The sequence below is a fragment of the Taurulus bubalis genome (genome assembly GCF_910589615.1).
Source record: "Taurulus bubalis genome assembly, chromosome: 11".
Lineage (NCBI taxonomy): Eukaryota > Metazoa > Chordata > Actinopteri > Perciformes > Cottidae > Taurulus > Taurulus bubalis.
In genome coordinates this window covers 23,728,864-23,847,263 of record NC_136599.1, presented here as the reverse complement: position 1 = coordinate 23,847,263, position 118,400 = coordinate 23,728,864, and the positions used below count along the sequence as shown (strand labels likewise).

General features: G+C 45.9%; 5 protein-coding genes across 8 annotated transcripts in view; 4 read left to right on the top strand and 1 right to left on the bottom strand.

Moving 5' to 3' along the window:
* Positions 1-9,887: 9,887 nt before the first annotated feature.
* pard6b (par-6 partitioning defective 6 homolog beta (C. elegans)) lies at positions 9,888-24,197 on the top strand (the record flags this gene model as incomplete). The annotated part of the gene is made up of 3 exons (XM_079226840.1): positions 9,888-9,950; positions 11,491-11,713; positions 23,266-24,197. 3 exons carry the CDS (start codon positions 9,888-9,890, stop codon positions 24,195-24,197), a joined length of 1,218 nt encoding a protein of 405 aa, XP_079082966.1.
* A 3,743-nt stretch (positions 24,198-27,940) lies between these two features.
* Positions 27,941-51,280, top strand: arfgef2 (ADP-ribosylation factor guanine nucleotide-exchange factor 2 (brefeldin A-inhibited); the record flags this gene model as incomplete). 4 transcript variants are annotated; one of them, XM_079226622.1, is made up of 39 exons in its annotated part: positions 27,941-28,106; positions 29,783-29,813; positions 30,248-30,371; positions 31,205-31,351; positions 32,330-32,509; positions 32,694-33,006; positions 33,134-33,286; positions 33,397-33,518; positions 34,856-34,989; positions 35,596-35,830; positions 35,985-36,084; positions 36,557-36,696; positions 36,875-36,983; positions 37,058-37,247; positions 37,402-37,513; positions 37,626-37,831; positions 37,932-38,016; positions 39,322-39,493; positions 39,665-39,816; positions 39,945-40,073; positions 40,202-40,360; positions 41,261-41,408; positions 41,740-41,836; positions 41,948-41,988; positions 42,075-42,244; positions 43,217-43,368; positions 43,521-43,693; positions 44,015-44,175; positions 44,286-44,416; positions 45,113-45,242; positions 45,416-45,551; positions 45,836-45,974; positions 46,209-46,266; positions 46,450-46,558; positions 46,679-46,815; positions 46,981-47,158; positions 47,702-47,840; positions 48,433-48,550; positions 49,394-51,280. In XM_079226622.1, the coding sequence occupies 39 exons, from the start codon at positions 27,941-27,943 to the stop codon at positions 49,550-49,552; spliced, it is 5,535 nt and encodes a 1,844-aa protein (XP_079082748.1). In that variant the 3' UTR covers positions 49,553-51,280. The 4 variants fall into 4 exon arrangements, with proteins under 4 accessions (XP_079082748.1, XP_079082747.1, XP_079082746.1 ...); XM_079226621.1 differs by having other exon boundaries at positions 46,676-46,815; XM_079226620.1 differs by having other exon boundaries at positions 33,128-33,286; positions 46,676-46,815.
* A 4,872-nt stretch (positions 51,281-56,152) lies between these two features.
* On the top strand, positions 56,153-75,268 carry bcl2l1 (BCL2 like 1; the record flags this gene model as incomplete). Its single annotated transcript, XM_079226647.1, has 2 exons — positions 56,153-56,707; positions 73,196-75,268. 2 exons carry the CDS (start codon positions 56,153-56,155, stop codon positions 73,337-73,339), a joined length of 699 nt encoding a protein of 232 aa, XP_079082773.1. The 3' UTR covers positions 73,340-75,268.
* A 2,564-nt stretch (positions 75,269-77,832) lies between these two features.
* Positions 77,833-83,907, bottom strand: cox4i2 (cytochrome c oxidase subunit 4I2). Its single transcript, XM_079225584.1, has 5 exons — positions 83,779-83,907; positions 82,315-82,429; positions 81,139-81,303; positions 78,954-79,085; positions 77,833-78,551 (listed from the first exon to the last, which is right to left on the bottom strand). Exons 2-5 carry the CDS (start codon positions 82,427-82,429, stop codon positions 78,418-78,420), a joined length of 546 nt encoding a protein of 181 aa, XP_079081710.1. The 5' UTR covers positions 83,779-83,907; the 3' UTR covers positions 77,833-78,417.
* Positions 83,908-117,072: 33,165 nt separating this feature from the next.
* The window catches only part of LOC306743273 (protein FAM110A), a 3,698-nt gene continuing 2,370 nt past the window's right edge, over positions 117,073-118,400 (top strand). The window contains exons 1-2 of the mRNA XM_079225778.1: positions 117,073-117,367; positions 117,774-118,400. The exon at positions 117,774-118,400 is cut by the window's right edge and continues 2,370 nt beyond it. Of these exons, the coding sequence (XP_079081904.1) occupies positions 117,784-118,400 (617 nt within the window). The 5' untranslated portion in view covers positions 117,073-117,367; positions 117,774-117,783. The remainder of the gene's footprint in view (positions 117,368-117,773) is intronic.

The following is a 118,400-nucleotide window of genomic DNA, read 5'->3' as shown; positions in this document are numbered from 1 at the left end:
TTATTTCCTTTAGATAATGAGGATTGTAAATCCGCTTTTGTCTAAACGTCCTGTTGCAAAGTGTTCGTACTAGTTGACTAGTGCACCAGTAAGTGAAGGGCCTTTTATTTTGGTTGAAAGGGGGCTGTCGTGGGCTCGCCAGCGCAGGCTAAAGGTCGCAGGGCTGATGGTTCAAGATGCACTTCTTTAAGGCCGTAGGCCTCTGAACGTCGTGCCCACGCCCACACGGACCACAACCCGTGGTGAGGGATCACAAGGAGATATTGCTTAATTTTTAGGGATCAATGCCAAGAAGGTTTTGGAGGGTTTTCACATCCTCAACTCCAACCAAATGTTGCTCAATGCTGAAACATCAATGTGGTTTTTGTTTGTTTTTTTGCATTGAATTGACCGTAATGTACGAATTAAAAAGTGTAATCCAATGGGACATCAGGGATACAGGGAGAGTTTGGCTCAATACTGTTGGAAGGCAACCATGCCTTTTTAGTTCACAATGATCAGCTTCAGCAATGCAGGTTGTTTTTAACATTACAATCTTAAAGTATGTGTATACCAACTTTCAGTACGCTTTTAAAAAGCCATATTGTTGTATTGCATTTTTGCCTTCAAGCTTGACAATTAGCTCAAGGACAATAGATCTGAAATGGTTACATTGCCACGAGAGCTTTGGAATTTAAGGTTACGGACGTTTGTTGACAGTCTAAAAATAGTTCCAATAATATCCAGCATTGCTTGGTAACCAGAATTATGTTGCACACCAATTTAGCCTCAAAAGATCACAGCGGTGTTCAGGTGCAACGGGAAAAATGAGAGTTCACCGGCATTAGCTTTGCAGAGGGACGATTTCATAGATTAAGCCTCGTCTTTTCTTATTCTCACCGCATAAATCACAGGTGAAGGAGTAGGTAATTGGAAAAGATTCTACTCTCTTGGTGAGGTTTTGAACCTCACGGCCACTGTTTATACCACCAGTGTCCACAACCAGTTGGTTGCCTGCAAAGAGCTCCACATTTGAAGTAAACCTCGTTTGAATGTCCCTTATTTCTAGGCGTGCAGTGAGGTGTTTCAAGAAAACATGAAACAGAATAAATGATGTGTTTGTCAGAGGGCTACAATATGTGTTCTGGTTACACAGCTGTAGCAAAATGGAGCCTCTGTACATTGCCAAAGATGCAACGTAGAAAAGCCTTGGTTGGAGATGGAACGCAACATTATTAACCCTTTGCCGAGGTTCACCGCTGGATGATCGGCCCCTTCCCAGAGTAGGCATCAATCAGGCCGGACCGAGTTGCATCTCGTGAGTCACGGCCCAAGTGAATTGAGCGAGGTCAGATGCCTACTTTCTCTCTATATACATTAACCTCTGAGTGTTTAATTAAATTGCCATCCTGTGCCGCCCTGGGATGACAAATCTAAAATGGAGGGAAATTACCCCAGTGCAAGAGGGAGAGAGGCAAGACTCTCCTTGGCTGGCGAGTCAGTGTTGCTATGCTGTTTCAAGGAGCGAGCGAGAGGGAGGGAGTAGTGGGGGAGGCTGAAGGAGCGAGAGAGAGAGAGAGAGAGAGAGTGTAGTGGGGGAGGCTGAAGGAGAGAGAGAGGGGGAGGGAGTAGTGGGGGAGGCTGAGGGAGAGACAGAGAGGGAGGGAGGGAGTAGTGGGGGAGGCTCAAGGAGAGAGAGAGGGGGAGGGAGTAGTGGGGGAGGCTGAAGGAGAGACAGAGAGGGAGGGAGTAGTGGGGGAGGCTGAGGGAGAGACAGAGAGGGAGGGAGGGAGTAGTGGGGGAGGCTCAAGGAGAGAGAGAGGGGGAGGGAGTAGTGGGGGAGGCTGAAGGAGAGACAGAGAGGGAGGGAGTAGTGGGGGAGGCTGAGGGAGAGACAGAGAGGGAGGGAGTAGTGGGGAGGCTGAAGGAGGGTGAGGGAGGGAGTTGTGGGGAGGCTGAGGGAGAGAGAGAGAGAGGGAGGGAGTAGTGGGGGAGGCTGAAGGAGAGAGAGAGGGAGGGAGTAGTGGGGGAGGCTGGAGGAGGGCGAGGGAGGGAGTTGTGGGGAGGCTGAGGGAGAGAGAGAGAGGGAGGGAGTAGTGGGGGAGGCTGAGGGAGAGAGAGAGAGGGAGGGAGTAGTGGGGGAGGCTGAAGGAGAGAGAGAGGGAGGGAGTAGTGGGGGAGGCTGAAGGAGAGACAGAGAGGGAGGGAGTAGTGGGGGAGGCTGGAGGGAGGGAGTAGTGGGGAGGCTGAAGGAGGGCGAGGGAGGGAGTAGTGGGGGAGGCTGAAGGAGAGAGAGAGGGAGGGAGTAGTGGGGGAGGCTGAAGGAGGGCGAGGGAGGGAGTAGTGGGGGAGGCTGAAGGAGAGAGAGACAGAGGGAGGGAGTTGTGGGGGAGGCTGAAGGAGAGAGAGACAGAGGGAGGGAGTTGTGGGGGAGGCAGAGAGAGAGAGTAGTGGGGGAGGCTGAAGGAGAGAGAGACAGAGGGAGGGAGTTGTGGGGGAGGCAGAGAGAGAGAGAGTTGTGGGGGAGGCTGAAGGAGAGAGAGGCCTGGCAGACTGTGGGGGAGGTGGAGGCCTCATCTGCAGTGCTGTGTGCAGAAGGAGCGCTTAACAGCCTTTCAATGGGGGGAGGGAGGGAGGTGAAAAGGGAGGGGTGGGAAGGGAAGGTGAGGGAAAGGGGAGTCGGAGAGCGAGGGTAAGCAAAGGAGAAGAAAAGGGGGAGGAGGTGGCAGGGGCAGACAGGAGAGGTGTTGGGGGGGAGGAGGAGGAGAGGTGGTGGTAGAGACTGGCGCCCCCTGTAGCCGGAAGAGAGACACAGAGGTGTGCGTTGTGTCAGACACAAAGACAGAACAGCCCTACTTGCACTTAACAGTGGGGAGGCTGATTGGCTGAACTGAGCTCAGGTCAGTTCAGCATTCGCCCCAACCTGACCTGCAGCCCGCGTCCACCTGAGAGGGAAGGACAGGTGGGGGAGAGTGAGTGAGTGAGTGAGAAGGGAGAGGTGAGGAAGGAGGAGAGGGTCGTGTGCACAGGTTGCAACAGAAGAACAGCTGCAGTGGAGCCGCTGGTGGCGCCCCCTGTCGGAAGCTGTCAGGAACCGCCATCAGATTCCCTTCAGCTAAAGGGGGGAGGGGGAGCCCAGGGGTAAATAATAAATAATGATGAAAACTAATTTGTCCAAGTGCGTGCGAGTGCCCTCGTGATGTCGTGGCTACAAAATGTCCTCATGTCCTCCTCACCCTCTGAATATTGCATGTCGCTGGAGGTCATCTAGATTAGGGTGCCACACAAACTGGGACAATGACACCAGCACAGAGACGGAGGAGGAGAGCGGAGGTGGAGGGGGCCAAAGAAAGGCCTTGCAGACTGCGGGGGAGACAAGAGGCCTCTTCTGCAGTGCTGGGTGTGTGTGTGGGGGGCTGGTGGCTGGTGGACACACGCCTTTCCTGCTGCTAGCGCCTCCTGCAGATCAAATGGCCTCGCTACACGGCGTAAAAATGATTAATGGGAGAAAAAAAATATGATGAGATTGAATGATTCAGTAGGCAGAGAAGGTAATGAAAGGACAAGAGGAAGGGGGGGAAGAGGGGCGAGACCTGTGTCCATCTGTAAAAGAGGGAAGTCATCTGCGACGGCGGTGAGACAAGGATATGTGAGAGGGGGAGATTTAAAGGAGGAGAGGAGATCACAAGCAGGGTGGGTAGGTGAGAAGAAATCAGGCTTCTGACTGCCATCTTGGCGGACATATATAGTGGCGTTATCCAATCCTGGATACATGTACCAGTACATGGACAAGGTCAGGGTCAGTACATGCACAAGGTCAGGGTCAGTACATGCACAAGGTCAGGGTCAGTACATGCACAAGGTCAGGGTCATTACATGGACAAGGTCAGGGTCAGTACATGCACAAGGTCAGGGTCATACATGCACAAGGTCAGGGCCGAGGGTCAGCACAGAGGAGAACTGTCGGTGTCGAGCGACTACGTGCGGAGCGTATGAAAGATTTTTGATATTTACCGTTCTGCCGCCCTTCCGCTCTACTTCTGGCCTTTTAGATGGTTTGCTAGGCGGAGAAGCCGTCATTGAAAGCTTTTTTGAAAAGGGCAAAAAAGGCCTTCAGTTCTTTTCTTGGGCGGTAGCTCCCAACAGGACGCCGATCGGTCCGTGCACTGCTTCGTGTGATCTCGTGATAATCCGGCTGCTGTGCGAGGTTACACTTGTGACGCCTCAACATGAGTTATGGGCAAAGTGTGGTCAAGGACTTAGATTAGATTGGACTTTATTAGAGGCCCATAGGTATCAGTCAAGGTCAAACAATTGAGTATGTCACTTATTAAGAAACTTACGCCGGGTGATTTTGGTGTTTTTTTCACACTGGGGACGGAGAGTGCCTGATTTTAGTTTCACATGTTGCGAATAGACTCCAATTTGCCTGTGTGAAAGGTGAATCAAACTTTCCAGGATGTTACAAGAATAGAGCTGCAGCTGGTGACATCATCATCATCAATATCATCATCATCATCATCTCACTGGAGAGAGAGAGAGCGAGAGAGAGAGAGAGCAGACTGAGGGCCTCCTCTGCAATAGTGTGTGCACTAAAGGTAGGAGGGAGGGGACAGAATGAGTGTGTGTGTGCGAGTTGATTGGGAGGCTAATACTTCCATGGAAAGGACTTTACTGCCACCCCTCGTAGGCGCAAAGAGGACGTCTGCTGCATCACATTAGTGAGGAGGAGTGCGGTAAACAACCAGTACTGCTGAGTGTCTGGGGAGTGAGGATGTTCTGCTGATTGTCGAGACACATTCGTTTTTTGGCTTGATGACAAAGATCTGTTTGATCTGTTGGTGTTTTAAAAAGAAGTCAGAATTACCAGAGGTCAGAGGTCAAGTTTTGAGACAAGACAGCAGCTTTAGCGAGTCTCGTTCAAGAATATTGTTAGTGCAAAAAGTAATTAGTTTCTCCGCCCTTGGAGTTGTTTTCAGATTACAATTAGATTCACATACATTTATGGAAAGGCTGTTTGGATTAAAAAATGTAAACGGCATGGATGCCTTTCGAAAGCGGTCTTGGTGTAGTGTGTCATGCAGCGAGTAAATGGTTCTTTTTGGGCTTTAAAGCCAGACTTCCGAGAAAAAAAGGAACAACACAATCGTCTGCTTACAACACTCCCCCTTGATTAGTTCATCACACTGATGGTCGATGCTGCTGGACACCAGCATGGGAGTGTTATACTGGTCATAACCAGTCAAGTTCTGGTGTCTGATGTTAGCCAACATCAGATAAAGATGCTGTGTAACTGACGTTTAAACTACTGTAATCACTAGCAAACATCATTTCTGGATCACATGACCACTTCTACCCCACGAGAGCATTACGCTCACTGAATGCAGGATTACTTGTGGTTCCCAGAGTGTTAAAAAGTAGGTTGGGGGCTAGAGCTTTCCGTTATCGGGCTCCTCTTCTGTGGGACCAGCTTCCACTTTCAGTTCGTTTCAGTTCACCTCATTTAAGAGTAGACTTAAGACTTTCCTCTTTGATGGCGCTTATAGTTAGGGCTGTTTCAGGCTTATAGTTAGGGCTGTTTCAGGCTTATAGTTAGGGCTGGCTCAGGTTTGCCCTGGTCCAGCCCCTAGATATGCTGCTATAGGCCTAGACTGCTGGGGGACATCTTAGGATACACTGAGCTCCTCCTTTCCTTCTCTTCCTCTTTTGCTCCTCCTCTCCTCCTCTCCTCTTCACCTCTTCTTTTTCTCCTTCTGGATAAATGATTGTCTCTTCGATGCATATTACTAACTGTACTTTCTTTTTCCATGGATTCGTGGCTGCCTGGAACCAGGGGGAGGACCCCAGTCCTCCCCCTGGCCCTGCTGATGCAACCATGGCCCTGCTGATGCAACCATGGCCCTGCTGATGCAACTGGCCTGGAGCCGGTCCTGCCAGCTGCCATGGTCCTGCTTTCTCCTCCCACTGCCCCTGATGCCCCTCCTCTCTACCTCCTTCTGCTTAATGGATCGTGGCTATCTGGATCATGGACCATGCATACTACTCATTATATGAATAATTTCTGTCACATTCATTGAATGTGCTGTAACTCCGTTACGTTATTCATTCTGGTCACATGACATCTATTGCTTCTGTCTATCCGGGGAGAGGGATCCTCCTCTGTTGCTCTCCCTCAGGTTTCTTTCCCTTTTTTCCCTGTGAAAGGGTTTTACTATCTTTATTGGTGGAGTTTTTCCTGATCCGATGTGAGGTCCCGGGACAGTGATGTCATGTGTACAGATTGTAAAGCCCTCCGAGGCAAACTTGTATTTGTGATGTTGGGCTATATAAAATAAACTGAATTGAATTGAATTGTATGTAAAAGGCGTCTCTCGTAGTGATGAACCCACAGGTAAAGCGATGTACGGTAGTTTCTACAGGTGCATGACACACACACACACACACACACACACACACACACACACACACACACACACTTACACACTTGCATCAAGAGAATTCCATGTGCCATTATCTTATATCTTGTTAACACGTGCTGTTCTCACTTTATTGTGAATATCATTTTTCATTGTTCCTATGTGCTAGTGTTGCAGCGTTGTCTTCTGATAGCATTAGCATGCGTTATAAGCATATGCTACTGCAGCCCGGGTGGGATTAAGATTTTCAGATTTTACAATATGACCCTAAAAAGCACGCTCTTTGTACTTTTTCCAAGGGGAACTCGTAATCCTCTCTAATACTCTTGCTGAGTCCCAAATGCATAGTGTTAAATATGTATGATTTGGCTTTCTAATACTATGACATAGATGGCCTTCCATTGTTCCAAACCCCCCGCAAAAAGCCACAATAATAGCCATGCAGCTCTCTTCATGGTGCCGGTTTAGAGTACACTCGAGTTTTCTTCAAAAAAATTCAGATTTCCTCATCCATTCTATTCTATGTTTCTCTTCCCTTATTTTAATGCTCTTTGTGCTGCCTTTCTTGTGCGAAAAAGGTTCTATACAAACAAAGTTTATGATTATCATTGATCATGGTGACCATGTTTTCATGTGAAATTTCATTGTGATGTGCCTCCGTATATAAATATCTCATTGGGCTGGTTCCTCCTTACCTGTGTTCATATGTGTGCAAATCCAAACCAATATGCCCTGCATCCTCACAGTGTTATTCGGATGCTGCTACCCCCTTCCTTCCCTCAGTCTGTTTAGTTGTTGTTGTAGCAGTGTTTTTATGCCGCCCTCTCGACCAGGTGCCTCTGGGGAAAAAAAGACATTTTAATCACAACCAAACCTGCACCTTGTTGAATGACTGAAACAACATGTCTGGTGGGCCGGTGGGGTGGAAATAGACCTTTCATCGCTCTAAGTTGTTGTTTAAGATACGTCATACAGGCTTGCCAACAACAAGATTAAACTCACCAGGCTGTCTGCCCGTGTTGCAGCCGCTGACTGGCGGAGAGGTACTCAGCAGTGTGTGTACTGGTGGCTCCGTAGTAGTCTGTTAATTCAACAACATGAGCAAAAATAATGAAAATGAGAAAAACAGTTTTCCCCCCAGGTGTCTCTGGGCACAGAGCAGAAGATGGAGACATGGCCCCTACTGGCCAGGGGCCAGTTAAGATTAGTAAGTGAGTCAGCAGACTCAGGCACTCAGTCAATGGCAGTATAAAACAGGCAAGACAATTTGTTATGAGTTTTTTCATAATGGGATTAGCCTTGGACAGACACGGAGGTGCACACTCTCACAGCCGGTCATATGCACGCACACGCAAGATCCTCCTGGCAGAGATAATACAATAATAAAGGTATAAGTAAGGAGATGAACTGGCTCAAGAGGTGTCTGACCAACCCTAATTCGATCTGGAACTTGATGCCACTGCACGTTTTCAACAACATTGGTAGTTTAACCTTTTTGCCAGGTCACATTGTTTTCCCCCCTACTGTGGAATAATGTCACAGTTCCTAATAAGTAAAAGGTCACTGTGGCTTAGGAGGAAGAGAGGGTCGTCCTCTTATCACCAGCTCCTCATGTCTGCATGCTTGAGTGTCCTTGAGCAACACATGGAACCCCGAGTCGATCCAGAAGGTCAGGCCGGCGCCGAGCATGCTGGCTCTGCCAACATGTGAGTGTGAATGGGTGAATTAGAGGCAAATAGTGAGCTGTAAGTGTTCACCTAACACAGTGATTTTCAACCACCGTGCCGTGGCACACCAGTGCGCCATGAGAGATCGTCTGGTGTGCCGTGGGAAATTTATTGTTGAGCGTCTGAGCCTGCAATATAGTGGCTGGCCTAGTAATTAAATACTCTTCCATGCCAGTAGGTAGCGCAATAATTACCTTCCATATGTGCTGTATTATGCTACAATGTGACATTTTGTAACTTTTTTGGTTGTTGGTGTGCCGCAGGATTTCTTTATTGTAGAAAACGTGCCGCGGCTCAAAAAAGGTTGAAAAACACTGACCTAACCCATATAGCAATCAATTTCTTTTCTCCAAACTCACAATTGCTTTGCCTAATGAAACAAGAATTACCTTTTTTTATCATGTTTCTGTGCCTGACTAGGCCAAACAACAGAACGTTACAAAGTGAGGCTGTGTTAAAGGCTCGGTATATAACTCAGTATATAAATTCTCGTCGCAAAGATGGCAAAAACGCAAAACCAGACGCACTGGAAAGTTATGGCCGAAACACAATAGATAATCTGGCTGAGGGGGAATGAGTGAAAGTGACTGCAGGGCTGACGAGGGATCAGCTGGATGTGGAATGACAGGAGAGTTTGTGTGTGGCAGGGGAAAACAAGAGCATGAATGGGTGTGGAGGTGGCAGGTGTGTCGTCCCATTAGTGTAATGTTATTGCCCCTACATGACGTTTGGGAACAGCCGCCAATACTAATAGATTATGATAATCTTCCCAGCACAACAATCTATTTATTCACTTACATTTGAGAGGCTGCCATAAATCTGATTCATTTTATAGTGTGATAAAAAATTATAATTGGTATTTTGTAGAGAGAAAACTGAACAGGTTTTTATGAATACTGACAGCAGGGCATAGCTCAAACATCTGTTGGTGTATCACTGTACTGATGGCTTTATTGCTTTCTAGCGGTATTGTATACATATAGTATACGTGTGTGCATGTACACTGCTCAGCAGTGAGCCAGCAGCAGTAGGCCTATATGGCCGATGGCCAGAAGATGTCACTATGCAATAAGAAACAAGTTCCATCCTATAATATTTACTACCACATACATGTTGGATCTTTATTTGACATAATAACGATTACATCACAACACGTCACAACTACACCATGTGTAAACAATATACAAACGACACCACACGTGCTATAATAGGTTATCATGCCACCAAATAAATGTCCTTACAATTTTTTTTAAACACGTAACAGTAATATTTTGTTGTGAGCCCAAACCACTTTTTAGGTGTGATCATACAATACGTTGTGTAGTGTTTTAGTTAGTTTAGAGCAAGGTTGGGAGTCCCTACCTGCAGCTGGAAAAATAAAGGACTCTTATTGTGAAGTCATGGGTGAGCGAAACACCGAGTCTTTTATTTTGAAATCTCGTGGTGTCGCCAGCTCTCCAGGCACTCACAGAAAGAGAGAGAGACACACACACAGTACATAGTACACAGTAGTGGTGTAACTACATTGGCAGCGGCAAGTATGAGATAAGTTTCCGGGGTGAACTCGGCTGGTTGGCAGCCGGTGTCGCATTCTTGGAGAAACAACGCAACCCGGTGGACGTGGAGAAGTCGCCCGCTGGGAGACAGCCCGTGTTACTGGAATAACTGGTGGATACAACACGGGTGTTTTTTGTTTTTGGGACACGGAGCAGAGCAGAGCGGCAGCGCGGCAGCGCTCTGGCGGCGGTCCCGCTGCTAGCGAAACATGAACAAAACCCACCGAGTGCCGAGCAACCGTTCCCTGAGTGCCGTGGAGGTGAAGAGCAAGGTAACGTCCACGCGACGCCATGGTTACTAGTCAGTCCGCTTGCGTGTAGTCTTAACCCCCTTCTCCCGTGATGATAACTCTATCACTCTATCGCTAATTTAGCCTGCTAAGTGGCTTGATAGCAAATGATGATGTCGCGCAGATGACACGGACACGAGCTAAAGCGCCACTGGCCGACGCGAGTGTCCTGACAACGACGAGCTTCTAGCTTCAAACTTTGACGCTCACCGTGGCGTGACGGTTAGTTGACGCGGGTCACGTCAAATTCCGAAGCGGGTTTTTTTTTCTTCTTCTTCCTCCGCGGTGAAGCCCATGCCACCTGTCCCGTGTCACCTGTCGCAGCTTCCTCCGCCGCGCCTCTCTGTTCACGTAACATGTATTGACTCAAAGTTACAAGTCAAGTTTCGTGGCCAGTAAAACCCCCGCGGGGCAGTAAAACCACGCGGGGCAGTAAACACGAGCATTGCAAGGTGATTTGCGTGAAACTAGTCCGGCGTAACTCGCCAGTAGTCCCCTTGCTGTGCGGTTCTCCTGTGCGTGTAGGTGTGGTACGGCCTGTCCCAGGCTCGTGGCTCCTTCCGCGGCCGTCTGTCCCTGAGGCATGATGAGACACACGCGATGAGGAATGGGGCCTCAATGTTAATTAATATGAAACAAACCGTGACCTATCGTTTTGGTCACTACCTTTTTTAATAGTTCTCAATTACAACGTGCGTTTTGTTTCTTTTCTTGACACAAAGTATTAAAAATACTCGTTTAGACTTTGCTCAGCCTTGTTCAGGGTCATTTGAAATGTTTTGTCTACTCATGTCCTTAGCAGAAAACAGGCCTGGGGCCTGCTTTGCTTCCCAACCTATAGTTCATGTAATTCTGCTTGCTGCCAAGGCATGCGATGCCTCATAGTGACTGTTTGTCCAGTTTGGCAGTGAATTGTAGATCATTTTTTTCGTGAGGGCTGGGCAACAGTAACCACAACACTTGGTGCCTCCCGTCAAAAACATTTGCTTACAGACTATGCATCTGCGGCCATTGATCCGGCCAGACCACAGTGATCTCTCCACGTTACTCACAAGCCGGCATTGTGGGAATGTGTGGCTGCTGTATAAACACATGGTCCTCCTTCCAACTGAATACCAGACATTGTGTCAGACAGCTTGATTAGACAGTGCCGGTCAGCCAGGAGCACATTGCATCCACAAACCCAGAAACCCAGAGACACACACACACATCACAAAGTCTGCATTAATAATTCACCACATGTGGCGTGTTTGCTTGTCCACATGGAAGGCAGACTCTTGCATACAGCTCACAGTGGTTTTGAGATGAGCTAGGCTACCAGAGAACAGTGTGTACTCATCAAACACCGCCTGAAATCTCAGAGCCCTTCAGTGTTTCTTAATTAAGCATGCATGTATTTGGAAGCAAAGGCTTTTCACTACATCTCAGCTATCTTGCGGTTTCTTTGGCCCTGTGTTAATCAGTTTCTCAAGCACCTTTTTATATGTTATATCCACGTGTCTGCCTGTCTACTTCGTCTCAGTTTGGTGCAGAGTTTCGTCGGTTCTCGCTGGATCGGTCGAAGCCGGGCCGCTTCGATGAGTTCTACGGCCTCCTGCAGCACGTGCATCGCATCCCCAACGTGGAGTTGCTGGTGGGCTACGCTGACGTCCACGGCGACCTGCTGCCCATCAACAATGATGACAACTACCACAAAGCCATCTCCACTGCCAGCCCTCTGCTCAGGCTGTTCCTTCAGAGGAAAGGTAAGCACGGAGGAGGTGTTTGAACGAAGAGATAGTTTGCGCCTGTTCGTTCGGGCAGATCGGCTTTCTGATGGACACACAAACAAAAGTTTTCTGCTGTCTCTGAATTGTGTAGCTTAGAAATACAAGATGGGCCGTTAAACAGGAAAAATCTGCTGTAAGGCTTGGTGTATTTTGTCTCGATAATCAAAAAGATGCAATTATGAAAGACCACGGGATCACTTTACCTTTTCAGTTTTTCCAGCTGATAGCTGCTTGTGTGTTTTGTCCTCTTTGAGCTGTCATCACCATTGTGCTCTAGCTGTGTCTTCTGGTGTCCTTACCTGACCCACATAGCTAAAGGTCGGCGGCCTTGTTGAAAAGCAGTTTGTTTCCAAAGGCAATTTCTCTGCAAGGGCAAAACAAAAATCAAGTCTACTTAAGTAGATGAATATTTTCATCCCCCACCACCACCACCAATAGTCAAACTGCCCAAGGGGTACTTGTCCGATTAGCACATCCTGTGTCTTTAGCGCGTTACCTGGAATTTGTGGTTGCTGTAATATTTGCTCATGACTGTTAGTTTGCTCGTCATTGTTTACCCGTGTTTAGGGATTAGCGTAAACCTGTTTCTATCGGAGGATATATAAAATATAAAACTATTTTAATTGATTTTTGAAGTGTGCCTAATGAGTTGCAAAGTGTGACCTGTTGAATGCATGGGGTACCCCCGCGGTGTGCGGGTTGGGCCGTGCGCTCCGTTGTGTTTAAGCTGTCTCGCTGTGCCATATGACCCTATAGAAGCTAAGCTACTTTGTCAGGATGAGATTAGTGGGGTCACCGTGCAGCGCTGCGTGGGACCGTGTTTCAATTACACGCCCCAGACGCTCGCCCCACGCTGGGCTCGCTGCTGCTCGCACACACACAGAAACACAAGGAAACACACGTTCATGCAGGCATCACGGCATCACACATCAGTCAGGCAGTCGCACGCGGCAAGAGCAACAAGGACAAACGCACACTAATGCAGCCACAGCCGCCCTGTAGACCTCTTTGCACTCAGACTCCGGGTTCCCTCCTGATTTGCTCCCCCCTCCCCCCTTAACTTCACCCTAACTTCACCCTAACGCTAAGCACTAGTTGGTCCCAGTTTTAAGGGCTCTGCAGTGTGTGGATGCAGCAATGTCTCAGCTTATAGATAATTTATTCCAATTCTGCAATTATTATCTCTAGCGATGTGTCTCGCATCTTTGCAATCGGCTCTCTTGGCAACGTGATGTTGAATTGACTGTGGATGACTTGGTTATATTGTTTTAACGTTACTAAGTGCTCCACGATGTAATTTGTTGTCTTCAGCTCAAATGACCCGACACCGAAAGGGGCAACCCTGCCACAGTTTTCTGCTCTCTTTAGTGCACCACACCGCTTCAGTCTTCCGGTCACAAACTGGCTCATTACCCTGTTAGACTACTACTATGTCCTTTTTGAGAACTGAGTGATTATGTAAATGTCTTCGTTGGTCAGATGCGACGTGATCGCTCATTATTGCGTAAGAGCAGGACTTCAGACAAGGCAGTGGTGGGGGCCCGAATCTCTCCCAACTTGGCCTCCATGGAATAGGGCAGTGCATTCTTATTACACGGATGTCTGGGAAATGTGTTTTGGAGCTAATAAAAACGACACTGAATCTCCAGACTGTGCGATTGGTTTCCGACCAGACAATTTCCGTTGACATAATTTGTGTGTGGGTGTCGATTCCCGGCACAGTTCAGTCCATGCGTGTCAATGTGAGGTTATTTTGGGAAGTGCATTTTATCTGTCTGGAAGTCTAAATCCTACGTGTATCCCAGGCTTGGTGCTCTGTGAGTTGGATAGAGGGATGGACGGTCTGTTGTTGTATTGTTCTGATGGGGTTCTTGAATAATGCCCACATTGTTGTTGTTTATGCATCAACGGCGCATTACTGACCAGCCATTAACGGCGTGTTGTTTACTGCTGACCAATGGAGTAAGTGTTTGTGTCTGCGTGTGGAGTACCAGACTCCGTCTGTGCTGGTCAGTTTTAACTTTGCTTCAACACACGCCAATATATCCCGACAGCACCGGGGATCCCTTACACCCCGCCGCCCCCATCTGTGAACACTGCGTTGATGATTATTGAGCTGGCAGTGAGGCGTCCACTGTTTACTGGTTGTCAAGGCAGCAGTGAAGAGGCCGGCTCATAGTCGGATTAACAATGTATGAGGCTGATGGGAGCTGCAAAGCATGCTGGGAGCAGTATTGCTAGCATTTGAAAACTCAGACACAGTCTTAAAGGGACAGTTCACCCTAAAATATTAAATACATACTTTTTTCCTCTTACCTGTATTGCTATTTATCCATCTAGATTGTTTTGGTGTGGGTTGGGAGACATCAGCCTTCTTCATCAGACTAAATGGCACTTGGCTTGTGGTGCTCAAATCCCCCAAAACATACAAACGCAACTCAAGAAAACCAACAGGCCTTGTTGTGAGCCGTTTCATGGAGGAGCTACTACATGCGCCAACCGTGTCCCTGTGCAGAAAGAAGCGTGCATCTACTCGTGGACTATCTTACCTAGCATACCTAGCACCACTGAGCTAGCTGACATTATAGCTCAGCCGAGGAGGACACTGTTAATGTTTACATCTCCCTCTGTCACGAGCACAAGCCTCTCATCCACGAGTAGATGCACGCTGCCTTCTGAGCGGTGATGTGGTTGGCGGGACACACCCAGGTCCAGCTTCACTGGTGGGTGTAGTTTGGTGGAGAGAAAGTAGTTCCTTCATGAAACTGCTCACAAAAAGGTCTGATTATCTTGAGTAACCGGGTCATAATTTCTGGATAGAGACATTACTGTTGAGTTTTTCTTCTGTGTTTGCTTCCCCATTATCTTGGAGAGAAGGCAGACATCTCTGCAACTCACACCAAAACCATCTAGATTGATAAATAGCGCTACAAGTAATCTAAAAAAAAAATATATATTTCAAATTTTCAGGTGACGCGTCCCTTCTTTTTTTTTTTTTAATGGTCTGCCTAAACTGTCTTTTTGTAACCAATCTGTCATTTGGATGTGTGTGATATTCTCATGTAGTTGTAGCTACTTCAAATAGTGTCTGTCGACACAAACCATCTGAGTCGGAATCAATAAAATGTAAATTACACCTAGTACAGGCAGGCCATTAGATGAGAGTTTTTAGGAGCTACTTCCTGGTCCTCACTGTTTTTGCTAAGCTCTGTGTAAATGGAGACTGTTGTGGTCATTAGTCAGCTGTTGAAGACAAAGTGGCCAACTGAGTAATGTCAATGTTAGTTTATTTTTAGAGCTACTACAGGGTACTTTCATTTTGTGTGTGTGTGTGTTTTTTTTTCTCCCCCTGGCCCATGCGGACAAAAGCGTTAGGGTCACACTGCTGGAGGCCCCGCAGGAGTTTGAGCTGACTGAGTTTCTGTTGAACCGGCTTGATTCCGTGAAGATTAGTTGACGGTCTCATTTACTTAAGTAGGTATATAGCATACAAGTATCAGTATTGAACTGAGACTGTTATATAACCAGTTAAAAGACAATTTAAAGTAATACAGTTTTTTATTTTGTTCTTGCTGTCACATCAGCAGTGTGGAAACTGAGCCCAGGTTTGTGTTTGATTGGCTGTAAACATGGTTGTACACAAAACATTCACAAAGTTTCTAGGTCCCCCATGTAGCGGTAGCAACTTTCCAAGCAATCTCTCTCCGGGGCGTGGGTTTGTTTTGTGACGTTGCTCATCGCTCACACGGTTTCAGTCCTGAATGGCCTGCAACTCGTCCCCCTGTATTTGTATGGAGAGGGACAGGAATGCTTGTATTTGCGTATCCCAGCAGGGACTGCCTTTGTAATTAGTAATCAGCCCATGACTCATCCAGCCAGAGAAAAGGGAATGTACGGTGTGAAAGTACAACACAGACAAAGTCTACCCACCCTGCAAAGCAAGCATTAAAGCAGGATAACAGCAGCAACTTCTTGAGTGCGATAAGCAATGTGCCGAGTCTGGTAAGCACTGAAAGGGAGGTAGGTGTGCAGTGAAAGACATGGGCTGAGAATGTGAGACAGAGTGGTGGAGGAAACATATTTGGATGAAAGAGACGCAGCACAAAACAATCAGAATAAGTGAGGATGTAAGGAGGGAGATGTTCACTACTGCGATGAAAGGATTAAAGCGAGAGAGATGGAGTGCTGGCAGGTGTAATGGAGGAAGCACAGGAGAGACGTCTATGAGCATGATGTGTGAAAAATAATAGAAATCAACCAGCGGCGCTTTGGATCTCAGGTTTTCCTCAGAGAACCTCGGATGCTGCGAGGGAACGATGGATTCATTGCGATGGAGGAGGAATGTGTGGAGGAGGAACATATCTTAGGCCTAATAAGAGGTGGAAGGATGAAAGGGGAGATAGAGTAAACCGTATTAAAGAGGGAGCAATGTATAATGCATTGTCTAGGAAAGGCATGTAATTAGAGATGTGGGGAAAGCAGAGGGAGTAGTGTAAGTGTGATAGGAATGCGGAGGGAGGGAGAGAGAGGAGGATAGTGGGAATAGCATTAGCAAGGGAGGAATGCAGAGTGAGGCCCAAGCTGGGGATGGTGGGAGAGAGAGAGAGACAGAGAGAGAGAGGGAGAGAAAGAAATAAAGGGAGGGAGGGAGGGGGCATATTGGATGGAATGTGGCCAGCCTCTGATCACGTCTGCTGGCTAGATTAGACAGGACAGGAGGCCGGACTGGACCCTCGGCTCCAGAGCCTGGCTCCGTCAACTGTGTGTGTGTGTGTGTGTGTGTGTGTGTGTGTGCGTGTGTGTGTGTTTGTGTGATAGATGGACAGAGAAAGAGATGGTGATTAGTCAAGAGAGCAAAAGAGAACGCGTGAAAGTAAGCAAAGAGCATTTCAAAACAAATGAGAGCAAACAGCCTGAGAAGCTAAAAAGCCGTACGCTCTACACTTTGAAACCTGGATGGAGGGAGGGTGGCTTGGATGGAAGAGGGGGGGGGGAGGGGGGGGGGCAGTCTCTATAACTGAGTTGTTGAGGGAATATGAATGGATAGAGAGGGAGGTAAGAAAACAGAGTGAGCTCTGGGGGGAGAAAAAAACCTGACTGGAGGAGAAAAGAGGGATAAACGGCACTTTGGACCGATGCAGAAGGAGAAAGGGTGAGGCAGTGGGCAAACTGGTGGGCTCTCGACCGCTGCAAATCATTAGGGAGAAACTGGAAAAACCAGAAAGATGGCAGGTTGGGTGGCGTGAGGGAAAGGAAGAAGGAAGTGAGCTGTATAGCCCCCCTTTTTTATCATCAGAAATTTGCTAGCTGTTAGTGAGCTTGAAAGCGTAAATGATTGTAGGTAATAAACACAGATTAGTATGTTTTCAACATTGATGGAAAGCTTTTCCATGTTCCGTTTGTGTTTTTAACATGGCTGAGAGTCGCCAGTGACTTATATGCTTCTAGTTTCCTGCTGTTGTCACACGCTGGGATATATATATATAGCTCTCCACATGCTATGTATTCTACTCGCACACTACTATCTCACTGATCTGGAAAGTCGATTTGTTTAGGCTGCATTCGCCATCTTTGGTGGTTGACGCCCTTATATGGCTTGATGAGCTATTGCACTCCGCCTAGTTCCGTCGCTAAGCTACGTGCGCACACTTCCATACGTCACTGCTGTTTACAAACTGTAAAAGGGTCTATAAATGCAGCTTAGGAAAAGGAGTGTGTACTGATTGTCAGGTGAAGGTGTGACATGCTTTAACAGAATGTTAAACTTTGTACACTCTGGACTCAATGACGTATCATAAATGCCAGCCCATATATTGCTTCCAAACAGTTCAGCTTTTGATTTTTGGCCATTTTAGTTCAGGCCACTGGTTTTGATTTTGAATGCTCTGGAAGACCAAGGATGGTAGATTTTTCTGAACTATATATATATATATGTATGTATGTATGTATGTATGTATGTGTGTGTGTGTGTGTGTGTGTGTGTGTGTGTATTTAAAATTGTAGATGTAGACTGAAAGGAGTTCGAACAAATGAAAAAGAAGACTGGAGTTGGTTTCCGCTCAAATGACTCATTAGAATACATAAATAATCAGTGGTATCTTTTTTAAATTTTGGCTTATTTTCTCTCAGCACCCCAGCCCAGTATCTTGACCCTGGTGTGCGCCGCAGTCAGCAGGCTTGGACATGCAGCCCTTCAAACACTGCTGCCTATAACTACTGTCACCGTTTGTAGTTCATCTGCTCCTCAGCCTCTCTAAAGTCTCATATAGCTCTGACGAAGCTATATAAACTAGATAGAATCAGGTCAGTATGGAGAGGGACCATTAAAGAACTGCTGCCCAAATGTATTGTTAATTTTTCCCCAAATTATATCGTTCTCTTATGATTTATAGTCTATGGAGGTTTTATATTTGTAAACTTTACTTGAGCTGAAAAAAACGATTTTAAACTTTGTCGCAATGTAAAGTCCATGAGCCGAGCAGGAGAAACGTTGGTGCAAACCGATGGACATATGGGCAAAGTTAGTATGGTTTTAAAGATGTAATAATGCCATTAAGTCTTTAATATCTTTAGCTACAATGCAGTCGACCAATTTTCCCCAGTGGTCTGATCTAACTGCAGGTTGGCTGTGTTGTCTTCCAGAGCCAGATGCCGACGGCAGGACAGAGCCAGCAGCACAGAGTCCCCCTGCTCGTCCCTCCCCTGTAAGGTCCCTGTTCAGACGCATGAGCAACAGACTTGTGAGACTAGACTTGGGGTCCCGGTCCCGGTCATCCAGCCACCGGCCTAGACTAACCCGCGTTTCTTTTTGTTCCAACGCTGGCCTCTAGTTGTAGCAGAATCTGCAAGACCAAGAGGGACAGACAGAGGGGTGGAGAGACAATAATAAAACACTTGATATATATGTATTTAAGAAAAAGGCTCTTGCTTTCAGGTGGGTGGGCCAAAGACACTGAGGGACCGATTGAGTGAAGGACACTAGGGGAGAAAAATGGGAGGGTGAGGAGGCATTGCAGGAAGGAGAGACAAGCTTGTGTCAGCACAAAATACATTGATGGAATGGCTTACACACACATACACACACACACATACATACACATACATACAGACACACACAGACACATACAGACACAGACATAGACAGATAGAAGTGCTGTACTTGAGTGTAGACTGGCAAATAAAGTATTTTCATTCTGCTTCCACCCCGGTCGTAGGCTGTGTTACTTTGTGCACTGCTACATTAACGCTGGTTTCTCCATACAGAGTCGATATGTTTCTGGTTATTTTTCATTTTATTTTTTGATAAATGGCTCCTTCCAGGAGAGAATAATAAAGCAGGACTGATGAGTGTAATAGAGAATTCATGAAAAAGATTATATGACGCGGGCGAATGTTTCCGCGACTGAGGTCTTTTTGAATTATGGATTTAATAAGCAATTCCTCAAATTGTCAGCTCGATCACACGCACACGCACACACACAAGCACACGCACACGCACACGCACGGCTTTGGGCTCGCCTCGCGCCTCTGCAGAACTCTCCGGCATCTCCAAAACACCTCATCAGCACACTGCTTCTGTTTTTCTCGCTGTCCTTATTGCGTTCTTTCCTCTCCTCTCAGCTCCTTCCCTTTGAGCTCCCTCCCTCCTTCCTTACCCCCTCCCCCTGTGGTCTTATCAGCAAGCATTAAGGCACTTTTTATCTGGGCTGTGCCAGGAAGGTATGCTCACCACACCAGGAATAGTAACCCCCTGGGAATTTCCTCCTTTTGAAAGTTATCTTTTAAACACCCCTTCCTTCTCTCCCCCCCCCCCCCTCTCCCTCTTTTGTATTTGCTGTTTATCTGTCTCTCCTGCGGTTTTCAAGTCTTTTTTTGTTTTGTTTCACACCACCTCTGGTTTTTCTCATTGACACACACACACACACACACACACACCTCCCACCTTCTTGTATCGCTCTGTGTCAGGAGCGGCGTTGCACCGGCTGTGTGGTGAACGTCCAGGCCTTTCATCAACAATCCTGACTGTTTCCAGAACACCGCAAACCTCCAGCGGCTCGCCGCTTTCTTTGGTGTTTTTTCACACTCGGATCCTTGAGACGTGTTGTCATGTTTGGATACTGAAGACGGGGTGACACGGACAGCAGTTGTTCATTCTAAACAAATACAGAATTCAGTAAAGCTTTTAGTGAGAGCTCTACTTAAGCATGCCTCTAGACAATGTATTTTACACGTTATTTCAGAGATAAATACACCTGTGGCCTTGTTTGTAATGCTCCACAGGTCACTGGTTGTACAGAAGTGGTGCGTTATTCCCAGAATCCCAGAGGTCTGATTGTAGGGTCACTGGTGCTGGTAGCAGTTGTAGAAGTGATAGTGTTTATGTCATGTAGCTCCTTCACCTGGACACGCGTGTTAGGTTTCCGTGACTCTGCTACTAGGCAGGACACGTACCAGGAAGTAATGGTTCTTTGTATTACAAGGAAAGCCCGGGCCTTTGCTTCCTGCATCATCATAACTGTAATGCTATGAAACCAGGAGGACTGTAGAAGTGGCTGTAACGGGAGCGAGTGAGAGTTTGGCTTTAAAAAAAAAATAGTTTCTGTAGTATTCTTTGGTCCAGTTAAGTAGGTAGCATCGCATGCCATTAGCTGAATGCCTGCTGTACCACTTATTCAGAGCCATTAACGTTGGCTCCTTTTCATTTTTTGTAATGCCAAAGTCCAGAGTGATGCATCCAAGAGTGTGTGAAGAATGGAGCACCGAGGAGGAGGATGTGTTCAACCGATGCACGCCAGTGCTTTCCTCTCCTTAGGCAGAGTCGTTGTGTGTGTGTGTGTGTGTGTGTGTGTGTGTGTGTGTGTGTGTGTGTGTGTGTGTGTGTGTGTGTGTGTGTGTGGCACACTACAGAGAGGAATGACTAGGCATCGGCGCGTGTGTCGATGTGCGCCGGGGGTCGTCATTTTCTCCTCCATTGCCTCGCTTCCTTTGCTCCTCGCTGACTCCATTCACAGTGTGGGAAGTCAATGCGGTGCTCTGCATAGTTGGAATGCCGAAGCGGAGCCACGGCCAGCAGCAGAGGGGGTTATGTGTTTTTAGCCAAGGGTTTGTGACTTGAGTGAGATCCTGATACACTGCAGGTGTATCATATCATAGATATCGTCCCTACAACAACATGGTGTGAAACAATAACTTGGGCTACAAACAGAGAGAAGACCAGTTTACTGTATGTGCACATATACTATATATATTTAGTGTCTGTACAATTAATACTATGTTAATTAATGATGTAGAAAACCACCGTCTTATTTCTACCCAATTACACGACTCGTAGGCGGGCTGTTTGGAGGCCTTTTTCATTTTCTAATGTTCAAATTAAAAGTTTGGAATATTTGAAGGTAGCTTTTCCCTCCTCAAAGTGCTCAGGACCTTCTTATGGAATGTTCTAGTCAACAATGAATGCAAATGCTAGGAAATGAACCTCCATCGTCCATAAAAAGGGAACATTTTTGTTGCTTTGTACAGGCCATTTACAGCAAATTCACAAAAATATAACGTTTATGTCATCCAGTGTTTCATTTTTAGTGTCGCTGGGACAAGTGGGCTCGTGTCTTCCTCCAGCCCTTTGTGTCAATACAATGTGCAAAGAAAATAAGGTAATTTGTACTGTACCAAATGAGGAACAGTGTGTGTGTTTATTGCCTATAGGAGAGAGAGCGAGAGAGAGAGAGACACACTTCTGTGCTCTAATGAGCTATAATGTAGCTGTGGCCTATTCTGAGTGTCGGGTCTCACTGTGCTGCTGTTCATTAGCGTTCAGGCATCATCGCTACCCAGAAATCGTGCGTGTCTGTTTGAACACATGCTTCTGTGGCTCGCATATGTTGTTTCCGTGAGTGCTCGGGGTTTCCACATGCTGTGGTCAGTCAGATGCATGCTTGTGCCATTTGCTGCCAGGACGGCATCTCTCTGGTGTGTGCGTGTGCGTGTGCGTGTGTGTGCGCGCGCCTGTGAATGACCAAAACTCGAGGGGTCCGTCCTCCTCTCTTTGCTCAACTATAACTCTATTTACAGCCTTTTTAGATGACAAGGAGTCTAGAAAGGGTGACATGAGATTTGCAGCGTCCCCCCATCCCATGAGTTCACTGCAGGAACGATGTGTGTGTAACATCCACCTGTACGGCCTTTTTTTACGCTCCTCTTTATGGCAGTGTTTTCATGTAGAAAATAAAAGTTTGAACAGGAACAGCATGGCAGGAGCAAATTTGTGTTTGAGCATTTTTGACCTCTCTGGTTCTTCCACAGCTATTGTTGTCACTCATGGGGAGTTGGCTCCATCAGGTCAGGCCCGGTATAGAGGGAGCGAGTGTGTATACTCTAGACCCGTGCCTCATGGGAACCGAAACGCGAGACCGCCGCTCGTCCTCGGGACAGTTGATCCTTTGTTTTGGTTTTGAGGATGGAGAAGGGAATGGTGGGGGGCGAGAGGGCGGCGTACCTTTCAGAGAGCCGGGAATCTTTAGCAGCCACCCGAATGGATGCTGTGCCGGATCTCACGCACTCGCACTCGCAAGGGAGAGACAAACAGCGAGCGGAGAAGTGTTCAGTGTAAGATTGCCAGAGCTTTATTTATAGAGTGCTTTCATCTAAAAATAGTAAAAAGTCAAGTCCCCAAAAAAAGTGAGGACTTATTCAAAAGAAGAAGATGAAGAAGTTAATAACACCAGAAATAGACAAACATCTGAGTTTAGCAGGCTGGAAAAGAAAGATGTTAATGTTTAGCTGCTTGTATGCTGGTTAACTATTAGGGAACCAAGGTCTAGGTTCTCTCTCCATTACCTGGTCTAGGGGTAATATCCTCGCTGGGTTAAAGTCTAAAGCACCGTGACAGTGTACATACACACTTCCTCTGCAAAACACACTTTTCAAAAAAAGAGCAGAAAAAATATTGAGGCATGTGGTGACTCACGCAGCTAAAATGTGACCGTTATATTCTTGGTTCAACCTTTTTGTTATCCGGCTCCCACCTGTGACGGAGGTGCCAAAGTATATTGAAAGGACAAATTCAACATTTGGGGAGACATGCTGAGAAGATCCAACACCAGTCTCACATCCAGACCTCCAACTAACACGTGATGATGAGGGGGATTTGTCAAAGAGCGCCGATGAAGGGCCTGGAGTTGGCGTGTGTGTGTGTGTGTGTGTGTGTGTGTGTGTGTGTGTGTGTGTGTGTGTGTGTGTGTGTGTGTGTGTGTGTGTGTGTGTGTGTGTGTGTGTGTGTGTGTGTGTGTGTGCCACACAGAACCCCTGCGGTGATGCCTCAGGCTGAGAGCTACTCCGCGGCAAAACGTTATTCATTCTCCCGAAACGACATGATGCAACAGAGTGTCAGCCTTGATGTGTAATTTGCCTGGTGTGATGTGAACGGATAATTAACCATCTTTTGTTCCCCTTTTTCCTCTGTGTCTTCATGCCACATCTTTGTCCTCTCGTTCCTCCTTCTTCTACTTCCTCTATCGTGTGTTCCGCAGAGGAAGCCGACTACACGTTTGGCACCAACTCGCTGACCAGGAAGAAGAACACGGTGCTGTCGGCGGTTCTCCTGCGGCCCGACGTCGGCAGGAAGAAACCGCCAGTGATCATCAGCCTCCCGAGGGACTTCCGCCCGGTATCCTCCATCATCGACGTGGACATCCTCCCTGAGACGCACCGGCGCGTTCGCCTGTACAAGCACGGCCAAGAGAAGCCGCTGGGCTTCTACATCCGCGACGGCTCCAGCGTGCGGGTCACTCCCCAGGGCCTGGAGAAGGTCCCGGGGATCTTCATCTCCCGCATGGTGCCCGGCGGGCTGGCGGAGAGCACCGGCCTGCTGGCGGTCAACGACGAGGTGCTGGAGGTGAACGGCATCGAGGTGGCCGGGAAGTCTCTGGACCAGGTGACGGACATGATGATCGCCAACAGTCACAACCTCATCATCACCGTCAAGCCCGCCAACCAGCGGAACAATGTCGTTCGCACTGGAGGAGGCGGCGGCGGGACGGCGTCCGGCAGCTCGGGCCGCTCGTCGGACAGCGGCGCCAGCTACTACGGCTACTCGCCGCACGCCGGGGTCGGCGCGGCGGCGGCGTCCGCGCCATCGCACATCATCCAGAATTACCCCGTCGGGGAGCTGGAGAGCGACGAGGAAGACGAGGACCTGGTGATCGAGGTGGGCGGCGAGGCCGAGCCCATCCGGCGCGCGGCGTCCAACTACAGCATCCCCTCGCTGCCTCGCTACGAGCCGCACCTCAACCTCCGCGCCGCCTCCACCTCCGCCCTCTCCATCAACGCCAACGGAGCGCTGCCGGCCAGCGGCAGCAGCGGATCGCTCAGCAACGCCATCGCCCCTTCGACCACGCCGTCCCCAGAAAGGGCAACTCGCAGGCGCAGTCTGGAGGAGGACGGCACGGTCATAACTCTGTAGGAAGGGACTAAAACACTGGAAAACCCAGAGAGGGACAAACTTTCTCCTCACACGTGTGGGAGTCGTGGTCACGGCTAATCCAACACGGGAACATCCTGCGCCCTCGTACAGAGACCGTACCTGAGAAGCACAACGTGTACCCATTCCATCTCACGCCACTGACACCCGATGTGTTTGTACGTCATAACATTTCCGCGTCAAACGCTCGAACACTTTTCTCCTCTACATGCCAACAACACGCATGTGTGCCATAGTGGTGACCGCCCCCCAGTTCTGCAGGCACAAAAAATGTCAGAAAGAAAGTGTAGAAGAAGTGTAATGTTATGGCCCCTCACCCTCCACTTCACTTCTAAACCACTACAAGCACTTGTTTTGCACCTGTAAACTGTTGTTACGCTGAGCTTCCACTAGAGGGTGACGATGAGACGCCACATCCTCATCAGGCCCATGAATAGTTAATCTCCCCCTCTAATAACACGCACACTGAAGTAGGATGTTGGCTCAAAGCGTTTGTTGACAATCTGTGGCTGTTTTTTTTTCTTTTTGCCTCGTCACCCCACAATGACCTCCTCCCTCCCAGGTGACCACAGCATGCGACCGGTAAACAGTTGCGCTCATTTTTTATCGCGCAATCGGCCGACCGCTGAGATCTGCAATATTACTGTAGTTTTTATACAAGGAAGCAAACAAACACAACAAGTCTGGGCTGTTTGTCGGCTCAGATGCTTTTAAACTGTTATTAGCTGTTTTATTTCCCCTCTTTGGCTCTGCTCGTGCTCTGTTAACGACTGACTGGCTTTTAATCATTCTTGGGGGCAACTTGTCTTTTGAAAATCCTTTTACCATCACGCCTGTGTTTTATATCCTTTTCTCTTTTCTTTTACACAATACTTGTACCTCACAAGTGACCGCATGACCAGTTTCCATCCGACCAATTGGGAGGCGCGAGTCACTTAACTGAGAATGAAGCTCGTAAATGAACCTCACTCTCGTGTTTCCTTCATTTTGCACTCCCTCTACTTTTCCACGACAAGGGCTATTTCTCCCTGCTGCATGTATACAAATGACAAAATGTGAATGTGATTTTAATATTTTAGTTCCCTCCATTCTCTCTGGACCTCATCTCATCGCTGGACAATATATTCATCTCTCACATTCGCTTATGAAAAGTGTTCTCTGCACCACTTCCTCCTCGTGTCTTCATTCTCACTGAATCCAATCGATGACACACTCGGAGAGAATGTAACTACTGCATTCATGATGCTCCTAAATATTGACTTTGGGCCTAAACGGCGGATCAATAGCCGGACTGTCACGCTGTTGGCAAACACAACCACAGAAATGGGTTGGCGAGGCATTCAGCGACGAGAGCGAGAAACCGCCTGTATCTCAAAATAAGCCCTGGTTAGATTGAGTCACATTTTAAACAAAAAGAAGCATGCAGGTGCACCTGGTCCAAATTGATTCAAGGACTGTTTGATGAAGGCGGGGCGGGGCTCTCTTATGTGCTCTCTTGGCTCTGATCTGCATTCCATGAATCTGCTTTCCTTGAACGGTTTGTGACGAACGTCCTCTCTGGAAAGATTGTGACCGACAAGATCCGGGGTAAATTTGAAACCAGAATCAGAAATTCATTGTTGTGTTTTTAAGAGAGAAAAAAAAAATACCCCAACAAATGTTCATAGTGAAGCTTTTAATTGTGGGATGTTTGCACTTAACTCCAATTAATTTGCTGATGAAGAGCCTCAGAAATGTGTGCTCCTGATCCCATGAAGCATTCTCCACCGGAATGTCCCCGTTGACCTGACCGACCTTGATCCACCTTGCTAACTGCCTCTCTGAGGTGAGAGCAGACTTCTTATCATTTCAGCATTTGCGCTCTTGTTAAAAGTGATACCCTTGACTATAGCATGGCTTTTATCTCACTGGAAAGGACACGCACATGTGCTTCAGCTGAACCCATGTGCACTTGTAATGAGACACGGTACATTCAGACCACCATCACACTAATGTCCATCCTTTCCTAGTTCTGTTTATTGCCTGAATATCCAATGATCTCATCAGACGGTGAATATCGATGACTGGAAACCAACCCAATGTGCACCCTCTGTTGTATTTCAAGCTATATGTGTATAAGGTACTTTCTTTTATGGTACAGAGGAGTGCTGATGGGACCCTCTTCTTCGCCCATTCCCGACATGAAACGTTTATGAATGGTACTCTGGAGTGGAAGACTTTTAGAAATCAATGTTAATTTATTTTCTTAATTTCTAACTTTACCACATGGACACTGGGATTGTAACCACGGCGGCATTGTTATTTATTCTCTAATCATGCGTCTGCATATTTTCTTCCTTTGAACACATTTTATGACTTTATTTTTATAACTGATGTTTTTTTCTGTGATCGTTGTTTTGGTCGTAAAGCGCTCCGTAGACGTTATTGCCCAATAGGAGATGATCTCAGTAGGTGATTCTACTGTTCCAGCTAAAGCAACAAGAGGGTCTGCGCAAGACGTGGCACTACTATTTTAATTTTTTATTTTTTTTTCCCATACTGTGAATTCTCGATATTATTTTGTGGGAGAGAAATTAGCACAACCTCAAAAAAAGCTACTTGTTTTGCTTTGAGTATGATCTTTTTTTTTTTTTAAAGACCAAGCAATGATTTTTGCTTGCCAGATAAATCCAATGGTATAGATTTGTAAAGATTGTCAGTATTTTCATATCGATATATATGATGTACATTTTTATCACGTTTTAATGAACATGTTTTAAACTTCAACTGGAGATGTATGAATAAATAGATGTGCAACTGTAATTGCTGATTGGAGGAGCTGGATAAAAATAAACTAATGTGTAGCAATATTAATTGTTTGTCTGTCAGCTGTGGATTTTAAAGGTTATTGTAGTGGCTGTTTGTCCGAAAAATGTCAACCAAACATGAATCAAAGAGCCACTGACACACCATGGGCTTGTGGGTTACGCAGGGGGTCATTGTCCATACAGGATTCTGGGTTTCTTTTAGCAAAACAAGCAAGAAACAAAAGAACAATGAAAATCCTGTCTGCGTCTCCTGCTCAGGTTAAAAAAACAGAAACAGGCCCATCCCGGCATCTCTCACACGCACAGTTTATAAACCAACCAAAATACTATACCAAACAAAAATAAATAACTATCAAAAGAAAAATCTAATTTAAGCGTATGAATAAAATAACAAAATACTAATTAGTTAAATAGCAGTTGGTTATGTTACTGAACCTGTTCCTGTAGCACTGTACATGCAGCTGGTGCCATACATACATGCACCTGGTGCCACCTGCAGGACACTTCGGGAACTGCGTTTATTTTCACTGGGAGCGCTTGATTTGCGACCGCGGTGCAAACACTGCGAACTGTGGCTCAACTCGCGTACCGTTCAAAGCTCCTCTACGAATAATTCAACCCGCTGTATTGCACAGTCAGCTGTGTGTCTTGTTTCGAGTTCCGCGCGTGAGCTTTGAGTACTATTTGACCCCATTCGGGAGGTTACTCTCAGGGAGCCGTTGTCAAAACCCAGACAGCTGGGTGTCACGTCACGTGACGTGACGTGTAACCAGCATGGCGGCGCTGAGCTGAGGTAGCGACTCGACTGGAGTGACACCGCTAGCCTGGCTTTCGTTAGCTTTCCTTGTCACCTGCTCACCCGCCGAGGGCCAGGCCGAGGATGACGGCCTGAGAGAGACGCGGTAGCCACACCGAGAGATGCAGCAGCAGCAGCAGCACAGACCACCACAGCAGCACTCCAAGGCAGAAAACAGTAAAACCAAGAGCATGTTTCTGTCTCGGGCTCTGGAGAAAATCCTCTCGGATAAGGAGGTGAAGAGGAGCCAGAACAGCCAGCTGCGTAAAGCCTGCCAGGTGGCACTCGGTAAGTGTGTTTTTGTTTCGTGTGTTTCGTGCGTTTCGCAGAACCCCGTGGTTTTAATGCCGGGCTCCGCTGAAACGTCTCGGTCATGTTTGACACGGACAGCGCTAACGTCCCCGGTTAGCTAGCTCCATCTAGCTAGCGCCCGAGTGGCCTTCGTCGTCTGTCTAGGTGCCCGTCGGCGCTCACGAGACAGCGTTGTGCGCGTGGGGCGTCGCTCGCGCATCTTACTGTTATTTCTACGATGCTCACATAATGTCCTCGCGCCACCGCCATCGCTGTCAACGTCGGCGGGTGAGCGAGCTAACGGCTAGCTGACGTTTCGTTAGCTAGCTAGTCACGGCTAGGTCTGCGAGCTAAACAGACCAATCCCCGTGTTGTACGTAGCGCTGTCACTCAGCCAGACACCCGGGATGCTACCCGACTCCAGGATACTGTGACGCCCGTGCTTTTCCATTCAACACAACCGCGGATAGTGTTACACACACACCAGGCTCCTCATTTCATCGTCGTTATATCGCTGTTTATATATTTCAGCTCGAGACGCCCGGCACATCTGTGTGCACCCACCTTCCTGTCATATGTGGCAATTGAGCAACATCTTGTTGGTAAAAATGATCTAAAAGCTTGTGACACCAAGTACACAATCAAGTACTTCGTGTAGTACAGTGGTATTCATTTTGCTAATATTAGTTTTTTTTTGCACAGTGCCCCTCTAAGTGTCTCAATGCAGGTCATTGAGAAATTTGGCCCAAACAGGAAGTTGTGCTTCATTATTATGGGATAGTTAAGTGAGGACCACATGAGAGGTCAGTGTGTTGGAATCTGCTCTGTCTGCCAGTGACTCTCTCTCTCTCTCTCTCTCTCTCTCTCTCATTATTCATGATACCGGTGGAGCACAGCACTCCTATGACTCCTCACACTTCCAATGTTTAGTGTGTGTGTGTTGCGTGTTCATACTGACTTTACCCCCTGGTGTTTTGCTACACACACATGAACGTCTCCTCTTTTCCCAATGCTCCTCTGTTCGAATATCAAAGTTGTTGCGCTGTGGATTGCCGGCCTTTGCATCTGTTGCCACCGTGATTAAATATGCATGCCGTGGCAGGAGAGATTAGTTCTTAATGGCTTTTCTTTTTCATTGAAACACTCGAGCTTATCCAGGCATTACGCATGCCTTTCTACATTTCAGGTCCAGCGTTGATTCACTGAGAAAGGAACTGAGCTGACACATTTTTATGACATATAATGAAATGACTAGTCATGCATTCACCACTGTAGTTGTGGCACGTGTGGTGAACATTGCTCAAGCGAATTTCTGCTGGTTGGTCGCCGTCTGGCTGAACGCGCACCGTTGCTCGCCGTTTGAGGCCGCGACTCAAAAAGGATGAAGAAAATTGGTTGAGTGAGAAAAGCCTCGGATGGCAGAGCAGATGGTGATGCAGGGAATAAGATAAAGACCAAATGTCTGAGGGAAACATAGGGGTGTAGTCTCTGATTAAATCCTGTTCAATATACAATCAACAAAGAGCAAAAAAATACAGGCCCATGTGCGCTCACATTTGTGATTGTCCCAGTGACTCCCAGATCTACAGTGAAATGATGTCACACTAATATGAGCTGAAAGGGTCAAAGTTCAGACTTCAGTAACATTTAATCTCCTGTGTCTCCCTCCACAGATGAAATCAAGGGAGAGCTCGAAAAACAAAAGTAAGTATTGTTATACACACACAGTTTTCTATGAATGAATGAATGAATGCACAGCAGTTACGTTGTGATTTTTTTTCCCCTCCTTTTGACGCGGGGCAAGAAGTCGAGGTAAGGTTTGCCCTGAAGCAGGCTGCAGTAGACCCCACCTGCTCACTGTGATTTGTGAATAAGGTGATTGCTGCTTTTGTAACTGCTACTTTGGAGTATATCAGCAGCACTTCAAACAGCCTTCAGGTATTATATTCACATCTGCTGCAGGCAAACGGTTATTCAACATTATGCTTTTCTACGGTTTAAAGCTTTATTTTGCACTACGTAAATAGAGATGTACAGTAAAATGTCTGTTCACATCATCGACTGGAGTTGCCATTTCAAGTCTCAATGGGAGCGTGTTTGTAGTTGACACAGCTGTTTGCGCTCCTCGTTCCCTGCAGGGATGGAACTGTGGTCCCACCCAGAGCCAACTACATCGAGGCAGACAAATATGTGCTGCCCTTTGAGTTGGCCTGTCAGTCAAAGTCCCCCCGGATAGTTAGCACCTCTTTGGACTGTCTGCAGGTTAGTACACACACACACACACACACACACACTCACTCACTCACTATCTTCTGCTTCACTTTCTCACCACCAGGTATTTATTGGTATCTTATGCTGTTTAGGAGGGGGGTGAAATCTTGTTACACCTGTTTCACACTCCTGCCGTTCACCTGGAACAATGGCTCGACATTCCACACGCACACAAGCCATTCTTTAATCTCCTCGTAGCTTTTCGTAGTAGCTACACTTGTGTGGTCACATTGGTTTTAATCCACTAAGTAATCTACATTCAGTGTGCGAGTGCTAGAATGTAAATTCATTATTGATGGAACACACACACACACACACACACACACACATTTGGACTCACATTTTTATTACATTTTATGTACCTACTTTGTGTTTTGCTTCATTTTTGTTCCTGTAATTGCCTGGTTTTAATTTGTCTTAATCTAGATTCACCAATGTAAAGCACCTTGTAGGTTTGTTCAGAAAGCTATAGTATAGCTATAGTTTTATTATTGTTAATATTATTCTGTTGCATTGTGGGAAATTTAGGATCCAGTGTTTTGGGACCCGAACTTGACTGTAAAAGTCAGAATATCTCTGGCTCTGATCCTTCAGCGGTGTTCTTTTATACACATGCTCATCTTTGTAGCCTTAATAACACTTGTAGACACATGAAAATTAATGATTTTCTCTGTTCCTCACATACTCGCAATTAAGCAAAGCCAACACAAACACTGAAATAAACCCTAAACTCACTGGGCTTGAATAATACAAGACCCCAACCTACTCTGAGAGTTGCACAGTCACTGTGCTGCTCTAACCTGTGCACGGTTTCTCCACGGTAGAAGCTGATCGCGTACGGCCACATCACAGGCAATGCTCCGGACAGCAGAACCCCAGGCAAGAGGCTGATCGACCGGCTGATGGAGACCGTCTGCAACTGCTTCCAGGGCCCGCAGACCGACGAGGGAGTGCAGCTACAGATCATCAAGGTATACCCAGCGCCTCGGCGAACATCTGGCTGCCTTCAGATCCTCCAGCTGTCAATGCTGACGTCACACAGTCCGGAGGAATGAGACATTTTTAGTCCTCCATAGATACGATCGTCCTGTCACCGCTCACAGTGGTGAAGAAACTCTGCTCCTGCATGTTGAATCTTTTGTTCAGCAAGGATTTAAGAAAAGCTCGATAATACTGAATATTAAAATTGTCGGTCACTTATTCCCATCATTTAATGCTTGATTCTTTTAATCGCAAAAGAAAATATACCCACTGAAAACTTTCATTTGTAAATCTAACGCGCAGAAAAGCTGCAAATTTTTTTTTAAGAACAGGTTTCACACTATAGCATTGTTCTCCTATATCCAGGATTGTCATTTTTTGGGATGTGTGAGAAAGGATCAAAGTGCCATTGACTATAATAATGTCTCCCAACATTTTTCTCTTTTTTTTTATCACATTTCCTGGTATTGTTTTGACAACTTGCCTTGTATTTGCGCAATTTGAGTGATTCATAACTGCCACTTTGAAGTTTCCTCTTTCTGAATGAAATACACATTGTGGTTGTTTGTCTAAGGGCAAAGTCTTTTCCGCTGTAAGAACCACTCTGTTTTATCACTGTTGACAAAAGATTTACAGCTGGTTATCCACATGTTTGTCTTACAGTCACCGCCGAATGAGACCTGAAGGTCAGTGCAGTTTGTTTGGACTGACGAATACAAAGTTGAACACACAATTATATATTTTAATGTTTTTTTTCTAATCTTCCTTTGAGTAACATCAAAACAAAAATTTAAATTAAAATTCTGCACCAGACATGCAGTTTCCCAGTACGAGAACTACACTTCTTTGGCTTTTCTACACGCCTCATATAGGGAAGTGGAGTGGTGACTCAGCAGGTACAGCGGCAGCATCTTCTAAACAAGACATCCTGTCTGATGACTCTTTGACTTCCTTCTCTCTCCGTCCAGGCCCTGCTGACGGCGGTGACCTCCCCGCACATAGAGATCCACGAGGGCACGGTGCTCCTCACCGTCAGGACCTGCTACAACATCTACCTGGCCAGCCGCAACCTCATCAACCAGACCACGGCGAAGGCCACTCTCACGCAGATGCTCAACGTTATCTTCACACGCATGGAGAACCAGGCCGTTAGTGCATTTAATGTTGTTGCCCTATGTCCACACAACCGATTGTAGAGACTGTAACTTCACGCTTTGATCGACATAATGTGGAATCACATGCTCACCACTGGTCAGGCTTTAGGGAATGTGTGCCTAACATCCATATTCCTTTTTTCTAAAATAATTTGTCTACATGGCTCCTCGCCCACAGGCTCTGGAGGCTCAGGAGCAGGAGAAGGACCGGCTTTGTCTGCCCCAGCAGAACCCGTCCCCACTGCCAGGTAATCGGAGGTCTGGCTCTCCCCGGTCTGACCGGACGTCTACCCCGGAGCCCCAGGCCTCGCCATCCCCGGCAGCCAGTTCTCCGGACCTCACTGCCGTCGACGCCACCAGCTCCACGCCCCCGCCGCCAGCTCCTGACCTGGACCAGGACCAAGCAGCAGACAAGCCGTCAATAAATGGAGAACCTGAGGGCGGCAGCGCTCCGCTGAATGGAGGAGCAGAACAGATCACGCCTTCAAAAGGTGTGTGTCAACTTTCAGTTTAGAGTTAAATTATGAAAATAATTATATTCTTTGAAAATTTGAAGCTAATAGCCTTCTTTAATCTTCATGACTCTTCGTCCTCTTTATTTCATTACAACAGATTCAGTTTTTGAAGATGGAGGTGTGGAGACACCTCCTACAGAAGCTGAGCCAGCCGAGGAAGTGGACAAACCCGAAAGCAATCCAAATCCACCCGAGTCAGCGACGACTGAAGCAGTGGAGGGAGAGCAACAGCCAACGCAGATGCACAGTGAGACAGGTCTGAACTTAGTAGTTATTCTCTCATTTATGTCTTCTGTCTGTTTGTTCTGATAAATGTCAATACATATGGTCATGACCTGAAGATATCCATTGTGGCCTCTCCTCCAGGAGGTGAGCACCCAGCCCACCCCGCCGATGAGACAGAAGTGGCCCCCAGAGTCAGAACAGAGGGTCAGCAGATGAACGGCATCATTGAGGACCGCTCTTCTGTTTCCTCCACAGATATGCTGGTGAGCAGTGTCAACCTGTTAGTTATAAGAACAGCAGTACAGGTTACAAAATGAGAACAAATGTTTCTATAGAAGTCTGCTTTTGAGCGACAAAGGCCAAAATGTGTCCTGCAACAGACTCAGTAAGGCTTGTTTTTTACCCTAGCCCATGGCTGAAATGGCTTTTGCTCCTGAAACGGTTGTTGATCACATGCGGCTGCTGCTGGTTAAGACTAGTGAGGAGTCGGCAGTCAATAGCGATTAAAAAGTGTATGAAATGTATGTTTTCAAAATTGTTGAATCTCCACAACAACAAGAGCAAACGGTCATAAATGAGCACAAAAGATATCAGTCTGATGGGTCCAGCAGTATGGAAGATTAGCCGTGGATAGACGAGACAGACACACACACAACCAAACGCATGATCGCCCTCAAAGAATTACGCCTGACTGAGAAGCAATTTAACTGGCAATTGGTCATGTTATAGAGAAATACATGAAATATTGAAGTGCTTGTGGATACATTGTATCTTTTATTGTGGTTTAAGTATGAAATAATAATCGTAAATGTGAATTTACACATAGTATTGCACTTCTACCGACACGTCCAAATCATACTGATCATATTTCTCATCCTCAACTGCTGTAATGATCCACCTACATTTCAAGTAAAGGGAATTTAATTCACGTTTGCAAGTATGTTGTTGTCTTTTAACATTCGTAATCGTGAGCGTGCCAAATATGTTTTGCGCATGTGAGACATGGCCAGAAAGCTTACTTACTTTTTGTTTGATATTAATTCTATAAAAATTTAGTTTAGTTCCACTCATCAGTCACACTTGTGCACGGCCAAGGCAAAGGGAAGAGTTCAGTGAATATGGGAGGAATGTAGGCAGGAGGGAATGCTGCTACCAGAACACGCACGTTTACCCTTCTGGTCAGATTCTCAACTAAAACCTTGGGTCCTCTGGGAACATCTGGAAAACCTCAAATCAATTTGGAACCCTTAGAAATAGAGTAAGAGTATAAGGGACATTCCCATTCAAATCAGCATAGCAGGATGGCCAGAGCGGCGTACATTTTTATGTGTACCGTTGCCATTGCGACCATTGTAGCGGGCTGACTTCCTTAGCAAGGGAGCCGGCTTATGGCAAAACGCGGACTCACTGAGGTGAGGTTTTAATGACTAAAGCGAGCAGTGGTATATTAATATTATAAAGCATACTGAGTTATTGAGGACAATGTAACAACTGAATGCTTCATCCACAATCGTCACAGCGTAGGGAAACACATTGATATCACCAGATGTTGTGTTTGCTTGCATAAAAAAGTAAGCCGGACTTTCTTCATCTGTCTCAGGATGGGGAGTCCCTGCAGGGATCCCACGGTGCCGCCCGGTTCTCTCACATCCTGCAGAAAGACGCCTTTTTGGTGTTCCGCTCTCTGTGCAAACTCTCCATGAAGCCTCTGGCCGAAGGACCTCCGGACCCAAAGTGAGTGCTTTGTTTCATAAGACCTCGAGATCTACAATTACTTATGCCATGAACTAATCTGCTGAACTTTATTTCAGTTGGCCACATTTCTTTTTTTTTTACCTCACACCATGAAGATATATATATTTTGTTTAAGTTAATTAAACTCCCTGACGTAGAATCGTTTCATACGATAATGGTAACGCGCATCCTAAATGGCTTATTTTGTGGTCTTTTTATACGGTAACTGTTCGCCAAAACAAATATAGATGCCTTTGGCTTACGCACAGGGCTTCATCTCAGTTTCCACAGGTGAACTTGCCCTTTTCCTTCGTGGTGTGGCCCTGTCCTCTCTAGTTACTGTAACATTAGACCCTGAGCCCGTCAGTGTGAATAGACCAGAGTCAAATGAGCCCGGAAGAAGCTCACAAAGAAGTCTGTCTGACCTACATTAAATAAATACCACGATTATACCAAAGTATCCTTTGTGACTAAACTGGAACACAATTTATTGACGTTAAGGCACATTTATATATACGGAGTGTGTTGCCGCCTCCGTGTTTTTTTTTTATTTCTTTGTATAGTTACACTTCAGGCATACAGTGTAACAATCCCTCTCCTCTGCAGGTCCCATGAGTTGCGGTCCAAGATTGTGTCCCTGCAGCTGCTGCTCTCCGTGTTGCAGGGCGCCGGGCCGGTGTTTCGCACTCACGAGATGTTCGTCAACGCCATCAAACAGTATCTGTGTGTGGCGCTGTCCAAAAACGGCGTCTCCTCAGTGCCGGAGGTCTTCGAGCTTTCGCTGGCTATCTTCCTCACATTGCTCTCTCACTTCAAGGTCCACCTGAAGATGCAGATTGAGGTACGGACGCAGAATAACCGCAACAGGCCGTGTATTCTCTGCTGAGTCCGTTTGTCTGGCAGGCCTTAGAGCGAAGAGAGAAAAATGTACCTGCTGCAGCTCGTTTGATCAAAGTCACACTGTCACTTAATCTCTCTCCTCCACCTTACCGCAGGTGTTTTTCCGGGAGATTTTTCTCACCATCTTGGAGACTTCGACCAGCTCCTTTGAGCACAAGTGGATGGTCATCCAGACACTAACGCGCATCTGTGCAGGTACAAATCCACTGACGCATGAGACGGTCAGACATAAAATACATAAATATGTTCAAGCGATGGTTTTCTGTCATTCAGACATTGGGGACTTCTGTCAATGTTACTGACGGCTTTATTTAGACATGACTGGGCATTCACGGAAATGAACCATGTATGTGACAGAAAATGGTTGTGTATGTATGTATGTGTGTATGTATGTATGTATATGCACACCAGGGGCACAGCCGTGCGTCTGTGCATCATCCTACCGTGTCCTTTTTTCTCTGGAGTGACTCTAATCTTATTTTTAGAAGGCAGGGGTGCACCTAAGGTCCTGAAGTAAGTTTTATTTTATTGCCATTTGAGCAGCCATCCTGATTCTCTCCATGGAAAACCCTGGCCGTGAATTTGATTATTGTATTTACTGATCACTTCAGCCAACGGTGCGTTATCACCCTGCTGTATCTTAACAAATGCCCCCTCCCTCCTCCAGATGCCCAGTGCGTGGTTGACATCTACGTGAACTACGACTGTGACTTGAATGCAGCCAACATCTTCGAGCGCCTTGTCAGCGACCTGTCTAAGATCGCTCAGGGCAGGAGCGGTCAGGAGCTTGGGATGACTCCTCTGCAGGTACACGCCAGGCTCAGTGGCCCTTTGTTGCATATTCTAGTGATCAACACTGTAGGAGCACATGTTTTGATTAAAGAGGTATCTTTCTGGACAGACGTTAACTTCTCAGTAGTTCACATTCATATTTTACAATAATATTCATTTCATTGTGTAAATGATCATTCTTTGACATCCACAGGAGCTGAGCCTACGTAAAAAGGGTTTGGAGTGTTTGGTGTCCATCCTCAAATGTATGGTGGAGTGGAGCAAAGACATGTATGTCAATCCAAACCTTCAAGCCAACCTCGGTAAGTGTACTGTAAATCTGTTGAACAATGCACATGAGGGAGGGAGGGAGTCTAAACGCGTGATGTGTTCGCAGGCCAGGAGCATCCGTCCGACAGCGACGGAGCAGAGCTGAAGCTCCCAGAGCCGCTGGCAGGCCGTCGAGACAGCATCAGTTCTCTCGACTCCACCGTCTCCTCCAGCATGGCGCTGTCCCAGGCGGACCACCCCGAGCAGTACGAGGTTATCAAACAGCAAAAGGACATCATCGAGCACGGCATCGAACTGTGAGCTCTTGTTTTTCTCAACCTGTTTACTCAGGATCAGCGGTTACCAATGGACCGGAGTGGAATATTTTCACCTTTTTGATACTTAATACCCTTTGTTCTTGTTTCGAGAAGATGAGCATTGATTGCTTTCCTCCGTTCTCTCTCTCCTCAGTTTCAACAAGAAGCCAAAGCGAGGTATCCAGTACCTGCAGGACCAGGGCATGCTGGGTTCCGCAGCCGAGGACATCGCCCAGTTCCTGCACCAGGAGGAGAGACTGGACACGGTGAGGGATCACACTGATTTAAATGATACAACGCTGTATTCTCAGGCAACAAAGCAGTTTTTCAAGACCCCTTTCCCCCCCGCTCCCAACCACTTTCCCTCTGCATGCACAGACCCAGGTGGGAGAGTTCCTGGGCGAGAACATCAAGTTCAACATAGAAGCGATGTACTGCTACGTGGACCAGTTGGACTTCTGCGGCCGGGACTTTGTCTCGGCACTCAGAGCGTTCCTGGAAGGCTTCAGGCTGCCTGGTGAGGCCCAGAAGATCGACAGGCTGATGGAGAAGTTTGCTGCCCGATACTTGGAGTGCAACCAGGGGTAAGAAAGATAAGGCTTATTGGTGCTTGTCAAACTGTCTTTTCATTCTTGGTCACAAAAAAAATACTAACCGTTTGCCCTGATGTGCCCACTTTTGTAGACAGATCCTGTTTGCCAGTGCAGACACTGCCTACGTGCTGGCGTACTCCATCATCATGCTCACCACAGACCTGCACAGTCCTCAGGTGAGGAAGCTGGAGTGTCACTATCGTCACCATATGTGGGCCAGTGTATCATCAGTATGCAAGTGTGTCTCGTCTCTCTGTGGAAGATCTTTATTTACTATTCACATAGCGTTTGTTGCCTTTTTTTACGTGTATGGATAAATTAACTATAAGCATTCATTCCATCCAAAAGAAAGACGTGACAGTGATGTTGCATAACTTGCTTGCTCACAACACATGTGTTTAAAGTGCATGGAGAAATTAAGGAAAGAAGACAACGTAAATGCTTTTGTTTATTTCATTATTTAGTAGCACATGAGGCAGTGGTGCACTTCTGCCTCTTGTGGCCATAATTAGTGTTACAACAACAAAAGATTCACCTGCCAACAAAAAGAAATTCAAAAGACTATCTGGGCAAAAGCTCTTTTTTCCTCAAACGCAGAAGACAAAACAATTTACATCAGAATAAAAAAAATGGATCACCAGAATGTATTTTTCTGGGCAGTTGGAGGAGTGAAATACGATGCACCTTGAAGTCTTGTTTTGTGTGCTTGAAGGCTTAACAGAAACCAAAACACTGTACAGTAGTTTATAACACTCTACCGGACTTTACAACTCCAGAAAGTTTATTTTCTACTCGCCAGGTAAACCGCACTAACGCCACACAAATTGATCTACCGGCGCTTGCTTGTGTTTGGTTGGGCACCAGCAATAGTCCGACATTGTTGCTGGACGACCGTGCGTTTCTTCACCAGTCCTCTGCGTTGGCAGCAGGCCATCACCCGTCTCTACAAATAGCTGCTCCCTCTGATTTATCACTGCTGACAGACCGCCGTGACAGAGGAAATTGCATCTGAAATTTAAAGTCTGGGAAAAGCAGGTGTGAAATATGGCACACCGTTAACACATTAGCTGGGGGGGGAGACGATATCAGTGACATAACTTTATTTACAGCTGTGAAGACAATTGCAGTAAATCATGAGATTAATTCTACTCCATGCAGCACCACATTGTAAGACTAAGGAGCAGCAGCCTGGTTTTGTTTCTCCACACAATTTTAGCTTCCTGTTTCCTTCAGTGGCTTTCTGCTTGAATTTTTTTTTTCTTGACATTTAGTTCATAACTGATCCAGACCAGTGTAACATGACAGTCTGTAATAGTTATTACGGCGCCATGTTATATTTGTATTTTTTTTTTATGTTGATGGAGTAAAACAAAAAAAAGATCCACCACATCACTCTTTCTTGTGTACAGCGTGCATCGAAACAGCCAAATCGGCACAACTGAGCTCCCAACTGCCTCTTTAAATCTCCTTCATTTATATAGGTGAAGAACAAGATGACGAAGGAGCAGTACATCAAGATGAACCGCGGCATCAACGACAGCAAGGACCTGCCCGAGGAGTATCTATCTGCCATATACAATGAGATCGCAGGCAAGAAGATCGCCATGAAGGAGAGCAAAGAGTTCTCCATCACCCCGAAGTCCACCAAGCAGAGTGAGTCCTTGTCTCCCTTCTTTCCGTCCGGATTACTCACCGATATGAAACGCTTTCTCTGAAAGTGGGCTTTCCGGACAGTCTGTCTCACGCCGGCTGGTTTCCTCTCTGTGACACTGCTGGCTGTTTTGATGACGAGCATCCGAAACAGTTGCGTCCTCCTCTGTCCAGGTGTAGCCAGTGAGAAGCAGCGGCGTCTGCTGTACAACGTGGAGATGGAGCAGATGGCGAAGACCGCTAAAGCTCTGATGGAGGCTGTCAGCCACGCCCAGGCGCCGTTCTTCAGCGCTACACACCTGGAGCACGTCAGGCCCATGTTCAAGGTACGACCGATTTTAGGTCGAAGCAGTTCTTTGAACGGTGGAAATGCGAATTGCGGCCAGAGAGGGGACGTCACAATCTGTGGACGTGTTGGAAATGTACACCTTCTGATCGTTTCTGTCCTTCGTAGCTGGCGTGGACCCCCCTGCTCGCAGCATTCAGCGTGGGGCTGCAGGACTGCGACGACCCAGAGGTGGCCTCCCTGTGTCTGGAGGGCATTCGATGTGCCATCAGGATCGCCAGCATCTTCAACATGCAGGTCTGGTTGATCTTTCGATTATGTGTCTCCGCCAGTAATGTGTTTTTAATTTTGCGTTGGCTCAGCATTCTTGGTGTTTCAAACATAGGTTCTGTTGACTGTGTAGTAACTGGCCTTCCTGTTTGTAGTTGGAACGAGACGCGTATGTCCAAGCCTTGGCCAGATTCACCCTGCTGACGGCCAGTTCCAGCATCACGGAGATGAAGCAGAAGAACATTGACACCATCAAGACCCTGATCACTGTGGCCCACACCGACGGAAACTACCTGGGCAACTCCTGGCATGAGGTGAGTCTTTGCTAACCGGATTCATGAGCAGTAGTAGCGCAGAGGAAAAGTATGATTTAGATCTCGCAAATAACTTCCGTAAAGAGTGTTAGAAGATAACGTGCACTCAGCTACTTGCCTAGAAACACAAAGCATACGTGTACAAAGAATTGCATTTTGAAACATCCCACAGAATTTGGCAAAAGTCACTGTCAGAACTACGTGATCATAGTTTTTTTTTCTAGCTGAGAGTATCTTAACACAGTGAAACAGTCCCAGCAGTAGTCCTTCTCGGTGGCAGAACTTTCCGTGCTTTAATCTTTCGTTAACTTTAAGCCCAAACCAAGGGCACACACTGAGATGCTCCTGGTGAATTATGTTCTAGAGTTTAATAATAAAAGTGTTTATTTATGATCAAGGATGACATTTTCATATAAACATGATCAAAACTGTTCTCGATGAAAGCCCATTCCAGCCAGTACAACAAGGAATACAATGAGAACTTAACCTTGAAAAGGAGGTCCTGTTAAGTCATTACCATGACAAACCTTCTAAAAAAAATACTTGCTTATCATTATTTCGAGATACTGAGTCTCACAAAACAATGACTTATCTAAAAATAATATATTTATATCAACATAATGATTTCATTGCAACATCGACTTATTTCAAAATAATGATTTGATATAAAAAAAAATCATTAATTAGTATCTCAACATAGTGATTTAGCATTGCAATATAATGAGCAACTTTTGAAATATTGACATAATATCTCAAAATAAGAAGCTTTACTTACCATCTCAAAATAATATATGATCATTATTTGAGATGAGATACTAACTCACTCTTTTGAGATCCCAAGTCTTTATTTTGAGAGCAAAGCTATTCTAAGATTAATAGAAGTTTGTCTTTGTGTGGTAGATCTTGAGGTGCATCAGTCAGCTGGAGCTCGCCCAGTTGATCGGCACAGGGGTGAAGACGCGCTACATCTCGGGGGTGGTCCGGGACAAGGAGGCCGGCATACGGGGCCTACCCTCCGGCACAGAGGAGTTCATGCCCCTGGGCCTTGGTAAGATGCACACATGGCATAGCTTCTATTCACAATTCAACCCCTAACTCTTATAATTGTATATCAACTTTGGCTCTGGCTTTGAGGACTCATCAAAACTTCAAGTTACTGTTGTGCTTCTACAGTAACAGCCAATGCTAACTTTATCGACTCCAAAGCAGTTTGTTTTATGTTACAACAATGGCGTTCTTAATGAAAATAAGAGCAAACATGCATACATTTCTGCATTAATACTTTTTTCACATTGCGCTTCTGAAAGTCACAGACACTGTTGTCTGTGTGATGCCTATCTGTATACGTTAGCGTGTGTTAAGTATGTTTGATGTTGCAGGTAACCTGGTGGGAAGTCAGGACAAGAGACAGATGGCTCACATCCAGGAGTCAGTAGGAGAGACCAGCTCTCAGAGTGTGGTGGTAGCCGTGGATAGGTAAGACAAAATAGACATGAATAACATAATAAATACATCTATACACAGCCCTTTATGATGAATGGTGTTCTTTATTTAGTCCAAATACTAAAGCTGCTTTTATATTTGCAGGATCTTCACTGGTTCCACCAGACTAGATGGAAATGCAATTGGTGAGTGTTGCGCTCGGTATCTCTGGTTGTTGTACGTCACAAAGAAAGAAGTTATTCATGACGTGTTGCTGTTGAATTGTTTGCAGTGGACTTTGTGCGGTGGCTCTGCGCGGTGTCCATGGATGAGCTGGCCTCGGCACACCAGGCGAGGATGTTCAGCTTGCAAAAGATCGTGGAAATCTCATACTATAACATGAACCGCATCAGGCTGCAGTGGTCTCGAATCTGGCAGGTCATAGGAGACCACTTCAACAAGGTCAGTGGACGAGAGGATTTGCAAAGTGCGAGTGAAGCCAATGCATTTATGTGCCTTAAATGTGCATTCTCTCTCATGGCCATCAGGGGGCGACTCCTCTGGTTGTATAGAAGTCTATGAGAAAAGGACTCTACTTCTTTCTCGATTTATTCCCTCAGTTAACATTGTAAACATGAGTTTATGTCTCAATCTCTAGTTTCAAGTCTTCTTCAGTACAGAATGATGTTCATTGGGTAAATTATGCTCCATTTAGAGTCAAATAGGAGTTGTCTGTGTTTTCATCTTGCAACGTCTTTAACCCTTTCAGTGTGTTTTTTTAGTTTAAGAAAGTTAATTGTAACCTTTATGGTTGCCTACAAATTAAAAATCCGGTGTCGGGTGTCGGGTGGTAACAGCCAAATTGCTGAACTTGATGCTTAAAAAGTAGTCCGAAATGCAGACAACAGCAGGACGACACCCTGTTCTTTTGGCGTTGCACCCTGCTGATTTATTACAGGGACGTAAGAAGGCTCTTTAATTATGTCTACACAGGCTGTTAGTTAGTTAGTTAGTTTGCAGGACGTTGTCATTTATTTGAATGTATTTAGGTGTGGCATTTTTTTTGTCCTAAGATTGTACACAAGTTTTTCATTTGCCATGCAGTGTCACTGTAAATACAGTAAAGCCATTTTAGATCTGTCACTGTGTAATTGTTCCGTACAGTCGGAGTGAGTGTTGGCCAGAGACTCAACTCTCAATGAATGCTAATGTTGCTCTGTGTGTGCTGGATGAATAATTAACCAACTTGTTCTAACATTTGCCATTATCAACTACATAACGTGATAAAAGTGTCTCTTGTTTTTACAATGTTAAATTAAATTAGGGTTAGATATAGCACACATATTAACCAAACTGTTTTGGAAAGGCACAGTTCATTGTGATTAGCTGAGCTAATAGCTGAGCACCACTCATGACTGCTGTGTCTTCCTCTAGGTGGGCTGTAACCCCAATGAGGATGTAGCCATCTTTGCTGTGGACTCATTGAGGCAGCTCTCCATGAAGTTCTTGGAGAAAGGAGAGCTGGCCAACTTCCGCTTCCAGAAAGACTTCCTCAGGCCTTTTGAGCACATCATGAAGAAGAACAGGTAATGTATTATAATAATGAGATGTCTCAGTACACAAGTGGCTTGTGTATATGTATAGTAAGAAGCTACAGGGTCATAGGAGTGTGAATGATTCAGTATAGTGGGAAGAAAATGGGTTATATACAATAAATAACGCTGCCCCATCCCCCCAGATCCCCCACCATCAGAGACATGGTGATCAGGTGTGTGGCTCAGATGGTCAACTCCCAGGCGGCCAACATCCGTTCAGGTTGGAAGAACATCTTTTCAGTGTTTCACCAGGCAGCCTCCGACCACGATGAGACCATCGTGGAGCTGGCCTTCCAGACCACTGGGCACATCGTCCGTGAGTATGACTGCAGCGCTCTCCTCATGGCAGCCATTTTGGCTCAGGTGGTAGAATAAAAATGCGTGAATGGAGGCTGTGCTGTTTCAAACCGGTCAGCTGACCGCGAGATAGCTCTTATAAAAATGTGAGACTTACTGAAGGGATGAGATTCAATGGTGCTATATGTAAGTTTCAGAAAATCCTTGTTGTTATTGCATTGCAATCTATTGACAAGTGATTATACATGCAACTCATTACATAGAGAACCTTTTTAAGAGCTCATAAGCCAATCAAAGCATTCTTGTTTTCTTATCTTTTTTCCCCCTCTTCTTCCCTCAGTGAACACCTTCCAGGATCACTTTGCAGCTGCTATCGATTCGTTCCAAGATGCAGTGAAGTGCCTGTCAGAGTTTGTCTGCAACGCAGCTTTTCCTGACACCAGCATGGAGGCCATCAGACTCATACGACACTGCGCTAAATACGTCTCAGAAAGGCCACAGGTGGGAACAACCATGTCTGTACCAATGCGATAACGGCATTAATCTATAATTTGCAAATCAGCACTGCATGATTTTCTTTTCAATTTACACTTCCATGTGTCCCTGTCCAGGCCCTGAGGGAGTACACCAGTGATGACATGAATGTTGCCCCTGGTGATCGCGTGTGGGTTCGTGGCTGGTTTCCCATTCTGTTTGAGCTCTCTTGTATCATCAACCGCTGCAAGCTGGACGTCCGGACCAGGTAGATGAACAGCTCAGCATAGAGTGTTGCTCAATCTGTCGTTTCACTGTGGTGACTAGTTTGAAAAGCACTTTCAGCGATACCTATTCAGCTACAGTAACGTGACAGTAAGCCTACAACCCCCTAATGCTGGTACTTTACCTGGCCTGTTTTCTTCCAAGGACAAAACGTATAAAAACAAAAAAACAAAACAAACAAAATAGGATTTAACACAAAAACATGACTGGATAAAAAAAAAAACTTTGAGTTAACAGAACTTATTTATTTAGTGTACCTTGCTATCATGACGACAACAAAGATAGCGTCTGTGACTTAAGTGAAAGTTAACATGTAGATTTAATTATTGTTGGTTTAATTACCCTATTGTCAATGTGTAAACATGCATGTGGGAATAATAGAATAGACCTCCACCCTACCTGCACTCTATTTTCCCATGTTTTTGTGACTAATGGGGACAACTTATTTTTTAAATTGGTCCAGTATTGAGGGAGAACGCTGCAGCCAATAAACAGGCTGCAATGTAGTGCTTTCGGGTAACTCCTCACGGTCAGTTGACGTGCACTAAAAGTGCTTCTTGTTTTTTTGGCCAGTTGCCAGACGACATCATGAGCCCATAACGAGCCTGTGATCCCGCGCTGTGCAGAGCTGTGAAGCAACGAGACTGACGTGTGAACTGTTTGTCTTTGCTCCCGACAGAGGTCTCACGGTCATGTTCGAGATCATGAAGAGCTACGGTCTCACCTTCGAGAAGCACTGGTGGCACGACCTCTTCAGAATCGTCTTCCGCATCTTTGACAACATGAAGCTCCCCGAGCAGCAGACAGAGGTCAGAGGTCATGGTTGTTGATGTCTTGACAAGCCACTTGGATATCTGATGGATATCCTCTTTTTGGGATGTGGAGAGGCAGAAACTGTATGTTAACATACAGAATGAAAAGAGGCGGGACTTTTAAAAAACATTCTCATGTCTGCTCACGTTTGTTTCTTGTTTGCCTCCAGAAAACGGAGTGGATGACGACGACATGTAACCACGCTCTGTATGCCATCTGTGACGTGTTCACCCAGTTCTATGAGCCTCTCAGTGAAATCCTGCTGGCTGACATTTTCACACAGCTTCAGTGGTGTGTCAGGCAAGGTGGGTGTTCAAAGGAATTTAGACGGGCACAACACTGCAATGCTCATCTGAGCCAATAATGCTCATGAGGCAGAGGGGTAACATCCAAACCATCCCTATAAGATGATTTACTCGTATTAAAGAGAGAGAAAGAAATACGCAGCTGTTTCCTTATCTTTTTGTTAGAACATCAATCCAAACATTCTGCCACTGTAGCAGGACTCTGTTGCCCAGATCTTTCAGTCCGTGACAAGCACACTCTGAACCTCAGACGTGCTGAGAAGTCATACGCCTTTCTTCTACAGACAACGAGCAGCTGGCTCGGTCGGGGACAAACTGTCTGGAGAACCTGGTGATCCTGAACGGGGAGAAGTTCAGCCCCGAGGTCTGGAACATCACCTGCTCCTGTATGCTGGAGATCTTCCAAAACACCAGCCCTCACGCGTAAGTCCTGAACCATTGCGTCTGGATGATGGCGGTCATTCAGACAGGTATTCAAGTAATAGTTACTGTTTTGAAGACGAAGCGCACAGTTGTCTAGTCAGAGAAAGCACCTCCAGAGAGAGGATACTTGCTACTAACAAAGATTGAGGCTAATGTAGTTGAAGGTTCTTGTGCTTCTGTGACAGGATGTAAGTTATCGCAACACCTCACGCCTGATCGGCCATTTTGTTTCAGTTTGTTGACTTGGAGACCGGCTGGACAGGACGACGAAACTGCAGACGGCAAGCATTTTGTAAGAAAATAAATGAATACACTCCTATTGCGTAGCAATATTTACAGAAGATGCTTCACACTTGGTTTGAAACATGATGCGCTGCTTTTGACCAGTTAAAGCACCATTTTTGTTTCCTACCAACCTTCCCACCGAGTCAGAAGTGGGACACTAACCTGTGAGTGTCCATGACTTTGTCTCCAGGAGGCCGATTTCGACAGCGTGTCCCAGAGCAGCTATGACAGAGCCCTGTCTGAGAGAGGACACAGCCAGATGTCCAGCGACGACACCTGGAAGGGCAAGTCCAATGCTAGTGAGTGTGTGTGTGTGTGTGTGTGTGTGTGTGTGTGTGTGCGTGTGTGCGCATGTCCCTCTACAGAGTCAGTTCTACCCTCATGTCCCTTCACCACTTGTTTTTTTGTTCTAAAAGGAGTTTCGGACCAGAAGCTGTTTGCAGGGCTGCTGATTAAATGCGTCGTACAGCTTGAACTTATCCAGACCATAGACAACATTGTGTTTTACCCGGCAACTAGCAAGAAGGAGGATGCAGAGAACATGGCCGCTGCACAGGTAAGTTGCAACACTACTGTATGGAGAGATTGTAAAATTGCCCTTTGTTTTGCGCGAAAGTGAAAGCTCATATTTTCCTTTTTAAAAAGGGACAGAATGCCTTGTGCAATCTCAAATTGTCAGACATACGTAGTTAAAAGTCATCTCAAACTGTCCTCCTGTCAGCGAGACGCTCTGGAGGAGTCGGAGGCTGAGGGAGACGAGGCGGGCTCAGAACAAGGCATGTACAGACACATGACCTCTGCACACCTCTTCAAGCTGCTGGACTGCCTGCTGGAGTCGCACACTTTTGCCAAGGACTTCAACTCCAACAACGAGCAGAGGACAGCACTCTGGAGGGCAGGTAAACGCAAAGGAAAAGTCCTCCGTGATGGCTCAGTTCATTAACTTGAATCCCTGTCTTTTGCACTCGTTTATGTTTTTATATATACATATATAAAAAAGCATACAGTGGAATGTTTGAGAAGCATGTCGAAGTTACGAGACAGTATCTTTAAAATATATTGTTTAACCTCACCGCCTTATAAAAGTCTTTATTGCGGTAGAAACCTGCCGAGATCATAATTGTTTAGTATTTTTTTTGCCTTTATTTGATGGAGACAATAGAGATTCATAGAAATAAAATGACATTACATTTGCTTTTAGCCAAAGCGACGTACAACACATTCATACGCCGTAGGCATAGCTACAGGAGCAATTTGGGGCGCCTTGCCCAAGGACGCATCGACATGGGCTAGCGGAGCTGGGGATCGAACCACCGATCCTCTGATTGAAGGACGAACACTGATCCGTAGTCGCTGGGAGAGAGGGGAATGCCAGAATATGAGCACTAAGCCCTGTTGTTTTGTTTGTTTGTTGCCGATGATCAGTCTCTTTCTGCCCTCAGGCTTTAAAGGGAAGTCCAAGCCCAACTTGCTGAAGCAGGAGACCAGCAGTCTGGCCTGCAGCCTGAGGATCTTGTTCAGGATGTACTCTGACCTTCAGCTGCAGGCCTCGTGGCCGGACATCCAGACACGCCTGCTGCTGTGAGTACAACACACGGCTTTGGTCTTTTTCAGTGACTTATTGCCAATAAGAAAGATGCACCAACACATATCACCAGGCTTATCCTCTGGAATCTAAATTACAGAAAAATACATTATAAAACCAAACTGTTGATCTCCCGACTCCAAAGTGTTCCCAGTTTGTTATTGCCTGCTTAAACATTGAACCTTAGATAAATAAGCACCAGCTGTGTCACTTGCAGAAAAGTGCAGCTCTGGTGTTTGTTCTGTGTTGGGTGAGCTGTTTTCCCACATGGATCATACACTCATTATATATTTATGAACTCGTACAAATCACCTTGTGTTTTTCACTGAGCAGCTGCACCGCGGCAGTTGACTCATGTATTGCATCACGAGTACGTCTGTGTGGTGTTCATCATTAAATAACTGGTTCTGGTGCTTTAATTCAAGATGTGTAGCCTCGGCCTGCTGTTCTGTAATACCAGTAATGATAATCATGATTCTACTGCAGTAGCTAGGGTGCAGACCAACCACCTCTTCCTATTCGTAGATACATCAGTGTTGTGTGTTTGTCATAATCCTCTGTGTGTGTTTGGTGATCTCTCTCTCTCAGGGTGTGTAGTGAAGCTCTGGCCTACTTCATCAGTCTGACCTCAGAGAGCCACAGGGAGGCTTGGAACAGCCTGCTGATGCTGCTGCTCACCAGGACGCTACGGCTGCCCGACGACAAGGCAGGAACACACACACACACCCACCCACACACACCTGTGTTCAATCTGAACCATGATCAGAAAAAAAAGACATAATGTTGAGTTGATAAAAATGTCCATTAGTTAAAAAAGGAAGGAGGTAAAAAAAATTATTTGACCCTTTTATATTTCCTTTCGTATTGATTTTGTGTTTTAAAAAAATCATTTTTTGTGAGCGGTCACCTTATGACTCATGCTCTCTCTGTGCGAGTGTATGATTCACCAATGATTCATGGCAGCCCATGACTCAGGGTTTCTATCCAGGGCATTTTAGACTAAAACTGTTTTATTATTATTTAAAATCACCCGGCATGCAGCTTGAAGCAGTAGGAAACGTTGGAGCCATGCTTTAGAAGGAAATGCCAATACAACACTAACCACTGCATCAACAGAAGATTAGAACATTATTATTTTAAAGTGGCACCAGACTTGTTCAAGGCCTGCTGTGAATTTTTGGGCAACCCATTGGCCTCCCAGCGGTGCCAAACCACCGCTCCTGCTTTCTGTCCCGTATATTGTATTTTCAGGTTCATACATGTATTTGGGGCTTATACTAGAACATGTTTACATGCTTTAATGTAAAAAATAAAAATACTGTCTATCTGAATATACCTGTATTCAGCTTATGTCTGGAATGCTCCATTTTAGCACCTATCACTTTAAGACCGCCTCCCAAAAACACAAGCCCTGTCTGCTCTAAATTGGCTTGCGAGAAATATATTATGCACCTCTGGAAAAAGTGATTGTATCTCCTTCAAAGCACATACGGTACACCGCTTGGTTGAAATCGTGGTGCCAATTAGTGTTTTCTCCCTTCGCCTCCAGTTCAAGCCCCATGCTTCCTGCTACTACCCCCACCTGTGTGAGATGATGCAGTTCGACCTGATCCCCGAGCTGCGGGCCGTCCTCAGGCGCTTCTTCCTGCGCATTGGCTCAGTCTTCCATATCGCTGCGATGGTGGCGGCCCGAACTCCCACATCCTAGATTGAGCGGGCGTTGGGACGACGGATGGAGCGCTTCGCGGGCGGACGCCGGTAACGGCTCGACACACGTGGAGAACTTACCCTCTTTTGGGGCCGGATCCGATTCCAGAGGGTGAAGACAAAGACTGTAGCCCTTCGGTCTCAGTGCATCATCGTGTTGGGCCTTTCTACTGCACTCGGCCTGCAGAGACGTCTTCACCCTGTCCTTCCTCCCTACTTTCTCTCGGGGATGAACAGCACTGTGACCGGCTCTCTGCTGACTGTTGTCATTCATCATCCCCTCAGACACTCATCTCAACTTGTGACAAGAAAAGAACTGTAAACAAATAATTTATTGATATTGTACCTGATTCAGACTTTTTTTTTTTATATACATCACACAAAAAATGGTATATCGACATGCTGAAAGCAAATGAACGATACCGGGGAATTCGATGAACTTTACATTTGCGGCTTTGCGAAAAAATCTCTCGGCCACCTGTGCCTGTCAGAAAACAATGACGCTGTGTGAGTTTGGTGATCTACTCAAAATATGTTGTAATAACTCGTATCGACGCCCATCCCAAAGCATTGTTTGTCACTTTAACCTTTTGTGTTCCCTCTTATGTCTGTTATTCAGCAGCGGGCTCTTGTCGTTTCTTTTAAAAGACTGAAACTCTCAACCTGCATCTCTTGCAACACTATCAAAGATCTAATGCGGTTTCGTTTGTGACGTCTCCGCTCTCTGTGACGCAGCCGTCCCGTCGTCTTTATAATTCTTCGTCAATGAGATTTTACTTATTTATTTTTGCTCACTTGCTTTAATTTAATCAATGAAAGGTTGGTTTACTTCCCTCTGCCATGCATTCCTTTGTCTGTTGGCCCAGTAAGCCTTACACTGAAGGACTTAACGTGGAGTCAACTCCTCCTCGCTTTAGATTTACAGCTGGCTCGTAAAATCCTCCGCTAATCCATCAGTTGGCCCTGAAGCGGTTGTCTTATTTCCCACACTCTTTTTGCACATCTGTCGCCTAACGTTTGCTCATGTATTAACACCACACCAGTACCAACTGGCTGCGGGTGGTTGGAAAGCCCGTCAGTGTTGTGTCACATTCGACAGTAAGAGTTCCACCACAGGGAGGTTCAGGAACGGCGCGAAAACCAAAACTCGCGTCTACAGAGATACTGAAATCTATGGATCCTGGATCCTTTGTTGTTTATTCCATGCCTTTTTTTTTTAAAGAAGGATGTATGTAATTTTAAAGTGCATTTAAATATTTTTTGAGAAGCATTCCTTCCTTCGCAACTATGGATGTCTACTTTTCTTCCCTAAAGCTAGGGAATATATATATATATATATACAGTAAATGAAAAGGGCAGACTGTAAAGTTTTCAATGTAAGATACATAGAAATGAAAGTGCTATACGGTTCTATACATAATATTGTGATGTAATCTTCCAAACATTTGGTGAAATAATCAATAAACCTGAATTCTGATCCACTCTGGTTTTAAATGCTTTAAATCTTTCACAGTTCCGTCACAACATTGAACATTTTGACTTGTCAAACAGGTCGATGGTCCTCATACCACATATTTTCATGATGCCAGGCTTTACCCGAGAGACCGACAGTGTCACGCAAAAGTATTCAACCTATTTAGTTTTTTTTATCTACATGTTCCTCAGCCCAGTGTTTGACAGGAGCGGCGAATGGCCCATGCTGCCTTCAGGGGCTCGCTCCAAACCTGTTCTCCCCGTCCGGAAATTCAATTGCCAAAGTGTGCCTCGGATCGCAAATAATGCACGTTTTGTTTGAAATTGGTGAAGTGAATAACAAAAAATAAATAAAAATGAAATCCTGAAAATTAAAAACTGAAAAGTGGTGTGTGCATATGTAATCATCCGCTTTGTTATGAAGCTTCTAAATACGATCTAGTGCCACCAATTATCTTCAGAAGTCACAATTGGTTAAATCAAGTGCACCTGCGTGCAATCAACGCGTCACCAGATCTTATTTAAGGGCCCCACAGAAAATGGGGCGTGTACATGTATTCACAAAGCACCAGCTAGTTAACTAAGTTTGTTTTATTTAACTTAATTTTATTTTCATTTCATAAAGTTTCTTTTGGGTTTTTGGTCATTCTTTTGTCGGAAGAGGGGTTTCCGGTGTTCCTGTATAAAGATGTCCACAGGTTGGCGCTATGCTCAAACTGGTAAGTGTTGGGGCTGAAGCGCGCTACATGTCGGGGTAACAAAGGTTACCATGGTGACCTCGCATCCTTTGTTGAAGTAAAGCGGAAAGCTGCCCAACAGCTGCTACGCGGAGGCCCGTTGAGGACAAAACGCCGCGGTACTACTCCTGGAAACGAGACGTACGGACAGTAAGGAATTACTTAGCATACACAACTATTGGCACAACTCGCGTCGCAGGGCCCCGCTAACCAGCTCACTTTCAACCGGTTAGCGCTAGTTATTGCTAAGCTAGGTCAGTTGGGACTCCACTAACTTAGCTCGCGCATGACGTCTGGAAGTGACGCGTGAAAACAACTCTCCGGTGAGATCACCACTTTGTTTTGTGTGTGTTTCCTTTTTTTACGCGTTTGTAGCGCTCTTCCGCTGGATAAAGCTGCCGTTTACCTGCCTGGACCAGACGGAGCGGAGCCGCGAGGTGACGTTACGCAGAGGAGCGTGGCTGTGGGCGGATCCGGGGCAGCCAGTCGCTGGCGAGGAGATCTCCGTCGGCGTTTGAGCCAGACGGGCTAGCAATGACGGATTGGATTACTCCTGCCGGGGTCAGGATTGTGAGCCGACATAAATGATTTTATGGAGACCACCCTACAAGTAAGATATTATGTTGCGGCTTGCGAATGTGCTTCTAATGATTGTGGTTGTTGTGTTGGCGAAAGTGTGTGTGTGAGTGTGTGCGTGTGAGAGAGAGAGAGAGCGCGAGAGAGAGAGAGAGAGACTGACTAAGAGGGTGGGAGGATGTTCCTCTCTGAATCCAGCCAGCTACGTAGAGGAAGGAGGGCGACAGATTTGGAAAGAATGCGGATCCATCACCGCGTTTCCTCCTCGCTTTTCCCCGTCAGATTGAACAATGTTTGGCGCAAAGTGTACGCGCAAACTGCGGTGTATGATTTCGCCACTGTAAATCCCCCTTTTTTCCGCGTTTACACGGTCTACGAACCTGCGACTGCACTCTGTGTATGACAGTGACAGCCATCTTCAGAAGCCTACATGTTCCTCAGCGGCTGCCCACAGTGCCGCTGGTACAGGCGGAGCTGTGCGTCTGTAACGCGTTGCTCAAGAACAGTTGTGTAACGATGTCTGGTGCGGTCTATTTAGAGCTGGCACAGAGGGTGGTGTGGCATTGTGTACGCGTTGTGATTAAAGGTCTCAACCCAGTGTTTATGACAGGAGCGGGGAATGGCCCGTGCTGCCTTCAGGGGCTCGCTCCAAACCTGTTCTCCCGTCCGGAAATTCAATTGCCAAAGTGTGCCTCGGATCGGAAATAACGCACGTTTTGTTTGAATAAAGCAGGAAGGGACAAAGTTAGTGGACTGCGGCGGCTGGAAGGCGAGAAAAGAGAAGTGTAGTAGTGTTTACGTATTTTAGTTGGTGTAATAATAAATATTAAAAAAGTCCTCTCGCAGATGGAGTGAACAAAGAGTGTCAGACATGCATCCCCCACCAGTAACGTACACACATGAAAATAGTTCTCCTTATGTGCATCGGTTTCTATGACTGTCCCCACACTGTTAGGTCGCCGTGTAGAACAGCAGTAGTACCTTCGTCTCTGGTTCCATGACTAGATGTAGTTTTATCGTGAGTGTAGTCCTAAAAGGGTTAAAGGCCAGCACAAACGATTATTCTCGATATGATCGGAAAACAAACGCTCGGTCAACTCTGAAGGCGTCGTATTACGTAATAGTGGGCTGGGCGTGCAAAGAGAGGAGGGGGCGAAGACGTAGGAGGATACGTGCCAACATGCACACAAAGTGACGATGTTACATTCTCCGGGTTTTGACAGCTTTTGCACGCACAGACTGACCGATTCGGGAATTTCTTTCACAGAGGGAGGCGAGGGGGAGCACGACCCGAGGAGGGTAACCCCGTTTTAATTCACTTACTGCTGGTAAGACGCTGTTAGTCTAATTTTATATTCATTTTCTTGAATACATTTTATATTGGCGATCAAAATGGTAAATGCGAATTATTGGTTTAATCTGTGGATTAATTGCATTTAGACGTGCATGAGCAGGGCACGCAGCCTACAGAGGTAGTGCACTATCGCTGACATCCCCTGGTCGGTTGGTCTGGGAGTGAAGAGTCCAGATTCCACCGTCATAAACCGAAACAGTTCGCTTTGCACGAGTTAATATTTGAGCGGGTTTTGTCGTCCCCGAAATGTTGCATTCACGATCGCCGCGACTCGTCGGTATTCCCGCAGGAGCCGTGTGTGTGTGCGTGGTGTTTACATCGGCGCTGGGCTATTAAAACCCGAGCCACGTGCTGGTAGCTCGGGACCATGTGGCCATTGTAAACACTGCTGCCTTGAGGGGCTTTATCTGCTCCAACGGACTGCTTACATTAAAGAAAAAATAATATTCATATACAAATTATGGCTCAAATACTTCCGCTGAACGTGTGTTGGTAACAAGTTATTTTGGGGTGGGAGGGCTCTAAGAAACTACAGCACTTTGCTTGTGTGCCCAGGAGAGACTGTCTCGTGCGTCCATTGTGCTGTTAGAGTAGCGTGTATGCATTATGTAACGTCACCAGCACTGTTTGCAAGGAGCTCCCCTTCCGTCCGCCCCATCAACTAATCATCAAGGCCGACCTCTTCTCGGCCTAAACGTGGGTATTGTTCTAGGAAAGGTCGGGTTCCTGACAGGTTCGGGATCACCAGCAGGTCATGGTCCCGCCACTTGTTCATGAGTGCATGTATGCACCAGCTAATGGAGCAGTGACAGCAGGAGATGAGGGGGCGGCTTTGTCAGACTGTTGCTCTCAGGTTGTCTTTTGTTTCCCACTTCAACTCTATCTACTGGCTGCAGGACCTTGACATACATCTAGATGGAAGTACATTTTTACAATCCGCCGCAGCAGTACTATTAAGCTGTTTGGTGAATGATTATGATGAAGGGAACAACCATTTTTAAAAGGTAACATTAGTGCATCACTGGGCTCTACACCAGAATATTTTAGACATACCTAGTTTTTTTTTGTTTTTTTTATTTGAATCAGGGCTGCAACTCACAATTATTGTCTCATTCAATTAATAAAATGAATCTCTTTTTCGGAACATGTCGAATTGCAGATTGCATTTTCTGTCAATCGACTTAGCAGTTAATTGACTTTGCAGTTCTACTGTGACTGTATCTGCATATAAATATCACGCTTTTTTCATTTTCTTTTCAACATGACTTGATTTTTTTTTCCCCCAACCGCTGCATACTTTGTATAGCTTTTGCATTTGAACAGTAGCAGTTAGACAATGATTTCATCACCATTATTTATAGTACATTCTGCGTTTGACAAATGTAGCCAGTATTTGCTCAACCTGAATTTAACCCTTTCACACCAGAGTACTATCACGGCAGAATCCCTGCATGTCGCTCTCAACACAAGGCAGCCTCATGCGTCAATGCAAAAACACACCGAATTGTTTGGCTCATAGGCTTTCCGACTTTGAGTTTGTTTCGTCTTTATTGGCCGCCAACATCTACTGTAAGGTGAAAGCAATCTTATGATATATAATATTACCTGTCATTTCATACTAAAGCCCGTATTTAACCCAGAATGTAATGTGATGTAAGGCCAGCATGGACAAATTCTGACCAACAGCCAATGCTGCTAATGAGACGATAACCTGTTGGCTGCTGGCTGTAGCAGCGGAAAAGTCGGCTTTGTATCGAGATTCAAGGGCGTGCGCGCGTGTGACAGTACCAGAGAGCCCGAAGCTGAGACAAACGAGGTGCCTGAAAGCGGCGTCTGAAGGTCAGAGGTCACTGGTTGAGAGCTGGCGACTGTCTGTGTGGACCCCTCAAGCCAGGCTGTCCCTCTGATCTCTCCTCACCTAAACCCCACCCCTCCCTTTGTCTCTCTCTCGCTCTCTCTCAAACACACACATTCGCTCTACGATTGTCTCATTAATATCATTGCCATCTGTTCCATATGTAAAAGCCCAATTAGAGGGATGCACTTTGACCCTACCTGTCCAAATTGCATTTGAAAGTCTGCAGCCATCCCTGTACACTCCTCGTTACACACACACACACACACACACACACACACACACACACACACACACACACACACACACACACACACACACACACACACACGCACGTGTATAATGACAGTGGGCTTATAGGCTTTCCAGACTTTGACCTTTCATTGTTGTCTCTCTACAGGGCCTGAGCTGATTTGTCAGCCTTGTGTAGGTTTTGGTTTTCACCTCCCAAGTGTCCTCTGGATGTCAGCTGGCCATGGTGGTCTGAGCAGGTGAAAAGCCTGGCACAGCGCGTGGTCACTCTTAACACAGCGAGGCTCGACCAAGAGAGCAGCAGAGACGGACCGCAGCAACGAGAGACAAAGGAAACGCATCTTTAAACGCAACATGTCTCAAAACAGAGAACTGGTGGTCTTCTACATAAACTATAAACTCTCCCAGAGGAACTATCCCCTCACCCACATGGGAGAGCCTCCGAACAGGACTGACGGGGCGGAGGCGGGGTCGGGCGACGGCGTGGAACAGCGGGTAGCGATGCACGGCAACGGGACTTTCAACGGCACGAGTCCCGCCACCCCGCCGGCGTCCCCACTGCGACAGCAACGGTTGCCGTCAACGGCGAGCCTGGACGCAGTGAAGGAGGCCCTCCGGGACTCGGCCAACGAGTTCGAGCTGCGATACGCCCGGGCCTTCAGCGATCTGCACAACCAGCTGCACATCACGCCGGCCACGGCCTACCAAAGCTTCGAGAACGTGATGGACGAGGTGTTCCGGGACGGGGTCAACTGGGGCCGCATCGTGGGGCTTTTCGCCTTCGGCGGGGCGCTGTGCGTGGAGTGCGTGGAGAAGGAGATGAGTCCGCTGGTGGGCCGGATCATCGAGTGGATGACTGTCTACTTGGACAACCACATTCAGCCCTGGATCCAGACCCAGGGAGGATGGGTGAGTCTCTCTGACACACACCCACACACATAAACACGAACAGAGAAAAGTGTGTTTAGGTGTTTGTAGCGTGACGCTGGGTGCTTAATCGGGGAAGTGGGTGAGAAATCTACTTTCCAGATGTCCATTTTTACTCGCCCTATACAAATTGTTTAATTTATTAGTGCAAAGCAAATAACAAAATGGCTCAAGTTAGTAACTGAGTTACATTCTTTTACTGGGCAAGTGAGTTGCTAGACATGCTCGTCCCGACGTGGCGTTTTACTTGCCCCGGGCAATCGGTCAATCCTTATTGAGCGTCGATCAGGGGCCTGTCGGTCAACTACGCCTGGCCCGACCTCCAGTGACCCTGCACTATTGCCGGGGAGCTGTGTCTCCTGGAGAAAAGAACATCCAGAGTGCAGCTTTTCTTCCATCCTACATGTTGAGACTTATCTTACGCCAGCGGGCCAGATAACGCTTCGACTGCATCGGCCTCTGAGATTGTGAAGCGACACAGAAGTGGGGTTGACCCTTTGACCAGCGGAGGAGAAAAGACTTCAGATTAGATATAAAAGGCCCAGATAACGGGCAGCACACTCGTGGTATAACCCCCCTCCCCCTCCCCAATCTGTGCTTAAAAACTAAATGTTTGTGTGGTCAGCAGCTGGTTCAGCTGTTCTCTAATTGATCAGCAGCACGGAGCTCAATGAGCTGGATCGAAGTGGGAGCTTAACGGGCTACATCAGGGCTTTGTGGCTGTTTGCAGCCCGCCTGCATGGGGATCGAAGTTCTCTCATCACAGGGTGGGATGAAGTCTGGGGCTTTTACAGATAGCCCTTTGTTTCACTCTGGTCAGTTGATTGGCTCTGTGTCTGTCTCTTTGTTGCCTTTCCCCTCTACCACTATCTGTACATTGTTTTTCCTCCTCTCTTATGTGTTTCACCAAGGCAGCTACATGCAGATGAAAGTTCCTTTTTTCTTTTTCTTTGGGATTATCTGGAAAGTGGGCTGTCCTGGTACGGACAACCTCAGTGTGTGTTTGTTTACATGACGCATGCTCTCGTGAACACCTACTGTACAGTTCAGGTCAGCTCTTTTTCTTTGTGCCCGCCATTTGATGGCATGTAGCGAAGGAGGGGGCGAGGGCTGTTTGTATTCGATCCTATGGAAACTGACATCCCCGTGGCTGAACAGCACACCTAGATGAAAAATGTCATGTGGCAGACCTAGAATCAGTTTATTTATTTCAGTGCTGAACTGGAGATAACACGGAGGAGGGGGGGGGTGCGCTTTTGGAAACGGGTCACAGGATACAATATGTGATAGCAATGGCTAAAGTCATGCGACATATTGATGTCAGTTGTTTTTGTTGAAAGGATGCTGCAGCTCCTGGAGGACTAGTCTCATAAATGCACTTCTGGTGTCCATGTTTTTAGCCGCGCTAACATCACTTCTGATGACTTTGGTGACTTTTTGCATGTAGCTTTTCTTTAACTTTGGTTTATGAGCAACCACAAAGATCATGTGAAACGATCTGTTGGTATGATTTTTGTCCTAACCAGCTGTTTGTCGAGTGAGCGTAAGCCCTTGTTCAGAAACTGGAGGCACAATTAGGGTGACAATCGATCAATGCTTGGTCTAATGGTTTATCTAAGCTCTCATCTCGACTGCTCATAAATACTTTGACCACCGTGTCATCGACGCAATACGTTGATCTCCATGAGCTCATGTAGTTAAAATCATACACACACACACACACACACACACACACACACACACACACACACACACACACACACACACACACACACTCTCTCTTTCTAATACATATCTTTCGTAGAGCGTTTGCTCAGCAACAAGTCGTATTAACGACACCAGTTGGCATGCTGGCAGTTTGCTCGTGGCTAGTTAGTGTCTGTCATGTCAGTGCGACCTTGACTTGGAGAAGTGACTGACTTCATCCGAAAACGCTGAATGGATCGGCGCGTTGAGAGCATCCTCAACGGATACGGTACGGTTTCACTTCTCCTGCGGTCGGCTCACATCATCCTGAGCACATGATGCCACTTCCTTCCCTGCAAAGCTTTGTATAATTCACTTTTATTCTGTTTTTTGAGAGCGAGGGAGAGCGCACTGTCTCGATGTGTGTCCCGTGTTAGTGATTCATAAGTTGACACTCGCCTCGGGGTAGTCCTGAGCTGCAGTGGCAAACTAAAACACAGAATTCTGTAGGTGGCTTTCCCGTTACAGTACTCATTTCTCCCCATCGCTCTATTGTCCCCCCCGTCCCCCCTCCATGTCACAATATCATCACGTTCTCTCGTTTTCTTTTGTGGTTTCTCTGTTCAAAGTCAACCTACACTCTTGAGGAAAAACCCACACGAGACTTTGTTGTTTTTCTTTCCCTCTGTCTTTTATTTCCTCCCCTTTCTTCCTTCCTTCCCTCCCTCCCTCCCTCCCCTGACACTTCCTCACAGGGATGAAGCACGGCAGATGTGGGAACCTGAGTATAGCTGTGAGTGCTAGCTGATGAAATATTAGTCTGCTCTAAGCAGCGGCAAGGTCACTTTCATTTCAGTTGCTCACTCTGTCTCGCAGGATTATTGTTGCTTCCCAAATATCTTCCTGTTGGGTTGGATTGTGACAGGCAGATGGACGGAAAATAGAGGGGAGGAGGGGGGGGGGGCGGAACTGTTTGTTTGTCGGTGATACTCCAACAATAGAAAATATGACATAAACGGATGATGAAAATCAATCTTTCGAATGCTAATCTTGAGGTAAAGTTATCGGTGTTGGCTTAATTTGTAGATTGGAGCTCCGGGTGAAAATAACTATTTGTGGTTGTCTGGGCTCCATAATCTGACACTTGAGAATAGACTCGGAGACGGCTTTGCATTCAAAAACCAACAACGTACGAGGGAAGCTGTAGACTTTCACAATAGTACCCAAGACAATTCTGTGGAGAGCTTCGACAATGTCTCGAGGAATTGAGTAAATTGACAAAAACAATTCAGTCAAACATTCTCTTGTGGTAAGATTTCATGTTTCATGTCGTCCACTCAAGAGCTCTTGGTTGTTTTTTGTGCTTTTGGTTTGATTTAAAACAAGCTATTCTTGGGGCTGTGAGAAATGTATTTACTGACATTTTCTAACAAACCGATTAATCGAAACAATAATTAAAACGTCAACATTGGCTCTGTAAATCTAGAATAGACATTTTTCAATACTAATAATAGTATTATAGACAAAAATTGAAAGCATTAATTACTTGTTTAATTAACCTAATTCTGCCTTTATACTAATGTGATACCGATACCGCAACTTCATTTGATACTTTTTTTTTTTTTTTTCTCCATTCGATGCACATCATGTGAATGGAGGCGTTCAGTTGCGTACACTGCCACCACCACAAATATATTTAGCATCATACTCCATGAGCCGTGTGGTTAATTTCGGCCGAGCACCAAACCCCTGCCCTAGTTCATAACGAGGAGAAAAAAAGGCAGTCCTTTTGAATTCGGAGAAATAGTCGAGGCGACGGTTTAAAAGCGAAGGGGGTTTTGCACAACAGAGCAAACCTCGCTGTCAGAACAACCGGATAAAGCCTCAGCCTAAATGATCCCATCGGAGCTCATTTCGGAGCCCGAGCTGTCCGGGACGCTGAGCTATTGCACAATAGTTGGGGATGAGGGATGAACATGCTCCACAGCGCGACTCCCCCACCACACCGTGTGGTGTTTACAGAAGTGCAGGAGCAGAGCCATACATTGTCAGATAATAAACCTTGGCAGGCAGCGGAGGTAGAGACAGTGCCACCGACCTAATAATGCCGTTTCCAGCGGAGCGAGGGATGGCAGTGATTACTCAGTGGAGATTGAGCCGCCTCAGGGTGGGGGTACGGTGTTATTACCAATTATAGATGAATAATATCTCCACCTGCTACTGGGGGAAACAATGTTATTTTTTTTCTTTCCTCTCTCTGACAGACTAATAAAAGCTAAACTCATTTAGAGGAAGGAAGCACACTGCCACTGTCTGGGGAAGCTTGGCTGGAGCGGGGGGGAGGGGTTTCAGTAGAGAAAAATAAAAAGAGACCATTATCCCAGTTGTGCTGTCGACGGTCTAGGTAAGGTCGAACAAACGTTAACTACAAGAAAAATGTCCTCAAGCAGTGAAAGTCTATCTATTTGTCTTCGCTCATCTTTTTATCACCTCTGCCACTCCTGGCTGTAGACGGTTCAGCACGAGCTCTCATAAGATGATGTCTGGCGACGTCCTTTTTACAGTCTCATTGTGAAACGACCGATCAGAATCAGTGAGCCTCTCTGTTGCTGTCTGACACGTTCCTTCTTTACCGTGAAGACACGCTGTAGTTTTTATTTTCAATCCGTCGATGCACCATCCTGCTGCTGGTAATACCAGAGCACCCAACTCGTATGTATCCGCGGCTAAAAGTAGGCCCTCTTACTAGAAACTGCAGTGTCCAGCTGTTTGTAGAAATTACTGCTTTTTTATTAATTTTTTGATACATATCAATAGATGGATGAATAAATAAATGAAACAATATATCCATTACCGAAAGATTGGGGCTGACATCCACACAAGTGAGACTAGGGGGAAGTTGGATACTATTGTGAGATGGACTTGCATATTGTTTGTTTTTGGCCCTTCTTTTTTCCATGGGAGTTGTTGACAGAAGCAAAGACAGATGAACATGTTTATCTCTGTGTGATTATGAACGTATGCTGAATGCCTGTTCTGTGAAGTGGGTTAGAAACTGAGGCTGTAATTAAAGACCCGTGGCGGGTAAGGCCATTGATTTGTTTTGACAAGGGAAACACCTGAGCTTCCTTTGTGCCTTTCTCCTGACAGACTTATTCTCTCTCCCCCTCCCTCCCTCCACCTCTGTAATTAACATTCACATAGGATAGGCACTTAGATTCACAGAGTCTTCTGTCAGACTACCCTACCGGAGAGGAGCAGGAAATCTCACCCGTGGGACCTATCCGGCCCGCCTCCATCTCTCTCGCTCTCCCCATCTCTCTTTCTGCCTCTCCTCCCCCCCTTCATCCTCCATACGTGCATCCCTCCCACTGCCACCAATTGATTTTTGTCCCTTATTTTTCCATCGGTACATCCCTTCCTTCCTCTTGCCTCCTCTTCCTCTATTCATCATTTCTGAGCTCCAGTATTTCCACCCATGTCTGCCCTTCCTCCCCTCTCTACACCCACCTATCTCTGGGTCCACCTTCTCAGAGTATAGGGGCTAAACACATTAGAGAGCAGATGTGCAGCTGCACGCCTCGTCGATCTCGGCGTTAACCCCGCGTGCCCTTGTTCCAGTGTTTTGTTTTTTCTCCCCATGTCAGTTTGTTTATCAAAAACATCGTCCGCGCTATCGATTCCCTCTGACTTGATCCCTCCACCCCCACCTGTGCCGCTGCCGTCCCTTTACCTTTCCCTTCATCTGTGTGTGTGTGTGGTTGTCTTTCTGCGTTTTGGTTCAAGGACATTGTTTTTTTTAATTATTTTTGTTTCTTTTGCTCATCGCACAAAGTTTCCGTAAAAACGATTGCATGATTGTTTATTTGTCATCACGCGGCGCAGGGTGGTGGTTGTTGTTGTCGTCGTCTCATACATTTGAGCATTCTATTGTATGGTGGCGCGCTGCAGAGGGGAGGGGACAGCACCAAGTCAGGCTGGTCATGTGACTACCTCAAACAAAGGACCTACAGGAATTTGCCTTACTGGCTTTTTGGTTGTGCCCGACAGGTGTGTCGACGCTTTGTTAATAAAGTTATCGCTTGAAGCATCATTGCCATTGTCTCACTTTTGTGACACGCGCACACAGACAATGCTCCTGAAAACCTTTTTTGCATTGGATCAATGGCATCAATAAATGCCTCTTTGTGGTGGGCGGTTCCACGCAGACCACTCTCTGAATGGTTTCATGTGAATGCAGCGGCTCAACCATGGACGCTTCTCATTGTTTTATGCGTGTGCTCAAGCATTAGTATTTCATGATTTGTGAGATCTGTCGTGTGTGTGTGTGTGTTCAGACTCAATATTGTGCGTCAGTGTCCCAGCTTGACAATGGCAGCAAACAGATTGCATGATTCAGTCGCCTCAAGCGTGTGTGTGTGTGTGTGTGTGTGTGTGTGTGTGTGTGTGTGTGTGTGTGTGTGTGTGTGTGTGTGTGTGTGTGTGTGTGTGTGTGTGTGTGTGTGTGTGTGTGTGTGTGTACAACAACATTCTTGTTTGTCTTTAAGGAGAGGGTCTTGGCCAAACCAGCCGCCAGGATCATCCAGTCTGTCTTTTGTGCTCTGCTTTAGATGGGACAAAATGCATAATGTACATGTGTACAGATGTTTGGGGAAATTTGCAATCACTTGTAAGAGGTGTGTGTCACGCACACAGCAGTGAGACGTCAATGCAGCCTCCAACGACGACTATTTGCTGCATTTAGACTGCAATAGATCCTCTCTCTGTCTCTCCTATCCCTCATTTAGAAACGCACACTGGTGTCACAGCAGCGAGGCGCCCGTATGCTCCAGACGCTGATTATGTATACGGGACAGATCTCCAGCTGTGTAACAGATGAGCGTGTGCTCGTCTGTACTGCCAGCCCACTGCGGCGCATGCAGCCGTTAAGACCGGTAGACATCAGGTCTACCAGCGCAGTGCCCCGTTAGACGGCGGGGAAGAGGAGGCCAGTGACTCAGCTCGATGAGGACGAGCGGGTTGTGGGTGAACGGCTCACACTGCAAGTTGGCGTGTGGTGCACATTTCTACGTGTGCAGCTCACGAGCCGAACAGCTGGGAGAGCGAAGGCGCTGCTGCTGCGTTCGGTTGCTGCTCCACTTCGCCGAGGCTTAGTGTTGAAACCAGGTCACGAGTGTTTCTCTCCCCCAACCCCCTGATCCTCCTCTCCCCTCTCCTGTCTGTTTGCCCCCACATATTTTTTTTTTTTTTTTTACCTCTCCCACATCCCTCCTGTGCGACAAAAATTGTCTGCAAAGTCCCAGCATCCCTCTCCTCTGATTACATTTCATCCCGTATCTTCCCCTCTCCGTTTTGTCTCTCTGTGCTCATATCTGTGATCAGATTATGAGGCATATCATGGGATTAGCGAGTCTCATGGCATGTATTAAAGTGCGTGAGCTGAGGAATGGATGGAGAGGGTTGATGAGTATTTCATGGTAATGTGGCGCCCGGCCTCATAGAGCGCGCGGACTAAATGATGATAAAGAGCGTCGTTGCCATCAACGTTGTATTCATCACTTTTTTTTTTATATGGCCAAGGGGGTAAAGCAATAAAGTCAAACGATATCCTCAGTGGCTCTGCAATAAGAGAGGAGATAATAGAAAAAGAGAACAAAAACGGGCCCATAGATACTCATCTGTGCTGAAGTGATTCTGGGGAATTGGCTTCTTTCATGTTGTCAAACTTTATGAAAATGAAGGGAAGTGTAGTTTCAAGGAAATCTGGCAGTGAACCTCACCGCTGTCTGTCACTTGCTCCCCTCTGCACACACTTTACCCCCCCTCCCCCTCTCTGTTTCACCCTCCTGCTTTTGTCCTAGTTCCGTCTCATTTCTCGTTCTCACTCCCTGCCTATTTTCAGTCTGTCTCAGTCTCAATGGTTCCTCCTCTCAATTTCTGTGTCTCCATCACCCGGACCGATGGCGGGTCATGGTGAGGTGTCTGTGGGGTGATGGCCTACAGGGTGGAGGGTTGTACCGTGGAAGAGAGAACCCCGTCCCCTTTGCTTCAGCGACCTCTCGCCGTTCCTCCTCTCCATGTTTACGCTCTCCTAAACATGTGCTCTCCCTCCGCCAGAGGTACTGTGTGTGTGTGTGTGTGTGTGTTGACAGAATGGGGTTTTGTGGAGAGAGAAAGAGAGAGGGCCCCCAGAGCGGGACAGGGAACAGATTGGAGTCTGAGCCTCCGTGTCCTGACTCATTAATCTCCTCTTTAATTCATGGTCTCACCGCCGGCTCGACCTGCACACGCGTGCTCGTGGCGCGGACAGAGACGGCTCCGCGGTCCAAAACGGGGCCGTCGAGACGCATCGATGCTGCCAGCAAGCGTCGCCGCCGAGGGGAGGTCTAATAACTCAATTTCCTTCCTTTCTGCTTGGAAATGATTCATCACTATTCAAACCAGTTCTAGCCAGGAATGTGAAGTCAACAAGAGTGAGACTGACCGATGGACGACAACCTGCCACGGCTAGTTACTCTGGTTCGGCAAAGCCGTTTGGCCGGACTCGGGTCTTCCATGAGCCTCGTGCAGAAGAAGAACGAGGTTGACGAGTTATAATCGCGCCACTTTCTCTGAACCCGTTTCAAAACTGACTGTTAAGTTCCTTTTTTTTTTTTCCTCTTTTTTTTGCTTCGAGCTGCAGCCTGTCCGCTTTTATTTTTAAAAATATCATGGTGTCTTGTTCCTAGCAGTGTGCCGTGAAAATAAGTAGAAGGGAACCACATCCAGTGCATACAGAGCCCTGTTTACACAGATCAAAGCCTACATATAAAATAGCCACATAAGCAATGAAAGAAGAACTTATGCCATATGAAACATGCACATTTCAAGCGACGCGATTTGAATGGATGCGCTCCTCTTCAGGCATCAGCAAGTGTATGTATAATGTACATATTTTCCTCTCATTTGTCATCTTTTTGGCTTTTAGCCTGAGCTGTCGAACTTGATATCCTTTTTATTCTTAGCATTTTGCCTCGACTTCTCCCTCAGTATTACCCTCGTCTGCGCTTGTCGCTTGCTGAAGTAGAAGCCTTGGACCAGGAGTTTCCCTACTTGCTCACTAAAGGGCATTAGTTAAATGCGTGAGCTGTAAGATGGGACCTCAGCGTGGGTTTTCTCTGCTTAGCTCTACCACAATATACCTTTCCTGGTCACATGGGCTCTTTAGCAGCTGGCCCGACTTCCCCTGTTGCTGGAAACGCCTCTGCAATTGTCTAACGGATGATGAAGGGTCAGAAGGCCTTGGGGAGGAGCAGGAAGTGATGGAACTCGTGGAGATGATGATGCCATTGATAAGGGGGGGAGGAACAATCGCTCACATTGTGGACTTTTTTCTTCTTTTCCCCAACTGAACTCAGATTTGGTGCTGTGAAGATTGAAACCACTTGGCCGCTAAATAGACTGATAGAAGCATGATTGGTAATGATGAATACAGTAGTTATAATCATGTGATGGGGATGACACTCTTGATGAGGGTTTTACGGTTGTGCTACATTTAAACTGTAAGATCATTAGTATACTGAACCGAGCTGAAGATGTGTTGAGACTGACATCAGTCTAATCTATGGTCTCCAGCTCGAAGTCCTCATAATATGACACCTGATCGGCACCTTTTATGTTGTCAGCAAGTGTAGGTTTATCTAGGTCAACTCACCCACCCGCAGCTTACAGTTTACTCATGTTATACACCTTCGCCCTCAAGCTTGCAGGCATAGGTTTTTATCTTGAGACATTTATATTTCCACAGTGGTTTAATGGACTTTAATCGTTTTTAAGCTGCATTTGAAACGTCCATCTCTTTTTAATCATTTGCAATTTGATCTGCGAAGACGGCCCTGACCCAATCTCTTACAATGTCGGTTTATATCAAGAACATGGGGATGACCCCATGTAGCCAACGTTTGGGGCTACAATAAAACCACTGCTATTTTCTCTCTTGCAGCCAAAGCAAGTGTTTAATTCACATAAGTATTTAGAGCCTTTATTCGGTATGTTGTAGGAGCACGCTTGGCAGCAATTCCAGTCTACAGGATTTGTGCACTAGACGCCTCATTTCAGAAAATCCTATCCTGTGTCATTCTAGGAGGACATATAGGATTTATTTGGTATGATGGAAATGTTTCCTGACCTATCTAAGGGTAGGTACTTTTCTAAAATAACGACCTACCTTAAGGATTTCCCAAGTTGCATTACATTACATTTAGCTGACGCTTTTATCCAAAGCGACTGACATTTATTTTCTATACACCGTAGACACAGCAACGGGGAGCAATTTGGGGTTAAGTGTCTTGCTCAAGGACACCTTGACAAGACGGGCATGCTAACCACTGAGCCACAGTCAAGGAGGAATCCAAAGTTAGCCATAGAGCCTGTACTACATTCAACGATAAAGAAGATAGAATAAAATGGGGTGGGGTTTCTCTTCCTCCACCAATTAGCTGTCTTTTTTTGTCCATGAAAGGAAGATAAGACATTCCTTTATTCGTCCCGCAGTGTGGAAATTTACAGGATTACAGCAGCAAAGGAGGCTCAGGAGCCATTTGGCCTCACATCCTGGTGGTTCCAAACATCATTTTCACAATATTGGACTTTGCTTTTGGGGACATTCCATGCTTTAGAAATGTGTTTTCTACCGTTGCTCAATGTGCCCCGAGTCTCTCACACTTCAAAGCTCTGCTTTTAGTCAATTTTGGGAACTTTATGTACACAAGTGTGTGTGTCTTCCTAAATATGTCCAATTAATGGGACGCAGGTGGACCCCAATCAAGTCCGAGAGATACCTCAGAGATAATCAAAGCAGACTGGATGCAGCGGAGTTGAACTTAAAGTGCCAAAGCACAAGTCTGACTAGAACAATATTTATCCTCCAGAAGTGTTGGATGTATTATCTCAAATACAGGATGTCCTTCAGCTTGACAATTTAAGTTGTTGTTTTATTACAGTGTGTCTGTGCCTTCGGGCAGCTTATCTGCTGGTTCTTTTGATCTTGCAGAGTCACTGTGATCTCATGATCCGCTCGCGGACTGTTTTTTTTCTTATTTTTCTCGTGGATATAAGGCAGAGGTCACAGCCCGCACATCTCACTGTACTTGGACCTTTTACACACACTCTCGTCTCTATATGAAGTCATCCTGCTTCAGCAGCCAGAACACCAAGTCGCCCTCCCCGGGTGTATATCGTACACCATCGGTCACACAGATGCAACAGTGACTCTACTGGATAAACAAGAACGGGCCTTGAGATGTGTACACGCAAACACTACAAGTGTTGCATCTCACTGCAATATGTTGCTCAACAACAGCTGATTTGAAGTGTTTAAGAGTCGTCTTCTTCTTCTTGTGACTCCTCAAGGGCCTTTAGGCTTTAGGTCACTGGCTTCTGGTGAACTCTCGAACTCTGATCTTGCTTTTGATTTCCTACCCCACCCCATGAGCTCAGACATTTTCCATATCACTTTTGGGATTCTTTAAAATAGCTTTTCTATCATACTGTCTTCAGTTAAACAACTGTAGGCTTGGAAATAGAGTACTGTAGAAAACAAAGAAACACCTATCAAATATTTTCATTAGTTGGACTCTTTTTTTTTTTTTTACATTACTTCATTCCTTCCTTACATTCCTTGGCCGTTCATTGACTGAGGATGTGGCCTTCATGGTGACTCATCACATTCTGGTCATTCATGCAATGTTACAGATAAGACCTTCTAAACATCAGGAGAGGGGATTCTCTTGAGATGGGACTGGTTGATCTAGATAGTTTGTCAAGTAAGAGCTATTCAAAGTTTTAGATGGTAGTGTGAAATGCAACTGGTTTTGCTTATAAGTATTTTTTACTGCACCTTAACGAAGCTCGACACAACTATGACAATAACATCACAATGAGCTCTCGGCTGATCTTTTACACGCTAAAGATCTTTGAAACACTCGACATGGCAAATGTCTGAGCTCATGGGGTGCTCAAAAGCAGGGTCACAGTTAGAGAGTTCACCAGAAGCCAGCGACCCAAAGCCTGAAGACCCCTGAGGAGGAGGAAGGAGGAAGGAGGAAGGAGGAAGGCGGGAGGAGGAGGAAGGAGGAAGGAGAAAGGCAGCCACTACCAGACTCGTCCTTGTTTATTGAGTAGAGTCACTGGTGCATCCGCGTGACCGATGGCGTAGGAGTTACACCCGGGGAGGGTGACTGGCTGAAGCAGGACGTAGACTAGGACCAGATCTGGGTCGAATAACTTAAACTTCTACCATAATGTAAAGACCCTCATACTCTTAGAACCAGCAGTTTACATTTTTACTAGATAAATTATGTAAATTCAATCAATTATCTCAACGTCTGTTGACTAATTCTGTCCACGGACAAGTTGTTAAACCGTTATAAACGCTACCAATCACTGAAATGAGCTGCCAGGAGATGCACAGATTTCTCTGTACCTGCTCTAACATGCTGATGCTCTTTCAGCCTGTGAACATGAACGCAATGTGCTTTCTCAATGTGTCCCCAAGTTATTGAATATCAAATTCATCTCCAACCCAATGTGTGTGAGTGTGAGAGAGCAGCTTGTTATGGTGCAACACCGGGGCAACCGACAAGTCATAGCTGATGAATAGGACGCTGCTGCTAATGATCGTTAAAACGCCACTTTCTCCACATGTAGCATTGGGCCATATATCAGCCACAGAGATGGACCTGCAAGCCCAGACACACACACACACACACACACACACACACACACACACACACACACACACACACACACACACACACACACACACACACACACACACACACACACACACACACACACACACACACACACACACACACACACACACACACACACACACACACACACACACACACACACACACACACACACCAGCAGCTTTTCAGTAGCCCTGGCAACCGCCTGCAGGAGCGCCCCCCCTCTATTTCTCCCCCTTCTCTCTCTTATATCCAACCTTTTGCTTTTATGAGCTAATCCTGCTTTTGTTTTGTTTTTTCTCCACTTCTAATGGAGAAAGAGAAAGTTAGACCTAGAGGGAAAAAAAAGAAAGGGGGGGAGAAAAAAAAAATCGAGCCGAGACCTGAAAGCGCTCTGCAGGCCGCTGCTGAGCACCTGATTTCCTCTGGGAGCGGAGATACAGAAAGAATGGTGTGACCGTGTGAACGAGGAAATAAAGACTGGGTTTACCTGCCGGGTGGGACGAGGGCAGATTGAGCACATCAAACCGTGAGCTGGCTGGGAATGCTGGTGAAGAAGAACACTACAGCACCGAACGTGTGTTTATCCACAGCTGAAAATAGTCCCCCAAACAACCTTAAAGATCCAGTCAATTATTGATCATTAAAGCTGCAATTTGTATTTAATAATTAGAATATTAACATCTGACAAAAGAGAGCTCTGAACAGTATCTTTGTCTGTCACTCACACCCAACACGACCTGTGTGAGGACACACAAACAAGTCAACTTTCTACAGCGTTTGAGGGCGCTTTGTCCTTTGTGTACTGATTACGACCCCGTAATCAGTACACATTATTTCATTATGTGTTTCCAGCCCGCTTGGAGGATGACATGTCCCGGCATGTCTGTTTTTAAAGGTGTCGGTCACCATCACAAGGTGCTCGGGTCGCTACACCCACACATTCCTCCAGCATTGTCATGGAAAATTTCACAGAACGGGATCGGGAGTAGTCAGACTGGCCCTTTTTTTTATATATGTTTTTATTCGAGATCAAAAAAGCCGCAGGAAAACATCAGCTCATATTTCCTGATGTAGCACGTAATCACATTATGTCATTACTTACCGTAGTGCTATTTATCAATCCCCTGTGGCGGATTCCACCTTTTAACTTGAATGCGGCTGAGTCATCAGGGTGCTTAAGAGCAACTTTGCATATTTGAACCTCTTGTTACGCACTCTGTGGTCTGTTTTGGCCCACTTAGACTCCTGAGTGTCCATCCAGGTTGCTATCCGTGTTACACTGATAGTTCAGTTGGTTCCTACTAAAGACTCTTAAAAGCCACAGAGAGTATTGTTACATTTATAAATATAAATATTAAAAAAAAGTCCAGTAATTTCCCAGAACAGCAGGGCGCCGTAGTTATTAGCAAACACTAATCAAACTGGAGGAAAGTGGGATTCTGTTGGGCACTATTTTCAGCTGCGGATTGATACACATTCGGTGCTTCCAGCGAGTATTCCCAGCTGCAGGACGGCATATCTGGGATTGACTCAAAATAAACTTCATTGTGTGTGTTCATCACAATGAACATCCCATTCAGTGTTGTTGCGTTGCCATAAGTAACTTCTATAGATCATTGAGGTTTTTACGGCTGTTACGTACTGTAAAACGTCTGTAAAATTCAAGGTGAGATCGAAGACAAATATTTCCTCCCCCTTGGCAGCTGACTCCCAAGCGAGGCGTTTCTGGAAAGAAGTGGTTTGAAGGTGAAATTCTCTCATGGAGTGAACCTTCGCTCGAAGAGGCAGAGCGGCCTCCAGTGAAACTCCTTGAGCGGAACCCGGTTACATATTTCCACATTCCTCAGATCGTGTGTGTGTGTGTGTGTGTGTGTGTGTGTGTGTGTGTGTGTGTGTGTGTGTGTGTGTGTGTGTGTGTGTGTGTGTGTGTGTGTGTGTGTGTGTGTGTGTGTGTGTGTGTGTGTGTGTGTGTGTGTGTGTGCGCTTTATTCAGAGCTAAACCATGAATGAAAGGGCTCCTGTGAGAGCCGCTCGGGCCCTTAGAGACCACAAACTGACTCGGATCCGAAGAGCAGAGTGACGTGTATTCTGGGAGGCCAACCCCGGAATTTGGCATCAACAAAAGTCCAATGCGAGTTTTTGATTATTGCAGGATATACAATTCACATGTTTATGATGCGTACACGCCACTGTTATATACTGACCCACTGTATATTACCGTGGGGATGACACACATTGAGCTGAAAACCATTTTCTGGTTCAGGACGGACCGAGTCTCCGTTCACGCGAGTTCACCTCCACCCACCTTATCTTCCACCAGCACATTCACACCCTGCATATTCGTAGAAATATTAGCCGCCAAAGATTCCTTTCCTCGGAAGCCCTCCTCTGCGTCATATTAGAACGGACATGACGAAGTGTAAAATGAATAAATGAATAAGGGCACAGCTCCCTACATTGTGTGTTATTCAGTAACCCGGCAACTATGCAGTCCCATTGTTGGTGAGTTTCCTCGTTCCCTTTCGGTCCGGTGGTGATGATGTCACCACATTAGGCAGCGAGATAAAACCGGGGCTTGAAACGGTTTGTCATCAAACAGAAAGCAGAGTGACTTAAAACTCCTAGATTGAGGCCGCCCACGCCTCCGCGCGCCTCCTCTGCTCTGGCTCAGTTTCTGTGGCAAATACATTTCTGGTCTATCTTCTCTTGCTGCCTTTTTTTTTTTTTTTTTTTTTTAACGCAATCTTCTTTTGAACAGTGATCAAGAAGTGCACCGATCCTCAGCGTGGCATACAACAAAAGCGTTTGTTTTCTTTGTGTCTCTGGGACTCATTAAGGCGACTGCCGGCTCATCAGAACCGGCATGTCGACACCGAATTACCGCGGTGATCCTCGGCGTGAAGCCGACGAACAACAAGCGTGTCGGTCGTGGCCTGATGGGTCGCAGTGATTGCCACACTGCTGTCATATCCTATTGGAGATAATGCCAATATATTTCCCTGATCCTTGAACACTGAATGCCGATGTATTTATAACTGCTTTACTAGCATTCTCTTTGCGGCTGCAACAAAGGGTTTGTCCATGAAATGTCAGGGGAAAACGGTGGAAGTAGATCTTATTGTTTCCTCGAGCCCAAGGTGGCATCTTTAAATTCCTTCTAGTTTTGTTGAAGCCAGAAGATATTCAGTTTACTCTTTGTTTCCAGTCTCTGCTTCTCTTTGCCACACAGAGACTTGATTGATTTTAAAGGTATGTATTATTCATATTTCTAACTCCGCCGGATTAAGATGGAGGCTGGGCCCTGTGTTCACCCGTTGTCGTAGTGAAGTCTCAGCCCATTGGATGATGGCTTTTTTATTTTTTTTGTCGTCTTCACTCATCGTCCGTGTGTTTCAATCTCTCCCCTCTCCCTCCCGCATTCTTTCTGTGATTCACTGATTACTCCGTCATTTCACTCTCTACTTCTGTGTGCGTTCTTCCAGTAACACCACCATACAACCTCCTGTCCCAACAGCCGAATTAGTCACTTCCACATGTGTTCAGATGACTCGCGTCAGCCTTCCGAGTATTTCCTGGTTTGTTGAGGTGTGTACGGCATGCGCTGCATCGTCATCAGCAGTGGGTCATGTCCAGCTCAGCTGATCCACTTTGTACACACGATTTCTTGGGCCTGACTGGCGCCTCCCCGTGGCCGGGCGTCACAACTGCGCGTGCTCTGCGGCTCATTTCCAGGAAATGATTTTCAGTGGGCGGAAATGTGGGCCTCGGCAAATCCGAGGAAGCCGCTGGGAAGGAATGTCTGTGGCAACAAGGTGGCGGGGCGGGGAGCAGAGCGACATACGAGAGAGAGTCATACGGAGACCCGGCCGTGGGCGGCTCAGCAGTTTGAGGCCTGGTGACCTTTACAGAAGGGAATCTACCTGCCGGTGGCCTTTAGTTTGTTTTATTTAGTTTTTGTATAGTACGTGTGTGTTTTCAGATTGGTATACTCTGGTGTTAACCCTGTCCTTTCCCCTATTAATTAATGTATTTCTCTCTCGTCTCCCAGGAGCGCTTCGCGGAGATCTTCGGGCAGGACGCGGCGGCGGAGAGCAGGAAGTCTCAGGAGAGCTTCAAGAAGTGGCTGCTGGCGGGGGTGACGCTGGTGACCGGCGTCGTGGTGGGATCGCTCATCGCCCAGAAGCGCCTGTGAGAGGGGAAGGTGCTCGACGGGCCTCCTCCTCCTCCCCCAACCGACCACGACCCCCCCGCCCCTCAACCCACGCGTACTAAGGAAGTTAAAATGAAGGTCTCGTCAGAAGAGCTGATGATGTTTACTTTTTGTTATCGTGTTGCCCCCGTCATTCTCACACACCCCACAGTGGACTAAGAATCCTCGCATGTTGTTGGAACTTTTGAGAAAAAGACAGAGAGGAGGAAGAGCTACTAGTTTTTGTGTGTTCACCTTATTCCACCTCGACGACAAATGTGCGGTTATACAGAGACGGACACTGTTCCTGCTATGCCTCTCTCCACCAAGTCTCTCTTTTGTCTGTTAGTTTTAACAATTTTTTTGGTACCCCACGTTTGGCCTCAAAAGAGGCTGAAACTGACCCGGGTCGTCACAGATGTAGAGTCCGTGTGTTGTTGGCGCCCCCGCTGCTCGACATGTCCCGTCTGCAGCTGGTTTTTGCTGCTCGTGTGTGCCATATGGAGGATGTAGCACCTGATGTCCTACAGTATGACGTGATAACCCACGACTGGTCGTAACGCGCTGGTGGTTTTGCCGGGCCCCCGTCCTTCAGGCTCATTGGTTTTACGGAACCGATTTAACGAAACACCAGAGTCTTAAACGAAACGTGGCTCCTCCTGCTTGTTTGTGTTCGTTGGTTCTGGTTTTGGATTCGTGAACCATTGAACCCCCCCCCCCCCCCCACACACTGCCTCACCTGTGCCTCACGGTCGTACCTGGCCTTGATTTGATCCCCGTTTTGGTTTTGCGTTCGGTCAGCCTGCTGCCTGCCGGACGGACCCCTGTGTTTGCGCGTGGCGACAGCAGTTCAGAGGCGCGCTCACCACGCGGGAGCTGAGGAACGCAGTGAACACTGTAGCAACACATGGAGGAGAGAGGGAGGCGCAGCATGGAGGACTCTTAGGGGTCGCATATTTGGGTGTAACGTTTTTTTCATTTGGAAACGCCTTATTTTAACCCCACTGTTGACCATTCAGAAGCCGTATATATACATTGAATTCATGGTTTGTGGAACACTAATTACCAACTTAATCATCACTGGTGTATAAACAGTTAATGAATGACTGATGTATGATTACACGCGAGAACAAATCCGTACAGTGGTATATTAGGAGTTTATTAACTTTGTATACACACAACGGCTCTTTCAGGTTTAGAAATGGCACATTTCCGGGGTTTTAATTAATAAATCGAATAAAGACAAAAACACCATATTTCATGTTGATTTAGAAATGTAAGAATTACAGCCTGGCCGTTTATTAAATCAGATATTTATATCTGTCAATAGCTATAACATAAACTTGTAACACACTTTTTCTTTTATGTGAACAAGATGCATACTCTGGGACATTTTAAAATCCAGCTTGTCAGTGCTCTCTGGTGGACAAAAAAACATTGTTTAGTCATTCATTATCTGTTCATAGTCCGCTTATAGATGCCAAGTTATAATTGTGGAAAAAAATACATTAATAAACACTTGAAATATCCTGATAACGGTTTACAACTACATTATCGTGCGTTAGAAACAGTGTCTTTTTTTTCTTTCTTTTTTATTAGCTGCAAATTATTATTCAATTGATTCATAAGGCAACAGTTTTGATAATTGGTCAATGATTATCAAACAGAAATGGCAAAAGATACACTGGATCCTTAAATGTGAGGATTTGCTGCTTTTCTCTCATGTCGTGTTTATATAATTGCAAATTAAAGATCTGTGGGTTTAAAATAAAGTGTTGGAGTCATTTCCGTGCTAATGTTGCAATAAAATCCTAATCATGTGCTGCAGTGCTCAAACAGGCTTTCCTCTTGTCTGCTACAATTCAATAATCCTCCCTTTCCCTTTCTTCTTTAAGAAGCATTAGTCCAATCTTCCATCCGCCAGTGACACAGCCGGGCTCCACCAGAGTCTTTTTCTTTTTGAAGATCGATGTAGCAGACAGATGAAAGCGGATACACGTCTCTGAGGCGGCGACGTGGTTCTGGATCGGATGTGGTTTTGAGTTTCATTAGCAGTGCGTCAAAGCGAGGTCTGTTTAACGGGCCGGTCCGACACCCAGACCCTCACGTCTCCCTTCACGTTACCCGTCCGGGCCTCTCTTTCATTGTCCCCCACCAGACACCTCGACCCTGTCAGATCTCCATCCGTATCCCCTCCTCGCTCCTTCCGGCTCCACCTCCTCCTTCCTCTGCGATCCCTCGGCTGTCAGCGCGCCTCGCCATGTGTGTCAGTCACAGCTGGCCCACCTGCTGCTCGCTCGCTCTTGCAACTGTACACACTCTGCCAGTCTCACGCAGTCCGTGGGGGGAGGGGGGGGCTGAAGGTAAAGGAGGTGTTGCTGTCGCCGGGCGTTTCACGCACAAACAACTGGCAGCTCGAGTAATTGTTTGGGAAGGGGGTCCTCACAGAGAGTAAACACTCACGGAAGTGTGTGTGTTCACAGAATCATGTACATCTACAAGCGTTTGATTTAATCTCTTTCTAAACTGTTAACCCAGCATCGAATATATCGCCCAATATAAAAGATAAAATGAAACAACAACCCTTCATTGAATATTGATGAGGACCAAATCCTCGATGCTGGTGTTCCTCCGAGCATCTTATGAGCCACGGGTCTGCTCGCATACATTCCAGTGCACTATATGAATCTATTTTTCTAGCGTTAAACAAAAAAAAGCCCCAACAAGAAGCTGCTCGCAGGCGTGTGCGTGTGTCACAAATGAAGTAAGTGTGACAGCATTGGCACGACCCTATATATATATATATTTAAACTGATTTAGACTAGTGCGTTAGCTTAGTGGCATATTTAATAAAATCCGAACTGATGGCTTTTAAACATTATTTATATTTGGTGTCAAAAAAATAAAAAAGCATAATTGTGCCGCTTAAAATGGCCTTAAACTCCACCTTTGCATTGATGTGCATCGTCATTCATTGTGTGTGTGTGTGTGGTTAGTTTTTTGTATTTTTTTTTCGGATTATTGGACTACTGTTAGACAAGAAACATGCAAACTGAGAGGATATTTTCCAAAAGGTTAGGTCTCTGGTACATTCCAGAAAGAGTTTCACAATCAAAGATCGCAACCACGTCCAATGGTCTGTTCCTATGTCTTAGAATGCCGTTGTAAAATGCTAAATTACGTTGAACCTAATAAAGCCAATGTTGGAAGATGTACCGAGTCTGCCGTGTCTTTTCCATGACGCCCGCACGCACCAAGAGATGCTCAAGTCAGCCGCAAGAAAGTTTGTTCCACTGATGTGAGGAAGCGGGAATTGCTCAGTTCAGTGTTCAGATGCTAACGTTTGCTAATTGGCCCTGAACGTTGGAGGATAGTAGATGTAGTGTTTCCGAGCACCGGACTTCAGAAAACCTCTCGTTCTACCGCAGCAGTGATCCCACGGGCTCGGCTCCCGGCCGAATGGAGCTTCTGCCGGGAGCCGAGCTCTCCACCTCACGCCGGAGCATCTGACTGCAGGTCGAAGGCGCCAGTGGATCTGGGTCTGTTTGCTGCCGGAGGCCCTGCTGCAGTCTGAGCCTCTGCTGGACCTGTTCAATTTGATCTGATTTCACCAGAACCAGGCCCAGTGGCCCCAATGACGAGCATTAAGAAGAGCCACATAGGAATGGAGGATCCTCCCGCTGATGGTCTTGTTCACTTATATGGGTCAAATAGAGGCATCAGTAATACATTGAGGCTTCATTGAGGTTTCATAACCAGTTAAAAGTTCCTGACACAAACTTTAAGTAAAACTATAATATATATATCATAATTGGTTACATTGGTACTTTTCCTCCAATATATATTTTTTATCTTCATTGAAATGAAACCAGGTGACAAGTTTAGAGGGAAAAATAGTTAAGTACCTCAAAATTACCATACTTGCCTTCCACCACTATTCCACAAATATCAACCTTGTGTCACCAAAGGTAGACGAATATATCCTCTGGGGAACATGCACGTCTGTAGAAAATCATTTGCAAACATGTCTCTAAAAACTAGAGTGTGTGATGCCATCCAGTCTAAAGTCTTGCGTTCCACATATTTGGAAAGGATGTTATAGAGACGACAAAGAGCACCCAGGGGAATCTTCAGGCTACGTTTAGTTTCACAACTGAGAACACTACAATCGAAAGAAGCTAATTTAGGATTAAAAAAAGATAAGAAACAGAAAAGAAAAGTCTCCCGTTCATTGTCTATGGCAGCATTTCTCACTGGTGGGCCTCAGAGTGCCATCTAGTGGGCTGCAGAGGTACTGCTAAAGGGTTACAGTACATAAAAACATTCTTTTATCAAACATTCCCTCAGATGCACTAAATAGATTTTTTTTTGGGGGGGGTGGGGGGGGAAGGTGACGTGGGAGACGACTGCACTAGTAAAATCTCCCAGACGTGTGGGGAGGAAATGTGACCCTGAATTACATTTGGATTCATAATGGCAGGCAGTGATGGGTGAGTGTAAGCAGAACATTTATTTGATATCAATCATTACAACGGACAGAGGCATTACACATGTTTACAGCCCAGTTATTTATTTTTTCTCATGTTATTTAATTTTGTTGTCATTTATTTGAGAAGTGAGACTCAAGTTACTTTTTAAAATGGAGTAAATCCTTGATGAATTCAAGTAAATGGAGGCCAAATTTAACAACAGCAAAAGTATTTCAAAAATCCATTTAATATCTTTTCTCAACTCTTGAAGAGAGTGCTTTGTCTTTGAAGCAGGCACAGTAGCAGTTGAGCAGAGCTTACTTGGGACAATAAAAGAGTTGGACAGAAGCATAAGCAAAAAAAAAATATTATTATTATTATTATTATAAGGTCTCAACAGGACGGAGCGTGACAGAAGGCCGCAGTGGCTGGAGAGGAGGCCCCTGGCTGAGAGCTAGGTAAACGCCCCCACCCCCTCGGGATATTGACGGTGAACGAGCGCCATCCTTCTAGTGGTTTGATCAGTTACAATGCAACATTCAAATTGAGACTGACTTCAGCGGCGGCTTCACGGTCAATAATCTGAGGGGAGACCGGCTGCAGGCCGCCTCTTTACTTCCACTGGCCCTTCTCGTAGTCCCACTTGGCCGAGAAGCCCTCGATGGGGTTGATCCTCATGTCCAGCATCCTCTGGAGCTGTTTGGCCTGCCACTCATCGCCAAAGGTCCTGGGACGTGGAGGGTAGACTGCAGCGAACAAGGAGTACAGACATATGTAGCACTTCGATCGGCTACAGTGAACATATTAAAAAAAAACATGCACACAGGAGGCTGCGAAATAATACATTTACCGATGCATGCGATTCATGTTTTATCTCACAGCGGCCATTTTGCCCCCTGGAACGCTGGTGTATCTCAAAAAGCCTGACGTGCACTCACAGGGCTCTGGTTTCACACTCACTGGGACAGGGCCAGCGGTAACGTCGTTTAGTCACGGCTGTGCTTTTTCTGCTACGCTAAGTGAATAAATAGTGTCTGCTGTGAGGAAAAAGGATCTGTGCCAAGTGACAGGCAGTGACCCCAGGTGTGTGATGTGAGTGAAACGTGGGACTGAAAAGAGACGGGGGGTTGTCTCAAAGGCAGGATTACCGTAGACCCTCTGCCACCAGACCACCAGGCCAGTGAGGCCCACGAAGATGAAGATACCCCCAAGGACGGTCTTCCACTCGGATCGCGGCTGCTTCATCTCTGGGTAGGTCTGGCGGAACATGAGCCTGTACACTGCGGGGAGGGGGAGGGAGACCAAGGACAGGAGAGAAGAGACAGAGGTCAGGAAGAGAAAACACCGCTGTTTGCTCTGTCAGCACTGTTGTTTGGCGCTGATAGCCTCAGCTGTTGCCCTGTTGGGAACCGTGTGGAGGCAATAGTCACACGACCACCCGATACAGTGCTGCCTTCCTCCCATTCAGGGTGCATACACATTCTTCAATGGATTTCCACGACTTTAAACCAAAATTCCATGACCAAACATCTTGTGAAATCTCGGTGTAAACATGAACAAGTGAGAACATGTAGTATTTAAACAATGAGAATTCCAAGGCATACAGCAAACCTTAAATGACACAAATGAATGAGAGACAATAGTTTGACCTCTTAACATTCCTGTAAAATTTGACGAAAAACGCCTATCCAGGTATACCCAAAGTAAATTGCAAGCTGTACTTGAACTATTTGGAGTAAATGCATGGTCTCTTTTGAAAGGTAACAATCTGAAGCTTTTTCCCCTCAATAGTCAGAATCACTTTAAGTGCTGCTGACACTGAGTTATATGAGTTTGACTAAAGTATAAGGTTTTTATTTCCGCCTGAACATTTCTTTGTAAATAGATGCCTGTAGATGACTATAAATGGGACTTATGGACTGGAAAACACAATGGGACCATAGCCTGAAGCCTTTTCTAGTCTAAGTAAAAAGTTGATAACAATATCACAGAAAATGAATATTTTACACATGTTTTTATAATGAAATGTCTAGGCGTTTTTTCATTTTACTATTCATATATACTACCAGTATTGCTGACACAGAGAAAATGAAGTATAAATGCATTTTTATGCTAATTCAATGACAGACTGAAGCTCTATCAGCAGCTGTCTCTTCTCATCAAATTGAAGGCTGTTGGGATTATTTGCCCCTACTCTTCCTGGTACTTGTTCTTTAGGGAATTTCATTGGCTGTACGAAACGCCTGTCATCTGAGCCGTACGACGTGACAGGCTTGAGCCACGTAAGGAGACAGGGGTTGACTCTGTTCTTCAACGTAGCTTCTGGTTGGGTAATGTAGCTTGTCAGTCAGGACATGAAGCTCCTATTGGTTCAAGTGGTCTCATTGTAAAGCTTAGATTTCGGCGGACATTTTGATACCGAGTTTGTAGCTGTGCTCCCATGCAAACATAACTTTCTGCTAAAAACAAAACTGCTTTCGTTCATATTTTCCAGCTGATATGAAATGATGCAATGCCAGTTGGTGGATTTTTATGGATGTAATCACGTGTTTTGGACTAAAACTTTTATGGGATTTATTTTTATTGGACCTTTACGACGTAACAACGCCGTTTTTGTTGGAATGTTATGGATTTATGGATCAATATGAGGCGTCATCGGTGAGTTGCCTGGATTTTGCTATCGTTTGTTTGTTTGTTGTTGTCTGACAAAAGTCTTGTTTGTAGCTGCTGTGGTGGTCTGATCTTGAAACGGGTTACACAGCTGGAATCACAAGAATCATAGGTTTCCAGAAACATATGGCACTCGTACCGAACGTGTACAGAACTATAAATAGGGGGTACAGTGTACACTAGAATGTCCAGAAAAGGACGCCCGCGGGACGGCAGAACGTTAACAGGTGACAAGAATAAACATTATATAGATAGAGCGTATGTCTGCTTATATTTTGAGCGTCTTTCTTTTAAAAGCATTATTCATTATTTCAAACTCAGCGTAAATGAACGTCATGAACATATGAATATAACAAATTTCCATGACTTTCCCAAAACTTTTGGGATTTTATTTTTTTCAAGGACTTTTCCAGGCCTGGAAATAACCATTTTAAAATTCCATGACTTTTCCAGGTTTTCCATGACCGTAAAAACCCTGCCCATTGTTCTTACTTTGACCCAAGCCTTGTCGTGTGTGTCATGGAACTGCTTTTCCCTCATTTTGTATGATTCTTTTCACTTTAATTATCGGACAATCTCTGTTGGGGACGTGTGTTTCTGGGCTGTATTGAGAACCACCTCAGCAGCTCCACCGTCTGAGCCCGTGAGCAGAGAGGAACCTACAGGCGATCTTCTCCTCGTTGGTCAGCTCGCTCCAGGGCCCCTTCTCCTTCTGTTTCAGGCTCTTGTCAGCGGCAGTCAGTTCATCTTTGTAGGGTTTGTCGGGCAGAGGGGTGTCCAGGCGGTCCCAGTACATCGGCCGAGACATGTCCAGTGTCTTTGCCACCTCTGGATGGACAGAGACAGGAAGGGTCACTTTTGCAACCAAAAACTGCTGCAACAATGAACAGTAAATGACAACAACAACAACAACAACAACAACAACAACATCCCTGGTTTAGAAAATGGGAACATGTGTCAAACACAATGGCCCCAAGGACCATCTGTCTGGATGCCCAGTCATGGTGGTACAGCAGCGCCATCTGCTGGTTTGAGGCCGCTTTAGACTGAGGACCTTCTGGTCCGTCTTCCTTCTGCATATTGGGAAAAGTTACCAATGTACCAATTCGAGCAACAATCTCCAGGTATGCTTTAAAAAAAAATGAAAGTACTGGTGTAACACCAAATTATGTGACCCATTAGATTCAGGGACCCTCAAACTAACTAGACAAAAAAGGGCCTTCAGACATTGACAGATGGACCAGTAGTAAAGTAAAGTAAAGTAAAGTTAGTAAAAGTACTAATATCACACTGTAAAAAACACACACACACTGTTACCATAAGGGTGATAGTAGTTACATTTAATTAATTGACTAATAATTTCATCTCTTTCAGTCTGTATATATGTATATGTCTCTGTTGGTTAGTTTGACCGATAACAACACATCGTATATTTAAGCTCTTTGTTTGTTTTGTATGTAACACTCTTAACCCACAAAGCTAGTAGTAGCATGAAAACAACACTCAATTAAAGTACAAGTACCTCAAATATGTACTTAAATACAGTACAATACAGGTAAATGTACCGTCCACCACTTAAAGTAGCTACGTGAAATAGTACGAGTAAAACGTGCACAAATATGGCCGAACTTCCTAATTTTGTCCCTGAATCTGATGGGTCACCGAATTTGGCGCAACACCTGCGCACACGATACCGCCACCCATTGACTGTGAACTTTGACCCTGGTACTTTGTGAAGAAACGCTTTGAAAAGACCCCGCCTCTCAATCTGTCACAGACTATCCCCGCTACACGAGTAGCCTTTACTGTTTCTACTTCAGAGGCAGTGAGGCGCGTTACCGTGACCGTGGCTCGCCATCCTCGCGCTGCTGCTGGTCGTCAGCGCCACGGTCGCGCGCACGGCCGCGCGCACGGCCACCAGGCCTCCCGCGCGCCCTGCAATCAGGTGGAACATCTGAAACAGGTGGGTGAAAGAAAAGTTCACGAGGCCGCATATCCGGAAAAGGAAGTTCTTAGGAAACCACTGTGGCTAATTAGCAGTAGGCTAAGCTAATTATTGTCTTGGTTTCATAAACAAGATTGCTCGTGCACCCGGACACTAATGTACAGGCTCCGGCTGCATATGCACGTGAGCTTCATGTGCAGTAAATGCCAACAAGCCCACCTACAGGACTCTGTCACAAAGTTAATTGTATTGGAAGCAGTACAAAAGTACCGAAATGCAAAACAAGTTGTATTTTCCGACTCTCAGAAGGGCAGTAACTACAACCAATTGTACACACACAAATGCAAACTCTCCATTTACGTGCATTGATTCCTGTCTACATTTAATTGGACCATTGATTCGCTTTGAAAAGCAAACGGTGGAGATGCCCATCTGTCTGCCTGTTGTTTTCATTCACAACAGGGAATCAGAAGATCTCATTAAGTGCTTTGTAAAGGTGCCGGATCCGTTAATAGCCTATCTGCCTCCCTCATTAGCTTTTACTGATATATACACTGCAGTTTATAACAGACGAGGAAAAAGCTTTAGATGCCAGTGATAAATACCAGGTGATTTTTTTTTTTCTTTTTCATGTGCATGGATGGAAACATCCGCTATGTGTGATAATGCTGGGATTACCGTTAAGTCCTGCACGTCTACATACAAGTGGAAGTACCCACATGGCGTGCGGCGGTGCATTTGTTCTGCGCTGGTTTTGTAGAAAATACATGTTCACAGTCTGTGATTAAAGTTTCTAAAGTCATAACAGTATAGGAATAATCTCCATTAACTACGTTCAAAAAGTTTCTCTTCTATTGCTTCTGTGTTTGTCCTTTCAGCCGATCCCACACAATCGCACTCGCACAGCAAACGGAAATTGGCATTTAGTCAATTTTCAAACGGGCAGAAGTAAACAGAAACGTTTGACCTGTTTTACTGACAGACCTGAAGACAAATAGGTGGCTGACTTAAGACCTGTTTTCCCTGCAGGTTAATTAAACAATGGCATGTAACAGTTGAGCACCAGATCATGCTTTTATTCTGGTATGAACATGGCACTGTCAGGTTTGGCTTCATTCCTTCTCCAGCGCATTTTTATAACTTCCTGTTCTAACACAGCTACTGCACATTTATGCAGCTCCACAAATCTTTCAGCCCCGATCTGTGTCGTGGTTTATCTCTCCTACACGTCCGCCACTCTCCCTGGTTGTGGGGATAACGGGAGGGAGGTTGGGGAGGTTTGGGGGAGGAAGGATCTAACTCCTTGGAAAAACACCAGTATAGTCAGATTATTTAGTCTGGCAAAAATAGATACTCACTGTAGTCGCGAGAGAGAGAGTGAAACTGCAGGATTAGAAGATGCAGCAGCACAAAAAAAGGCTGAATCTTGAAGAGAAAAGGACTGTTTAGGCCGTCTTTTCCGTTTCGTCCCTGTTCCTAACTCCAAACAAAACACTGAGCAGGAACCAACTGGTGGGCGGGAGGAGAGAGGCTGGATGGGAGGAGGAGGAGGAGAGAGAGAGGGAAGAGAGAGAGAGAGAGAGGGGAGATAGGGGAGAGAGAGTAAACAATCTAGCAAAGCATTGGACCGAAAGAGCGAGAAAGAGAAAGCTGGTTGAGTTTAGACACTGTCTCTCACTCTCCCTGTGCAGACGGAGCCGAGACGACGAGGTCGCTTGTAGCGAGGTCACGTTAGGACACAGAAGGGGGGGCTATACTTTACAGTGTGTGTGGGAGAAAGTGAGACGGAGAGATTCGTACAAAAAGAGAGTCGGAGATGGACGCTTTTCATGGTACAGAGTAACTGTCTGTCATCTGTGCATATGCCAATACAAATATCTGGAATCTTGAGAGATGAGTCGCAATCTTTTGCGCCCAACTGACTCCTCCACCAGTGCAGGTTGGCACCGGGCCACCATTGACCCACAGTCGCTGGCGGTGAGCCCAGGGGGCGACCGGGTCACATAAGGACAGACTTGTTCATAGAAACTTCCCAAAACACAGCTTAGAATATACAATAAACCTGGTTGTATTCATTTTATAGGGAGGGAAAAACATTACTATGATTTTGTACTTAATTCAGTGCCAAGTGATTTTGACATTATAAAGAAAATGAACAAGGTACAATTCATAAAATAGCAGAAAACAATCAACAACATGTCAAAATGTATTTTAGGGATAATCCATGGATAATATTGAAATTCTGTATTTGACTGGTGAGCCGAGACATAAGGGATGTCTTTTCTTTGTGAGAGGAAAACGGCTTTAATTTGGCTTTGGTGTTAACATTTAAAGCTCTTCTTCTTCTTCTTCTTCTTCTTCTTCTTCTTCTTCTTCTTCTTCTTCTTCTTCTTCTTCTTCTTCATTACAGCTGCCTGATGCTTTTGGAAACCTGAGGGTGAACTAAAACATTTAAGCTGCAGGCCAGGAAACCAAGCCTCAATCTTTGAATGCAGGACATTTACTTGTAATGGAGTATTTTTTTAACAATTTGGTTTTACACTTCAACTGTTGGTAGCTTGTTCTGCGAATTATCCAGAGTTGGATAATGAATAACATTATCTGCGTAGTGAGATACCACCAGGCTTAAAGGAAAAACTATGGACTGACCCTGTACCACCGGTGTGACGCTTTAGTTATAAATACCATATATGTCCACTAGATGGCAGCACCAAACAAACATTGGAGGCCAAAAATTAAACTGTTAAAAAAACAAAAAAGAAAGAAATTGTATCAGTCAGTTGAAACGAAGCCAAGCGTTAATCTAGCTGAAACGGGTCCAGGTCGGATTTCACTGGGGTGGAAAATTTACATTTGTTGTCAGAGTAATAACCAGCAACATCTTTTTATTATGAATATTGGCTAAAACACCATAGTCCTGCAGTATATTGGAAGCATAATGATTCAGAGTAAATATATGTAGTTGCTTCAACTTTCTCTCAAAGTAGATGCCTTTTTACTGGCTAGTTGAGACGAATGATACTCAAACACTCAGTTAACGATGTCTTTGCCTGTCCTGTTTTCCTCCATGGGTTTAATGGTGAACACAGATGCGTCAGTGAGCCGTCCCAACTCCTAGCGAGAGCCGTTGTCTGTCAACATCATTACGAGTAACTCTCCTCATTCTGCCCGTCCAGTCGGGTTTCAGTTTTCCTCTTCTGGAAAAGCATCTGAAGCCGAGGAACACAAACATGATTGGTGTGCGGCAGATTTTCCAGAAATGCATCCAAAGCAGAACTCTTGCATTTTTCTTCCTTGGACAAAAAAATAAAATGTGTTGGAAGCCACTCGCTCGCTGACATGGAGCGAGGACGTTGCGTTTGTCAAACAAGACAGCAGCTGCCAGAACCACACACACACACACACACACACACACACACACAGTAGGGCACGCGTCCCTGATTCATTTATGGAAATTCGGTGAGGGCCATGACGGTACAAATAACCTTAAATCCCCCCCCCTCCTCCTCCTCACACACTTTGTCCTTCATCCCCTGCAGCGCTTCACCCCACTTTGACCCCCCAGCCGCCCGCTCCTGTCCCATTGGAATTGGAGATGTTTCTCCATCTCTCTTGAGGAAACGTTTGCCATCCGTCATCTCTCCTCTGCCCTTTGTTCAGTGCTCGCCCGTTGTCCCCCACCTTTTTTTTGTAACAATAAAGCAGCAGGAATGAGGATTGAAGGGAGGGAATCGGTCCGCCAAGTGTCAGCTTTTAGTCAATCTGGCACGTTAAGCAAACCACAGCGATACGCCTCCTTATACAACCGCCCTAACGGCAGAGCTCTCCCAACATGTTCCCCCATCTGACATCCTGACAAAAGTGTGATGCGACCCACCGCTTGGTGACGGTGACACTGACGCATCTTGTGTATTGACGGAAGAGAAGAAGAGGCGTTTAGGGGCGCTTTGTCATCCTCGCCGCCTCCAATGCCTCGTCACGTTGTTCGAATGAATTCAACTTGGTTCACCCTGCAGGAAAGTGTTTCTGAGGGAGACTCGCTTCTCGTGACTCCACTGTGCTTTTGCAAGTTAGTTGTGTTTTCCTCTCTCTCTTTCATCTCTCTTCCTACGCGCCGTACATAACAGTTGCTCCGGCTTACTCAGCTGAGGGGGAAACCGCAGGGCAGGGAAACGGTACTCGGTGCTCGGTGCCTGCTGCTTGTCTGTCACGAGAGACACACGCCTGCAGCAAACCCTTAATTCCTCTGACATGGTGAATGTAGGTCACGGAAAGCAAAAAAATAAAAAAACAGACTGAGGGTGTGTGTCCTCAGATCTTCTCTGCCGCTGCTTGGCCTCGTGCTCTGTGCGTGTGGAAGCCTCAGACTCGTGCCTGTCGCTGACTAACCTCGGCATGTCTCTGGCCTCTCCTGTGGAACTCGTGTGGACCTCGGCGTGTCGAGTTTTGCACGATCGTCTGTCCCCTCCACCCTTGGAGGCATTGTGCGTAACTGGGTCATACTTCCAACGCTCCCATGCTAACGCTGTTGCTCCTCCTCCTCCTCTCTTCCTCATCAGTCCTCGTCGCGATCAGTGCTGCCATGTTCCGCTCTGCTGCATAGTGCCGTATCGGCGGGCCCTCTGCCCTTGTTGGCACCCTCTCAAAGGGTACGCCGATGCATGAAGGGATTGGATGCTCATCACTTCTGCATGCTCAATTCTAGATATCGTCCATCCATTTTCCACTGTTCAATCGATCGGGTTCTCCCTACCCCAGACCCTCCAGCTCTTCTTGGGGGGTCCGGAAGATGTTCCCAGGCCAGACGGGATATGGAATCCAGACGAGACATGTAATCCCACCTGCATGTTCTGAGTGTTGGACATGCTTGGAATACCTCCAGAGGAATGCACCCCGTAGGCTTCCTAATCAGATATCACAGCCTCCTCAACTGACTTCTCTCAACACAGGGGAGCGCCGGTTCTACTTCAAGCTCCCCGTTTGACATCGCAACGCCTCACTCGTGAACAACAACATAGTTGGACTCCTTCAAGACGAGCTGTGATTCCCTCACCATCAAACCCCTTGTCCTGAGTACCCTGTCCTCGGTCTTGGGAGGTGCTGCCCTCGTATCGTATCCTTCTTAAAGTTCTTAAAACACACATAGACTACCAAACTCCCATGACCCCTTCCGGTATCCTGGCCCACTGTTCCATCACCAGAAGGGAATTCACATGGTTCCTCTTGAATCTGAGGTTCGTCAATCAGAAAAGAGTCTCCCTTCCACCACCTTGACATAAGCTAGATGTCATGAAGGCGGTACTTCCCTTGGTGCTCATCAGATGTTTAGGAATGGACACACTTTGGAATTCTGTGCAACTTTTGCATATTGGAACTAGAGATTAGAAATCTTGTCAATCGGTTGGTTGTTCGGTAACATCCATTATGATTATCAAGTCACCTTCCATATGTCCATTGGCCCGATGAAAGACTTCCACTGTTGGTCTGTCGGATGCTGACCTGAATAAAGTGTCTAATCAGTACCGAGAGTTCTCGTCTTTTGTTTGCAGACTCTCACTCTCTCACTCCTCCGCTCAGTTCCTCCCCTGATAGTGTGTTTTCTACAGTAGAGGTCTGGGAGATGTGATAACATTGTCTGTCTGTTTTTGTCGGCGTGGCACCGGGCACAGTGTCTCGCCCTCTGTTTGAAGTTTTTGTATTTTCTCCTCATCCAGGAAAACAGGGATAACCGTTGTGTCCTTGTGATGAAGAAGAACGACGCTGTTCTTTAACACAAGACAATCTAATTATTTGGAGAGATCAGATTATCAGAGGAAATTCAAGACCGCATTTACATTCATGGAATAACCAGGTTAGTGTGTGGCGTGTTTAAATGCAGCTGCTCAGTAATCGGATTTCTCCTCTATCCTCTGCTATATTTTTAAATGAACTCAACAATATTTTAATTGCATTAGTGATATATGATGTGTTATGAGAGCATTTTAGGGGCAACAAGAGGACAGCGAGAGAGAACACAGTGTTCCAAACTGAGAGATTATATGTGAACTTTATCAACAGCAACCACCTTATTTACACATATTCATTTTCGTTGAAGTCTGACTATGAATGGAGTGTTTTTGTGTGCTACTGCGACAGTGGTTCATCTTTTCTTTGTCTGTCACTATCACAGGCCTACTTTTCTTAAATCGGTTTTGTGAAAATCTGATTTAATAATCTGCCATTTAGTTTCGCTTCATTCATTCAACCTGACATCGTCTTGACGTTTGTCAGTTTCTTGTTGGGAAGGGAAGTTTTTGTTTAGTTTTGCCCTAAACCGGTATCCGGTAGTTTTTATTTCTGTAAATTGACATGCAACAACCAATACAGCTGCGTTTATCTCTCACACTTTTTCTCTTTCACATATTTCATTCGCTGAACAAATCAAGTGCCGATTCCAAGGTCTGGAACCAGGCTGCTGTTTATTATCTGTTCTGGAGCTTCAAGTCTGCGGCATACGTGATCCAAAGTTCTGGAACAGCTCCTACAGGAACCGTGAGTGAGATTGTTTCGTCAATGACTCTTTGCAAAGCTTTAAAACGTTGAACTTTGAAACTAGAAATATAAGGCGTTGCAGTGAGGTGTTAAGACACATGAGCCTGCAGAACAGCTTTTAGTTAATTCAAGTCTGTAGAGCTCTACTACAAGGAGAAACAACATTCTTCAAAAGGATAGTCCCTCATTTGGTGTTTTGATGAAGCTGGTGGAGAGCGTCACATCATTTTCAGACTCATCCAACCATGAAGTACATTTATCATGGAAGCATCTGCATTCATTCGCCGGTTGCAGAAATTTGACCCAATAAACTGAGTCTTTCTTTAACCCTTACCCTGAAAAATAATGAGCAATATTTAGTTACTACCAAAAAATCATTAATTTAATGAAGTGCATTCGTGATACTGTCACTGAACCCCTCGCCAAACAACAAGGTCAGTGCTGGAATGACATGAAGTAACTACAGTTCAACGCTCATTGGATTCACTTAGACTCCAAACTAGTTGGTGTTTCCTGATGCTCTTGGCGCCGTTAGTATTCTTGCAGGGTAGCTTTCGGCTCCGTTGTGTGTGGCTGGTTACCGTAGAAGCGGGGGCTCAGGTTTTGTTCGATGCCCTGAAAGCTGTGAGCTTTGCTCTATGTGTCAGCGAGGGTTCAGTTCTCAGGATGGATCCCCTGTGGACACAATACCGGGGTCCCGACCCAATGGCGTCTCCCAGCTACGCTCTGATTAACTTAATACCAATTAATCTACAAGACCGTGCTCTCCTCTGTCGCCTCTGCCTGTTTTGTTCAGGGGCCAACGTCGACCCAGGGGCCAACGTCGACCCAGGGGCCAACGTGACGGGAATGAATCCGCTCCTGATCCATGTAATTTGGTGCTAATGACTTTAATTCTATAGACAACAGACACACAGGGGAATGTTAGCCAGTCATTTGCTATTTCAGATGCCATGGTAATTGATACCTAAGTCACTCTTAAAATAAACACACTTGGTCGTTAGCTTGTGGGTCACAGTCGCCAGCAGCACAATATCTGTTGGATATACAATATTGTATGGGGCTTATCCTTTTCAGTGGTGTTGGAACATGTCGTTTATTTGATGTAAAGGTGCAGCAATAAAATCCAAACACATCATGGGATTATATTTGAACATATAGGATTGATTATTTTGTCTGGATGTCTCCTCATAGTTTTAGTCTTCACAACCCGGTGGAACCAGAGAGGACACATGCGGTTACTGTACAGTTCTGTCAGCAGGAAGTAGACCTCGCTGGATGATCCCACTAAACCGGGTTTGTGTTTACATATTTAAAAGTGATCCATAAATCCAGCACAATTACACATTAAAACAGCTCTGCATGCAAAGACTTAATTTGATGTTTACTATGTTCACATCGCTCTGTCTCATTAAAACCGAGTTCGGGAAAAAGCTCCTAATCCTCAATTCTCAACACGGCCAGACACGTGTTGGCCCTGGGAAGAGAACCAGGGATACTCTGAAGGAATGCCTTCATATCCTAGTTTCCAGTCAGGTGACCCGGAGAGAGCCAGGAGTGAAGGACGAGCTGCCCGAGCTTGTTTGAGTAGATTTGAGTAGTACTAACGAGGTTAAGATAGATCATTAAATCTCAAAATGTTAGAGATGATTCCACTGAAACAGACCATGAATTGATTGTGTTGGTGATTTCTGTGGGTTGGAAGTATGGCGTCAATATGAAGGGAGGGAGGGGCTTACCCCATGTAGACATGAACAACGTGTCATCAGCCATGGCCAAAATATCCGCTATTACAGCGACATGAATCCAAAAATAAACAGATTTCTCCAGGATCTAATTGCAATGAAAAGATAAAAAAGGTCAAAAAAAACACTTTTTGTTATTCCATGAAAAAGGCCATTATAAAACCACACTTTAGAAAAGGGACATAATAAGACACATTTCCATTATAAGACTGAAATAAACTCCTTTGCTTTTTATGAAAATGAAAAAAGTGATGAAATAACATTTATTATTGAGTTGCGTTCACCTAATTCACTAATTCACAATACCTTGTTCCATTTATATATCAAACAATTCAAGTGATTGCATTTTTACTCATTAATATTGAACACGTCTATAGAATATAATCTGTTGTGCTTTCTCACTGTTTCTCTCATGGCCAATCAGTTTGACCTCCGGTGTTTTATCAACTTCATCAAATCACCTTTTTTTGCCTGTGTCCTATTTTCTTTTATCCGACTACACATGAGTTTCCTATGTGGGTCCTTTTTCAAAAATATTCACAATTCACAGAGAGTGTGGCCTCTTGCAAAGCAAGGTGTGAGTTTTCTAATTGATATTGAGGAATGAAGAGATGCTTTTGATTTGACAATGATAGCATAACCACCATAACAGCATCTGATTTATAGACACCCCATCGGCTCTGAAGACGGGGCCTCACAGTAAGATACGATTATTATTCTAGTTTCTTCACTGAACGGTATGGAGACTGATTCATCTCTCCTTGCAACTTCCAGCACTATCTATGTTTATTATCTTCCTTTCATTATTCATTTTCACATGATCCATAATTCATGTTTTTTGGTGAAGTGCCTTTGTATGCGTACAGCTGGGAGTCCATTGGGGGGTCCAGGCTCGTGCCTCACACTCTGCATCATCTGTCCCAGATTATCATGGATGAGGAGCAACAAGAGCGATGGGGGTGTTGGTGTGGAGTGTGCTGATTTAGGGGTGGGAGGGGGGATGCACAGCCGGGGGATGCATAAAGAGGAGAAGAGAGAGAGAAAAGAAGATTAAAGGGAAAGTTATCGTCGAGAGTTAGATGAGATGTTTGGGATCTGTCTCATATTTGTGTTAGATAGTCAGAAGATGGTTAGTTTAAATTAGCACGAAGACAGGAAACAGACTCGCTCATCTGTCAGAAGGAAACAATATCTGCCTGCTAGCACCTCTAAAGCGTTGTTAGCTCAATGGCTTCATGGGGTATTGCAACTTCCACGTTCGTCACATGACACACACTGGCCCAAAAAGCATCGTTGCCAATCGGAGTTGAAGGCACGACTGTATAACAGTGGCTACATTTCACAAACTCCTGAAATGACTCTCAGTTATTGGATCCATTTGGCTCAATAACACTGGAAAGTATGTTGGTTATTACAACAACAAAAAAGAGATTGAAGGAAGTCAGCTGGCTCGGCCAACCATGAAGTACATTCATCATGGAAGCATCTGCATTCATTCGCTGGTTGCTGAAATTTGACCCAATAAACTGGGTCTTTCTTTAACCCTTACCCTGAAAAATAATAAGCAATATTTAGTTACTACCAAAACAATCATTAATTGAATGAAGTTATACTGTCACTGAACCCCTCACCAAACAACAAGGTTCATGCTATGACATGAAGTAACTACAGTTCAACGCTCATTGGATTCACCTAGACTCCAAACTAGTTGGGTCCGTTAGTATTCTTGGATGTGAGAAGAACTCTAGTGCTCTATGGGCCCTAAAACCCAGATGTATGTGGATGCCCACGGAGGTGTTTCCGGTGTCGTGTTCCAGTCTAAGCTAACCGTCTCCTGACTTACCGTAGACATGAGCGCGGCATTAATAGTCTCATCTAACTCTCTGCAAAAATAGCGAATAAATGTCGAGGCATTCCTTTTAAGAAAACTTCAACTTTGAGCCCTTCAATATGTCCACCAGCGGAGTGACGTTAAAGGCTTCAGAACTGCACATTCTCTGCACTGCACTTCTATTAAATCCTCTTTCACTTGACACAAAAAAAAGGCCATTTCTTTTGAATGCAGCGAATGCTATCCGAGAGCGGTGCTTTTGCTGCGATGGAGAAGCAAAGTGAAGTTGCGTGACCCGCTTTTCTTTAATTGCAAACGTACGAAGCGGCACTTTTTTCTCTTTTAAAAATGAACAAATAATAATAATAGAGGAAAAGAGAGGATATATCAGGCGGAGGCTGGTTGGAGAAAGAGAAGGATGACCGAATGGAGTGATCACGGCTTATCTCCTCCCATGGGCCCGTGTGCGTGTGCAGGTTTTCGCTCCCCTGGGCTCTGACCCCGACTCTGCTGTTAAAGCCAAACCCCTCTATCTTACGCTTGTGGTTAAACCCCATAATGAGTGTGTGTGTGGGAGTCTGTTGCGCTGGGACCCCCAAAGGCAGCAGAGGAGTGTGTGTGTGTGTGTGTGTCTGTGTGTGTTATAACAACAGCAGCAGTGGTGACGGAGGGGGCTTCAACACAAAAGAACCCGTCACATGCAGGCCTGACCTCCTTCTAGTCCCACCCATCCGCTCCCTCCCTCCATCCTGCCCCAGCCCCTCTTTCCTCCACCTCTTGTCTACCTCCATCCCCTCTTTTCCTCTCTGGGGATCATCCCTCGCTCCAACGGAGGAGAGGTGTGGGGCAGCAGCTGGTTGTCTGCAAAGAAGGGAAGTGGAGGTGGGTGAAGGGGAAAGGGGAAAGGGAGGGAAGCGTAGAAAAGAGGAACATTATTTATGAGTTTTCTGTGACCTTTGGCATAGATTTGCACTGTTGCTGCGCGTCTTTGACTTCTGGCTAGTTAGTAAAAGATTTATGACAATGCAGTGCACTTCCCCAAACGTTTTGTGTGTTTTGATATCTGATCCAAAAAAATATGCATTACATAAGCAAGGCAAGGCAAAGTGCTTCACATAAAACCATTAAAAGCACCAAAACATAATGCAGAGAAAACAGGATTTAGTTAAGAAAACATTAAAACAGTCAAAAAGCGAAGAAAAAAAAAATGAATACAAGTTGCTGTGCAGTTTAAGAAATAAAATGCAGTAGTGAGATGCAGCAATTGAATCTGGATCAATTAAAGGCAACAGCATTTAATTTTCCGTGTTTTTTTCTTTTTAATAATTCAATTTGGGAAATGCTTTCTTGCTGCCAGATAAGGCATTTGTTTACCCACCAAGTTTTTTTTCTTTATGCAATTCACTTAATGCGATTGTTACACAGCGATTAAAAACAACAGATCCTTCCATTCATACCTTTCCCAATAAAAACCTAGTCATTCAGTATATGCTATGTTTACCAGCGGAAACTCAAATTTACTTGGAGCTTTTCACTAAAAGGGGACTCAATAAAACAGCCTAGGTGGCTCTGGGTTAACAGGGTCCTAGTTGGTCCTCTGCCTGCGGGAATCTATTCAAACGTTTTCTTTCAAAAGTGTTGCAACTAACGCACATGTGCATCACTGTCGGTATGAACATTGATGCAAACTATTGGCAGGCAAGTATTTTGTATGTTTGTGTTGTTTATGCGCATTCATTCCTTTTTTTAGGTGAAGGCTGGTACCACTCTTCTGCTCTAAATATGAAGCTAAACTTTGCATAAAGACTGGAAACTAGGGCATCAAATACAGACGCTATATCCCGCCCCCCCGGCATCTGATACCGACGCACAAGGAACACTTTATTAAATGTATGAGACGCACCAGTCTGTCAACTCCAATGGAATCCCATCCGCATCATTATAAAACGCTCAGAGCAACTGCTGTACATTCATGGATGGATGGGTAAAACAAACACTGGACTTTCACCCTGGACACTACTGTTCATGTCCCGTGTGAATTGTGAAACCATCTTTTCCTAAACCCAACCAAGGAGTTTTATTGCCTAAACCTATGTGACGCCAGCTCCATATTTGTCTGAGATACAGGAGAGATATTGATCTATTCATCTAACTTTCGGAAAGGGAATAAGCAATTTAACCTATAACTACACCTTGTTTCCTCATCGTGACACAACAACAAAACGCTGTTATTAACACTGATATAGCAGCCAACAGTAAGAAGAGATGCTGTCAACTCAAATGAATCATTTAAACAAAAGAGAGAGAAAAAGAAAAACCTTCCTCCTCTTTGTGGCCACCAATTATTTAAAAATCTCCAATCCCCTCCACATTTCCAACACTTTCCCCTTTTCCCCCTCTTGTCTTTATGCCTATTGACTCGCATGTGGGACCCTAGTGATGTCTGCTGTGTCCCTGAGGGAACCTGCTGCCAAACGCTGGTAAATCACCATCTGTCCCAACTCTGTGATCACCTGACCTGAAACTGTCGACCTTGACCTTTGCTCCTCCACCCCCACACGCCTGCTGACCCGTTACCCTGCATACACACACGCACACACACACACACACGCGGCACAACACATTTTACACATTAAACGCCACCGCCACGTAATGCGCCGTTAAGAGGTTGTGGTCATTTCATGTATTTCTGTGAGACCGTGTGGAACAGTTACTCATGTGTAGATCCCTTAAAGGAGACTTAATATTGTTGTACATTTCCATCTTTACTACAAAAAACACTGTCCCTTTTCTACTTGATAATAGATTTATTATCCATTGTTGTATTGGGAGAATATATATATATATATATATAACAGGGTTTTTTGGGGGAGTTTTTCCAGAACCGATGTGAGGGTCCCAGGACAGAGGGTCAGATGTGTGCAGAGTGTAAAGCCCTCTGAGGCAAATTTGCGATTTATCGGTACTAAATAAATTGAATTGAATTGAATGGACAGGAAAATTATGCTATTTATGCCCTGAGTAGTGCCTGCAGGTCTTTCTCTCAAGTTGCCCAGCAAAAGCACCCAGGGCGGCTTGTATGTTACCTGAAGGAGCTTTCACACCTCGAAACTTACATGGCGCCAAACGCACTTGCAACAACACCTTTATTTGCAGGTAGGCGGTTCTCATGGCGTCGTGAAAGAGGCTGACGAGGCCAAACATTGATAATAAACACATTGAAGGACAGAGAAGTGAATGTGTTTTGTGTTTAGTGTGGTGAGTTGTGAATAAAACTGTGTTTTCTTCCCTGTGAAAAACAGCAGCCCATGTGAGCATGTCCTTGTCTTGGTGGTTTGTTGCCACATGTGAGTCGAGGTTTGTTGACTTTATTATGAGCTCATGGAGGAGGAGTGAATGGAGCTATTTGACGACGGCCTCTCTATATGCCAGTGTGTCAGTTTTTTCTCACATTCCAGTGAGTGGAGGTAACACAGCTGTACACTAACATTATAAAACCCGGAGGAACGCTGCGGTTGGCTCCGCTGCGATCCTCTTCTGCTGCCCGGGCAAATTGCACCGTCCGCAACTCAAGTCAAACCAGACTTCTCCCGCTGCTCGAGGCTTCACCCCCATCGTGTTGGGCGGGCATCTTCTCTACTTTCTGAGATCTCTGGTTTGGGCAAAATCCAAATCTTACAGTTGTGTTGTTGCTCTTGCGTTGTGCCGTTTCGTCTCCCAGCTTCCAGTGTAAATATTCCCTCACTGTATTCCTCAACACTCTCTGCTTGAGATGAAGTAGCTTCCTCTAACAATAGGGATGCATCTTGATAGTCCCCCTTCTCTGCGTATGATTCATCAACTGAATAGTATACAGGAAAAGGGTTTCCAGGAGTCTAAATAATGTGATGATGTGTCTGTGTCAACAGAATCGGCTCCACGAACAGTTTGTGCGAAGGAAGCCGCCGCTGCGTTGATGAGGAGTGAGAGATCGCGCTGGATGAGTCAAGCGGAAGACTTCAGAGAGGGGAGCCGTCAGATGTAGTGGACGACCTGATTCCAGGACAGGCCTTTCTCCAACAGCTTCCTCACAGCCTCCTGAATAGCAGGAAACCAGCCGTAAAAATAGCTTGATGGTGTTAATGGAGAGGGCAGATAAAAAAAAACACAGAAGTACACAATGTGTTTCCAGAGATGAAGCGGGCTGGACGTCGTACACCATGCCTATTTTAATTCACTATTCCTCTGAAAGTGTCTGCCGCTTCTCTGGATAACCTTCTGTGATTGCATTAAATTTGACCACACAGTGTATCGAAGAAAGAAGGAGTGGAGGGTGCCGAGTGTGAACATGACACGGGCAGTTAAAGGTGCTGAAATCCCAAACAGCCGGGGAGAAAGAGTAGAGAAGAGTTGGCAACCAGAAGCAAACAGCGCTAAAATCAATCGAACAGTTTCAACCACACACTGTGGAAAAGAAGTGGACCGAGTCATCGTGACGTCACCCGTTGGTTGGTAGACTGCCGTTATGAAGCCTTGACTTCAATACAATTTCTATACAATACAACATCTTATTGCAACCGGCGGAGTCGCCCCCTGCTGGTCAGTAGAGAGAATGCACGTTTTAAGACACGTCTGCATCGGCTTCACTCTGCAGAAGCGGAGGTTGGCAGCTTCCATTGATATGATTGGCCTCGAATGAAGTGCTCAATTGGTATCTATAACTTTGAGGATACGGTCACCATCATTTTTTTTTACACCCAGTCCTATTTAAATGTTAAAGCTTACAGAAATAAACCAGCAACTAAGTGGACTTATTTGTACTGCGGAGGAAGACAAGAGTAAAATATCATCTTTCACCCCACTCAGACACACATTCGGGCTGTTCCTGTTTATGGGATGCATTGATTGGCTGTGAGCTTCCAAGGAAAAGGCATATGTTTTACGTAGTAACGGTGTCCTCCTCCCTCACAGTTCTGAGAAAAAGAACTCTCAGGGGGGGAAAGCATGTTTACTCTATTGACTTCCCTTAGTTTGTTCAATTGTTTGTCTTTTTTTTTCTGCTTCTATTTGGAAGTTCATTCCAGATGATTTTTTTCACTTAGACGAGGATGAGGATGTGAAGATGTGATAAGAAGTCAGGAATCAATGTGAATGTCGGATTCCTCTCTCGTCCTCTCTTCGTGACTTGATGAACCCGCAGAGAATGATCAGGTCCTCTTAGCCCTGAGACTTTTTGGAGTGTTTTCAGCCATGCTGGTGGCTCATTCGATATCTAAACAAGCCCTGGATGGATCGACAGGAAATGATGTATCGCGACTAGCGGGTGAAGATGGAGTCTAATGTCACTCCGTGTGTGCTTCAGCATCACAACTTTAGAAAGTGACAATATGTCCGCGTTTACAGCTTGTTTACACTATCCCAATCTACGAAAAACATCGTTACTGAGGAACCTTGAAAGGAAACGCTGAAGACCACTTGTACAGTATAATTCACACCTCGTGTGCATTAATGATGCAGCATTAACTATAAGAGCCTCCACATACACCCCCTGCTTCACTGCATGCCACGGGCCGTGGAGACCGAAAACAACCCCATCAACCGATGACGTCGCGTCTCACAAGGGGGCCTCTAAATGATTTCCTCCCCTCTGAAGTCCGGAGGGTCGACCGAGGGTTAGAGTCTGAGCCCTCGTGACTTCCTCCTCCTTAACTGGTAAGTCACTGAGAGGACAATCAGCCGGTGCAGGTGGGGGCTGTAAACAACAGTCGGCCTGCTGTTTAACTGCGTCTTTATCGAACGTGAGGTCGTGGAAAACACATTACGCGATGCTGGGGGGAATATTTACTCTGTTACGTGAACAAGGACGCAGTATTGTAGCCGAGTACGAATTGAGACGCAAAGTGCTTTGAATGGTTTCAGCTCAGGAATACTTTGTAAATAGTTTGTGTTTTTGAAGATGTGTGTGTTTTAGTTGGAGGATCGGGCCTCCGGTATCACACGAAGGAGATAAGACGTGTTACGCAACCAGAGAAATTAGGACCTGCCAGCCCTTGCAGCGCTCAAGTGAGAAGGAAGTGCACACCCCTGCTCCAGACTTCCTAAATAAAGGCCCCGTCAGACAGCAAAGCATTTTGCTCTGTGACAAGTACTCAAAACATGCGCTGCCATGTCTGATTTCAAGCTCTCTTTCAACACTCCTCCCGCTGTTGCTGCTTCAGAAAGGCGAGGATTTAATTTCCGAGGCTTCAGTTTTAGCACCACAGACGACGTTCAAACCTTCTCTTTTTTATGACTGATATTTGGACTGAATACATGTTTTATGTTTACAGACATCTTATAATAACTCAAGAGGTTCTTTTTCCAACAGCCGGCTTTGTGCAAGAAGCAAAGAAACAGCAGTCCTATCGCCACGCTGTGTGCATGTACGAGCGAACGTAATTTGTGTGAGTGATATAATCGTTTTATGCCACATTTCCACTGCCTGGTACGGCGCTACTCGACTCGTTCTTTTTTGGGTTTTCCATAAACAAAAGTAAGGTGAAATGAGTCACGTTGACTTTTTCTTTCCTACAGGACACAAACAACCGTCTCATGGACGAAAAGTCTGTTAGTTTGACCCACCCAATATGCAATAGTGTTCTCCTTATGGTGAAGACATGACCCTTTCTACTCTGCCTCTGATGGGTTTGCCCTGATGTTCTCACCCTAATCCCAACCAATCTCACTCCTCATGTCTAAACCTAACCAACCAAACCAACAAGCGTACTAACCAATCAGAGTCATTTTGAGTTGCGGGTTTGGGTTGCGGATCTATTGGCTCTGGATAGTTTGAAGGCGGTTTTAGATGCCAAAACACTGCACGGCGTTCTTTTAACGGATGGCGGCGCATTGCATTGAGACAGGTCCAGGCCGAGTCTTTTGGCCGACAACGGCGTGCTGTTTTCCCGCCAGATCCTGTTGCGTCAGAGTGCCCCGCTGTGCTGACACAGTGGTCCTGTTGAAACAAAACAAGGGATGCTTGGTGGAAGGCCGTGGGCCAAACTCCCTCCAGAGACAAACCAGAGATTCAGTCATGGACATTTTGTTTGCCAGATATTTGAATGGAGCTTGGTGTAATGTTCTTTCCATCCTAATATGGCTCCAGAAAAAGGAAAGGTGACACTGCACTACTGATGCAGCCTATCAACTCTCTCTCTCTCTCTCTCTCTCTCTCTCTCCAGCCCAATACGTGCTTGTTTTCTCAAGATATGTGGTGAGATGTGGCATTAGCACCACCATATGAAGGGCTACAGATCAGACAGGTCGGGCGTTTTGTCGTTGTTTTTGCATCAAGTCCACAAAATCCCATCTCTTGCGTGCACACGTGTCCCTTAAATCCGTAGAAACGGCAACATCCACCACCAAACGCCTGCAGTCTGAATGCGATTGCGCTGCGATCGCCTCACACGCAGCTCTCTGGCTGCTCTTTGATGTGTGGCAAGGGTGCTCATTGCATCACTCCCCGCTCTTATCGACACCCATGCAGACATTTGGCCTCTCCTCTTTAATTTAAAGGAGGACTCGGCAGAGGGATAGCACTCGGGTCTTTCCGTGAAGAAGAAAACAGTGATTATCCTCATGGGAACAGTGTGGTAAGTGGTGTGTCCTCTGCACGCACGTGGAGAGAGAACCTCCTTGGAGCTGAGGTCATCCTGAATTAGTTAATTAAAGCAGGTTGTTGCCAAAACATTAGATCATCTCCCAGCTTGTTTTGTCATTAGCTGAACCCAAAGCCCCTCCGCCGGCCCCCTCGCTTTGAGATGGAGAACATGAAGGACGCAGAGCACACATGCACTTTAGAGCTGCAACCTGACTAACTTTCCTGCCCATCGTTCAGCTCTAACAAGTTCAGTTTTCACTCATGAGATGGCCTCTAGTAATCTTGTAATAACTCAGTTTGGTCCCTTTTTGTCATCGTATGATTATGCATGTTATCCATACAGAATATTATGTTGGGAAGTGTGTAATATTATAGTGGTAATGAAGAAGATTACGAAGGACTTAGAGACGTTCAGTTCATTGACTGTTTTAGAATACTTCTGTGATAAGATAGTAAAAACAATAAGTGTGATTCCTATAATTTTTGGCACTGCTTCTTAAAATACAACATTTGAAGAAAATAAACCAAATGACCAAAACTCATTCATATATCTATTTAGCACTGGGGTTAATTTGGTACATTTGCATTCATGTATGAGCTACCTCACCAAACCAATATATTGTTATATTAAATATCCTTAATTGTAAAGATATATTTCAGAATCAGAATCAGCTTTATTGGCCATGTGTGTGCACACGTACATGGAATTTGACTCTGGTTACACATTAATAGGATTGTTGACTTGTTAAAGCTCCACAGTTTATATTTTAACATAAAAAGTCCTGTCAAGTGATAATACTGAGGGCTGCAGTTCTGGAGCATGACGACACCAGAAGAAAAGCCTGTTCAAAATTCTGTCAACGTTCAAGCAAGTTTTAGTCTCGCGAGAGTCAGTGGTTACCAAGGTACCGAGCACGCAGCGTCTTCTAAAAACTGTCAATGGCCCAAGCTGACCAATGAGAAGCAACCCCGACCGTACCAAAGTGGGGTTAATTTTTAGGGGGGGGGTGTCTCTTTTAATTAAACTATAATGCAAACGGAATTAAGGTTTTCAGAGTCATTGAAACTGCTAGTCAAATATCAGCTCTCAACAACCTACACATTGTTGGTGAAGCCTGTTTCATAGGCGTACTAATTCCAGGTATATGTTACAGCGCGGTTGGTTGGAGGTCATTCATGGTATCAACCGCGGCAACGTTGAAAGTTTCGGTGAAAGTGGACCCGATCTGACGTTGATGAGTCAACACGATGTCTGCACGCGTCTAGAAATAACTGCTTCGACACACGAACAATAAATACACCGTCTTCCCAAAAGAGCCGTGGACTCCGGTGAGCAGGTCTTTATTTTATTTTTTATAAAAGTGGTCGTGAGGACCAAAATATGTGGCGTTTGTTGTAACCTCAGCTTAATAAACGTTTTTTTTTTTTAAAGCTAACGCTATATGAAAAACAAAACAGAGAAAGCGTTTGAATTCATTTCGCGGGCCCCTCGTAGCTGGTTCAGTATTTCTCAGAAATATAACGTGCAGTTTTACAGTCGAGCTGAGCCAAAAGAGTTCGTTTCTTTTGACACCAGCGGGTTTTAACTACAGTATTTAAAGGACAGCCTACTAGCTGTGCTTCATTGTTCCAGGATTTACAACATGGCCATTTACATGACTAAGTTACTGTTTTCTGTTGGGTATGGTTAGTGACTCAGCCTTTCTCTGTGATGTTCATGCCCCAGTTAGCCTGCAAAGGTCTCTAATCTATCGGAGACCACCTCAGTTTGTCCTGTGGAGATGACTTTACTGGGGGAGGTGATGTTGGGAAATCAGGCTGTTTACTCCCAGGAGAATGGGGGGGAAAACCCGATGTGAGGTAACATGGTGCATTTTGCATTAGAAGGAGGAAGTCCACTTGATGAGGATGGGAGTATAGTCTGGTATAAAGGTTACTCAAGAGGTCTCACACAGTTTGGCTGTGCTGATCTCTTTATCAGAGGAGGGAGTTGAGGCCTGATGGACTCCGTGGTTGACTCAGATGTCCCTCCCTGTATCTGCCTGGTTGCATTCTCTTTGAGTCAGTCATTTAAAAAAAAGTCAGGATTTTTTAAGCAGATGACTTACCAAGGGTAAAGTTTATGTTCTCTTCTCCTCTTTGCTGTGAGGTCAAAGGTCAGCGCCGGACCTAATGATCTGACCGTGTCTCCTTTTGACTGGAAGACATTCGGCCGAGCTCCTGCGTCACCCTGTCACATGTGATATAACGAGTAAGAAAAGTTGACTGTATGCAGGCTTAATAGCCGGCTTATACTTATAATAGACCTGCGAAAGCTGTTCACCGTGGGCAACGGCAACAAACACACACCACCTTGTAATTTCCCGTCTTGATCGTTCCCAGGCCAGGAATGTGCAGCCGGCAGTCTCGAGAAGTCAGTTTGCTTGTCAGCGTGGGGTCTTTTTAAAAACAAAATGATAGGCCCCTTAAGCGAGCGTTCATCTTGGGGGGAAAAAAACAAGAAAACCAGTCGGCTGACTCGATTTCTTATATCTTAATGGAAAAAGCACAACGCATGCGTGACAGAGTGCATATAGCCCTGCTGCAGAGCTGCCTACTGTTATTCACATCTGCCTTTTGGAGAATCCGGAGAGACTTTGTTTCCTTCATTGAGACAAGGGAAAACATCAAATGAGTATGGGTTGGTGATGTCTGGAAAGAAGCTTATGGTGGTTTTAACTAAAGACAGACCCACCACAACCCACCAGTGTCCGGTCCAGGAGACGGGCTTTAACATCAGTGGTATCAAAGCATGAGATGGGCTTCTGCTTATGTAATGCTCTTGGATGATGTTTGCTTATTAAGCTCCACCGGTAACGCAGTCGTTTGTCTAATTCAGGGGCTTTGATCAGCAGCTTTCTAACGCTGGTGGGCAAAATTATTTTAAAACTCATGCTCCAGTACTTCTGAATAACTTCTGAATAACTCTACAGTGAAACTGGAATTTTAATGTCATCCTTTCATATTGAATGATTTGAAATTGATTTGAGCAAACTTTCTTCACTGTTTGGTGTTAAATGCAAATAATACATATATTTTCTGGCACAGAAGTTGGCCTCCTACTCTTAAGACATATTGATCCTTTCAGGTAATTGACTGTACACTGAACTAGAGCTGAAACTACTACATGAATCATCAACTATTTTGAAAATCTAGTTTGAGTTATTTTTGTGACACATTTGCTTGTTCAAGCTACTCCAGTGTGAAGATATGCTGCTTTTCTCTGCTGTACATCATTGTAAATGAACTATCTTTGAGACATTTAAAGATGTAATATCTCTGGTGTTTGACTGCTGGCTAACTGCTGAGGCTCCAATGAGGAAGAAATACTGCATTCTCCATTATGTCACCATATTTGCCATTTGGTTCATGATTCTTTTCTGTCTCCTTCCCCCCCCCCCCTTCTGTCTGGCCATCCTGTTGTTAACTTCTCAGTATTCTGGTCCTAGCTCTGTGAATGTAGCTGTCAAGGACTAAGGGGATAGATATCAGCGGCTGTGATATTACAGTTTGTGCTTAACATAGCTGCCACCCAGACGGACACGCTGGAGCATTTAATTCTGACTGTTACATCAGCCTGCAGTGATGGCATGCATAAATAACCCTAATGCCGGCGGTGATGTTCTCTGTTCTCTCTCAGCTCATCCAGAAGGCTCTGTGTGACACCAAGCCTGCGATTTAGCTGGAAAATATAATTTTTCCTCCCAAACCTACATACCATCCATCACAATGGGGGAAAAAAAGCAGCTAATGGTGTGGCCTAGGATAGATTATGCTCCATTAGCTGTGGCCTATAACATTATAGCCAACATCATCGTTGCAGACACACATAGGAAAATGTGGTTTGTTTTTCATTGCAGAGCACAGCTGGCTATTCTTAAAATTCGTACACACACACACATGCATGAAGAGAACACAATGTGTGCTACTTTGAGGGGGGCGGTTCCCGGGATGGACACGAGGTGAAGAGTTGTGTCATTGGGTGCCACAGTCGAATCCCACGCTGTTTCCCTGTTTCAGCATTAAGCGTTTGAGTGACTCAGAAGCCACAGGGCTTCAATTCTCACACTTACGGTCTGGATGCTGTCGAGGTGTTGCGTTGTTTTGCTGACTTTGCCAACTCGAACCTGACAGGAACAGAAATGGAGCGCCGATGGACAGCGCTGTGGTTCTCTGGTGTCCTGTCCGTCTCTCTGTCTCCTATCTGTCCTGTGGTGCTACCTGTGTTTTGACCGTTAATGCCCGCACTGATGTTGCACTGATGTTGCTCTGTGTTCACGTTAATCTTCTGCACTGCCGTGAGATGATGAGGTCATCTTTCGTTCCTCATCATTTTTAGCACCAGGCCAAGTAATCTGCTCCACATTGTCAGAGCTTAAAGGTCAAAATCTTGCATTCAGAATTTTATCCGAGCAGAAGTACATAAGTATGAGCGGTAAAAATGTACCCAAAGTTATATCATCCTCAGGAATGTCGTCACGTCAACAGTGCTCCGGTACCTCGGATGTGCGTGAAGGCCCAGTCATTGCTGCGCAGCTTTAACTTGACTTAAGTATTTCCGCTTGATGACATCGCACGTTTAGAGAGCGCACGTTGCCTTCTTGCGATAGCTTTACAGTCAGGTTAAGCTCTGTCTGGCCTAAATATCCTAGACAGGAGGAGTCATGTGGCTGGTGTTCCCTTCTGTCATTGGCTCTTGGGTTCTCCCAGTTTGCCCCCCCCCCTCTGTGGAATGAGGTCAGTGTGACTCCTTATCCCGGCGGGCTGTGTTTCTGACTGTGCTGAACTGTAGAGGTCAGCAGCTCAAGACCGTGCGATTGAGGAAGTCGTGACCAGGAGACAAACTGACAGCGCTCCGCTCAGCGAGGGGCAACGCAGGGAGGAAGGCCGTGCACGATGTAAGCGTCCTGCTAAAGCCTGCCGTCGTTTTGTGTTCAATGCTCAACTGGCCTCCACGTGGAGAAACGTGTTTTAAAGGCCGACTTTGAAGTGCATCACTCTCACACGGATCGGCCTACTTTGTTGTCCCTGTTTGCCAAGTGTAGTGCACACGTAGTGTTTTTGTTTGCTGCTATTTTATTTGCAACGGCCCACACACACACACACACACACACACACACACACACACACACACACACACACACACACACACACACACACACACACCGAGTCATTACTCATAACTGGGTCCTGGGGCTGGAAACCAGACCGTTCCGACTGAATCAACGATGACGGCATACGTACTATATCAGGCTTGATGGCTTTTTGTGTGTGCCGTTGATACGGCATACGCGTGTCTACACACACACACACACACACACACACACACACACACACACACACACACACACACACACACAGACACACAGACACAGACACACAGAATGTGTGAGTTGAAAGTGCGGGTGCGTTTGCCCGTGTATTTTTGGAGGGATCTCCCCTCGTCCCCTCTCACCCCCCCACTCTTCCACAAGACAAACGGCAGCAGTCTGCATGCCAACCTTTCTTTCATCACGCCCTTCTCTTTTCTTTTCTTTTTTCATTCCCATAAGTCTACGCTTCCTCAGTGCACGTGACAGAGACTCTGCCCTTTTGCCTGTCGCCAGCACCTCAGGCTGTTTGGAGGTCGCCATTTAGCAACATGCTACTTGTTAACCATTATTCCCCCCGCCCCCTCCGCCCTGGGCCCAATGACCTACTAACCAGAGAGCTCAAACAAACAGCTTTTAACGTGCCTCTGTTGTGAGAGATGCCTGTTGTTGTGTCACATCAGGATCACCTTTACTATTCTTTTTGTTGCCCGTGAGGGTATTACAGTCCACATGAATAGAAAGGAAAGCGTCAAGACGTGGTTTATAAATCGCAACATTACAACATGTTTCTTTTTGTTGATTTAACTAAAACTTCACTGAGCTAACGAACGCAAATGAAAGAAACGGTGGCTTTTTATTTTATTTTTTATACTGTGTACCTTTCAACACAACAGACTAATGGAGTGGTAGAATATTTTCTCTTGAAAGTTTCAATATAATGTAATTCAGTTTACCTGTCTCAAGCCTGGGAAAACAATGTTGGTTGTATTCGTCTTCAGTGTTATTTACTTTCTAAAGTTCGAAAAAATAAACTTGATGGTGTCATTGTGGCTGTCTCCTATTGGATTTGAGTAATTTGATACCCGATTCTGTTACATGTGTAGTTTAAATAAATTCCTTTTCCCTGCTATTTTCTTTTTTATGACCTCAGTCCCAAGTTCCCCTACTGGGATAATACATATAACCTTGTACCTTGGACCTCTCATGAGTCCCAAAACTGCAAGCAGAGATTTTAAAGGAAGTGGAAAGTATATGTTGAAATCTCTAACGGCTGTTGTCTCATTGTCTATCACCTCTTTTCATCTGACCCTAATCTAAGCCATAGTATCCTTCCCTGTGCCAGGAGGTAGTTCAGGGTAAGATGTCACTTGAATGAAGAGGTTATCTAGTTCATTTTGGGGGCATGGAGAGACTTTATTTACATAGAACATAGTGTTCCCTGCTGCCGGGCTGTCTGCTTAGTTTATCTGCTCCATTTGATTTAAAGAAGGGGTCAAGGGCTTTGAAACGAGTCCCACGTCGCCCTAAAGAACTCTCGATGTTTAAACAAGCCACAAAATATTTGCTCGAGTTTGTTTGAGCACGTGAAAGTCAACACCCTGTTGCATGTCGGTGTAGATAAGAGGTCCCTTTTTTAAAAATTTGAATTTCAACGGCTGTCATCTACGGTTTGCGAACTGATCCTATTGACGCGGGCAAATACCGGATTGATATCTTCACCAACTGTGGATGCAGGGTGACCGGGCCTGCTCGGGCATGCCAGTTTGTTTGTGACGGAAGAAGTAACGTGAGATGGTGTGTGTGTGTGTGTGTGTGCGTGTGTGAGACGGAGCATATGATTTTTGGAATGAGAGAAAGGAGCTGGAGCTGCAGTAACTTTACACCCCTTGCCCTCTCCAGCTGTCGCTATAAAAATACATTTCCAGCTGATGAATCAAATGGGAAAGCATCCTGTGGGTGTCAATACTGTATAGGCCTCACCGTTATATGGGTAAGTGAGTTTGCGTGTGTTTGTGTGTGTGCATCATGGATCACACAGTATTTGGCCAAGTGAGACGGCCCCACACACTCGCACTAATGCTCTTAATCCGCCTGCCTCCTCTGTGTCTCCGGTCGAAAGGTGTGTGTTCTCGTGGAGGTGCTTTACCACTAACAAAGGGCCGGCTGGGATGCTCTCAGGGTAGTATGTCGGAAATAGTCCCGTCCCGTCCCGTCCCCCGACACAGAAATGGTGTTGCTTTCAATGGATGTGAGAGTGACTGGCAAAAGAGGGGCAAGAAAGATGATGGAAGTGTGATTATCTGCCCCCATCCTCGGGAAGGACAGGACAACGGGAGGAAGAGGGAGAGTGTGATTGGTGGTGTTAACGGAAATGTGGAGAATGTGTTGGAATTTGTTGAACCAGCTGAAATGTTTATTGTCCCATCCCATCGACTGCCGCCGTGTTTTTTTCTTTTTTAGACTTCAGAGCTGCCGATTTGCTTTTTCCTTCCACAGCGAGACGGTCTGCTCCCCGCTGCTGCCTCCCGGAGAATCTGCCGCATGTGTGTGTTTGATTTTGGACTGTGGGTGCGAGTGCCTGGACCTGTGTGTTTGTTTGTATACATGTATTTTAGTGTGTGTGTGTGTGTGAGCGCACCACAGGGAGGTGGGTCGGTGCACCCCGCCCTGCTTACTCCTTTTAAATAAGCACCGCTGATGTGTGTTTGGACTGTGAGGAGCGAGGGCTGCTCGGCCACGGTGTGCAGGCAGTGAAATAAACTACTTGTGGGAATAGATGCAAGTGCACCTACTCATTTATGTCTTTGTGTTAATTGGACACCGGCCCTTTTTATATGGAAACACACAGGAATACTCTGGAGGTATTCCAGGAGTTAAAGCTTCTGCTGAACCACTGTTTTGGAGGCCCTAATGACAGGATATCCTCAGCCCCGCCTCCTTCATAATCATAATCTTTTTCTTTCATTCATCATACCTTGTGTTATCCCACTTCCCTTCCCCGACTTTCTCACTTACTAGAATACATTGTTTGTTCTCTCAGGAAAATCTATTGGACAGGAAAGGCGCATGTTATCTCTAGCTTATAGGAAGTCTGTGTTTTGTTTGGATGCTGGGATGTAGCAATCAGGTAAATTCACCTAAACTCAGTCAATTAATGGGGGTTATCTGCTTTCTTCTGCTGCCGTGAATATTTTCTAAAGAAATATGTCTTATTCAGAGGAAGTAATGTCAAACTGATTACAATTTTAACTGGTTATGAAACCATCTCAATGTAATACTGATGACTCTATTTCCCCCACGTGAGTAAACAAGACAATTAGCTAGACGATTGGCTATTTCTATATAGTTATTCTCAATGCTTGTCATCGATACCACCGGGTCTGATTCTGCACAAAATCTGTACAAAATCATTCTGGTTAAAAGACATTACCGCTTTTGTCCACAAGGGCAGCAAAAATCTAAACCAGATGAAAGTTCCTTGTGGTGTTTTTAGCCCTCTGAGACTCAAAACGTGCCACCAGGATAGAAATTAATTGTGAAAATCAAGGCCACAGATAGCAGAGCAAAAATAAAAAAGGCCCTGAAACTGCTCAGGGTTCAGAGAGGTGACATTATTTGCCCCTTTCAAACACACACTTCATAATGTTAATTGTTGTCAATGTTACATTTTATCATGTCCGAATAAACCCCACAGCCAAGTGACATTTCCCTACAATCTATGGCTACAAGCCATTGCAGCTCTAGTAATATCATGTACCAGTCATGTACATGGAAAGTGGCGTCAAATAGACTCACTTCAGACTGGTCCTTTTCCCAGGAAAAGTCTTCTTGTGAGCAGGAAGGATGCTTTTTCTATTTTTTTAGCAGCAGCTGCAGGAACGGCAGCAGGTGGTTCTTGAGAAGCAGGAAAGAGGCCGTAGTTCTCAGGAGGACCAACAGCAGCCGTGGCTGTAAAGTCACCGATCTGTGTTTTGTGTCTGCTGTGCATCGATTGTTTTCTCCATGGCGATCGCTGGTGACACCTTCCTGTACCGCTACCATCAGCACAGTTTCCTGCATCGCGAGTGCCGCTGCTATAAGAGGGGGTGGAAATGGCACTTCAGAAGAGTGACAGGGTAATGAGAAAGTGTCGGGAAGATCATGTGACTGCGAGGAAAAAGCTCTTGTTTCCTGCCCTCCCGACTCTCTTCCTGCCTCCACAGAAGGGGGCGGGCCCTTCCTCGGCAGTGGGAGGAGGGAAGCTTATTAGCCAGAGGAGCAGAGAGAGAGGGAGACGCTCAGGTTAGTGTTCGTTTGACCCGCAGAGACACAGGATCACACACACCACTCACTCACCAGCTCATCGGAAAGAGCGCAGGCAGACGCAGAGCTCCAAACCCGCTTTCTGTCAGCGTAGACGTTTTGAAGAGTCTGTTTTCTGGTCTTCCTGGGTTTAAGATCTGACCCTGTGGGACTCGTACACATCATGTAAGTAAAGTTTACCTCCTGTCCCGTTTGAGAAGATCAGAGTGCCTGCAGTGTGTTGACATGGGCTTGTGTCTGTGTACTTAAAACAAAGGCGGGGGGCTTATTAGGTATAGACAACATACTCCACACTGGTGGTGTTTTGACGTAAAGATTCTTACGTCAATACGTTCATTTGTGGCATGTTTACCAGAATGCATTCAATAAGATACTATTGCCAATAGTATCTTAAGCCAGAGGATCATTGTTGTGGTGGTTTAGAAAACCACACAGAGCAATAGAAATGCTCTATTCTGATACGGGCAGCTATTGCGTCTTTTTGTGTCCCAGCCTGTGCTCCCTTGTCCTGGAGATGGAATGCCAAAATCTAAAAATACGGGTCTTGATTATAACATTTGGCAGCCCAGCCCCGGGACTATTTTCATTCCCTCTGCCCCCTCAGCTGTAACGGCGTGAGAAACTGCGTGGCTGAGTGCATGTGTCGTATTTCCAACAAGTTTCATGTGGAGGTTTTTATTTCAAGCAGAAAAAGGGGAGCGTTTCAAACAAGAGTGATGTATTATAACAAGGCTTACGTGTTGCCTTTTCCCTTGTTATAAAGGCTGCGCTACAGCACAGTGATGAGATTTTCTGAACTCACCAGACTGTTCTAGCTGTTCTGTCATTTTCAACTCACTGTATCATTCATGACTGCTCTTTCTGCACCTCTCTCTGTGTCAGTGGAAAGATAGTCAGAGATTATAAAGGGTTAACTGACGGAGAAAAAGTACAGTTTGTACATGTGAGTGCAACCAACGGTGGGGGTGTGAAGTGTGAAACACTCCCTGTATTCAAGCCAACAGTGAGGCCTAGCCATTGAGGCGACTCCACGGTGACCACTGGTCCTCCAGTGTGTGTGTGCGTGTGTGTGTGTGTGTGTGTGGCGGCTCTGTAGCTGCAGCATTATGGGATTGCGTCCAGGTCTCTGTGTCTCTGGAATGCGTTCATCACCACGTTGAAGGGTGACGGGGATTTAGCTTTTTTTCATTTGCCTTCTTGCTCCATGCCTGGTGTGTGTGTGTGTGTGTGTGTGTGTGTGTGTGTGTGTGTGTGTGTGTGTGTGTGTGACTGTTCAGGTATGCAGTTGCTCTGTATCTTTGTGTATGCAGCTGGCATGTAATTTCATTAATGTGCATTTGTGTCTGCATGCGCACATACGTCTCCAGGTATGTGGGTGTTACCCGACAGTTTTGCTCCAGCCTCAAGCCGCTGATCCAAACACACACTGAAATTACACATCTCCCAAAAAGATGTACGGATCAGTTTGAGTTTGGTGTCACTGCAGTTTCCATAATCTGCAAAAATTTTGTTTTTCGCTGGATCAGAGTTCTTTCACTCTCCAAGACTTAAAGTGGCCTTTTTGAATGGTTTCTCTCTCAAAAACTTGTTTTTTTGTATCATATAATGTTGTTTTTATTCGTGTTGCAACACATATTGAATGAGTTTTTGTGGGCAAATGGCAGATTTTTTTATATGTTTGCGTTAGCTGGCGAGTTAAGTTTTCCCGAGGGAGGACTTAGCCACCTGCTCTCCACTGATGACCTACTCAGTCAAAACTCTCTTCCTGACACACACACACATACACACACGATGAGGATGTTGACATTAATGGGTGCACGGCTACAAACATACACACACAAGACAGGATCTCGTTGGACCCCTCTCACCCCCACCCTTGGGTGTAATTGTGCATGGATGTGTGTGCGTTTCCTGAGGCCACAGGCGCAGACAGTGATGAGCAGAGGTGGAGGAGGGGAGGGTACGGCAGGGGGTGTGTGAGGGTACACCGGCGGATGTGGGGTGGGGGATGGTCGTACAGATGAACCCAGATGCTGTAATAACTGTCTGCTCATGGTCCAGTGCTTGTCTAGACCCGGGTGCCTGTGATGGTTGCGTAGCCCCATGGAGTCCAGACCATTCAGTCGTGCCCGTCTCCACCCAGCCAAGTGCTGTTTTCAGTAGGAAATGAGCAGCGTGGCCGGAGCAGTAAGGGCCGCCTCCCGAGAGGACCGGCGCTCGCCTCTCCGTCTTCATTAGCGGTCTTCGGAGCTCCCTAAATCAGCCTGGTAGGGGCGTGACCTTTCGAACTCTTCTTCTTAAGCCTTTTATTGACTTACAAACTGAAGCCGGGTCTCCCAGTGGGGTGATGGGCCGGGGCTTATGTTGCGCACACACATAACCTGTTTTTTCTTTTTCTTTTCTTTTATCTTAGTACCCAGGTTTGGGCCTATTTTTCTTCAGATTAGACTCTCATTCAACCAGAAGAGTCATGGGCGATGCTTACCTGAGCTTATTAAGCCTGCAGTGTGATTAGTGTTCATCCCATCATGGAAATATTATGGGATGGTCCTCCCTTCAGAACCTCCTCTCTTATTTCTTATCCTGTCTCTTTTAATAGACTCCGCAGTCCCTGAATCCAGCAGAATCACAAAGACAAACACATTTCGATTACCTTATGTTGTTTTCACAGCTCAGACACTTCCCTCGACTGATGATGGATCGGAGGGTCCGAAAGTCCAAATAACAACTGTAAATATCTCAAAAACTCCAGAGGATGAATCCAAATGACTTTTTTTTGTTCGTTTATAATCTCAACTGAACTTTCTGTTTTAGTGCTAATTATCAAATGTTAGCGTGCTGATAATAGCATTTAGCTGCCAGCAGAACTCGGCCAAACTGTCCATGAGCAAGACCCCTATCCCCGCCATGGATTTATTTATTTTATATCCCTTATTTGTCCCACAAGGGATTCTTTGCATTTTAACCCACCCTTAGTGATTAGGGAGCAGTGGGCAGCCTCGTGAGGCGCCCGGGGAGCAACTTGTCGTTTTTTAGTAGCACTGCCTTCTTAATTAGTTGTTGTTTGGTGGCGGTGAGACAGTCAGTGTCACGGCACACATCAGTGGGACTCCTCTGCAGCGGCGGTTGCCAGTGCGTTGTGTACAGGCCTCGTGGCAAAGAGGCAAGTCCAATTGCCCAGAAATAGACGGGCTAAGGTCGTCGTAAAACGGGGTCAACCTGCTGGTCACTCGCAGTCAGAAGCAAACACTCCAGCTGAATGCGTTTTGTTTGTTTTTCTGTCTTCCCTGTCGTGAAATGCGTCACCGCTTCCTGCTCGTCCCTCCAGCGGGCGACGAACCTGTGAAGTCACCGCTGACTAACCCGCCACAGCTACCCAACTCTCTCTCTCTCTCTTTCTCTTTCTCTTTCTCTTTCTCTCTCTCTCTCTCTCTCTCTCTCTCTGCTTGGGGTGACTCTTTCAAAGAACATTTATGAAACAGACATTTTTCTCAGAGATTGAATCATTTAAACATTGTTTTCTAGTGTAGAAAGACAGTGAACCCCTTCCAGCTCGGGAAAAGTTCTTGTTGTTTATTGTCGCTCGGCCAGGCCTCCGAGACAGAATTAGTTTAAATCCCCCTCAAATATTAACACTGTATTGGTTTATTCACTAATTTATCTCACTCTTGGTTTGACTTGTATTCAATAACTAACTCAAATCTACCTACAGTTTAACGAGCAAAAACCTTGTCAAATAAATGACCTGATACAATGTGATCATCACAAAGACATTTATTGATCATGTGTATGTAAACCTGCACAGACAACAAGTCATGGAACAAATCAAGCTGATACAATAACTCATTTAAAGGCTCAAGTCAGGCGTAGTCACTTTCTTAAGAGAATATCTGTGTGTTCACGATTATTGGGCAACTATTAGTGTGCATACAAGTGTGCACACAATTCAAAATAATGATTTTCAAATTAAATAAACTGTAAATAACATTTAAATAAAGTGTGAATGAAAATCTAGCCTTATGATGTGAATGAAATGCTTCAGCAGTCTTCATGTTTGCAGAACCAGAAGTTGCTCTTCAAATCTATAACAGCTGGCTTTCACAGCACATTTGGAGTTGCCAGTCAGTGACAGACAGACCTTTCCTGCATCTGGAGCCCATCGTCCTTTATCTGGAAAAATCCCACCGGCTTTCCCACGATCGTTGGATGTTTGGTGGGAAGCTGTATTGTAACTGAGCGTCTTCTGGATAACGGTGATATCTCTGGTGTCTTCAATTCATTACCTATTCGGTCCCGCGGCCCACAGGTGAAAACGGAAAGTTTTTGGCGGCCCTCTAGGTGGCGCTCGCGGCCCAATGGGGTCTAAGAATCACTGCTTTTTGTTTACGTGATTACAGATGTGTTCCTCTGTCTAAGTTCCACATTGGATAGGAGGGGGTTTCGGTTGTTTTTCTATACAATCAGGGGGTCGATGTCCGCCCGCTTGGCCCAAGGCCGCTGGGACACGACGAGCCAGCTGCCGTCACACACCAAACGCATGAGTGCATCTTGTTCCTGCCCCTCCGAGTTCGGACCCCTGGGTGTGCTGCTGCATCTTATTTAGTTTTGTGTTGTTTCAGGACATTTTGTAGGAAGCAAAAGTATAAGCTTCTTCTTGTGTCTGCTACCGAAACCCATTCCCCTCCACGTGGTGCTGTTTGCTCTTCCTTCAGCCACTCTGTAACTTGTTAAGTTATTGGTGAGGCCAATGGCTCCCAGTCATGGGCTCCCCCTGTAATTAGTCTTCAGCAGGCCGGTTGGTCGACGACGTCGTCCGCTGTCACCCCTTCCTCTCAGCTGGAGCTTCCTCTGCCAATATTTAGCGGTTGGAAAGCCAAATGTAAAATGCAGTCGAATTCAAAACAACGCCGTGGTTAGCGCGCGATAATCGAACCGAGCGAGTTTCCATCGCGGAATAGAAACCTCATTCCTCGTCCTGTCGCTGCGGTCGCGCCCTGTCTCTCTTTTTCTTTTTCATTTTAGAGACATCAGCTGTTTATGAAACGGCAGAACGGAAAGTTAGAAAAACAAGACTGACGAGCTGAGAGACGTGTTTTGTTTCCCAAGGAAGTTATTCTACACACACACAGACACACACATCTGTGGACTAATTTTGTTGCTTGATCAGTTTTAGCTGTCTGACCCTGCAGACCGTGAGGTAACGAACGGCTATAGCGGCCTTTTTTATTCCAGGCTTGCATATATTTGCATGTCTTCTCACGGCCGATGAAGGAAGTGAACTGGGTTTTTGCATGAACACACTCCCATAATCTCCCATAGACTCTTTTTCCCTCCACTTAACTGTTGTAACAGAGTAAATAATAAGTGATCATGGGATTATGGTGATCAGCTGAAATGTGTGTGTGTGTGTGTGTGTGTGTGTGTGTGTGTGTTCAGGCACACAGCATATGTGAATGGTGTATATGTGAAAAAAAAGGTTGTAGAAAAAACCCGCTGTTTCCAGAGGGGGAGGGGTCTGTGTAAAGCCTCATAAATTGCCTCAGGTGATCTCACTTGAGTCAGCGTTGGTTGAGGCAAAACACTGCAAGTTTGAAAATGGAGGGGAAAAAGTCAGCGCTGCTCGAGGCGACATTTTCAAAGCTGTTCATCCTCCAGAGCCCAACAGTGTGCAAGTCAGTCGAGTACTTAGTATTAACTAATTTAAGCTTGCTCTGAGGATCATGGAGACTGTGATGATGTCATTTCCGTCTTCTGCGCGTCTCTTGGGTTTCTGTCTTCCTGTAACTGAAACTAACTGAACAATCCCTCCTTTCTTTGCCTCGAAGACGCTACATTTTCTTCTCACTCGGATCACTGTCTTCATTGTATTTTTATTTTAAAAAAATTGCTCAATCTTCTGATCTCCCCCAGAGGTTTGCCCAGAGGCTTTTGGTGGCTGAATGTTTGTGAATCATTATTTTCTGTGATGCAAATGTGTTTGTAATTTAAGCGAGACTATTTTAAACCTCCCTTTGGTTTGTCACACTGTCGAGATGAAAGCAAAGTGTGGGACTGTTTGTGCATATCTGTGGGTGTTCAAGCTCTTGCAGTTCCAGAGTGTGTGTGTGTGTGTGCGTGTGTGTGTGTGTGTGTGTGCGTGTGTGTGTTCAAGTCTAAGCTGTCATGATCGCTTTTGCTCTTTTTCTCTGCTGCTGGTCTGCTGTTCAGGGATGAGAGCGAGGGGTAAAGGGAGAGGGGGGGGGGGGTCACACGTTATAAGAGACGGGAAGGAACAGGGTTATAAAAAGACTAATTAGAAATGTGTGAATAGATATGTTGGAGGTGGTGAGGAGGAGAGAGAGAGAGAGAGAGAGAACTGGGTGTGATGTAACCCTGGAGTGAAATGTTGTAAACGATAAGAAGCAGCCAGGGAGGGATGAGTTTGGGGGATGGGAGATGGGGGGGAGGGGGGGTTTCTGGGAAGTTTGAGCTCTGAGAAAAAGAAGGGAAAAATAGCAGTGTTTTTAATTCCTAAAACCCAGAAATACGGGAGAAGTAATTAGGTGCCGATGAACAGTGGGGGAAAAAAAACACTTTCACTACCTCTCTTTGTCCGGTGTGTCTCAACGAGTGCTGCGTTCATCGGGCCGCTTTGAAGACATAATGGCCAGAGCACCAAGACACGGTTAAAACCCCAAATCTGAGCACAATTACACTTGGAATAAGCCTATTGTTTACTCTCCGTCTGGCGCACACACTTTGTCTGCTCTTCTGCGCCGATGAAGACAAAGAGTGCAACAAGAGGAACAGTTGTGTGGGCTGTCAGTGTTGTCCACTGTGTTTCCAGAGCACCCCGCTGAGCTCGATGCAAGTCCATGCAAAAGATTGCAGCTGTTTTTGGCCGTTGTCCTCCTCACTTCTTTTTTTTTTATCCTCTCCCCCCTTTCTCCCTTTCAAAGAATTTTCATTTGAATGAAAACCCTGCCTCGATGTTTTGTTGTGCTCTGAGGGGGGGATGGGTCCAATTGGTCAGAAACCCTTTCGAGGGGGACCAATGCAAGTGCACCCTCTGCACCCCCCCACCCCCGGCCCCGCCCCATGTGCCCCGCCGAGGCTCCCGGCCTGACATGTGATTGGCCGGCTGGGAGGAGCCAGACTCTGTATTAAAGCCTGTCCCGTCTGCTCCACTTCAGTGTTGAAGAGAGTCCCCCGTCTGTCAGCCGGAGAAGTGTTTGTGTGTGCGTGTGTGTGAGTGTGTGAGTGTGTGTGTGTATATATATTTATATATATCGGTACGTGTGGATGCTTTTGTTAATGAGAGGCGGGCAGAAAACTGAGAGCTCTGCCGTTATCTGACTTGGACTTCCATCTCTTTTTAACCCGCTCCAGGACCGTGGGGCTCTCGTGCTGAGCTGCCGGACCGCTCATTTTGTGTGTCCGCTCGCAGCTGGACAGGCGGACGGGCTCGACGGACGAGTCGGACACAGGTCGTGAACGGGGACTTCAAAGGCTGCCGCGTCACCGATCTCCCGGATACTGCCTTTCGGATTAAAGAGCTCCCAATCGGCTGCGCTGTGGCTGACCGGTGACCCCGATCCGCAGCCAAAACCTCCTTCTGGGTCACCACCGAGCTTGATAAAGGTGGTCTGGCCGGGCCCGATGTGGAATTTGACCCCGACTGACCCCGTCCCGCAAGTAGCCTTTCACTGAGCCTGGACTCGGTGGAGAGGAGAGATAAAAGAGCAAGAGGGGGCGACAGGGAAGCAAAGGAGGACGAAACAGAGAGTGAGAGCAGAAGCACAACAACCGGTAAGGAAGTTAAATGGGGCTCTGGGTGCGAGGGGGAGAAGGGGAGGAGAGTGGGAAGAAAAGAGAGGGCACAAAAGAGCTATTTTCTTAAGCTTAGAGAGGACATGTGGGAGCTCTAAAAGAATGCTAGTTGACTATTAACCCTTTCACCCATCTCCCCCTCTGTCAGTTCTGTTTGTCTCTAGTCTAACTTATCTAGGGGTTGCTATCAACCACTATATATGTGTGTGTATGTGTATATGTATATGTATATATATATATATATATATATATATATATATATATATATATATATATACACACACACACACACTTACTCCTTTATTCTTTGCTTGCCTTTTGCTCTTGTACATCCTTCCGTTTCCAAAACCCTTTTGACTGACTGAGAATATTTTCCTTCTCTCAGCTCCTCGAGCATGCCGGTGGAGACCCTGCGGCCGTCGGACGTCCGTCTGGCCGGGATCCCCTTCACCTCCGCCATGCCCTTCCGGATACTTCACAAGGGCCCGGACTACTTCCGCCGCCAGGCCGAGCCCGGGGCCCGCAAACTGAGCGCCGTGGAGCGCCTGGAGGCTGACAAGGCCAAGTACGTGAAGAGCCAGCAGGTGGCCCTCACCCGCCAGGCCCCCATCAAAGCACCAATCATCCGCAAGCCCCTGGTTCCCCCGGGGATGATGCTCCAGTGCCAGATAAGCACTCCGCCAGCCCGAAAGGTCCCCCGCTGCCCGGCTGATGTGGAGAACGGAGGAGGGAGGGATGCGCCGGGATGGAGGCGAGGACCGGCTCTTAACTTGGATATTTTGAACAATCTTATCAATGATGTATGCGATGGACCAATGCCTTGCTCCCAGTCCTCCTCCTCCACCTCCCCCTCCTCGTCATCTCCCTCATCGGGAGCTAAGAGCATCGGCAGTAGCCTCTCAGCAGAGCAAGAGAGGAGCAACCGGCTCCTCAACAACCTCAGACCGATTAATATCGGCACCATGAACTCCTCGTCCACCTCTTCCTGCACTTCCTCTCCGCTCAACAACAA

Excerpts from the sequence above, each read along its gene's own strand:
- cox4i2 (XM_079225584.1), bottom strand. The coding sequence starts at position 82,429 with ATGTTCCACCTGATTGCAGGGCGCGCGGGAGGCCTGGTGGCCGTGCGC. Across the intron at positions 81,304-82,314 it reads GATGGCGAGCCACGGTCACG|AGGTGGCAAAGACACTGGAC; the intron begins GTAACGCGCCTC and ends CTGTCCATCCAG. Across the intron at positions 78,552-78,953 it reads CTGGTGGCAGAGGGTCTACG|TCTACCCTCCACGTCCCAGG; the intron begins GTAATCCTGCCT and ends TGTTCGCTGCAG.